Source organism: Cyprinus carpio, chromosome B7 (assembly GCF_018340385.1).
Source record: "Cyprinus carpio isolate SPL01 chromosome B7, ASM1834038v1, whole genome shotgun sequence".
Classification (NCBI taxonomy): Eukaryota; Metazoa; Chordata; class Actinopteri; order Cypriniformes; family Cyprinidae; genus Cyprinus; species Cyprinus carpio.
In genome coordinates this window covers 32530252-32659029 of record NC_056603.1, presented here as the reverse complement: position 1 = coordinate 32659029, position 128778 = coordinate 32530252, and the positions used below count along the sequence as shown (strand labels likewise).

Genomic DNA, 128778 nt, shown 5'->3' with positions numbered 1-128778 from the left:
AATCCCAGTCTAGCACTGTCCAAGAAACATTAGGATTATAATATCTTTAATAATATATGTGTAAAAGGGATATCATCCCAAATATCACTCCTCTAGATACCCTTTATTAGGTTTTATTCCCATAATTCTCTCTTTTGTTTAACCAGATGTCCACTCCTAGAACAATAACAGGTGGCCATTTGTTTAATTAGGCCAGTTTACTTAGCAGGCCAGACACATGGACAAGCATCAAATTTTAATTCACTATATATACAATAAACATTCAATTATAACAATCGAGAGAGATATATTTTAAAGCAATGAACAGTGATTGTAATTGGTGAGGGTGTAAATTGATTTTTTAGGATGAAACAGGACTTTAATAAACAGTAATTAATGCAAGAAGAGAAAATGATTGCCAGTAATGGATTAATCTTAAAAAAAAAAAAAAAAAAAAAAACATTAATTACAAAACCTATTACCATGATCTATTGGAGTCTAATTTGTTCACAAATGACCACCTGTTGCTCCACAGAAGAAATGATGCCTGCTTCAGGACAATGGAAAGAAATCATGGTTAATTTACTGATGTTATAACGCAGAAAACCAAATTAAGTGTCATTTCTGAAATAATCTAAACATTTAAATTCTGTTGTCACCCATTTATGCACAGTTTTTGTCTGATTTATTAAAATATTTCATAAAAAAACTATATGAAACTTTTTGGCAATATCTTTTCTGGTAGATTTTATCAAACGTAAGTTTTCAAATTTTTTTTTTTTTTTTTTACTGTTTTCTTTATGTTTTGATCGTCCAAAAAAAAAAAAAAGGAACAGCCATTAGAAAGAATTAACAAAAAAAAGTTGTCAACAACAGATTTCAATGTAAAGTAGCAATAGAGAAGAACTAAAATAGTAATTACACTAAAACAAAAGGAGACCAAGAAAAAAAAATAATAAGATAAGTTTTAATAATTGAGCATGGCATTAGCAACAGCAAGGAGTAGGGTTTGATTCTTCATCTTATAAAATTGCCTATAAAATGCATAAATGTAATAAAAGGAGAACGCAAACAGCTTCCTTTTAAATGACTCATAATAGAAAGTGATTTAGTCTCAGTGAAGATGGCCATAAACATGATATGTTCTAGATTAATTTTGGCTGAGAAGAGCGACGCAGGCGAACACTTGCTCAGAGGTCATGACTCAGTCTCTCAGTGAGAGAGCGACATTAAAGAGTCCCAGCCAAGACTTTTTTTCCCTCTGGGATGAGGTGGTCCTGCCATCACACAGGCAATCTTTTAGGGTAATTCAAGGGAGGTACTATCTGCTGTCACTCAAGTGAAGAATGCTGAACGCCAGGGAGCCAGTCAGTGCTGACAGGGGCCGTCATTCACACCACCACACAGTGCAGGACACACGCCGGGCCAATCAACAGAGGCCCCTACTGGGAATGGACAGCATCAGGGCGGGAGGCATCCAACCGTGGCAGGGAGAGAGAGAGAGGGTGGGAGTGAGTGGGAGTGGGGCCTTCTGGGGCAATGCCAGAGTTCGACAAGAGTTAATGGAAGCCACTAAACAACCACTAGGATTAGAGGTTAAGATATGGATTAGTTAAAGGCCTTGACGTTGAATCATGGAGCACAATGACTGAACACATAATTCTCCCATTAAATGAAGAGTCCTGGAAAAAATCATCCACTTCTTATGAAATATAAAACAAATCGTGGCATTCGGCTAATTATGCACCTGAATAAACCAGAAACTGATCAAATTGCACAGAAAATAAAAAATATCCACCCCAGGAAGAAGTTCAAACAAGGTGGGCAGAGGAAGGGGGTAGAGCTGGTTCTTACTGGCCCAGACGCCACCTTTCAGCAGGGCACAACACACACACACACACACACACACACACACACCCTGCACCGATTCATTGAATTGTTCTTTATCCGACACACCATCCAAAGCACTCTCTCTAAAAGACGTCTCCTCGCAACCGTCCCCTGTGCCGCAGTATTAGACTTGCCAGCCTAGAGGAAGTACATAAGGACCTCTTTGTTAGGTTACACTGGAGGGACATTGTGTAAAATACAGTGCCTGCCCAAGATAAAAGGCTTGCCTTTCCTCTCATCTGAGCTAAGTTTATCCTCCCTGAAGTCTCTCCTTTCTGCCCAGCAGACAAAGGGATGACTTTAGTTTTAGGACCAGCTACCTATCAATACATTCATCATTCTAGGAGAGGGAAATCATGGGGAATTTGCCAGTAATTGCTGAACAGGGGAGTGTCGTAAGCATGTATACTGAGCTAAACAAAGTACCTAAGACCAAACTTATCTAACGGAAAATTGTGTTGCTCTTTGTTTGGGGCACACAACCCTTTTCTAAATATCCCATTAGACGTTACAGGTAAATTCTTTACAGGATTAGACTCTGCAAATTGAGTCTTGGCTATCAGGTGTAGAGCAGTTGGAAGCAGAAGTCAGCCTGTTAATGACTCAGGTAACAAAGTTTTTGGTATAACACTGAGCTGTGAATGGCAAGGACAACGGCAAACAGGAAACTCACTATACATTTCCATAGCAGACAGAAATCCTGCATTGCTAAAGATCCCGACAAACAGTTGGTCATGTTTATAAAGTCACAAGGCTGCTTCATTAAAGATTATTTTGTAATCAATAATTACAATATGTTTGAATTTAGAATTTGAGAATTTAAATGAGAGAAATATACATTTGCATTATACAACAATTAGTTTTAGTCCTCCAATCTGTTTGGCCAAGTGGTGTTCCAGATGTGTTGATATTTAGTCACAGGATTGGGATCGCTCAAAAATTAGAAGAAACTCTACTGCCAATTTCCAAGTTTGAGTTTCTTCATCTTCAGAAAAAATAAATCAAACTTGCTATATGTACTTGCAATATTACAAAATAAAAGAAATATATATATATAAAATATTTGCAACAATGGTTCATGTTGAAAACAACAAGGTCCATTATAGCCCAACTATTCTTAAAAGAAATATACAACGATCTCTTCATTTTAAAAGGACAGAAATATATTTATTCATATCAGGCACTTTATTTAAATATTAGGCCAAATATTTCTTGGTAAACTAATTATTGAAAAGTTTTTCAATGCACATAGTTTTAAACGAACTTGTTCTATGAAACTGACAGAAAAAGATTACACTTATAAGACTTATTCTGTGGCTAATGGACAAAATTTGTATTACAGCCTCGATGTTTTAGTTAAAATGGCTCATAGTTTAGAATTTGCTTTTAGTCCCCCTTGCGTCAAAAATTTATAAAAACAAAGCATGAATGAGTTGTTTTTCCTGTGTACCGTTTTAAGCAGTTTGGTGCACACAACATATTTGTCATAATGGGCAACAAACAACAACTGACTTGATGGATCAAAAATCTTTTAAAAAGTTTTGTCCATCATGGCCTAGAGCTGACATGCAAATTCACTGATCATATGGTTACAGCGTTATTATGGATTTTCTGTGATAGTGCCCCAATATGTGCAAATTTGACATGACTCAGCATGCATCATTAGAATGTGCATCGAGTTTTGTTAAGGTTGGACTCACAGACGTATAGGTAAATTAGTTAGTGTTAGGATAGCAGATAGCTAAGGGTGTTAAGCTCCTAGCTTCTATGTGCAAAATCTGGTCAGGATTGGACCAGTGTATAAGTGGCATTTAAAAAAGTCATTTTTTTTTTTTCAGAATACTGAAAATTGTGAAAGAATTCAAATGTTTCTATAACACCACCTAGTGTCAGACAGATGTGTGTCTGTGTGCCCCAGTATTTGCACATGTTTCGGACCACCCTGCCAAATTTTGTTATCCGGTGAAAATTACAGAATTCTCTCTGGTAATTTCCCATCATGTCGTTCATTTAAACCCCGGCCCTGCAAGCTCACATTCATCTGCCTCCCCTTTTGACTACAAAGTCCATGGTAACTCTTTAGTATAGGGAGCAATCTTCATTATTAACTAGTTGCTTATTAGCATGCCTATTATTAACATATCGGCTGATTATTAGTGCTTATAAAGCACATATTCTGCATGACCATATTCTACAACCATAATACCTAAACCTAACAACTACTATACTAACTATTATTAAACAGCAAATTAGGAGTTTATTGAGGGAAAAGAAATAGTTAATGGTTTGTTAACAGCGAAAATTAGACCTTAAAATAAAGTGTGACCATGTCCACATATCATACCCAATTCAATCAATAACCATTGTATATCCCTACCTTTTTTATTTTGTTGTTGTTGTTATAATCCAAAATATGATATATGCAATCATCCAGACATACTAAATCGCCCATGTTGGCTTTGTCACATGACCAACAGTTGCATTGCTTCACTGCCATTCATAACTCATCTCCCATAGGTTCATGGTATAATAAAGTGTCCATCAAAATGGTTCCTCCAGACTGTCTGCAAAACTAGCTCATCCAGGTACTTTTTCTCCTACTGTTTTTGTAAAATACTATTTGGACATTCAACTGTACTACAAAGAAAGTGAGCAATCAGACATATTGTTTGATTCTTTCAGGCACAAAACACTGTTACTATGTTCTACTTCATTTGGAAATATTAAAGTTGGTAGATAAATGGCCAAGAAAGAGCTGACAACACTTGACAAAAACTCTTGACCAAAACTAACAACTTAAAACTTGAAACATTTTACTTTTGATTACAAGCGAAAAAGGAAGCATGTTTCTCTGTGACAACAAGCTGAGATGAACTTGGATCTTACAGTGAAAGCCATTACAACTAAAACCATAACGCAAATATAGCTGAAACAATCCCTCAAACAATGCTGAAATACTGTATTCTGATGAGCATGTGCAGCATAGAAATATATTATGTAAAAGCTGTGACTATTTTATTTGAAAGGTAGGTTACCTTGAATCCCATTCATGGCAGTACCAGTAGTCTGTCTCAGCTAATAACTAGTCAACACTAATTTTCAAATGATACGAACTTTAAAATTATTAATGTACATTTAAAAGGTTTTCATTAATCCTTTATTCATATTTCCAGACCTTCATATTTAAAAGTACATTAACTACTAACCTATCGAGCATCATCTACTAGCTTATAAATCACAAAAAAGTTAGTATCACTAACACAATGAAAATGTTCAGTGGAGTCAAAAGCAAACGTTATTGTAATGGTGTGATATCAAAGCTCTTAAGAACACAGGTCTAATCCAACAAACCTTGTGCACCACTGGTTAGAGAGATATTGGCCATCAGTACATCTGTGTTGCCAGGGCCTCAAAATGGAACCCCGAACTGGCACTTAACTGTCACTGTGACCGTGTGTGGAACAGTGCCTATCACCAGAGAGACCCTGGCACACACCAGGGCATGAGACACAGAGGCAGGCAGAGAGGGCACTGGGCATCTGGCCAGGCACAGAGGGCTGCTGAGAGGCAAAGCAACACTGCCACCGCCAATACAATCTTGCCCTAAGGAAACCTTCAAATGCCCCAATAAAGGTTATTTTGCAGATATATTACAGCACCTCAAACTATTTCAAACATCTTCAAATCAATGAGAATAAACAGGTGCTTCTTGTAAATAAGGGTCAATTTATTGTTTAACAATTTTCCTTTGTTGAGGACAATTTAGAGCGACTACAGAGAGTGCTCTTTGTTTTCTTGGAGGTTTAAAGTTTGTCTTTGCTATAAACAGATTTGGACCAAGTGGGGAACTAGGTGACAACTCAAATCATGTCAGTCATTAGATAAAGTAGACCAAGGTGTTTAAATGGCAGTTGCTCTAATCGCATTCGCAGGCCTAATTCACTGAGCTAATGGTTTAAATGTATCAAGAAAAGCTTTTGACGCAAAGGCCAAACAAGAAACTGTGGTGTTTCAACAGAATAAATCCGGCTTTACAAAGCTTCTGTCCAGACTGCCAGTATGTGGGTGTGGATCTGGAAAGCGGAAACGCTCAAGCGTACATGCACATTCATTATTTAATGAAAGGTCAGTGGTTCACTACAAAGGAGATATGGAAAAGCATTTAATCGACTTTTATAAGTGAAGAGAGGTTGTGAGGGGAAGAATAAGACATGCTTTGTTTGTGGAAGCGTATGAAAATAATTCACACAGGAGACTGACAGCCAAAATTCCTCATCAAGTGGGAGGATTTCACACTGAGGAGAAATTCTTTATTTAAAGGAAACAAATAAAGTGTGGAGCTTTGTCCCTTTGTGACATACTGACATATATACATATGTGTGCTATATATATTTATGTATGCATGTATAAATACACACACATGCATGTATATATTTCAGAAAAATAGGTCATGTTTATATATTAAATATATTTATTTATAATATAAATTATATAAATATAAATGTGGACATGTAAATACATGTATTTTCAAAATATATACTGTTTGTGTATTTATATAAACATAAATATACACAGAACACACACATATATTATGCAAATAAAAACTTTTATTTTGAATGCGATTAATCGTGATTAATCTTTTGACAGTATACACATATACACACACACACGCCTGTATGTATGTTTCCATCTCAGAGGTGTGTGTGTGTGTGTGTGTGTGTGTGTGTATAAAACAATGTAAATATACAGTTACGTCCATGTACTTTATATTTGGACACAGACACAATTTTTGTTATTTTAGCTGTTGACCAAAACATTCAAATTAGTTATATTATGGGTATGAGTTTTAAAGTGCACACTCAGCTTAAATTTTAGGATATACTCTTCAAAACTGGAGGAAAGTTTAAGGAATTACAGCCTTTTAATATGTACCTCCCCACTTTTTCAAGGGACCAAAAGTATTTGGACAGTTGACTCAAAAGCTGTTTGATGGACAGATGTGGACTATACCTTTGTTATTTCTTTATCAATTGAGCAGGTAAAAGTTCTTGAGTTGATTCTAAGAGTGCCATTTGCATTTTGAAGATGTTAATGTGAACTCACTTCATGCAGTTATAGGAGCTCTTCTTAAAAAAACGAAACAAATCCATCAGAGAGATTAGAAGTGGCCAAATCAACAGTTTGGTATATTCTGAGAAAAAAAGAATGCACTGGTGAACTCAGCAACATAAAAATGCCTGGACGTCCACGGAGGACAACAGTGGTGGATGATCGGAGGACCCTCTCCATGATAAAGAAAAATCCTTTCACAACATCCAGTGAAGTTAATAACACTCTCCAGGAGGTAGGCGTGTCACTGTTAAAGTCTACAATCAAGAGAATACTTCATGAGAGCAAATACAGAGGGATCACCACAAGGTGCAAACCATTCATAAGCGTCAAGAAAAGAAAGGCCAGATTAGACTTCGCAAAAAAAAAAAAAAAAAAAGAAGAGAGAAAAAAACAAAGAAAAAAGCCAGACCACTTAAGGAAAAGCATTTCTTGGACGGATGAAACTTAAGATCAACCAGTACTAAGATCAACCAGGGAAGAAAGAAGTATGGAGAGGGCTTGGAATTGTTAATGATCCAAAGAATACAACATCATCTGTGAAACATTGTGGAGCAGTGTGATGGCATGAGCATGCATGGCTTCCAATGGGTTACTTGTGTTTATTGATGATGAGACAGAAGACTGAATGAATGAATTCTGAAGTGTATAGGGATATACTGTCTGCCCAGATCCAGCCAAATGAAGCAAAGTTGATTGGATGGCGCTTCATAGTACAAATGGACGATGACCCAAAACATACAGCAAAAACAATCCAGGAGTTTTTGAGGGTAAAAAAGTGCTTAAGGCCATCATTGCCTGCAAAGGATTCTCAACAAAATATTAAAAATGAACATTTTATTTATGATTATATTTATTTGTCCAATTACATTTGTGACCCTGAAAATAGGGTGACTGTATTTTTATACAGGATGTAATTCCTAAGCATTTTATGTTATACTTTTGTTAAACACCTTGAATTACAGCTTAAAAGGATACTCCATCCCAAAATGAAAATTTTGTCATTAATCACTTACCCCCATGTCGTTCCAAACCTGTAAAAGCTCAGTTTGTCTTCGGAACACAATTTAAGATATTTTGGATGAAAACCGTGAGGCCTGTGCCTGTCCCATAGACTGCCAAGTAAATAACACTGTCAAGGTCCATAAAAGGTATTAAAGCCATCGTCAGAATACTCCATCTGCCATCAGATGTGCAATCTGGGTTATATGAAGCGACGGGAACACTTTGTAAGCGAAAAAAACTAAAATAACGACTTTATTCAACAATTCCTTTGTCAGCAGTCTCCTCTGTGTCTCTCCATATCACCGTATGCTGTGTATACTCTTCTGTATCATCCACGGCGCAAGGATGCGCTTTGTTTCTATGTGTATTTAGCTTTGATTTGAAAGAAAACAGCACATCCTTGTGGCGTGGATGATACAGAGGAGCATACGGTGAGATACAGAGATCATTATTTTTGTTTTCTTCGCTTACAAAAAGTGTTCCCATCGCTTCATATAACCCAGATTGCATGTCTGATGGCAGATGGAGTATTCTGACGACGACTTTCATACCTTTTATGGACCTTAACACTGTTATTTATTTGGCAGTCTATGCGACAGTCACAGGCCTCCAGGTTTTCATCCAAAATATCTTAAATTGTGTTCCGAAGACGAACGAAGCTTTTACGGGTTTGGAACGAAATGGGGGTAGGTGATTAATGACAACATTTTCATTTTGGGGTGGAGTATCCCTTTAAAGTCTGCACTTGAATTTCATTTTGATTATTATTGAGTCGAAATTAATTGTAAAAATGCCTCAAAAATATACAGAAATAAAAATATTATGTATTTATTAATTATAAATTATGTGAACTATTATGAAAAAGTAATGTGCAATTTTATAATAAAAACTCACCAAAGGCTCTAAAACAAAAATGGAAATGACAGTTGCTCATGATATTTGAAATACATGTTGAGGTTTATGAATTTTCACAACAATTTGGACATTGTTAGTTACAAATTAAATTAACTAGTAAGAGTGTGCAAAGTACTTTAAGAGACTTTCTAAATGTCCACAAGGACAAAGAATGCCCATAGCTGAAGAAATAACCACAATCTAGAATCTAATATGTCTATATGAGAAAAAGCACAAACATAAATGACTGCACATCAAGCAGAACACCATTTATTTAAAAAAAAAATGCCTTCATAAATAATTTATATCTGATATACTTAAACCTCCCATGATTACAAAATAAACTTTATAACTGAAACCACAAATGAAGGAAACAGACAGAAACACCATAACTGATATATTTCAATCATAAACCTGAATAGGGTTGTCATCCTCAACAAGACAGCAATTAGTAGTTTCCTATATTATTATAATCATGAGGAGTAGATTCAAATAAAATAATGCTCAATGAACTACCTGCACATACAATTGTCATATCTGCTATAATAGTGAATAATTTCTAGGTTTTATTGCTTTACAATAGACACACAAACATGTGAACATGGCCTACACTCTTAAAAATAAAGGTGCTTCACGATGCCATAGAACCTTTAAGAACCATCTGAAGAACCTTTCTGTTTGACAAAAGGGTCTTTGTGGCGAAAGAAGGTTCTTCAGATTATAAAAAGGCTAGAAAGAGATGGTTCTTTAAAGAACCTTTGACTAAATGGTTCTTTGTGGAATCAAAAATGTTTTTTCTGTGGCATCGCTTGAAGAACCTTTTGAAGCACCTTTATTTTTAAAAGTGTATATCAACAGCTACAGTGAGTATATTGCTCTTTTATAAGCTCTCTTGATAACTGATATTCATATCATAAGGATATGAAAATTGTTCTGTAATGTTAAAAATATTAAATAAATATCATATGAGTAATGGAATCAATCCAATAGCCCCTGCACTGCACCCAGTGTTACATACTACACACCACTGGCTTAGCAATAAAAACGACAATAAAATGTCTTACATTAAAAAAAAAAAGCGAAAGAGCAAAGCTGCTACAACACTCAGATATTAAAAATAACAACAGAAGATAGTAGCTTTTAATAACCAATTATTAGACCCTCTACCGTAATCACAATAAAGAATGAGAAATTTTAAAATGAAAAGTATAACATCCCGAAAAGACACAAGTTAAATGCATGATATTCACAATAAATATTCAAGTATGTATCTCTCGTATGAAGTGAATGTTGTCAGCTTGAAAGAGCTGTAACAAAAAACAAGCAACCCTTTTATAAACATTATTCAGGCGGAGTGTAACGCACGACAAAATGAAAGCAGGAAATTAGTTTTGAATTAAATTTATTTTTTATATCTCTAACCTTTTTAATGGAATGTCGACTAGAGCTAGAATTAGGCTAGAAAGGGCTTCCTGGTCACCGCCAGCGCTACCATCAGAAGAAAAATGTGGCTATTCATGCATTAAAATCATACAGACCATAATTACCAAGCTTTACTCGATTACATTCACTCTTAGGCCTAGTGGACAAAACCCACAATTCCACAATTAACTATTCGTGCAAATTATTGTGTAATAATTGTTTCAACTATAATGGCTTGTCAAGATAAATGTGTAATATGAACCCAAATGTTCTTGTGGATCATTACAGTTACCTGAAAACTCAGTAAAGTAAATCTGATCTAAAACAAAAGTCACAGTGGTGTATTTGTGCACCTAACAGATAGTATGTTTTTTTTTTTTTTTTATTGGAACTGCATGTTTAGAGGCACTTCAGAAAATTGGTGATTTGCTACTAGATTTTGGGGTTGATCTGAATCACATAGAAAAGTTAAAAAGGTAATTTAATGACAAACCAAGCGCTTAAGTGTCATGGTGTTGTGCAACCTTCATTAAAATCTGGGCAAAAATACGTTTCATCCATCCCTTTTTAGTGAATCAGTGAACTAAATTTATAACATTTTATCTTTTTGCAAGCATCTTTTAAAGTAATATTATTGCAATATCGTTTTCAATTATGAAACTTACATCAAGTATTATTATTAACATTGGTTTAATAGCTCCTCAAAAAACAAGTGACTTATGTTTATGATTTAAAATAACATTCGTAATAAAAAGACACAAAAAAGTTCAAAACTTGTAGACTGTAAAAGGCACACAAGCATTAATAATGAAAAAAATAAAAGTGGTCAATCGCAGTAATAGTAGTCAAACGCTCAGCAGAGGCATTAGCAGTGCTTGCTGAGGTATGCGTAATTATGTGTATGATAGCGAAAGTTGTTGTAAACTATGTTTGTGATTGTGTGTGTGTATGTGTGTGTGTGTGTGTGTGTGTGTGTGTGTGTGCGCGTATACTTCAGCAGTCTGTTACTCATGCCAGAGGTCATGACTCACCTCGAGAGCCATCAACCCTCAGTGCCATAAAACCAGACAATCTCCACCCACTTGCGTCCCTACTCACATGAAAACCACTCACGTGATCCAGACCTAGGAGAGTGGACTAGGCCGAGGTCTCAACAAATAAGGGTTACCCTGGAGACAACCGAGCCTCACAATAAACTATTCCCTGTAATCCTATTTCAGTAGTAAATACAATCCTGTCCCAGCATGTGCAGTCAAAACAGAAAAAAAGACTATATACTGATATGTTCAACTACAACTGTATTCATTCTATATGAATAGATGTGTGCCAGATTATTCTCAGATGTTATGAAGAACCTGAAAAAGTTTGATCCTGTAGAGATACCAGGCTATTTTGGAGTATTTTGCTTTAGACGAGGGGGGTGGGGGGGGGTTAGGGGTTGTCGGAGGGTGACCTTCCCCACTGGAGTGATGTGTGCGTCTCTGTCTGTCTGTCTACACATGAGAGCGGGAGGTCAAGTTGAGCCTTAGAGGCTGTCTGCTCCTGAACGGCAGGAACCACAGGATCTTCCAGCGAGTGCCAAACACCTCAGCCATCGCTTGCTGCCACGACCGGTGCGGTCCACTGGGGGCACAGAATAAATTAAAGTATGCATCTTAAGCTGATGCAAAATAATATCACATATAAAATATGAATTATGCAGAGAACCTAAGAGCTTAAGGAGAGACCTAGTCTAGTTGTCACAACATTTCTTAGTGCAAGTTCATTTTTTTAAATCAAAATATATTCTGTATAGAGACACACACCCTAAACATTTTGGCTTTAAAAAAAAGCTACTGTGCAAAGTTACTGCACTAGATTAAAGAAGGTTTATTGAATACAAGTTGAACTATTGTGCCCAATAGCAGGGCATGTTTATTACGAATCCTGATATTAAACATCTTAACAGAAATTTTAAAATAAAAAAAAAAAAGGAAACAATCGAGAAAAAAAAAAAAAAAAAAAAAAAACCCCCAAAAAAACAAACAAATAACCAACCACTTTTTTTTTTAGCCATAAATGTTAATTTTGAATGTTTTGAACTCAGTGTTTGACATCTGTACTACCATTCAAAAGTCTGGATTTTTCAAAATCATTTGAAAAACAAATAACAAAAGAACAAAAATTATTTAAAACAAATATAAACAAACTACAAAAAAACAATATTTATTTAAAATGTCTTTAATGTTTGAAATAATTAAACGCAATTAAATTAATAAATAAATAAATAACATCTTACAGAGACCAAACTTTTGAACAGTGCACATACAAAACCAGTGATGATAGATAGATGGATAGATGGATAGATAGATAGATAGATAGATAGATAGATAGATAGATAGATAGATAGATAGATAGATAGATAGATAGATAGATAGATAGATAGATAGATAGATAGATGTGTGATTACACTTTTGACTCATATTCAAGCTGTGACAACTAGTCCTAGTCTCCATGTCTACATGTAATGACTGGGTAGAGGACATTACATTATTATTAAATGGCTGATATGATGCTGTAAGTTTTGATACTTACATGTCTTCCAGTAAGTGTGACATCTTCTCTATAGTAGTTGTGTCCTGTTGTTGAAAACAATGAAAGATATTGCTTTGTATCACCAATGAACTATGAACATGTCATTTCTTATAAATTTAGGAGACAATACAGCGACAACTCATGAAATGATTTATGACAGCAAGCCAGTGGATTCAAGGGGGTGAATTGGATCGGTTTTTGATCTTTCCCACGCTGGGAGTGAAAACTGCAACAGTATACACTGAGACAAAAGAGAGACAGTGAAGCCGACAGCAGCAACACTCCCTTGGTGCCCTCCTCACCTTGCCAAGTTGGCACAGGGGCAAAAGGGCATCTGCCTGCGGACAATGGGACCGCGTGCATAGGGATGCTAAAATCCCCCCTGCTTGCCAGGTGAAGAGACGCGGCAAAGAGAAGAAAAAAAAAACTGAATATGTAAATAAGGTAGGATTAACAGAGGCGAGACTGAAGGGCCTGTTTGTGTGAAAAATGGTGGACGCGTGACTGACAGTGGCTTTCTAGAACAATATGTGCTTTGTGTGTGATACACAAGACAAACACATAAAAAAGACTCTATTCCCAAAGCCATAAGACATTATGTAAGAAGTCTGACTTGAACTGTTGAAGTCAATGACTGAAGTCAGATTCACATTGTGAACCACTATTGGACACACTCTTGGCCTGGAGCAGCCAGTGTCATGCCAATTGGACCTGGCTGCAGTTCAGGCTGAACTGATCTGGGCTCAGAGAGCATGCGTGAGGAAAAGATCTTTGCAGGGATCATTGGTTAAGTCTGCTTCCTCACTTGCTATGACTCGCACAAGGCTACGCGCTAACCACCCTGTCAGACGCTAAATCTTTTAAGACATCACAACACGGGATAGCAGGTGAAGGTGTAGCTTGTGTGTTAAAGCACTGGGACTTTTCTGGCCTTTGGATAAGGAGATGGCTTAAAGGCAGGACAGGACACAAGATAAGACAGCTTAACATGGACTTTTAGCAACACAAGATTAGCGTTGTCAAAGGAAGTCTCCTGTAGGAATGGGTTAGTGTCAAAGGTCATCTAAAAGAATGGCTGGACACAGCTTGTGTAACATCTAATGAGAAAACTATTATATTTTCAGTTGGTGGAATTACACAAATGAGCCGTTGTAGGAAGACTCAGCTGTCCAGAGGGTTTGGAATGAGGATAGAATTGGGTAAAGTGAACCAAAGCAAGCGTTGTTTCATTTAATGGGTGGACCTTTATACTAAAAAGATGGAGACCCTCATATTCAAATGATAGAGGATAGGATGTGAAGTGAGATGTGTTCTTTGACACACTTCCACAGCATATGGTGGACGCGTGGGGGTCAAGTGAACATGACTGGGAACCAGAGAATAAGATTAAGGGGAGCTGTATTCTTTTTAAAGGGCTGCACTTTTTACCGAATTTAACTAGGTCACTACTAATCCTCTTTGCCCTGGCTATCACATGAAGTCATCAGTTAAAGGATCAGAGTTAAACATGATTATCCCGCTCCCCCCAATCATAGCCATGTTTCAGGCCTAATCAACAGAGGAAGGATGGAGGACATAACAGAAGTAGCAGAAAAGAATGAAAGACTATATTTGTTCTTTTAGCCAAACAGGCCAGTGTGGTTGCAATGGGCAGCAGTTTGGTTTTCCATTACATTAAAGGAATAGTTCACCCAAAAATGCTGTCATCAATTATTCATCCTCACGCTGCTCCATACCCTTAAGACTTCTTAGTAACACTTTATGGTGAGTATATAGTTAAAGTACTTAAGAACCATTTGCCAAACTACTTATTTGCAATTAATTCATATTTCATAAATTGTAGTCTTTACATCGATACATTAATAGGTTCGTTGAAATAAAACAGGATAATTTATAATTCATTGTCACTTTAATTTACAAATTATTTTTAATGATGATTTACTGGTAACTGATGCATTTAAATGTGATCTCATGAGCATTTGTATGTATTTTATCTAACATTTACTTACATTTGCAGAGACACAAAAACACAATATTTACATATTGACATAACTACTGTCACTGTACATTTTCATTTTTCATTTATTAAAAAGTGGTTATGTTTAAGGAATAGGGTGGTTCATAAAAACATTAAGTCACTACTTGTAAAGAAACTTAATGTTCATGTGTAAAGTGACTGAATAACACATATGCTGTATTTCTAAAATTTTAGGAATGCAATTCATGTCTAATAAAGGTACTGTAGGTTATTGCCTTTCATTTTGTATTTTCTGTGACCTAATCTAAAGTGAGAACAATTTGCTCCTGGTAACCATAGCTCACATTCTGTCATTAACACTGTTAGAACTGTTAACACTTGATAATAAAACATTTAAATCTTTACATATGAGCTAATTAAGCAATAATAATTTGTTAACTATTTTGACAATGAATAAAGAACTCACTTTTTGCCCATAACATTAACGTATTAATGTATAGACAACAGTTTATAAACTGTGAATTGACTATAAACTAGGTTTGCAAATGAAGTGTTTTGTTATTTTATACTTGTGAAAAGTTACCAAGTTGGTTACCCCAAAACGCCATTGATCAAAGCACATACAGGTGCATCTCAATAAATTAGAATGTCGTGGAAAAGTTCATTTCAGTAATTCAACTCAAATTATGAAACTTGTGTATTAAATAAATTCAATGCAAGAGTCTTTGGTTCTTTTAATTGTGATGATTTTGGCTCACATTTAACAAAAACCCACCAATTCACTCAACAAATTAGAACATGGTGACATGCCAATCAGCTAATCAACTCAAAACACCTGCAAGAGTTTCCTGAGCCTTCAAAATGGTCTCTCAGTTTGGTTCACTAGGTTACACAATCATGGGGAAGACTGCTGATCTGACAGTTGTCCAGAAGACAATCATTGACACCCTTCACAAAGAGGGTAAGCCACAAACATTCATTGCCAAAGAAGCTGGTTGTTTACAGAGTGCTGTATCCAAGCATGTTAACAGAAAGTTGAGTGGAAGGAAAAAGTGCAGAGGAAAAAGATGCACAACCAACCGAGAGAACTGCAGCCTTATGAGGACTGTCAAGCAAAATCGATTCAAGAATTTGAGTGAACTTCACAAGGAATGGACTGAGGCTGGGGTCAAGGCATCAAGAGCCACCACACAAAGACATGTCAAGGAATTTGGCTACAGTTGTCATACTCCTCTTGTTAAGCCACTCCTGAACCACAGACAACGTCAGAGTCGTCTTACCTGGGCTAAAGCTTTTGTATTTCATTTGGAAACCAAGGTTCTAGAGTCTAGAGGAAGGGTGGAGAAGCTCATATCCCAAGTTGCTTGAAGTCCAGTGTTAAGTTTCCACAGTCTGTGATGATTTGGGGTGCAATGTCATCTGCTATTGTTGGTCCATTGTGTTTTTTGAAAACCAAAGTCACTGCACCCCTTTACCAAGTAATTTTGGAGCACTTCATGCTTCCTTCTGCTGACCAGCTTTTTGAAGATGCTGATTTAATTTTCCAGCAGGATTTGGCACCTGCCCACTCTGCCAAAAGCACCAAAAGTTGGTGTTGGTGTGCTTGACTGGCCAGCAAACTCACCAGACCAGTTTTGGGGTATTGTCAAGAGAAAAATGAGAAACAAGAGACCACAAAAATGAGCAGATGAGCTGAAGGCCACTGTCAAAGAAACCTGGGCTTCCATACAACCTCAGCAGTGCCACAAACTGATCACCTCCATGCCATGCCAAATTGAGGCAGTAATTAAAGCAAAATGAGCCCCTACCAAGTATTGACTACATGTACAGTAAATGAACACTTTCCAGAAGGCCAACAATTCACTTCATTTTTTATTATTGGTCTTATGAAGTATTCTAATTTGTTGAGATAGTGAATTGGTGGGTTTTTGTTAAATGTGAGCCAAAATCATCACAATTAAAAGAACCAAAGACTTAAACTGCTTCAGTCTGTGTGCAATAAATTTATTTAATACATGAGTTTCACTATTTGAGTTGAATTACTGAAATAAATGTCCACAAATAAACTTTTCCACGACATTCTAATTTATTGAGATGCACCTGTACATAAAACCCATCAAAACTGTGAAACCCAGAAACTCAACCATACTTGCTTGACAGGTCAGAGCAAATCTCATTTGTTCTTGCATGTCAAGCAATCATGTTTGACCTTTTGTTTACCATTTTCGATAGGGATGCATGATAAATATCGGCACGATATTAATGCACATCTCATCAGTAAAGACGGTTCTGTAATCAGCAGTAAATCTCTACACGTGCGTGCTTTCACGTGGAGCAGCATTTACTACACAGAGCCATTGTTCACGGACAAGCTGAGCAAAACAACGAACAGATTTTGTGCAGCTTGTCAGTGAATAACGGCTCTGTGTAGTAAATGCTGCTCCATGTAAAAGCACGCATGTGTAGAGATTTACTGCTTATTACAGAACCGGTTTTACTGACGAGATACACATTAAATATCGTGCAGATATTTATTGTGCATCCCTAATTTTCGATCTGCTTTATTTATGACCTCTGATCAATGTTTATATGTAAATAAAACTTAAACAAAAATTAAATCAAAACCGTAATATAAATAAATATAAGGCAATCATGCCTTTTCAGAACACCTGGATTTGAAACTGCTATATTTCAAATATTCAGTATGTGAGTAATTACTAAAATGATGCAATCTCTGCTGGTGAGATTTTGAATAGCGAACATTTTATCGATGCATCAAACCTTAATTTTCTTAAACTGTTTCTACAAAAAAAATAAATAAATAAAAACATTTAAGACTGTAATTATCTACAAAAAGCATTAAAGGAGTCTTGAGTAGAGTTTCCACACAAGAAGACGAATCTCACCATAGCAAGTACAAGTAATCTCTATGACCAAGTCAGTTAAACCTGCTAAGATGACAAACTCATTTATTTACTCAGTTAAAGAAAAAAGCAAAACTTACTGAAAGGATTCCTTTGACTTGTGTGTAGAAAAGGCTGCTCATTCCACCAAACATGATCAGCCCCATGAAACAAGACCCACGTAGAAGAGCCAATTCATGATGTACCGCAAAGTCCGCCTAAAAAGACATGTTACACATGTGCTATAAATGCTCATGGACAAATTAGACTATTTCCAAGTTAAATCATTATGCTATGCATGCACCAAGAGGATTTTTGCACTGCAGGCAGTTATGGGAAGCGATGTGACATATTTTGCTTTTACTGCTGAAGGCTTTTCTGCGTCTATTACACTAAACACATAGAAACACACATAAATACACAAAATCCACAATATTTAGCTTCTTGTGGGAGCTTTTCCAAGAGATAACGTCACTATCTCTCCCATACAGCCGTTTCTGTGCCCATACTGCATCTCTCGCTTCTCAGCTGCATCTGTTTACTCACACACAATGCTCCACAGAATAAACAAAAACAGGAAATTAAGCGTTATGGGCTTTTATTTGCAGGCGGTCTGCCGTTGCCATGATGGCTCAGCTGTTCAGCTGCATTCAAGTTGGAATGATGCTCCTTTGAATTTAAATGCTCTGACAGAAAATACACTACTATACTCCTGATTCTTGAGACATGCAACAAAACAAGTCCCACAATGTTACCTGCCATTGGTTTTTAAAATAGCCACTGTGAAAAGAATCAGAGATTATCACTTGTTTTTAATAAAAATGTATAATTTAATTTGATTTTATCAAAAATGGTTAAATCTCTCACTATCCCAGTATCACTAGTCCTCAGCCTATAACTCTAAAATATACGATTAAAGATTAAAAACTGCAACTTAGGAAAAACAGAAATATAAATATTCATCCTTAAATACTAAAATTAAAAACAAATACACTACTATGTTTTGACAGCAAGAAGACAGTTTGGCAGCTGTCTCTCCCTTACCCTGAAGGTCTTATTTCCACATTTCATCTGCTTTAGTTCATAAAGGTCACACAGGTTCCTGTTGTTATATTTATATTTCTCTGTCTTGTGTAACAACTATGTACATTCCAAGCATTTCCAATCAATTTTTATTATCAGTCTGTAAAATATTACATAGCAAATTACAGTTATAAAAAATGCAATAAAACAGAAAAGGGCCAAACTTTGGAAATTTGCTGTTTGCAGGTGTGTTTTGGATGAAGTGATATGGCATCAGACCGGTATAACTGATCAATGCATGCAAATACAACTTGTATTAAGTTTCTCTCATTCAAAGTAACAGCTTATTCAGTACTTAACAGTAATGCTGATGCCACCTGCAGGTCCCTAATCTCAGTTAAGTGGTGCAAATCCAATGTTAATCATCTGCCTCCATTGAGAAGATTCTACTGAACCACAGAATAATAAAATTGGCTAAATAAAAAAAAAGCAATGTCTGCATAGCAGTATACATCTAACAAAAGGTTGTGTGTATTGTACTGTATCCCACAATGCAATGCACCTGACTTGACTATCCATATCAAATGTGATAAATGAACTTGAAATCATATTCATCTTGATTGTCTTTTGGTACTAGCTGTACTCATAACCATTCAAATAATAAGTAAATATGTAAAATGTAACTGAAAAGTACCATGCTGTTATTAGTAATATGCCATAATACATACATAAAACATTAAAAAAGCTTGTTCATTGGTTTTACCATATCATGGCCCATATGTACTGTGTTTACCTAAAACAATGTGTGCACTGAAGTTGAGGTCCACCCACATGACTCTAAAGGAACAAGTGTACTTTTAAACCACTGATCTATAATAGTCATTATATACAGAGAGAGAGAGCAAGAGATCAGTGTTTAACATTTATTTACATTTTACATTTACATTTATGCATTCAGCAGACACTTTTATCCAAAGCAACTTACAGTGCATTCATGCTATACATTTTTTTTTTTTTAACCACCTATAAAACTATAAAAAACTATAAAAACTGTGATTTAAAACTATAAATGTTCCAATGACTTTAAGCACCTGGGCAGTATAAATGGAGGTGTGTAAATGAAAGACCGTCTTACCCGGTCCACCGAGGACAGGGGCTGGAAGTAGTAGTACTGGCAGAAGTCCAACACCAGAGTGTAGAGACTCAGAACCTGAGTGTAAAAACACAGCTGCAAAAAGAGCCAGTGGTTATCCTCCCCAACACAGTTATTAATCCTGCATAGACAGAGAGGAAAGAAATAGAAACATTTTTCAGGTATTTTTAATAAAGTATAATAAGAATTGCAAATGAAAAACATTAATACCTAAACTAACATGAAAGTGAAAAAAAAATCTATTATAAAACCCTGCTCTAAAGCAGCATCCTAAACAACAACAAAACCCTCAAATGATTATTTTGAAGCACTTCAAATGGGTAGGAACTCCACAAGGCACACAAGTAGTGCTCCGCACAGGAAACTTGACTTAATTTGACAACTGATTTTAATACAGTTTGATATTAACATGTTGTAAACAAAACACACAAATACACAATTCCATCACTTTTCTAAACATCCATGTTTCACGATGTACTAATTTGGATGATTCTTGAGGTGATCGCAAGCATAATTGCAAAGTCAATCCAATTTTAATGTTATAGGTTAATGTAGCAAATTAAAATTGTTCAAATAACCAAAAATATATGTTTTGTCCGTTTTGTTCAAGGTAATTAAATAAAAAAAAATAAAAAAAATTAACAATAAGAATATGTAAAAGTATGGTATTCTGAGTGAAATGAACCCCTGTGGTTGGCGCTAAAGGGACAGGAAGTAATGTAATACATTTATACATACACACAGACACACAACACATTAAATAAATAAATGATATATATATATATATTTATTAGTGCTGTCAAATGATTAATTGCATCCAAATAAAAGATTTTGTTCCCCTAATATATGTATGTGTACTGTGTATATTTATTATGTATATATAAACACACACACATGCAAGTGTATATTTCAGAAAAAAAAATATTTTTATATATTAAATATACTTATTTATAATATAAATTATATAAATATAGACAGTAAATACATGTAAATATTTTCAAAATTTATACTGTATGTGTATTTATATATATATACATAATAAAATACACAGAACACACACATAATATGCTAACATATAATATATATACGTGTGTGTGTGTGTGTGTGTGTGTGTGTATGCATGTGTGTATATGTTAATATTTTTTAAATATTTTTCAATATTATTTTATTAAAAATTGATGGAGCAACACATTTTGTGGGTAAATAAAAATAAATCTTAAAACTTATTTTTTTGGTTTATTATTATTATTTTTTTAAATCGTATAGAGTAAGAGTGGAGGTTGTATTTTCTAAATAGGGCATTTGCCCCATGCTGGTGAACCTTTTACCTCGATTATCACATTAATTTTTGTCCCTTTAGCCCCAACAGTAGGGGTGCTTTTCATCCCAAATATCATACTTTTACATATTATTCAGTTTTTAAAAGTTTTGATTTAATTACCTTGACAAAAACAATCATACAGTTATTAGTATGTATTTTTGTCTCTGTATGATATTCAACAGCAACTGTTTGGTTGCCCATATTCTTCAAAATATCTTCTTTTGTATTAAGCAGAAATTCCTATATGTTTAAAACAACTTGAGGGTGAGTAAAAGACGACAGAATTGCCATTTTTGGGTGAACTATCCCTTTAAGACAGATCACGCCACAGGAAGAAGCACCAGAATAAAAAACATGAGAGAAAAGAAAAAGGGCAGAGAGGGCCAAAAGAGAGAGCAGGATGAACTGTTAGTAAAACGAATACAGAAAATGATCCGGCCACGTTTTTTTCCTCCTCTTCCCTCTGCCATTACAGGCGATGACAGGGAGTCACGATTTGCTGAGTCCGGACAGACAGCAGCCTTCTTCAGCTGTACTGTAGGGCTGGACTTAACACAGGCTTCTCTGGTCACTTGATATCGCCTCTCCCTCTGTTTTACCTCTCTACAGAGACTTCATTAAACTTCCTCTATACAAAACCCACCAGGAATGTAAAGCTGTCTGGGGTACAGGGTCTTTTAAGGTTATACTGTGAACTTGGGTCAACAGGCCAGATTTCAGTTTGGATCCTAAACCACTGTAAAAATCTCAACATGTCTCACACAGAGATAACAAGCATCAGAGCACCAGTAATAAAATTAACTTCTTTTTTTTTTGGTGACTATTAATTAATAAGCTATTTGTGTTTTCACATGCACATAACACATGAATAATATATAGATACAGAACTTTTTTTAAAGACTGCTGTGCTTCAAACAAAAGCTTGTAGTAGTGTATTGACTTCATTATTGCTTGTTAAAGTTTTACCAGGGACAGTGATGGTCCATGCGACGGACACAGTGGCCACAGCGGCTGCAGTGGTGTGACCTCTTTGGCCTCATCATGTTGCATTTATTGCACAGCTCCCAGTTTTCTCTCTCTGAAATGACAAGAAAATGACAAAAACAAACAAACAAAAAAACATTTTCAGTGCTGCTACAAAAACTGTAACAAAAAAGGTCTTTGCTGCCATCTAGTGGTACTTAGAGAAAAAAAATATTTGAATGTTCAGAAACTATTTTAGTCTCATCATATAAATTCAGGACAAATGACTGTATAAAATTGCTCATCCATGTGAACAATGACATGCCTTAAAGTTGAAAACTGCTAAAATACTTAAATATTACTCATTTTAAGCAGGTTTCCTAAACACTGTTTTTCTACTATTGTTCGATTAAGTAGCGAGTCCCGGGCTGATGGGAAGCTCAATTATACAAAGTATTTGCACTTTTCAGGAAAATCAACCTATGAAAAGGTAACTTACAGCTGTCTCTACAAACAACTGCCAATGTGTGCTGCATAGTGTTCACAAATTACTATCAACAGGCAATGTTACTTTCAGCAATAATATTATGGGCATGTTAAATAATACTGTGCACCAAAACATGTAAGCCTATATTATGTAACACATTTACATTGAATTAATCAGAAATGTTTTGTCATTAACTGGAACATTAATAAATATAATATTAGTATTGTCATTTTCTTATTTTTAATCTCTCATTTTGACAGATAAATGTTGTATTTCCCTGCTTTAGAAAGGGATTTTAAATCTGTTTTGATAGGGATTTAAGTCACTTGTACATTACTATAACATTCTAAAAATTGTCTAACATACTAAGTGAAGGTATTAAGACTAAAGTCACTGAACACTGAGGTATACTGCCCTCATCTGGTTAGTTAGTGGAACTTCATTAAGCATGGTAAATATTTGGTCTATGACTTCACACAACTTTAAATAAGTTTAATCACACATTAAAGTGCACACACAAGCAAAAACATTGACATTAACTTAACTCATCTTTAGAATTTACCTGTATGTATAAACATTTTACAGACATATTCGCAGTGGAAAAGGTCGAGAATATATGTAATCAATTTTATGATAAATAATGGCACATTGTTTTATATTTGTTTCTCATTTTGTGTCTGTGGGGCACTTAGCTTTAGCAATTTAGCAGATGATAAGGGCAAATCAATATTTTATTTGTTATAATTATTAGATTATTGCATCCAGATTAAATTCCAAAGCATACAGTTTTAGCAAGGCCACTTATTAATAAATTCTTTAATGTGCAAACTAAATTATTACATTAAAGTAGTATGAGAAGTATAGAAGAGTCCTATGAGGGGGATGAGAATAGTTTAGACAGACTGTGGATTAATAACATACAATAATTGTTACACTGCACTAGGAAAAAAAAAAAAAACATAGGTGAGCGTTAGATTTCATACCTGCGAGTGGAATTTTGGGGTCCTGAGCAAGTTTTCCGGGGTCTGCGGTGGAAGCCCTGAATAATGCTGAGACGCACAGAAGTGATGCTAGATAGTAAACTGAGAAAGAGAAGGAGACAAAATTTCACATTCATCACAAAATCTAATCTAAAAAGTCACTAAATCTAGAAAAGAAATGATGTCAAACAGACACAGAGAACAATTACATTGCTATTTAACAACTTCCTGAAAACGTAACTTAAAGCTTGTGCAATTAATTCATGCATAGCCCCTTAATGTAAAGAAAAAAATTCATTGTTACAAAGGATTAATATTTCAAATAAGTGCTTTCTTTTCAAAGAATCATGGTTTCCACTAAAATTTTAAGCAGAACAACGGTTTCCAAAAAAAAACACTCCTTTTCATTTGCCTGCTTTCTTGCTCACTCATAAGTCACTCCCTGAGGTGGCTCTTTTAGTAATAGTATTTATAGCAAAGCATTAATAGCAAAGTGATGTAGAGTGTGAGGTAATCCAAACAAAGTAACAAAGTAAAGTAACCATACAAAACAAATGCATATACATACAAAGTGGAAACAGTAAAGACAACTCTTTGTAGAATCACCAAAAATAACCTTGGAAACTGGGCTTTTCTCTCACATTCACTCATTTCGGGATATTGTGTATATATAACAATTGTCCTTCTTTCTTAAATCTATCTGCATATTAAATCGTGCTTAATCTTGTCTGTTTAGCATTTATTTACTAACTTGTCAACTTTGCCATTTACACAGAACCAAAGCCTAAAGGTGTAGACATACTACATTTTCCATACCACTGACTTCCCTTGAATGTGGGAAACAGGAAACGCAAGTTCATGCAGATTTTTCTGCATTCCAAAGTACAAGTCTGGTAAACTCTGACCTGCAAATTCATATCACGTGAAGATGTGTGACCAATAGAAGATTGGTGTGTCACAGCGTGGACTCTTAACTGAATTAAAACAGAATTGCAGTTAAGTGGAGTAGATTGTTAATTTTTACATTTCAGATGTTTTTAAAGTATTGCTGTCAAACAATTAAATCGCAATTAATCGCATCCAAAATAAAAGTTTTTGTTTACATAATGTGTGTGTGTACTGTGTTTATTTATTATGTATTTAAATACACACACATTCATGTATATGTTTAGGGAAAATGTTATATTTGTATATTAAATATATTTATATATAACAATATAATATGTAAATGCATGTAAATATTTTCAAAATATATACTGTGTATGTGTATGTATATATACATATATAGACTGTGTATGTATATATACATAATAAATCTACACAGTACACACACATATATTATGTAAACAAAAACTTTTATTTTGGATGCGATTAATCGCAATTAATTGTTTGACAACACTAATTTAAATTTAAATTCTGTTTTTTAAAAAGACTCTGCATACAAGCAGTGTTCATAAAAGTTTTGCAGGCTCAAAGTCTAGTGTGACCGCAGCCTAAACGTTTAACACTATTCTCTTGTTGTCTAATATTTCCTTCATAAATGCAAATCTAGTTTCCCTTATGCTCACACAGTGCCAGGTTTGTAATTAATTCTGAACTGTTGATGTGTCGTGGTGTAAAAAAAAAAAAAAAAAAAAAAAAAAAAAAACCTGTCCTGCTACTCTACTTACTCTCACAGTGAACAAGACCTCGTTATCTCAATGCTCTTCTCTGCTCTGCTCTAATCTAAGAAGAAATCACGTTTTAACCGACTCATCTGAAGTTTTTACCCAATGATCTGCACAAACCAGAATGTAGAACAATAAGATTTCAGTAAAGCTATTCTCACCTGAACCTGAAAAAAAAACTGATTGCAACACATAATAGGGGCTGGTTTCGGTAGAACATGGTCACAGAACTTACAGACCACAAATGCAGCAGGTATGTGTCCCTCTGTATAATGTGGCAATAGCACCAGTTTGGGAATCAGGAAGCTGTTGTAGAGCCAGATAAACAGCACCATGCTTATGCAGAACCAGCCCATGGGGTCCACCACAAAATGCAGTCGTAGCTTCATCCTTCCAGATAGTATATATGCCAGGATAACCGAAGCAGCTCCTGATAACAGACACAATGCAGAGTTTGGATCAATGGTAGCCAAAAGTACCCTTTAATATGGAACATATTGATTTGTTCATGGCCAAAAAAGGATATGAAAAATTAACCAGCGTATACAATAATGTCTGCACAAGTACATCAATTAAATGAGGCAAGTCAACAGTGTGGTTCAAAAGCCTAAGACTATATTGAGTTCATGCAGTTCAGGAGATTTGAAATAATAAGACATTCTGAAATGCATATTTAAAAAAAAAAAAATAATAATAATAATAAAAATATCCTAATAATATATTTTAGAATAAAAAAATTGAAGTACTTTCACAAATGCTCTTAGACTTTTGTATCTTATTGTATATGAATATCATGTCAAAAACATCCAATCAATACGCTCTTTACAACACAGATTGGGGGATTAAAAAATATTTCTAATATTTTAAAATACTGAAAATTATAAAGTGGAACATTTTCTGATATTTTGTCAGTGGCATAGTTTTAAAATATTGTATAAATGTTTACTTCAGTGTTGAATGAACTTACTGCTGATTTTCAGAAACGGATAGATGTATGCATAATGTTAGAGGATACTTAAGTGCCTCAGTATTATAATACCTTGCATATGAAGAAAATGTATGGATGAAGCTTTACATGAATCAGTGGTACCTTTTTAATGGTGTCAGTCCACAGAAAGCAGCAGCATCACAGTGGCCCTAGCCATGACAACCTAAAACACACAAAACAAAAAAATGTTTTTATCAGTAGGCCTGTATGTGTCAGATTTGTTGTCTGTAGTTTAGCACACACACACAAAAGAAAATCCTTCGAGAGTGATCCCGAAATTGTCAGATCAAGAATAAGTTATCTGCAGATGTTTGAGTTAAAGTGACGAATGAGGTCACATGAGAGACACCTACTGGACTACACTGGCTTTGTTCACGCATACGCCCATGTATTTAAACTGATCGTGAGAAATATTTGAGCAATGGTAAAAGGCACAGAAAGAATACATGAATAAATAAAAATAAATGACTGCATTGTTGTGATTTCTCACCTAAAACGGCACTTCTCTGCAAGTGCGAGATGGACTGATATTTCTCTTTATGTTGTGAGAACAGACACAGTTTAAGAACAAATCAGTTCAGTACACAAAACAGTCACATCTAATAAAATAACTCATGTTAACATTTCTGTACGGCATTTCTGTTCTCTCCGTGTCTACTCATCATATATTTATTGTAATTAACGTTAGTAAACATGTCCTGGCTGTGGCTCATGATGAGTGAAGCCCACGAGGATGAAACACAACCGAATAAAGACCTGGCTGGTAAACAAACCCACAACCTGCGAAAAGGAATATGAATATATCAGATTATCGAAGCATAATAATACTCACTGATTTTCTCACACGATGGTTTCTCTGTTGGGTGTCGCGGGTTTAGCGTTAGATTCTATGATTGTAAAATATCAGCTCTTCCTGGACTGTGATTGTACGGAAGCCGCAAAGTGCGGAACGCTTTTTGTGTCCAGCGCCACTGAACTGTCAAAATGGCTCACGAGCGCGGGCCAAAAGCCCTTATAAAAAGTACAGTGCTAACAATAGTTTCCAAAATATAGCTATTATATCAAGACGACTTGTCATTTCCGTTTGCATTTGAGCAAGTTAAAGTAAGGAGTGAGAAGCCAGAACCAGAGGAAGCAACATTAGACGGTAGTAGAGATGGGCGTATGGATCCGAAGTATCGATATATCGATACTGATGCGAGTATCGAAAGTATCGATACTCAAACAAAAAATATCGATACTAAGGTGTGTTTTATTTACCAGTGATTTTGTTTATTTAACAAAGAAATAATGCATTGAATTGGACGAATAACCTATGTTAGTAAATAATTGTGTAAGATAGAACTAGTTTCCTGCTCATCTGAACACATGCAAATGTTGCAAGACAGAACCAATCCATCACAGAGAGCGTTCACTCACTTCTGACAATGCGTTCAAACAGGGCTGCGTTTCCCAAAAGTATCATAAGAAAGCTTTCCCAAAAGTATCATAAGAAAGCATTAAAGCTTTTGGGAAACGCAGCCCTGAACAATGCTTATCAGAGGACAGAAAAAAAAACAAACATATTTTTGGGTTTTTCACAATAAACAAATTGAAATTAGTCTTCATAGTTTGTACAATTACATTTATTGAAATTGAACGTTGAAAGATAATTTTGATCATGTTCTATTCTGTAATGTTAATGTAAATAATACACTGTCAAACAAAGTTTGCATTTTATGCGTGCAACAGCCTGGCAGTTATGAAAATGAACCATGGTTTTACTAGTTTAACTGTAATATTGGTAACATATTACAGAAATATAACCTAATAAGTTACAATTAAGGGGTTTTGAATGTTATAATGCATTTAAACAAAGTGGTTATCATTACCCATTTTACTCTTAGTAATTTAATAATTTAATAAATTTCATAATTTATAAGTTTAGTTCAGAAGTATCGAGATCGCTGTATGCTGTGTCAGCTGCCACAGAACAGCGTTTGTCCAGCGGATATTCTCCATATTCTCCTAAATGGCACCATGGTGATGCGGAGGAGACAAATTGTTGAATAATTATTTTATTTTATTTTTATTTTGTGCACAAAAAGTATTCTCATAGCTTCATATAACTGCGGATGAACCACTGATGTCACGTGGATTATTTTACCGATCTCCTTGCTACGTTTCTGGACTTGGGAACATTTCAGTTGCGTGGCTGTCTGTAGGGTCAGACAGCTCTCAGATTCCATCTAAAATATCTTAATTTGTGTTCCGAAGATGAACGAAGGTCTTACGGGTTTGAAACGACATGAGGTTGAGTAATTTATGACCGAATTTTAATTTGGGGGTGAACTAACCCTTTAAAGCTGTGGTCTTTTACTTTTTTGTGTTCAAAATTTTACTAAATTTCTATAATAAGCGAGTACACTATGAATCCATTTTCCAAATAGTGTTTGTGGCTTGTCCTGAATCACTGCGGTACACCTATAATAAGTGTTTATATTCGGACTATTTATACTGGTTCGGGTAGGTACCGCTGCGGAGTAGCCCAGTACCTGCGTGATTTGCCATAGACATAAACAGAGAGAAGTAGCTCCGGTTACAATGTTCTTCCGCAAGACGCACGCAGTTCTGTTTATTAACCGCTAGAGCGCCAAAAGTCACGGACTGCAGCTTTAAGCAAATAGAATAGCAGGATGTATTATTTTGTCTTTTAGGTTTAAAAAAAAAAAAAAAAAAAAATATTTTGTCTTTTAGGTTTTAAAAAAGCCCTCTCAAAGTGTTCTACAAATCTTTTTTATATATATAGTCATCAGTCCAGTTCTGATGAAATGCACCCAGCATGTTGGCATATCAGTTTAAGGTAGCCTACTCAACAACACAAACCTAATAAATAATAAAGTAAATAAAAAAGTAAATAAATGGTAAAAGGATATTATGAATCCTCATAAATAATAATAAAAAAAATAATTTTACATTTAAATTGTTTTGTTTATCTATATCACTATAAATAAATATATTTTATAGGCTACAATAACATCTATTAATAAATAGCCTACTGAACATGCATTTCTGGTCAAAAGTTTGGGATTTATTTATTTATTTGAGAAAAAAAGGGACAGTATAGACATTTATAATGTTACATAAGATTCAAATAAATGCAGTTTTTTCTTTCTATTAATCAAAGAATCAAAAAGAACAAAAATATATATTATGGTTTCCACAAAAATAATAAGCAGCACAACTGTTTTTAACACTGATAATAAGAATAAATGTTTCTTGCACACCAAGTCAGCATATGAAGGATCATATGACACTGAAGATTGGAGCAATTGCTTTCTATTTTCTATATTAAATATTAAGACCTTCTAAATACAATTTATAGAAAAAAAGTGCTCAGATTTAGTTTTGCTTTTTAGTTATCTCATGCTGTAATTTATTTATTTTATAAATGTGTCCTTATATGTCAGGGGTGGTGAACGTCGGTCCTGGAGAGCCACAGCCCTGCAGAGTTTTGCTTCAACCCTAATTAAACACACCTGAACAAGCTAATCAAGGTCTGAAGGGTTACTAGAAATCAACAGGCAGGTGAGTTTTAATTAGGGTTGGAGCTGAACTCTGCAGGACTGTGGATCTCCAGGACCGGAGTTTGCCATCCCTGTTATAGGCTACCATCCCTCACACCCACCAGTAAAAAGCTGCTGGATCTGCCTGTTCATGACACTTTTGCATGCCTTCATTCAAGAAAAGAACCATTTTGGTTTTTTTTTTTTCCAATACACACATGCATATACAAACAAACTCATTTCGATTTCTCAGTTTCTTTCGATCCTTTCAAAATGCTCACAAGTCTTGACAATCCCTGATCAACTCAAATCCAAGCCAGTGGTCAGTATAGAAGGTGGGTCACTGGTGCCAGATGAGTTTGCTTTAAAAACCTTATACCCAGATTTGAGAAGAACAAACCAACTAACCTCCAAACCATGAGAAAAAAGGCCATGCATGTGCATTTATTTTGTTAATTCACTTTTATTTGGAGTGCAGATTTTATGTGTGCCATGATTCAGTAGACTTATGCATTTAAATAAGTGCTGTCAAATGATTAAACATGATTAATCACATCCAAAATAAAAGTTTTTGTGTACATTATATATGTATGTGTACTGTGTATATTTATTATATATGTATAAATACACACACATGCATGTGTATATTTCAGAAAAAAAATATTTTTATATATTAAATATATTTATAATATAAATTATATGAATATATAGACAGTAAATACAAGTAAAATATTATAAAATGTATACTGTATGTGTGTGTATTTATATACATAAAAATACACAGAACACACATATATTATGCAAATGAAAACTCTTATTTTGGATGCAATTCATCGTGATTAATCATTTGACAGCACTACTTTAAATATATTGTGTATCTTCTGCAGAGTGTAATAGCGATGGTGCCCTTGATACCCTTATGATATCAAAAGTGTTTACCCCCCAAAAGGTGCATACTAGTATCTTAAAGATACATATTAATACCTAAATTGTGCATACTAGTACCTAAATTGTACAGATTAGAAGATTTTCAAAAAGTCCCACCACAGTGACAGCCTTTGTACCATTGTGCTGGTGTGAAGTGCTGATATATTTAGTGAGATTTCTGTGTTTTCACATCCATTATCTGCTTGTGTATAAAATATATTGTGTTAAGGACAGACCTGCACATGCTGATTTACACTGCAGTCACATTTGATTTACTTTTATTGTCATGTACTGAAATCGCTTTTCTCTGCACTTAGTGAAAGAACAGCATTTTAATTAACTTAGCCTTAAAATAAATAGTGATTTCACTATAATATTACTGTCACACACATGTAAGTGTGAGCAGACTGTGTTTGTGTGAGACAGCGCTGAATGTCTGCTGGAGCTTGGTGCCTTTATGTTGAACAGCAGGAGGGCCGTCTGCACTCTCAGCTTCCGCATACATCTTACATGCTTTTAGCTTCATGTATAAAACATTTGCTCTCACAATGGTGTTATTAATCACTTTATATCTGTCTGAACATAAGACGCTATGTCTATTCCTGAATCACTGACAGGTTGGCATCTTAACTACAGCATATTTTTCTGTTTGGAAAGCATTTATATCGTGCACTAATTGGCTGGGTATTCTAAGACTTCGATATCATGAGTTTCAAAGATTAATCATTGCAATAATCACCATGTTATTGGTTCTTAAAGGCCCGGTAAGGTATTTGTCTGACTTAGAAAATCTGGAATGAATGAAACAGCAACACAAGAAGCCTCAGGATGGTGCAACAGAATAGAAAAAGTGGTCCTCGTGAAGTTATTTTTATAAACTCCAAATGACTTTCTTTGCTGTGGAACAAAAAGAACATGTTTTAGAAAATATTCATTCTTTTTGATAATGTGAAAGTTGGATGGGGACTAAAAGTTTGTCTTTGTAGGAAGAATATACTGAAATTTCAGTTACAAGTTGAAAATCAGGCTTGAAAAAGACGTTTTTAAAAGTTTAAATAAACTAGTGTGAATCTGTCTTATTGGTTCACTGTGGTAGTATTATTTGATGACATGTTTGATGATGTATTCTACATCACAGATTCTAGGGTTGAACACTAACATTCATCAACAATAACATCACCAAAGTATAATGTATTTATATAAACTTCTCACCAATAGGTAACATGTAAACCTTTGTTACGTGGGTAATTCCAACTGAACTGAGATTATAAATAAATATGTTGAAAATTTGTTGAAAAAAGTCAACAACAGGATTAACAGTATTGAATGTTTTATTAGTGGCCATATATTTTATTAAAACATTTTGGCTGACCCATCTTTCAAACTTTTTGGCAGCTCCCCAAAAAGACAGAAATGAAAATAAGTAGACAATAACAAACTGGCTACAAACTAAAAGTTATGTCCAGAAATGTTCTTTATTGTCAGCATACTACAATTTCAAAGATCCCTTATATAGCACATAATGTATTTCAATTATTTGCATGTAAGATGTTATGCATTAAGTGACAGTTAAAACTGAAGCATAATTACATCATAAAATGAAGTCAACTGATTTTCATTACACTGGTATTATTTTACTTTAGAAGGAAAGACTGAAATATATATATAAAAAAAAGTCACTGCTGTTTTATTTGATGGCTGCATAAATGAATTTTGTGCGCATGTGTGCGCTCGCATGCATCACTGTGCTTTCTGTTTCTCCCACTGTTCTGGTGTCAGTGTTTTCTGCTCAAACGCATGGATCTCTTTCAGTTCCTCGGCAAGGCAATTATTCACCATCCTAAATAATAAACAAACACAGATATTTATAAAAAAAAACATTACATGAGGTCAGTAAGTCTATTGTTCCCAGCATGCCTGTTCCTCACAGCTTGCCTCCACAGCTCTATCCTCTCTAAAGACAATACACTTCCACGTGACTTGGCCCGATAAAAAGACTCCGATCATTCTGCTAAGTCTGCACATCTGCGTCCGTGTCTGAAGCACTCTGAGCCAGCTGGGACTCTCTCAGCTGCAGATGACCTTTTTCACCGCATCATTGATCAAACAACATTTTTTCTTACCATCTTCAGGTGTTTCAGATTTGACTGAGATGAGACAGCATCACAATTTTTTCTTAAAAGGCAATATCCAATACTGATATGAAATGCAACGTGCTTACCACATGACCGTAAAAGCACTGAGCGATTAACATAACATGAGCAACATTTATGTAAATATAATCAACAAATGTCAACATAAACAAACTGAGCTTTCATATACAACCACCAGTATATGCTGTTATATGGGGCTGATATATTTCAAACGTTTTTTTTTTTAATTTTGATGATTAGAGCTTTTTATTTTTTTTGAAAAATGACCTTTTTTTTTTACGATATTCTTTTTTTTTTTTTTTTTTAGATGCACCTGTAGTTATTTTTTTTAGCTAGTTTCTTATAGCAGAGTTTCAGTCAAAGAAAACATCTTATTTATTTTTCGTTTTCATTAATGTTAACCTTGATAAAGTGAGGTCCAAAAAGCACACTGAAAATTGGATTAAAACAAAACTTTTCAGATTTCGATTGAAACATACAACAGTAACAGTACAGCACAAATTAATAAGAAATAAGATTCTGTAGCAGCTCTGGGTCACTAATATCAGTAATATCTTCTTATGTATCATTCCCGACTTATCATGTGACTCCTTTTAACACAAAGTCAGGTGCTCTTCCGCTGAAGCACAAGATTCTGGATTATTCTTAAATTATGATCATCAGATTTTAACTTGTGGAGTTCATGCACCTTGACTGCTGCTGCCATTAAAGCGTTTGATGTTTAAACTGAAATTGTTATTCTTATAACTTCAAATTTATAATAATAATACTAATAATAATAATTAGAAAGGGGCAAAACAGAAGTGGTTTCACACTTTGGGATCCCTTTAGGGAACATAAAAGGAACTCACCTGTGTCTCTGCAGCAATGGTTTCCCCTCAAACTGAGGAGATACTACAAGAACTTTAAAACTGGCAGCACATCTGTTAGGAGACGTGTCTTCTACATCCTGAAAGAAAAACAAGGAATCGAATATACGTATTTTCGTGAATGAACTGTCTGTTTCATTCACACATGTAAACTGTATGATCTGTAACTCGTTGTGATTCTGGTTTCATCTGGCTGTGCATGTTACATACCACGTGTATCGCACCAATCTCCGCAATCAGTTTTTCACGAATCAAATCTGGGGTAACTGACATTTTTCCCGGAATGAAGTATAAGCTTTGGTGTCGATAACGGTTATATAAACACTGAGATTAGTGATTTTTATATACAGTAGACAGCGTTGTTGTCTTCTGATTATCTAGGAACTACCGGTATGCCTTAGAAAGGAGGAGCTAAAGTACTAAAAGCACCCAATTAGATTTGGAAATTACAGAGGCCACGCCTCCAGAAGACCGTAATGGCCAATCCCTTTATCGTACGGTTTACCAAACGCATGAAAACTGACCAATAAAAACAAAGAATTTGGGGTCCTTGTGGTTATCGGTGTTCTCTTTATTTTCTCAATCGAAAAAAACACACAATTTAATTGCAGATTTTTAAATCAAGTTAAATCAATATAGATGGTCAAAATCGTATTTGTTAATAACGTGGATTATGGCAAACTATTTTAACTTATTATTTTTATATGCTTACTAAGGGACTCCTGCATCGTATATTTGCTCAGGCCATACCAGGGCATACTTAACGGGCTAGTAGTTTGAAATGAACAGGGAACATTATCAAAACAAATTTTGCGACACCAAGGATGCAAGCCGTTAAAACTCAACTAAGAAGAAGGATGAATGTTTTGATTCAGTACAGTAGAACTTAGAAGATACAGAACAAACGCTGTTCTTTTTTTAGTCTTTAATAGGATATCATATTTATTATTTTTTAACTAACTTACATAACTGTAGTTAGATTATAGAACATAGCAATGACGCTTGAGATGAAGGTTTTTAAAGGAATTGTATAATGCTGATGGATATTGCAGTGATCTGAACAGATGATATATAGGAGAAGGACAGAAATAACTTCACGTCTTACTAGCCCTCCCTCTGCGAAGGTGTTTGAGCTAACTTACTGCAGCAAATAAGATGGTGGTCGAGGTGGAGAGTTTCTATGGTGTGTATATGTTGTACTGTACTAACCCGAAGTTCAAGGGTCGGATATATATTGGCTTCACTGTGAACCCAGAGCGCCGTATAGGTCAACACAACGCTGGACGACACCGAGGAGGAGCCAAGAGAACAAGTGGCAGGGGACCATGGTGAGATATCAGCTGAACATTTCATATGGTGGACATATTACGATTAGATCTCTAAAAAAAAAAAAAAACACCGGTGGTCTTTTGTGGTAAATGTTCTCTTTTTTTTCATTTAAAGGGAGATGGTTCTTATCATTCATGGCTTTCCATCTGATATTGCAGCTCTTCGGGTAAATACACTTTTCTGTTTGTTATATCTTGTCTTTCATCTCCCTTTTGTACGGGAAAATTTATTAAAGGGGTCCTATTATGCTTTTTTACAAGGTCTTGATTTTGTTTGGGGGTGTACTAGAACAGGCTTTCATACTAGGTTGTTCGAAAAACACATTATTTTTCACATATTTTACATTATTACAATACCTCTCTCTCCAGTCTGGCATGAACGGCTGGAATAGTTCCTGTATCAAATGAAGGCCCGCCTTCTGAAATACGAAATGCGCTGTGATTGGTTAGCTGGGCCAGTGTGCGCTGTGATTGACAGCACTCGGCTGGTCGGGAAATATCATGGCCCTTATCATAGCAGCCTTCTTTGAGCTTCAGTAAGTGTAAATATTGTGTCAAAATCACAGTCTATGGTTAAAATCATAGGTCAAAATCAAATCAATTCGAGCATGATTTTAAACCCGGGTGATTTTACCCCCTCTCAGCTCGTCTATCTTGGGAAAGCTAGCGTGTCTCCACATAGTGATAATACTCGTTGCCTTCTCTAGTGTGGCTCGAACCAGGTCTCGTCCCATTCGTCGATATTTGTGATATCACAAATCCCGGAAAATATGCGTTGTAGTCCAAACGAGTCATTCATTGTAGTTTTGAAAAGTGATTTCTGTTAAATAAAATATCTCCTTTTGAAGTGGACGTTGAGCTTTGTAACTTTACAGATCTTTTTTTATGCTCAAACAGCAACATTTCAGACTAAGTAAAGTTGAAAAAGTGAAAAAGCATAATAGCACCCCTTTATTAAGCTAGAGTGCAGAAAAAAATCACGTTACACTTAAAAAAAAATATATATATATATATAAATAATATTTCTGTTGGGTCGGATTTCGAGGGAAATTGTGTACATATGTAAACTTTCCCATGCATGTCACTCATATCCAAACACAGAGACAGTAAGTAGCCTAGGCTTTTGATATCTGGGGAATTAAAGTTTGTATAAAAAAGGTCTTTATTTATCAATCCCCGCTCTGATAAGGTATCATATATTCGTGTTTACTGATGCCATTGATGCTTATAACCACATTCTTCTCATGTCAAGAAGCAGAGCCAAAGCACTACCAAAACACCTTCTTCTACATCACACATGCAGTTTTTAAGACCACTAGAGGGCCAAAGTTACATAGTGTAGCTATAATAATAATAATTTTAATGATTGTGTCCAAATAGCATGAATTATATGTGGAACACAAAACCAGTCATAAGGGTCTTCTTTTTTTTTTTTTTTTAAATAAGCTTTCCAATGATGTATGGTTTGTTAGGATAGGACAATATTTGGCCGAGATACAAATATTTGAAAATCTGGAATCTGAGGGTGCAAAAAAAAAAAAAAAAAAAAACCTTCTAAATATTGAGAAAATCGCCATTAAACCTGTCCAAATGAAGTTCTTAGCAATGCATATGACTAATCAAAAATTCAGTTTTATTATACTTACGGTAGAAAAAAAAAAGTGAAGATAATGAAAATGACAATTCAACAGTAAACATCCAGACCTATTACAATAATTACAGTTGTGAGGTGGAAATATTCAGTCAGTCTTTGTTTTACTTGTCCTCTGTTTGTCTTCCATCCGTTAGTTTGAGTGGGCTTGGCAACATCCACACAGTTCTCGTCGACTGTCCCATGTTGCCCGGCGCAGCCGTAAAGAGTCCAGTTTGCAATTCCACTGGCGTGTGGTGTCAAGCATGCTGCGAGTGGCGCCATGGAGTCGACTTCCCCTCACTGTGCGCTGGTTAAAGCAGGAGTACCGAATGGACTTTGCTCCTGAACTGCAGCCTCCTCTACACATTCCTCTAACATTTGGCTGTGTTTGTGCTAAGACGAAACCCCAGCAGGAGTGCAAGGAACAAGATGAGAGACCGGTGGAGCGGTGTGTGTTATGTGGGGTGTTTGTTAAGGTTAGTTCCACTCTGCTTTCAGAGTAGTTTTAAGAAACCAGCTCAAGACATTGCAGAAATAACTGAGCCTCAATTGTTTATCTTTTTTGTGATTTCAGGCTACGGATAGACTATCTTGTTTCCACCCTTCCTGTCAAATGGTTAGTCATCTGATTTGCCTGGCTAAACACTTTCTGAAAGCAGAGCCTTCCCACCTACTTCCTGTGGAGGGAAAGTGTCCTGGCTGTCATCACTCGGTGCTGTGGGGGAGTTTGATACGCCATAAAAATGGCTGTTATGGTGATTTGGAAGAAATTTCCTCATCCTCATCTCAGGTTGACATTCATATGATTTTCCCTGTTGTATCATATAATGTTACCAATAAATTCAAAAATTTTAATTCATTTAAATCTTAACGTGTTTATACCAGATAGTTATTAGAGGATTTTTATATTTCACAAAGATGTTATATATAGATAGTGGTGCAGTTACGTTTTTTAAAAACTGTGGATAGAGTAAGAGAAAGGTGCAGTTTTTAGTGAGACAAGTTAAAGAACTGATGTCTCAGTTCTTTTATTGAATAACAAAATAACTGTTTTTATTCATCTAAACAGAGTCATTGGACAGATGAACTACAGCTGTGAAGATGATGTCATACAGCTGTTTCTGTTTGAAGAAGTATTTGTTGGATTGAAGGGCTGGCCTAACAGACTGACTGCTTATTAAGGCCAAGGCATCTTTATATTCTAAGAAATCCAGAAATACCAAGGATATACAGAATAAGATGAGTCTTCACACATATTTTAAAATAAGATAAAAACCTTTTTTTTTTAATTCCGCAGTAATACATGTTTGAACATTGTGTAAGCTCAGTCAAGACGAGAATAATTATTGGATAGTGTGTGTTTTTAAAACAACTGGGTTTAAATAAATTTAAATGTGAATATGTTGTTTCTGAAATCATGTATGGATATTTATTGAACAATAAATCAGTGTACTTTGTTTTAGTGGTTTTTGTGAAGCATTATTTTTGGTTTATTCCTTGTTGGTGATATTTGGTTGTAATGTTGACTTACTACTCACAAATGTTCTATTTGCATGTTTAAACAGGATGGAAACAGATGGCCATTAGAAAGAATCTAGAAACCGTGAGGATGACTATTGCTGCAATGAATACTGGCTGAATTCCTTGACAAATGAAAGCATTGCAGCTATTAGCATTTACAGTATTGCTCTGTTTAATTAAGTGGTTCGACAGTCAATAGAGTGAGTTTGGAGTGGGACTTTATAATCATTATAGCAGTTCTCAGTCATTGTCATTTTTGCAAAACTGTTCAGTGCCACGGGTTGGACAGAAATTACGCATTGCAGCACAGAGGCTACACTGTTTTTTTTATGGAAAAGAAAGTTAATGCAAATCATATGATTAAATGTGATGGAATATTAGAAACGTTAAAACAAAATATAAAGTTTAAATTCACAGTAATTCATAGATATATCTAAAAATGTATAAAACTGAACATGAAATTGTGATACATGTGTTGAAAAAACAGCTGTTATATGTATGTGGATATATATGATATAATATTGCTCCTGGCTCTGAACAGCTCATCACTAAAACTGTCCTCACTGAGGATCTGGAGGTCCATTAACCGTGATTACTGGCTGAAAGAGAGTACAGATAGACGGACTTGTTATCATATCCTCCAAAACAGCATCTTATAGCATGAGCTACATCTTGCATTCCAGTTTGCATGGGTTCTTACCACACTGGACACTGGAGAGCAGCACTGAATGACCTTGCAGCAGTATGCAGCTAAAGTGGCAGAAAGGGCAATGTGGACTCCAATCACAAGCTTTTGTAATCCCAGGTAATTTCCAAAGCCAGTCTGTGGGTAAAACATCAAAAAGACAGCAATATTTGACGTGTTATCACCCTGACATGTTTTTATCTTTTAACATCTTGATTGAATCAGTAAGTGTGGATTAAGAGAAACAACGTACAGATCTTAAAATTTTGTCACATTATTCACTTAAAGTCAAATCACCTTTATTTATACAGTATTGCACTTAAACAGGAGAATAATGATTCAGTGTTGCTGGCAGTAAACAGTCACTATTCAGTCCATTGTTGAACCAGATATTAACTTTGCCAGCTAACCATTGTCTCTCATACCTAGAATACCGTTTCAGAATTGTTAAGGTACATGTGTTTCTGACTTACGGTTACATTTTGGCATGTTGTCTTTTGGGAGGACTCTAAATCATGCGCCCAACAGTAATACACGGCAGGGAAAATACTTATGTGCAGGAATATGGAGATCACAGAGGCCATACAGGCCACCACTTGCATTCCTAAACAAGCCTTTAGCTGAAACAAAAACACGAAATTACAGGCTATGTTTGGTGAAAAAAAAAAGTAATTTCTCCATATTAAATTCTAGTAGTTTTAAATGCACAAAATAAAATACATGGCTTATAACTAATACATGTGTATTGCAAAGGGTTAAGATCTGAAAACTTACAGTTGGGAGGTGAAGATTCTGTGCAGCTATTGCCAGACTTCCAGCAATAATGATCTATAAGAGGGGAAGGTCAAGACATATTATACGCAGTACCTTCAGAAAGAATTTAGATTTCAGCCCTCTACATTTCTCACTTATTGGACTCTAGGGGTGTCATGATATACCGGTATTGACGATAACCGTGATATTCAACAATTATCAATATCGTGTTAATTTAGTATGTGACCATATACTGAAATATTTAAAATGAACAGTTCTCTTATGATAACACCACATGTAAATACTCCAGCGCCAGTACCTGGTTGAGTGCCCAGGTGTCAGTATTGTGCCTTAACGCTGACACCTGTCACTCAAGAAGAAGACGCAGCGCTCGCAGCTACTTCGAGGAGAGCCGTTTTCATCAAAGTTGCCATTATTGTACTACTAGTCATAGAATGGGAAACGTTATATTAACCTGTTAACAGCGATTTTCTGTGTTCATATATTTAAATAAAGGGTGATTATTTTAATAAGTACTGCATTTTCTTTACTCGTCTTATTTTAGTATTTGCAATCAATACGGCTTGTGCATAGTAACACTTTATTTCTTTGTTCAAATCTATTAACAGTTACACGATTAAAACTGATCTTGAAAAACTGAGGAGCAAATTGCTACATTAAACTCTGTAAAATGTTAAGTTGGTCGCAGTGCCATGCACTTAATGCCTCATCTGCGGTCATTCTTCAGTAAGGTTCATTAGTTAACATTAGTTAATTACATTAGTTAACATATATAAATAACATAAATAATAATGAACAATATTTCCACAGCATTTATTAAGCTTAGTTCATGTTAATTTCAGCATTTCCTTATGCATTATTAAAATCACAAGTTGTGTTTGTAAACATTAATGCACTATGAACTAACATGAACAATGAACGACTCTATTTTTATTAACATTAACAAAGATTAATAAATTGTGTAAGAAATGGATTGTTCATTGCTCATTCATGTTAGTTAATACATTAATGTTAACAAATAACATCTTATTGTAAAGTGTTACCATTAATATTTATTCATCATACTGTTGAACTTGACAGTATTTTCTCTCTTGTTATTTCATAGGAGCTTCAAAGAAGATGGAGAAAGCCAGAGTCTTGTGTCCTGCATTTAACAGTGTCCTTATGTTCTTTGGGTGAAAAAGAAAAACTCAATAAACAAAGGAAATATATCTCCCCCCAAGGTTTCTATAGATTTCACGATATATCGGTATTGTGAATTCTTATGGCCACAATAACCGTGATATGAAAAATCTAATATCGTGAAAGCCCTATTGGACACATTAAGATTTCAGAATGGATCTATTGACTGACTGATCTGCTGTATTTGACATGATTTAGAAAAGCACGTCTCTATATGTGATTGTGGTGAAGTTTGTAGACTATGTTTAGCTTTTAGCTTGTGGCGATTCTATGTAGCCTTCAAAATGTATAAAATTTGTGTTTATTTTCGAACATTATCATGAAGAAAATGTATAAGAATCGTAAACTTTGTTGGTCACAAAGCTTATTTTCGGCATGCATCTAAAAGACAATGGACAATCCTAATGTTTTTTTGTTTTTGTCGATGGAGATAGGGTGACTCTAAATTCTGGGTTATCCTACAGTAATACATCATCACTGCAGCACTCTACAGGGTTTGACAGTCAGGACTGATCAATGGCCAGGGGCCCTTGTGAAAGACAGCTGATGTCTACAGATATTAAGAAATACAGGTGAAAAAGGTGAAGAGCCTTACGTTGAGCTGATTAATCCCATCTAAATGAAAGTTTTTAAATATACTTTTATATTGCAATAACTGCACATTCATTCTACAAATTAATGTATAAACAACACAAAGATAGTAGATTTTTAATATTTATTTAACGGCATCTTTCTTATTACTGAAGGAGCATATGACTGAAACAAATACTACTGGTACTCCTAGTATTTGACCACTGAATATAGCCATTAAGCATTACAGTCTAAATGAGAGCTATCAGTTTTAACATTTATTAGATTTAAAAAAAAATAAATACTATTTTTCAGTGAACAATCTTCACATGAACCCTTTATAATAAAAGTCATATTTACCTGTGCCCTTCATCAAGTAGGAAATATACAGAAATTGAAAAAAGTGATTAAACACAAAATTCTAAGTTAAATATAGATGAATCCTTAAAGCTACAAAAGTTATTGATTTCCTCTTTTTCTTTTGTTCTTTGATCAACAGACATCACAGCAGATGAGTTATTAGGTTACTTGACTGTAATTACTTTAAGAGCTGCCGCTGCTGAACGAGACACGGATCTGACATGCACACACATAGTTTCATTCGCACTTTAATATGAAATGATACAACTACGAGCACAGTATAAAGGCTGACAGAACAGGAAAATTTGTTTTATGACATCTGGCCTGACAACATCTCATCTGACCGCAGTTCACTGTTGTTCTACTGAAGCTCCTCGTCACCTGTACCATTTCCGCACTTGTTTGGCTAGCGCCAGTTCTGACAGTTCTTGTCAAGAAAAAAGAGACAGAAGCAGCAGTTGTGAGTGGGATGGCCAACCCCAGCTCTGCTCCTGTGTTAATTGCATTAAATATTTTTAACACATTAAACAAAAAAATATGAATCATTTGCATTAACACGCTAATTTTGATCATAATAAAGGCAAAAATGCCAAAAATAAATCTTTATTTTTGAGTATTTTTTATATACTTTATTACAATAGGACAGATCAGAACTGACAGGAAGTGAAGTGGGAGAGAGATATTTTTAGGTCGGGTACAATCTGCGACCTCTGACCCAGTTCGTTTGCTCGCTTCCATGGCTGCAGTACTTTGCAGTTTTTCAGTGACCGGAATCACACAGTGCAAAACAAAAACAGACATTCCAACATGAAATGCACATTTCAAAGCAGAATAACTGGGTGTAGCACTGTTTTCAAGAGAAACAAGCACGTGAGCTTGCATGTGTATTGTGTATTATGGTATTTTTATGATTTAGTATGGTCAAAAAATTACATACAGCACCTTAATGTTAATCAAACAACAAAACAACTTTTGTAAATTTAATAAGTATTAACCTATATTTATTTTATATAGTGAAGACTATGCATTGTTATTTAACATTTTATTATTTAATTTCTGTCCCTTATTAGTACTGTTAGACAGGCACTGTTTATCTCTTTGTTGTATTTATTTGTGCTGGTTTTGTGCTTACTTGTCTTTAGTAATGATTTAGCTTTATACATTTTTATTGAATGATTTAGCAGACACTTTTATCCAAAGCGACTTACAAATGAGGACAATAGAAGTTATTATGACTAGTGTCGGTAGGTTTTATGCACAGAAATAGAATAGAGAGTGCTAGTGTTAGGGTTTTTTTTTTTTTTTTTTTTTTTAAATAAATAAAAGTATATAGAATAAAATAGAGAGTGCTTCTGTTAGAGGGTCAAGTTTTTCTCTATATAATAAATAAAAGAAAAATAAGTAGATAAAATAGAAATAAAATATAGTGTTAGAGGGTCAAGTTTTTTATAATAAATAAAAAGAAAACAAGTAAATAGCAAAGAAATAGAGAGTTTTAATAGTAGTCATATATTATATTTATATTATACTTTTATATTAGATAGGCTAATAGTTTTTGCTGCTGTATTGAAATTGGAATTGAGAATTGTGTAATTTCACTGGAATCTAAAAATTTGCTTTCAAAAACCTATTCATTAGAATACAAGGTTACAGGGGTCAAATACAATTAAAAAAAAAAAAAACTTAAAAAAAAAATGTGAACCACTCTGTTTTTGCATTAGCTCTGTAGAATAACTGTTGAAGATTGATTAGCTGGTGAAGTGGATTTATTTATTGTAGAGTTAGAGTTAATGAAAATTATCATGATCATTGTAATGTTCGAAGCAAATGTCATAACAAATGTTATAACCAGTATGTTTTTTAAACGAACGGTCCATTCACGGATTTGTACGAATTTATGTTCGCACTGTGGAAATACAAATGGAACACAGAAGACAAGAAGTGTAGTGCTGAAACTCAGCAGAGCAACATAAGGTCTATAGCTCAGCAACAAGCATTTCAAAGATGGCTGCCAAGTGAAATGACTTGCTTTAAAGTGACTGTGGTGCGCTATTATTAATTTAGTTATTCAATTACATGATCTGTTGATGCAAAGTCACATGACTTTTTTGATGCACAACAAATAATTTATTTATCTTATTTTATTTATTTATTATTAGTCTGATATATATATATATATATATATATATATATATATATATTATATATATATATATATATATATATATATATATATATATATATATATATATATATATATATATATATGACTCAATTAAATACATTTGTATGTGCATTTTATGAGTTTCCATCTTGTAATATGAAATATGAAAATAGGTGGATGTCTAATGTCTAATACAAAAAAAAAAAATCAATCTATCTTATTGTTAAATGTGAAGTGTAGGCTTACTTACAATCATCGAGGTGGTGCCACCTGTGACCATGCCCACATCTGTATACATGCCCAGGTCATTCACATAGAGCATCACAACCATGAATATGAAAAAGACAGCGAACGCAATTTGTGTTACCTGTAATAAACCACAAAGCCCTTACAATAATTATCCATGGTTTTACTGCATTAACCACCCCTGCTGGGAAAAAAGAAGAAGAAGAAGAAGAAGAAGAAAAGAAACCACCACAGAATTTGCAATGGTTTTACTGGTTATAATGGGAATAGTATTGGTTTTAATGGGAACTGTAATGGTCCCTGTGGGTCTAATTTGTTGTCTTCTATTTGTAGTTTGTTAAGACCAATAAATCCTAATGGAACATCTCCCAAAATACACTACAGGAAACCATTTTTAAATGTTTTTAATGGTTGATTGTTAGTAATGTTTGTAATTGTATTTGTAGTGGGAACCATTAGAATTTCTGTGATGGTTTCTATCCCCCCCCCCCCCCCCAGAAGGGACAGTTCTTTTAGCCTATGGCATTTGTGAACAAACATACAGTTGTTTTTACTAAACCATGATATTTGTAATTAAACCATTGTTATAAAAAATATATACACTACCGTTCAAAAGTTTGGGATCAGTAAGGTTTTTTTTTTTTTTAATGTTTTAAGTTCTTTTATGCTCACTTAGGCAGCATTTATTTGATCAAAAATACAGAAAAAAACAGTAATATTGTAAAATATTATTACAATTTAAAATATAAATTTTCTATTTTAATATACTTAAAAATATAATTTATTTCTCTGATGCTAAGCTGATTTTTGATCAGCCATTGCTCCAGTCTTCAGTAGTGTCACATGATCATTCAGAAATTATTCTAATATGCTGAATTATTATTAATGTTGGAAACATTTCTGAAGCTTAATATTTTTGGAACCTGTGATGCCTTTTTCAGGATGTTTTGATGAATAAAAGGTTAAAAAGAACAGCATTTATTCAAAATACAAATCATATCAAACAATATAAGATTCTAACAATTTGCTTCTTTTTTTTTCAAACCCCAAACCTTTGAACGGTAGTGAATATATTTTTACCAAAACAAATTCTAATTAATTTCTAAGAATAAATGCTGTTCTTTTAAACTTTGTATTCATCAACGATCTTGAATAAAGTAATATAGTATCAGGTTCCAAAAAATGTTAAGCAGCACAACTTTTTACCAATAGTCCTAAATTGGCATATAAGAATGATTTCTGAAGGATCATGGGACACTGAAGACTATAGAGTAATGATGCTGAAAATTCAGCTTTACATCACAGGAATAAATTACATTTTAAAATATATTCACATAAAAAAGAGCTATTTTAGACTGTAATATTTCACGGTATCAGTTTTTTTCTTCTTCTGTATTTCTGATCAAATAAATGCAACCTTAATGAGCATAAGAAACCTCATTAAAAACATTAAAAACCTTACTGATCCCAAACTTCTTAACACCAGTGTATATAGGCCTAATCAATTGTCCAAAATTAAATAAATAAATAAATAAATAAAATAAAATAAAAACTTTTCGTTGTAGTGAATAGTGGCCATTTTTACATCCAGTTTGTAAGCAAAACAAAAAAAAAAAAAAAAAAAAACAAGTCTGTCAGCATTTGAGCTGTAAAGTGCAATAGGTTCACGCACCCCCAGTATTTTGGGTTCCGCCTCCAGGTATTTGAGTTTTTGATTGGGGTTTTTCTGAAAGCGAATGTGCAGAACCTCTCCGGGATTCCGATCTTCTCCAGATTCGATCCGCGGTTCGTCTGTCGACGACATAGACGTTTCATGACTAACGCGATTATAACACTTACATTTAAAAAATCGTAAAATGAACCTGATCGTCTCACACATATTCAGTTAAATTCAGCCGAGCAGTAGCTATAAATGTACATTCCTCACAAAATGAAGCGGGAAAATAACTCACTAGGCTATAGTAAAAAATAAACTCACCTTCCATCTTGCTGATCCCTTAATGAGGTTAACTCTTACGAAATACTTTGAATGTTTAGGAATCCTTTTAAGCTTGTTTTCTCCACTCTTCTGTTTCGGAGTGATTTGGTCCCGCCCCGTTATGAAATCCAGTTCAACATCTGAAAACTGTTACGTTAGTCAGCTGACAGCAGACCCAGTTCTGAAGAAAAGACCGAAAAACATGAATAGAGCACCACTGCTGGCCCTCTTGAAACCATATGGCAGATTTGAAAATTCAGCATTAAATAAAAACAATATCCACAAACTCTTATCGTCTCTCAGTTACGTCAGTGACTGACGAATTGGGATCTCGCTAGAGAGACGAATCTCCTTTGAGTGTTACCAAACAAGCCAAAAGAATGTTGCGTGCGAGTTCCCTTTCAGTCAGTTAGTTACATCAAGAATAACAACAATGCTTCAACTTTAATTTTGCCCATATTCATTATCTCATTGCAAACATATTATAATTAATTATAAATAACCAAGAAGATTATGACTGTACACCATTGAAATCTCAGAGACAAATGACTTGAACATTGTTAGTTATACAGTTGTTTACTTTTTATTTTTTTTACAGATAAAAGCTAGCAAATAAATTATATTTTTAACTTGAAATATTTTGGGATGTTTAAAATGAAACCTCGCTGTGAGTCACCTTGGCCCATGATGGGGGCTTCCTAAGTTTGTATGTGTGTGTGTGTGTGTGTGTGTGTGTGTGTGTGTGTGTGTGTGTGTGTGTGTGTGTGTGTGTGTTAACATCTGCAATAGTTTTCAACTGTTTAAAATTTATCAAAAAACACTGTTTTGAGAGGTAGTTTTTATTTTATTCCAAAGAGCATCACAAGGCATTCACACATATAGCCACTCACACAAACATCTTCAATAAATGTTTAAAACACAAATGTCCATTTATCTTCATCATATATAAATTATAAAAATAGAAACTTAGAATACAACATATCTGTACATTAAACATACTTCTTTATTCAGAATAAACAACAAAGAGCATGTAACACTAAATGATCTGTTATTTTCAATAATATTAACATAAGACCATGTGGACAAGTTAACTACAGTAGATTTACTATTGTACACTGACAGGGTTGAAGGTTTATTTCAAACTATCACTATCACCTCAAAAGAAGATCAGGAATTTTAAATGAGAACTTTATGGGGTTGAATGTACCTGTTGTCATTATTTTATTGAGTGCTGACAAAGATTTAGAAGACAAGATATATTGTACATAATCCAGAGTGTTACCGTCACTTTGACATAATGTTACAAATATATATATATATTAAAAAAAAAATACAAAACACAAAATAAATAAATGGAGATTGTGAGTAGATCCAAGTTATTCTAATGGAATATGGCAGGAAATGGCATTTGAATGTGATCCAACATTTAGGCTGGCAGAGGGACTGTTTGACACTTAGGAAGAACCCAACTCTTCTCCCACCCAGACCCTGCCCAACAAGTGGTGAAAAGAGAGAATAAAAAAAAGTTTTAAAGATCTTACTCTCATTTTCTTTTATATTCACAAATATTTACATACTCCTGAAACAGACATCATTGTGGCTACATAAATAGAACACTCTTTGTACTGGGAGTGCATTAGATTAACCTGTAGCCCCTGATCATTGTATAACAAATCTGTAGCTCTGTATTCATGGCTACTTTGCATCATGCACTTTACTGGGGATAAATATACCTTCAAATGAGCCACATTCTCTGTCCTTAAAGGGAAACTCAAAACAATCAATAATAATGTATCAATCCTTCACTCTTCATTTCCATTTTGACGATTTCCTTGTAGTTTCAATAGGCATTCATGCGAAACAATATAAAGCAACATCCACCTTTGTCTGTGCAGATTATTATGAACAGAACATGCTACATCTGGTCCCTATAGTGGTTTGACTGCTTCTCGTGACACCACAAAACACTGCCAGCCCCATTCCAGATAAGAACAACTCCCTTGCTCTGAATGTAACTGACTGAATTTGCAGTGGTCAAGTAAAGTCCAATTTTCACTATCTACTATCAGTTCACAGGTCTGATATACAGGAGAAGACTGCTAAATAGTTTTCTCTCTTCACTCAAAATGGGGCACTATAGTTCCAGACTGAATCATGGCCCTGTGAGGCCCCTTGGCACACTAGTTGGTGGTCCATGTCAGTAGGGGCTTTCGCACCAAGTAGTTCTAGGAACTAGCCAGCAGGGTGGTTCCTAGAGAAACAATTTCTCCATCGGGCTGTTTTCCCGGTTGCATTTGCACCGACAGCAAGAACTTTGCTGCATTTACAAACATTAAGTATTTTTACATGGCTTTTTAATGTAGCCAATGTTTCGTATGCGCTTGGCCAATCAGCGTACACTTACGTCACTGGTAGTTGAACTGTTTTAGACCCTACTCTGAGGTAGGAGCTAACTGAGTTTCTAGAACTAAAACCGTTCCTAGTTCCTGTGGTGCAAACACGCCAACAAGCGGGTACTTCCGCCAATAGTTCCTGCGATGCGAAAGCCCTTAATCATTCTCCTACATCAAGGGGCCCAACTCATACTGTATGCTCTGAGGGCCGCTTTATGTTCCTTTCTCTGGCAGCGACCCCACAATCCATCCCTGCCATAGGCCACAGTACCTTCATTAGCAGTACTCAAACCACTTTATCTGTAAGGCAAGAATCACATTTCCAGTCTCTTTATCATTCATTCATTATTTGCTGCTGTGTAGCATCAATCACAGAGGGGTTTCTTGCTTGAAAGCCCTTTTTGGTGACAAATCAAATTATTTTATTTCAGTAATCAGCCCAGAATTAGCAGATTCTTCCTGGCTTTGTGCTGCTCTGGGCTGCGAACTAAGCAACTAAGAACTACACACACACAGATGCACAGACTGTGTATTTCCACGTGGGTGCGCATGGCTTTAAGGATGGTACACAAAAGTGCCTATTCGTATAAACAAATACATGCAGAAACAGCAGGATAGACACAGATCTACACAGCATGTTATGTACACAGGAATGAATGGTCTGGACAGTGATGTAAAGGAGTAGTAGAGGAGCCTCCAACAAATGCAGTTTATTTGTTTGTGTGTTTCTTTGTGCGACTGCGTATGTCAATCGTTTATTTGGAATGTGTATCAGTTTCTTTGATTGTCTGCTTTCCTCTTCTCCTCCAGCCCTCCATCTGTGTTTGCGAGCCTTTCACAGAGTGTAGTCTCAAAAATCACGTGTGTGCTGGTGTTTAGATAGAGCTTTCTTCACACTGTGCCAGAGGTGCTCCTCTTAGACAAGGCATCTTAGAAAACTCCTCCTCCATCTCACTTAGCCCCTCCCCCAATCCCTCCTCCTCCCCATCTGGTCCCGCACTTTCTCTGCCATCCAACTCCTCTGCTAGGTTCACAGCTGATTCCTGCAGTTTTAGTCCGCTGGAGTTAGAATAAATATGCCTGCTGTTGTGCCCAGCCGGGTGCATATTGTGTCCATGACCGTTCAGTGTCCCGTTCCTTTTCTCGGTTAATGGAACCGCCTCTGACATCAAACTGGCGCTGCTTGGAGACTGCGGTGTGTCTGTAGAAGGAAGCAAGTCCCGCCCCTTTTCCAACGTGGATGATGAGTTCCCGCCCCCTCTCATGCCGCCTTGCCGTTTGTAAATTAGAAACATCACAATCCCACCCAATACAAAACCTACAACTAATAACATGATGTGGGAAGCCAGGAAGTGTCGGCCACCTGCAGTGGCCACATTCCCCTCCATGCTGGGGTTGTCAAGGGTCAGCTGGTACTCGGCTCTGCGGCAGGGTGGCTGATCTCTGCCTACTTCATCACATAGACACACGTAGGTGCCAAAACTCTCATCTGAGACCTGCACCTCCAGGTCATTGTTGTGGCGGCGGGTGTGACTATGTGGAGGATGGTCCCAGCGGCAGGGACGAGGAGACAGTTGCACACAAGAAAGCAGGACACGCAGATCCTTTACAACACGCATTTCAATTACAGGCGGGGAGCAAAGACCTAAAGTTACAGAGAAAAAGTAGATTACAATTCATAGGTCACAATTCATTTTCCTGTCTCTCTCTCTCTCTACACTATATGGTCACCAAGGCTGCATTTATGGAATTAAAAATGCAATAAAACATTAAAATTGGGAAATTTGATAACAATTTAAAATATATGTTTTCTATTTATAAAATTATGGCAAAGCTGAATGTTTAACTTTATATATATGTTCATCTTTGTTTGTATTCATAGCCTTAAACAAAACAAATTATTAAAAAGTATTATCTGGAAAATATCTAATTTGCATTCAGTTAATAGCAAATTATTGTCTACTAATATTACAATATAAGATACTTTTTTAATTAAAAATCGATATGTACTTTTTACAATGAATATCTTAGAGCAGCAAAGATGGTAATAGTGTGGAGAACATCTACATAAAGATACAACACTAACTATTCTTTAAGAATAAAAAGATAAACATTAAAGAAATCTCATAAACTATATGGATTTTTGGTTTTGCATCTCTCAAAATATACTTTGTAAAAAAAAAAAAAAGTAATTTCTGCTTTTTAACCTTTCAGTCTGCTCAACTAATTCAATTTTAAGTGTATTTACTATCAAATTATTTCTAGTTCATTTATAAAAACAGAGATTAAATTAGTGTCTGTGGTGATCAACAGCATGCCACAGGTATGGAATAAAGATATTAGGCACCACTGTCAGACTTACCTTCATCTTTGTTGCATTGCCTGACCAAATCATCTGCTTCTACCACTTCACCAGGCCTGAAAGATAAATGTAACTGTGTGACGTCAATGAACAAAGGAAGATTCAATCTGTGTTCTGATATGCTTTTGTGCGAATGAGTGTTTGTGTGTGACATACTTCAAAGCACAATCTCCCTCTTTATGCCTCCATACACAGCCAATATTTCGGGCACGTGCACACACCTCGCAGGTGGAGTACAGAGAACAACCCACTATGGGTAACTTCACCAGAGAGAGAGGAGTGCCCACCAGTGCCTCATCCTATACAGCAGAGAGACAGAGAGGCTCAGTTAATCCAGTCACTGGTCCCTAAAAATTAGTAACATGATTTAGGAGGGAGGCATAATTTATGAATTCAGATTGAACATACAGTATTGTTTTATATCACTAATTATAACAATAATAAAATAGATCACATTAAACAACATAAAAACTTATGTCATTACTTTGTATAGCAATATGTTATTCACTGGCTCCTGTGCAGAAAACAGAGGGACTTCTTCAATAAGAGTTGCATTCGGACCAACTACAGCGACTTTGTGCAGCTCTCCATGATCTATCAACACATGCACATGTATATAAAACACACATGATGATCAAATGATTATTAAATAATTGTTTTTTAATTTTCTGTTTAATATCTCTTACCTGTTCCAAGGTGTAAAACAGTGGTCATGTGTTGCTTCAGGCCACTGGAGGCCATTGTTAAGGTAACGGCAAGTTTAGTGTATGTGATGCCATTTCTGATCATCAGGGGTGCTGCCACCACACTGTTCTCCATAAGAGGGTGATCACGCACGAACGTCAGCACTTTATCAGGTAGCTTCAGGGAGGACTCAAAGCCCTGCTCCATCAGAGCACTATTCAGACACTGCGAGTTATAAAAGAAGAAAGGATCAATACAGATAATTAGTGAAACATGATGTTAACAACTCTTAAGTTCATGGGTTGGTTTTTCCAGCAAAGACATATACTAATACTACTGTATATATTTTGATTGGTTAAATGTTTGCTTGTTTTTTCAACCCAATCACTTGGTTGAGCCTGTTGGGTCATTTTGTGGGATATTTTTTCAGTGTTGGGTATTTTTGACTAGTGCCCCGAATAAAGTGAGGGGGGAAGTGGTCATCTGATGTACTCAAATCCAAAAATTACAACGCCATTGGTGACGTGAGTGCCAATGACTACAATAGTATTGCTCTGTTACACTCTCAGAAATAAAGGTACAAAACCTGTCACTGGGGCGGTACGTTTTCAAAAGGTCCATGTTTGTACCTAAAGGGTCCATTTTGGTTCCCTAAAGGTACATATTAGTACTTAAAGTGTACATATTAGAACCTAATAGGAACAAAAGTGTACCTTTTGAAAAGGTACCGTCCCAGTGACAGCTTTTGTACCTTTATTTCTGAGAGTGTAGTGTCTGTATGTACTGTGAATAAAATAAGGCATGAACTACATCTATGGTACAGTATGTTGTTGAGTGTGCAGCTGTATACCTGTCCTGGTCGGGGTGTTGGTATGGGCTCTGGGTTAATCCAGGTCTCACAGGACTTTTTCAGCTCTTTAAAGGGTCCATTCATCACCTTAGTGATCTCCTCCAGACTGTACACACACACGGCTGACAGCTCCCCTCTTTCCCTACACATTACACATCAACACAACAGGACAAACACACAAAACAACAATCATGGAGGAATAAAAAGCAAAGAAATAATTCAAAACAGATGAATCCAGCACAGAAGGTCAAATCAGGTCAGAGATGAAACAGAACAAAGTACCACTGTGAGGTGAATATGCCATAGAAGTGTGTGCTGCTGGGGTCTCCAGGCTGGTGCTGTACAGTGAACACATCAGTCAGAACGTTAAATCGCTGTCCACTTGCTCGATCTTCACACACCAGCTGGGCCTTCAGAAACGTCGTCCACCTTCTCTGCAAAGTCTTCATACCACCTACATCAGACTAGATAACAGAGAGAGAGACCAAAATAGATCAGACATGAAAGAAAATAACAGACAGATGGCAAAGAATAGAAGAACTTTGTGACTGAAGAAATCTGAACTCAACTGGAACAGTACAATTAATTACACAACATATCAGCTGACAGTAGAACTACTGTACAACATCCCTCTGAGACTTCAACCAAGCCAAACCATAAAAAAACTAGAGAGACTAGACAAGAAAATAGACCAGCTCTAGTTCATACCTTGCAGACTCTGGCCACTCGGGGCACTTTGACCTTGGCGTAAAGGTCATATTCTTTAGCTACTTCAGTGAAGAAAAAGTAAATTTTGTCATCTTCACCAGTAGGGTTGTTCTTCTCATCCTCTTGGATGAAAGCAGAACTGACAAACTCTGGATCTGAGTTCAGAAACAGGCAGAAGTCATGAAGAGTCTGGTTATAAACAATCTGGGTATAATTTGTCTGGATGAATGGATGGATGAGTGTCTTACCACTAAGCCAATTGATTGATTGTTCAGTGCGGATGCGTTCCTGCTCGAGGCCTGTTGCCCTGGAAATGTCATACATTGTGCCTAGAAAGTTACTTGTGGCAGCAGTGTAAAGGATCCCTCCTGAAAGAGAGAGAGAGAGAAATTAAAAAAAATATATATTTTTTAACATTTTAAGTCATTTCTTTGTTTTCATTGTGTTTTGTGATAAAGCATTTTAAGAACCAAATGTCCCCACAAGAATGGCACCCTGAAATCACCTACACTGTTGAGGCCAGCCAATGGCCCCTAAGAAGAAAACATCTTAGAGTTATGTCCGAGAAGGGTACAAGATGCTACATTATGGTGTTGATGCTATGGGAAGAATTTCACCAATCTTGATTGGCTACAGCAATCATATTATGTCACTGGAAATCAGTATTAGCTCCACTGAAGGAAGACTGTAGTGAATCAGGCTACAGCCATGTTTACAGTACAGATGCATACCAAGTAACCAAGAGCTCTGGTGCTTATAGGCACAAAAAAATTCTGCAGCTAAATGCCCTTCATTACATACCTGGTACGTACCTTAGCATTTAGGCTATAATTAGCTTTCACCGTGTGCAAAAGCAATATATATCTCCCACATGGCCTTATTTAGATAGCTAAGTGAGCATGTGTTTCATACCTGCCATGACTGCTGTGTAATGCTGGCTAGGCTCAAAGGGGCATTTCCCTTTCCCCGTCTCCATCTTCATGCTCCCATCTTCATGTTTCTCCAGAGAGAATGAAGAGATGTTCTAAATGAAGCAGATAAGGCAGATAAATATAAGTTCTGTCTGTCCATCAATTTTAAGAAATTAACAAAATTTAGACAAAGAAGAAAATATAATAGGGAGAGGAGTACACACTTACAGTCATATACCACAGGAGGAAAACAGTCAATCAGTCTAAAGCGAACAGGTTTACTGTCTAATTTTATACATTTCTTTTTAGTGGTCCTACTTAATAGTATGACAAGACTTGAGTCAGTTTAGTTGTGGAAACACACAGACTTACAATAAATGCACACTGGGGGTCAAAGGCAAAGGTCCCACAGGCATATATGCGTCCATCAACCAGAAACTCCAGCAGGCGGACGTAGTTCTTGCAATCGTCCTGTGAGGGGCAGCACAGTAAAGCAAGACATACTGTAAGTCTAATAACATATACTAGTTTGTTATCACAGGGAAAAAATTATTTTAAAATATATTAAAATGTATAACACCTGACTTATGTGAATGTGTCACTTTCAAATCATTGCCGAACAAGAGAGTTTCTGTATCAGTAACATTGATTGGTAACCTGAACCCCAATGGGCTGTATCTGAAACCCCAGGGCATTTTCTACAGTGAGACCTCCCCTTTTTATCCTTCAAAGGGCACAGTTAATTGGTAATGATTGACATTTCACAATATAAGTCAAACAAGAGGTTTTAATTCACAAATGCATCCTATCATGTATGCCAGGCTCTAATTTTGATCAAAACCAGCTGACTTTACTTGAAAAGTTTCAATTTCAGGACTACACAGACCATTAAGTACATCAATAAAGATTAATGAGAGCCCAGCCCGTATTGATTCAGAGTTTTCCATGTGTTTTAATCGAATGTGAATGTGTGAGAGGGAAAAGTGTTCATTCAAATGACCAGTCGCAGGTCTCCAGGGTCAATTAGCTCACTCCTTCAGATCTTTCTTTTTTGTTTCCTCTCCTCCATTCTATCACGGCATACCTTTTGTTTGCCTAATCACACCCTTTCTGACCCTCCCCCATTAGGGCCTCAGCCCACTTGTCAATCTCCCACAGACCCCACCCCCATCAATATAGCAATGAATGCTAAGCACAAATAAGTGAGCTCATTATCTCTCACACACACACACTCGCCGCATGTGTCACCCTCAAGTGAGAGAAGGACGGAGAGAATGACACGCACACAGGGAACTATACTAAAGGGTAAATGCACTCAGTATATATTTTTTATTATTAAAAAGGTTTAAACATTTAGAAATACATTTAGTTTAGAAAAACAGCATTAGTCATCTTGGTAACCACCCTGTTATTGGACACTTTCACTCACAGAATAAATTAATCATTGCTTTCTGTGAGTATTGCATTTCTACAGTGGTATCTGTAACTGAAAATATTTAATTTTGCAATGATGCTGCTTCCACACTGCTGAGTGTCAGTGAAAGTGTGACAACTTCATATTTGCCCAGTGTTGATGGCACCCTTGAAAACATTCCTAAAAATTAAAGCAGGAAAATTGTGGATTCTGGAAGTAGGATCTTTTCCAACCCTTTCACAAGGTTTATATCATTTTTTTGCTTGCTACTGAGCTCTTTACATCCCCCCACATCAAACACACACCATACACTATGAGTTTTACCTCTGTTTTTCCTTTAGCAACACAAGATTTCCTCTTTTCTTCTGGAACACTCCACTCAATCTACATAAATATTAGAGAGAGAGAGAGAGAGAGAGAGAGAGAGAGAGAGAGAGTGATCAGTACTTGTTTGCTGGTTAAAAAGAAACGATGTGAGCCATGATTACGCAAAACATAATGTATTAAAATGTATATTTAGTACCTGTAAATGTTATTTACTTATTTAGTTATCAAATATATTAATACATTCAGCCAAAATCTGAAAATGGCATTTGTGATCATTTACATAACATTAAACAACAGATTTTAAGGGATAGTTTTCACACAAAAAAAATTATTTCTCATAAAAAAAGATAATTTGAGTAAACCTGTTGTTACATATCTTCAAAGTTTGAATACTCGTAAACGATGATTTAAATTTCAGCCTGTTCCTCAAACAAAGCTATAACATGGCTTCAAGTGAGTATAGTGTAGTAATAAGTGAAATTATTTAATTATTATAAATATATTAAAATAACATAACTCTTATTTGAATTAAAATGCTAAAACATGAAAATATATGCTAACATATGTCTTCTTCTTCTTCTTCTTCTTCTTCTTTATATAGTGTTTGGAAAATATGGTTCTCAAACAGTTTGAGAACCACTGTTTTAAGGTGCAGTCACAGTAGTGAAATGTGGGTACAAAAAAGGTACATTGTTCAAGTGTTCATTGTCAAGTGTACCGATACACAGCTTACAAAGAAGTTACTTTCAAACAAAACAGCTTTTTATTGGTCAACGCAGCAAATCTGTGTGACTAGCTATAACCCGTAGCCTAATCTAGCATGTGCAGAATATATAATAATATATATATTTTACAGAGAAATTCTAACCCCAAAAATCTAAAACACTTTGCCTTGGGACAAGACTGTACATATAAGCCCAGGAAACGAGTTATCATGTTATCAGTGCTATGATCTCACAACAGCAGCTCTCCTTAATCTTAATATCTAATATTACATGACACTTCACAGAGTAATTTTGCTTCCAGACGATGAACAGTGCAGATGGAGATACTTTTCAAGCATGTCCTGTGCTCTGTGTGTGCTTGAGGGTAAACGGACGTGAAGCAACATTACAGTGTGTGATAAATTTTGACTCTGATGATAGGAGACAGTGTGATGTGGCTGCTGGGGGAAAGGGGAGGGACGTTGGAAAGGGTTAATTTGGTTAGAGAGCTGCACTAGCAACAAGGGATGAGATCATCTAGTTTAGCTTGATGAAAAGCAGTGTATTCGATCCTGTGCTGCCTGTTATGATGACTGTATGTGAGTGTGTTGATGTGCAGTTTGGATGTTGTTATTTGGCACAATGTGTAATGATTTACTTGATTTAATCTTTCCACTTTAATTAAATCTTTTTCATTATAACAGTTAAAGAAACACAACTAACCCTTCGCCTGGAGGCTTGATCTGACCAATCATAATGCCAAATATGCCATTTTGGCCGACAAACAAACCAGACCGGAGAGTAAATTAATGTTGGTGGACTTGAACTTGAAGAATGGTGTATATTGATGTCTTTCCGCATTTCAAACAAGGTACCGTCTGATGTTCATTCATGTTTATTTTGTGCTATAACTAGTAAAGAGTAAGAAATGACTGGTTCATTCGCTGCTTGAACTGAGGTACAGCGATCTGTCACAACACATTAAAGAACCACAAAATGGTATTTATTGTTTGTTTTCTTTAAAAAAAAATGTAAAAAATTTGAAAGCTGACATTTTGTTTCATACCAAAAGTAACCTGCTCTGTCTTGTCTGTCAGCATGTTGTTAGTGTCCTCTTTGCCCTGCAATGTATTTTTCACTGCATGAGAACATAATGTGTGGCGTGAAAGTGCAGTGGCTTGAAGAAAGTAGCAACAGCAACTAAGGGTCTTTGCGAAGTGTCAGTTGCCTCAATTAGCGTAAATGGTAACACTTGACAATAAGCTTAACCCAAGCTTGAATTTTGAAACTGAATTTTGATAACTCTTTTGGTCTTTATTTAAAATCTACAGATTGGCAAGTTTGCAAAAGTGAGAGCGTAAACCCAATAAAAATACAGTTTACCAACTAGTAAGTAGATATGTTTTATGTCATAGAAATAAAATGTAAAAATATCTTGTGATTTGTGTTAACCACAGACCATATTTCAGTGATTTAACGAAAAAAGAATTGAAGAATAATTGACATCGGGACAGTGAAACCAGAAATGCAAAAATGCTAAGACATTTCCGGGTTTAGGAATCATTCTCTAGATTAATAAATGCTATAATCCATTACTAGTTAATTGTTAGTTCATAATTCTATTAAAGCATTAACTGTTAACAAATGTAACCATAAAGTGTTACTACGTAAATAATAAAGATAGACCTTTAGGAAAATTTTTAACATTCACTGCAAGAAAAAAAAGAGAGAGAGAGCTCACCATCTTCCTCTTGGACAGATTAGCAGTATCCACAGCGATGACTGCATCCCGTGCACCAAGATAGAGCATCCCAGACACACGGTCCAATAGGAAGGTGCTGAAGTTATTTACGCCACTAAAATCAGCGGAACCTAGCCTAGGAATGTCTGTTGAGAAAAAGAAAGAAGCATGGATTAAACTCATATATCGAAAGATTTATCCTAGCAATTTTCAATAAGTCATATATATTAAAAATAAAAACAGACAACTTTCTACATTGCATTTATACTCACACAGACCTTTGAAGCTATTCATACTAAAATAATGATATTTACTACACCCAATACCAGGACTTCTCAACTCTGGTCCTTGAAGTCCACTTTCCTGCAGAATTTTCCTGCAGAATTATCAAATTAAGTTTACTTTGAAAAACGTTTAGCTGTGTTCACGTCAAAATGGAAGTATACTTTGGGATTTAGAGTGTTCTGGGTGGTTTTTATGCTGTCATATGATTGCTTAGGTGTCCTGAGTGTTTGCTTAAGCATTGTTAGGTGGTTGCTTGCAATTCTTTGCAATTCTGCAACACTTCTAGCATTACATTATATTCACCATCACATACACACACACACACACACACACACACACACACACACACACACACACACACACACACACACACACACACACACACACACTGTATACACATACATGTCTGTATATGTGGTTTACTCTCCATAGGTGGGTGCTTTTATACTGTAAAATATTTATTTTCTATCCCCTTACCCTAAACCTACCCATCACAGAAAACTATTTTCATTCTCTTTGCCTTTTTAGATTTTCAAAAAAAGAGAAAAAAAGACAAAAAAGACCCCCCCCCCACACACACAATTTAGTATGTATTGTGTCCTCATAAACCATGCTCATGTTGTAATACCCATGTCATTATACACGTGTGTCCTCATAAAGCAAATAAACCTGTACAAACACACACACACACACAGTTTTTTTTACTTTACAATCTGTAAAACTGTATTCCCCTATTCTATCCCTACCCCTAAACCTACTCCTCATGCAAAACTATCTGCTATTTTATATATATTTTTAAAAATTTAATTCTGTATGATTTATTCTGTATGAGTTATAAGTTGTTTTCCTCATGCGGACCAAAAATGTTCCCACAAGGTCAAAAATTACTGATATTACTATACTTGTGGGGACATTTGGTCCCCATAATGCAGGGAATACCAGGTACACACATGCACACAGACATATTTACAATGAGCTGAGCGTGGATGAACAGTCTTTAATACAGCAAGATAAGCACCTCCTTCTAAAGCTAATATCTGACAGCTGCCAAGCCAAATGTGTCATGTTATAATACCTCACTAATACTCTGTAACACACAAGGATGCACAAACCGGACCTAAGATATACTGCACACTTTACCTTCAACAAACAACACCTAACAAACACGTACAGCACAAGTAGCCATTTTATATGAAATGCAACTGTAAAACCCTTTATACAGCTAAAGATATTTCTAAGGCCATCTGCAGACACAAATGACAAAAAAGCTCCTGTGTTATCCAATGATGTCAGAAGAATGCCTCAGCAATTTTCTTTGCATTCATCAAACCTGCTTTTCAACATCCAAATCGGTTTTAGAGCTCAAGCTAACATACAAACAGTTAACACTTCTTCTCCATCCAACTCTCTCTCAATCACTATCTGCCAACAACAAACCCCACCCTCTTCCATCATTTCTAGCTGTCATTCCCAATGAGTGACACAGAGAAGTAAAAAGTGAATGATGGAGGCAGTAGACGGAAACAGACAAAGACCTTGCTTTAGGCAAGGTCCTGCTAAATGTCCTCATGTCACTCTCCAATTCTTTTTTCCTCAAGGACCTTCCAGAAATGCTTCCCCCTACTCTGCTGTGCATACCGATGTGTTGTTGGTTCCTAGAGCTAGACCATCTGCCCCCGATCCCCCAAACCATGCGCCAATCCCTTACAACTGTGTGTCTGACCACTCGCCCGTGAGGGAGTATTTGTGTGTGTGTGTGTGAGAGAGAGAGAGCGAGAGAGAGACTGAGTGTGACTGAGACAGACAACGAAGACACATTTAGAGATGCTCAGCAGGAATTGATGCAAGAACAAATGTTCAAAATTCTCTTTCAGTCTTACACACACACACACACACACACACACACACACACACACACACACACACACACACACACACACACACACACACACAGGCAAGTTGAAATGGTAAAATACAGAGCAATGGATCTTGTCACTAAGGCTCCAGCGCCACACTGTCATAGGCTGATACAGCAGCCAAAGCCAACCTCCCGTCATTAATCATTCATTCAGTCTCAGCACATTAATCATGAATGACGAACGAGAGAGGGGGTAAAAGAGGGGAGATGAGGGCAGGAGGGAATTCGGTATGCTGGTCTCTCCTCTTAACATTCTGTAAAATATTTTCTTTCTCCTTTACCTCCAAAAAATCGTATTGCTTTCCATCATTGTCTTTCTCTGCAGTGTTGTATGGCCACACAGTGTGTTCAGTGGGCAGCATAAATGCTCTCTGATTGGCTCTGGCTGCTGAGGGATTTTGGGAATTGCCGTTTTAGACGGAGAGGGGTTCACTACTGCTGAATAATGTACACTAAAACTGAATCTGTCAATCACAGAGAGAAAGACGGCAATAATATTCCAAAAACTAGCTTACAGGGTTAATGTAAATAGAATTAGCTACAGACAGAAATAACACTATAATGGAATACATGATCTTGATTGAGGTTTTTGCAGTTTCTTAACATGCTTTTGCATCAGGGTTTTGACAGGGTTTATTTTGTGAAAATGAGCTCCAATATGTCAAAAAAAAACAAAAGTAGGTTTTCTAGCACTAATCTACAAATCTAAAATTACTGTATCAGACATAATATATTTGAACAATTTTACAAAAATAGTGTTTAAAGCATGACATTTCTAAGTACAAAAAAATTGCAATTCTCACTTTGTTCTTCTCAAATCTCATAGTTTTAACTAAAAATTTGGTGGTCACACAAGGTCTAAACGCATAAGTTCAAATATTTCAAAGCACCCAATGCTCACATTTGAACCTGAAATTTGCACATATAAATATATGATCAGAACTCCATGTAGCTCCTGTATTACTCTCCCCTGGAAATGAATGACTTTTGGTCTGTGGTTTGTGTGAGGTAGTGAGAAGGCAGCTTTACGCTGTCTGTTAATGAATGTTTCTCTATGTGTCAACAAGGAAAACCCCGGCATTGCTCATACACAGACTCTAATTATTCACCTGGTTTAATTTTCCAGTAGCCCTTCAACCTTGACTCATCCAAGATGGCCATTCCTGCTGTGGTTTCCCCACGGGGAAATTTCTGAAGCTTATCTGCTGTGTCAGAAGTAATAGAGAGAATAAAATGCTGAAGCCATGATTTATGATTTATTCCTCATGATCGCTTCATGGTTACTGTGGAGACTGCAGATGCAGCTGAGTGGCTCAATTGATAAAGCAAATTCAGAGAGAGAAAAAAAAGATGGATAGCAAAGAAAAGCGAGACTTCTTGCGAGACGAATGTAATAAATGTCACCTCATGCAATTCAAACACCATAAAAAGTCTGGTGTGACTAATTACAAAGGTGGCGACAGCACACCAGACATGGCTGTAAATGATGTCATTCTGGGTCATGGCTTGCTATATAATTATGATTCATGAATGACATTGTTTGATTATCCTTTAAAATACTGAAATGGTGGAGAAAGTATAGTGCACTATACACATTAATCTAAAATCACAGTCACAGTGCACATTTAAAATTGAAACAGATATTTAACACATGGCTTTGAAATAGAACAGATGCACATCAATCAAACAGACATAAGAAACACACTCCTGTCTCTTCTGGAAAAAAGCAAACGTGTCAAGTTATCCCAGGTAATGGAGCATATAAAAACTGTTAGTATCATCTCACAAGCGTCACATCATTGATAATCATCAAGAAAACTTCTAACATTTCTTTAAACAATGATGCAACTGATACCTATGAGTCACAGGAAATACTTCAGCCAACTGACAAACACATATCGTTACTTTCCTGAGGTTAAAAGGGAGATTAAGTCCTACAGCTCATATTTAAAAGTAATTGTAGAGTTTTATTCCATTGCAGGGCACTGGGTTTATGTGAGTGTGTGTGCTTCTCCTGCTTCTCTATGTATAGGACTTTGAGTCTGATTGTTGTGGACAGGTTGTATGACAACAGTCTGGTAGTGGGCTGTGTATATGTTTGCTAATGTAGCTCACTATCAGTGTCTATCACTTCATGTCAGAACGCACTGAGGTTATTTTCCACCTGTCAACATTTACAGAATGAAAATCAATTGTATAGTTCACTGTTACCATTTACAGATCATTCTGAATACTGTTACAGCAGAGACACACTGAATTGGGATGAATTCAGTAGCATTTCATCTAGTCTTCATTATATATATATTTTTTTTTCATATACTGTTCAGTTCAAAAGTTTGGGATTGGTAATATTTTTTAATATTTTTGAAATAAGTTTCGTATTCTCACACAGGCTGCATTTTGTTTAAAAATACAGTAAATATAGTAATATTGTGAAATATTACAACGGCAAAGCTGAATTTTCAGTAGTCTCTAGTGTTCAGTTATAAGATCCTTCATACATAATTTTACTGTATTGATTTGGTGCTCAACAAACAAACAGTACAGTTACAGAACGGTAGTGTAACTCTACATCCTTTTCACAAAACTGGATTCTCTCTCTAATTAATGTGTATTGAAGATACATTTGATCAGTCTATTTAACCCAAGACACTGGTATTGCTAATGATATCCTATGCTAATTGAGCTAGACAAAAATACTCTAAAGAAAGATTTCCAAATGAGGTCTGACTTGACCACCCACAAGGGGCTGTTTGACATAATCTGTAATGACAGGTGGCCTGGAGGGGAGAGTGTAAAAACATCAGGGTTAACTTGACTCGACTGCAGACAGGCTAAGGGTTTGGAGTGTGGTGAGAGTCTGTGAGTAACAATAAAATATAGCAGCTCCACTGAGTGAATTTCTCAGGCCAATAAACAAACAGAGGAAGTAAACTGCAAACACTCTCCTCACTCCTGAGAGTGTGATTGATAGATGAACTCAACAGCTGTACAGAAACAAATAAAAAAAAAAAAACTTTAACAGCTGTGTCAAGGAAAACACCAACCTTGAGCTTTCTTGCAGTTACACCAAGGGCTAGACAATATAGTAAAAAATGTATCTGGATGTACAAATGTTTAGAGATGTGTATTAGTAAGTACAGATCTTACTTATGAAAGTGAGGATGGATCACAAAACAAATTTAATGTTATTTAATGTTAATGGCCAAATAAGAAGTGCATTTAAAAAAAAATACAATTTATGTGCAATTTTAGGTTGCACTTTAATTTAAGGTCCAATTCTCACTACTAATAAACCATTAACTATGACTTTTGCCTCAATATACTCCTAAATTTCTGTTTATTAATAGTTAGTAAGGTAGTTGTTATGTTTAGGTATAGGGTAGGATTAAGGAGGTAGAATATAGTTATATAGCCATAATTCATATGTGCTTTATAAGTATTAATAAACATCCAATATGTTAATAATAGCATGCTAATAAGTAACTAGTTAATAGTGAGAATTAGTCCCGATACTAAATCCAATTTTATATCACCAAGGAAATCACTGGATACTGTGAATATCTGATAGACAGTATCTCCAAGCCCCAGTTCCATTGTTTAAAAACTCAGCTTTGGAAACTTGGTTGAATTAAAGTTCATATTTCTAACAATCAGCATAACACTGATCTGTGTGTGCTGTTCGTACAGTGATTATCTTATCATCTTTCACCCTTTCCTTTCTCTAGTTTTCATCAGTCACTCTATACAGAATGGCTCATGTCTCTGAAAAACCTGCTCTTTTAACCCACACACATACGCACACACACACACACACACACACACACACACACACACACACACACACACACACACACACACACACACACACAGAATAACGAAACACAGCTGGCAGATAGACGTTCACCAGCTGCACATACAGTATGGCTGCTGGCGTGTGTGTGTGCTGCAAAGTTTAACAATAGAAGGTTACATTGTATTGTATTCTATTGTTATGTTCAGTGTTGGGGGTAACGCATTACAAGTAATGCGAGTTACATAATCAGATTACTTAGATTACTTAAAGTAACGCATTACTTTTTAATTTACATGAAAATATCTGAGTTACTTTTTTAAAAAAAAGTAACGCCAGTTACTTTGTTTTCCCATGTATTGACTGACAAGTCTTCTGTCCCCATATTGAGAGAAATTGAAAGTATAAAGGCGTTGTGTGCGCTGTGTGAACATGATGCTACTGTAGTTCTAGACTAAATGTGAATGTGCATTAATTCATCCAACTCGCAAAAAAGCAGATTTAGTATTCATTAAAATGAATTAAAACAGTGAAATGCAAACTCAGAATATGACGCAAACCTGCAATAATTAAATATGTTAAAAACACAAATGTGTCTAATCCCATTTTATCAACCAGTGTCTTTGCTGCTGACCATTGATGATCCAGATCAACCATACTAATAAGCAAAAATGACTTTAGATAAACTAACAATTGTGCTTCATTGTTTTTTTTATTGCTGAAGAGTGTTGAACCTTCTTCTCCTGCATTCTACTGTACAGACGTGAATTTACTTTTCCTTCAGCCCGAGGTTTATTCATTACACTTTTTGGTGTGAAAGGGCTTTTGCTATAAAAGAACTTCTTACATTAAAAACAATCAAGCCATGCTCATATTTAAAAAGTAACGTGAAAGTAACGCAATATTGTAATGCATTACTTTTAAAAGTAACTTTCCCCAACATTGGTTATGTTAATTATAATTAGCATGTAGACTAACTCTAATAGCTGTACTTCATCAGGGGGAACTTTTTTGCCCACAAAAAAAAACAAACAAACAAAAAAAAAACAGCTAGCTCAAAATAAGACACATGCACACACAGATACAATACCACAAACTATTTCCACTGTCTGCATGCATCCGACCACACAGACATATATGTGGACACAGTTAACCTGGCTCATATCAGTTACACAGATTATACATATACTCACAGATTCATGTGCTGGACAAATACATGACAGATTGACTTAAGATACATTGACTTAAGAGAGACTATTGTCCTTTGCTCTGTATGTGTGTTTGACATTAGCTAACTGCTTGTATTGTTACACCGAAGTGCATTGTGTGTGTGGTGATTGATGGAAGAGGTCAGTCACTGATCAACATCCTGTTCACAACAGAGTATGTGTGTGTGTGTGTGTGTGTGTGTGTGTGTGTGTGTGTGTGTGTGTGTGTGTGTGTGTGTGTGTGTGTGTGTGTGTGTGTGTGTGTGTGTGTGACAGCAGCAAAGAAAAGGAGGCACGACTCATGCGTGCATGTCACACTGGGCTTAAATAGGTTGCATTGTCTTCTAGTGATCCTTCCATTCTTCAAATGCTTCCGTTGGGCTAGTTATTTGTAACATTTCATTCATCGCTGTGTTTTTATGTAGTTTGTTGTCAGTTAGCATGCACATTATTGCAAAGACAACGGAATAAACTGAGGAGATATATTTTAACAGTGATAGAACAGGAAGATCAAGTAATTATTACTTAATATCCTTCTATTTTATTTACATTATTAATCCCTGATTAATGTGCATAAACTATAAATAACTATAATTGTGTCCAACCAAAGGAAAATGGACTGTTTGGGATAATGATTTTTGCAATAGCATTTGGTGCCACTAGTGCCAGGGAAATGAACAATTTCACTGTTAAAACCTCTGACTTCTTGTCATTTATCACATTCTGCAAGAATGCAAGTTTTTTTCCTACATTAATATTGCTGTCTCACAAACACTGTTTGCAATGCTGGGTATTTTCACACTAAAAAAAACACTTCACTAATGTTCCAGTTTACCAGAATCCTTCATTTGCAAGTGCTGTGAACATCACACTTACACGCACAAACAATTAACAAATGCACATACAAAGAACTTGCTTGTTCACTGTCCATAGCCTAAGGACTACTGCTAATTATTGCATGAATATTTGCTATAAAAATTTATTTGATTATGATTTGTACCCAAATTATGCAACATATTCTGAAATTTGAAATATATTATATTTAGAATTTGGTTTGATTTGATGATTTTGTTATGGTTCATAATTTATCAATCAAAAATAGAAAAGATCCCAAATGTGACAATAGTTCAATCCTTCAAAAACACGTTTTGCATTCACAGTACATTCATTTTAAAGATGTGCTATAGATCAATGAAACTATCAATGAAAATCAATATGTCAGAATGGTATTTTGTATGTACTGTATCTGGTATGAAACACACTGGCTATTAATGTAATAACTGTTATTGGTAATTAAATTAACATTCAAAATTCAAAATTTTCAGCAACCTACAAGTATTTCCACACATACAGTAGCCACTAAACCTACGCTAATCTATGCTAAGGCTAAAATCAACTGTGCTTTCTTTGGCTTAGTGCTGGAGTCTACAAAATCTCAGCGCTTTGGCTTTCAGTGATGCTCTTTGAAAGTGTCTTCAACAGAGGCAGTTAGCAGCTCCTCCAGAGAGCTGAGATTACAAGACTTCAGACTAGAACAGAACTGAGGAAAGCAGTCAGCAGACAGACAGAAAACTGGACATACACAGTATTTTGATAAATGGACGAGTGGGCACTCCTTCCTCAAATCCAATAATTTAGGACCCCTTTATCAAGACCAAACCAGAAACGTGTTCCTCTGAACTCATATTATAGTATGTACTATTTAGATTACCATTAATATTCTTAAAATGGCCATAATAACAATAATTCACATTTTTACTGAAACAATTCAGTGGGGGTGATAAACAACCTTGGTGAGTAGCTTTCCTCGAAAGCATAAAAAGTTTGAAAAGCCTAGAATCTTTATATATTTAATTTTTGACTAATATTTGTCCTAATATCTTTATTTTAAAGCTGCTATTAATACATTTATCAATTGCAAACTTGTAACCTCTCCAAATTCACCTGAAACCGGTTTTAGCACATTGTGCAGTGCACATGTCCCTGGTTGATAATCATTGCATTATGTTTCTGTTTTGTTGTATTTCCCTATACTGGTCTGTTTAGAGAATATGATAAGAGCGTGGGGCCGTCACTAATCGCACTTGCCCTAAATTCATTCCTGCTCAAGAGGATTACAGAAAAGAGTGGGACCAAAGCTCAACTTAAAGCACTTGAACAGCAAAAACTAGCACAGTCTTGATAATTCTTTAAGTACTGAGTTATCTTTGCAGATTATCAATTCATTTTTTCAGAGATTAGAAGCATCTGGACTGAATTAACCAAACATTTGTGCATCTTTTGCACAAAAACCTGCACCTTATTCATTAACTGCCTATTCAGTATAACCACTTCAGCTGATATTTTTATTATGAGTGCAAGTATATAAACTACCATCCTCTTGGTTGTACTCACTCAGAATTCAGATGTTGTATTAATAATAATCAGTAAACCCTTACAATAAAAAGTACCAAGGGAATACAAGGGTAGTGATGGTATTAAATGCTAACATAATTGAATGAGCCTGTCCTCCAACAAAAAACGACCATATAGGTCGTTTGTGCAAGCACCTTATTACGACCTATATTTACGTTTTAAAGTTAAGCGGCCTCTAGCGGGCGTAAAAATAATGACAGTATCGCGTTGCGTCTGTCGTCAAGAAATGACGTATAACGTCATTACCAATCAAAACGCACGTTTATTTAAATGCAATGTGTGGACTTTGTACACCGATCTCACAGTAATTCGTACATATTTTACTAGGTGACTTATTCGTTCGAATGACCACACCTAGCCCCACCCCCTAAACCTAACCCTCACAGAAATCATGCTAAGTTATGATTTATTGAGCATATACATTTTACGTGCACGTCCGTTCTCTGGGATAGAACCCATGATAGCATGATTGCATATCAAGGTATAACGCAATAATCTACCAACTGAGCTACACGAAATGCAAATCACAGTGCAATAAAGAGTACAAAACATTACTATGAAAACGACCTTTTGCCGATAGGGGCGCAATTGTAGTATACGCTCTGATGGGTCGTATTTCTGGGATTTGGACAAACGACCTATATGAGCGTATTAGTTGGGAGGACAGTTTGAATTGAATATGACTGACATATATACCACAGTATTTATTTACAAGGTACTCCAAGTTAGTTCAAAGAATAGGTACCATCTCAAAAAATATTAATCAAAATTAAAATATGACCTACTTCCATTCAGCTCTGGGTCAGTGAGCAAATTAAAAAATGAATTAAAAATATGTTATTTAAAGCAGCTAAGCTGATGCCTAAGCTTTTGACTGTGATATGACTAATGAACTTGTGGTACTATCACATTATTAATCTAATGGAAATTTCAAGAATTTGTGATGCATGAATCCTTATCATCGTTTCCATAATCGTCTCCTCACAACTATGCAATTCTGGACACATATTCAACACATACAGGGCAAGAGCTGTGCTCCTCTGTGACCTTATTAGGACATTGGTACTAAAGCTGGATCCATAAGACAGTGTGTCATTAGGTCATCGGGTCATTTTTAAAGTGGGTCTTAGTCCCACTAAATGCTGGGAGCACAAAACCCAATCTTCAGTCAGACTTGAACACGTGTCTGTCCGTCTGTCTGTGTATCTATTTACCTGCCAATCTGTTTCCATTTATCTGTTAAATACAGATGGTAGAGTGAAACGACAGATGATTTTCAAAGAGAAAAACGTGATATGATCACACAGCAGATGGAGTGATCCATGCATGTCAATCTACGCAGCTTCCTCAAAGGGTTGAGTTCAGAGTTCAAACGGCTGTTGCCATGGATTCAGTTTTCCAAATTTCTAATGTTTCTCCAATGATCAATGTAAACAGCTACTGCAGCAGTCACTAAATGTTTAGCGTCATGCTCATGTCATTTAGAATCACAATGTGCATACTTCTACTTCAAACTAAAGGTACATACTGAACTGATGATGGTAAATACATAGTCTTCCTTTCAATATCAGACAAGAGTTTGGCAACTCATTCTTTATTGCTGCTAGTTTTGTAATGTCTATAAAAATAGTAAATGCATAATTACTATATATTTCCATTAATCCTTTATTACATTGGAAGAATGGAAGTATATAAATTTTGTAGTGACAGAAACAATCTCAAACAAACGATCTTATATTTTACATTCTTCAAAGACGTCACCCTTTGTCTAGATAACAGATCTGCACACTCTGTTCTGTCTCTAAACCAACGTCATAAGGTGCATACTGCGATGCATTTTAAGCAGATTTGAAGGAGTTCCCATATTAAACCAAGTCATTCTTTTCTCTGTATGCACACTAGACACTTTTATAAACACTCCCTGCTACAAAGACTCAATAAGATAATATGTTTACTTGTGCATTGCACTGCAAATCATCTTGCACTCTGTGCTGCTTCCCCTAAAAATATCTCTTTTGCACAATCTCATGTACAGTATTTATGTGAAGTTCTTGTACAGTCTCATTCAGATTATGTGTATGTATAGTCAACTATTTATAGTGTGTGTGTATATATAGTCAGATAGTTAACTATGAATAGGTTTATACATTTTTTTCTTATACTTCTATTGTTTTATGTTTATATTTATGTTGAATTAGTAATAACACCGTTTTCCTGCGAGACATTACATTTCATTCCAGAGCACTATTTGTCCACATATGTAGCAGAATGACAATAAAGCTTGACTCGAAGTAAAAAACCAAGTCACATTTATTTATATAGTGCTTTATAAAATGCAGATTGTTTCAAATCAGCTTCACATTAATAAAGAGGAAAATAACAGTGTCAAAATTGATCAGTTATTAAATAACTTCAATTTGTATGTTGGACAGGTTGCTTTTTCCTAATTTTAGCACTATTTAACTTGTTTATGTTTAGTAACATTTTCAAGCATATGTCTTCAGATGAAGATGTCATGTTTTCTTATGAGAAACATAAATAAGTGTCAAGTGTGTAAAATGTTTAACTGTAGTGTATGTGTCTAATACGTATAAAATACCAATAACATTAGTATCTAGACATACTGTACTACAAAATCATAAATTGCATCTTAATATGACATACACCTTTGTTGTGATTAGAGTATGTGATTCGAACACCTGAAGTATAACATAATTTGAGACTCACTGCATCTGGCATAATATGTAGTATGGATAGTATGCAAATTGAAATGCAGTAAAAAAAAATTCTGCAAATTTCTGCCACAAGGCTGCATGGGACAGTCATATTATCACATGCATCTCAGCCACAGAGCAGAGAACATTTTTAAAAATTGGTTTCTGAGCCTCATTGTTTGAAATCACTATGGGCCATTTGTGGCGCATAATCTCTCATGAAAGTCTCTAAAGACAAGCTTTCATCCTGCAGCTCTCATAAGTCATCTTCTCCCCCCAGTGCCCAGAGCGCTAGATATATTCGACTGAGGATTATCGGTGCGATTTACCACATAAGAGCTGTATATGAAAAGACAAAGGTGATAGAAAGCATGCTATCAAATGCAAACATACAGTGAGGTCCAAACAGAAAATAGAATATGTTTCTATTATGCATAATATATCACGCATTTGATATGATCCATTTTTATAATTTATTAAACTAGAAATATATTATCTGTATAATGTATTTTATAATGAATATTAGCAATATTATTAGCAAAACAGGTTCAATTCAATTCAATGAACTCCACCAGTGTCAAATCTGATTAACATGATCTGAGACGGTCCAAGGAGCATTATGGTAACAATGACTAAACAGTTTGGGTACTAACAACTACTAAACATTCAGTTTTTCCATTAACAACCAATAAACATTTAATTTCAGACACAGTGCACCTAGATGAGTGAAGAGCAATCAAGTGAACAAAAATGCAAGATGCTTCTCGCAACTTTGTTTCATCAGTTTCATTGAAGGATTGAACACAGGAAACACAAAGCGCCTGTGGGGTTTCTAATCATTTCCTCCATTAGTGTTAAATATTAATCTGAGTGTGTTCTGCCCGCCATCTTGAAATCAATGATGAGAGTATTGCACGCACACAGATAGCAGATGGTTTAGTGATGACTCAGTTTTAAGATCGGAATCCAAATTCATCTTGATTCAAAATTCATCAATCTTCTCTCTTACGCAAAATCCTCTGCTCTTTCTGAGTGTCTTTCTCTCTCTCTCTGCCTCCCTCTGCTTTCACTCTTTGGACGACATTCTGAAAGCCACTTGGCCTAAACTGAATTCTCATTTCCGGATACTTGGCACACGTGTTGTATTATATAAAACTCTTTCTCTCTTCCATCATCCTCCTCTTCCCTGTTCCATCCTTGTCTAATCATTTACCCATTAATCAATGATCGGATGACCTCTGATTTTTCTTTATTGAATTAGGCAGATGTTGTGTAGGTTTGCTAACTTCACTAAATTGACAGAGGGTCATGGGACCATGGCCCACAAATACCAAAATCTCATAAAAACAAAAAGGTATAGGAGAAGTGTAAAATGGTAAGACTGATGTGAGACAAGTGAACTCAAAGGAAAAGAGAAGATATTATTGCTGTGGCGTATCCATCCCCAGAGTGCAACGCTAGATTAAACTAATGAAACACTCTTGATAATCACCTCTCCAAAAACTACAGAATAAACTCACAGCGCCTGTTAATAAGAATAGTTCCTGTTAATCCCTCCTTCCTTCCTTTACTATTATCGCTCTTTCTAATATATAATTTATCAATTATAAATGAGCATTGCTTTAAGCCAGTGAATGGCAGTTATTGTATTCTCACTTGTCTTTTGTCTCTCTCTCTCTCTCTCTCTCTCTCTCTCTGTCTCTCTCTCTCACACACACACACACACACACACACACACACACACGTTCACACACACACACACACACACACACAAACAAACACAATGTTAAAGAGAGAAAAAGAAAATTGGCATTCGTTCAATTACTCAATATTCACTTTTATCTTGTCATCAAATTTCATTCACCACAACAAATTTCATACCAACACCTCACTGTAAAGTACAACATCTTGTTTGTTTCTTCCACTGCATCAAGATTAAATGGAGAACAAACAGACTTTCGCCTAAGTCTCCTGCTTCTACTGAGAAAAAGTAAATATCACATATTATTATTAAGTTTCAGAAAAGAACTCAACGCTGTCTCTAACTGTGCTCAGATTTGCCAAGATCAAAGTCTGTGATCAAAAGTGACTTCAATATGATCTCACTATTGACTATTTCTTATTAAATTCTTTCAAAATCATATCTGAATTACTCTTCATATTCTTTTTAAAGCTCTACAATCTTCACTTTAGCATTTGTCTATTTTTATTTCTCATAAGAAATGTTAGGACTGTTCACACCAAGGACGATAATTCTAACGATAACTATTAAAACCTTTTAAAAATAATTCTAATTCTGTGAGAACCTGAGTGAAGTCCAGGTGTGGAGTTATCTTTAATTGACAACAGGGGAATACACAATGGAAACAATGAACGAAAAGCACACAAGGAATATACACAGGGAAATGGTAATCTCGGAGAGTTTGAATCTAAACAGCAACAGGAACATAAATGAACACTAAACATTACTGAGACCAGACAATGACTGTATGGGTGAGTGATGTTTATGTGTAGACTATGATTGTGCAATAATAGAGAACACATTCAGGTGATTCATCTGTGGAATGTAAGCATAGTGATAACAGTGATGGTGAAGACAGGTGCTAATATAGTTATTCTTATAGTTATGTTCCAGGTGTGAATGGGAATAAACACTAAGGAAAAGGCTGGTAAATGAAGCAACCCAGATCTATGTTAGTTTTTAAAAAACAACCTCTGAGTAACTTTGGTTTAACATCTAAAAAACTATGACCTGAAATTGTGAGCAGCTCTGGAAAGTCTGTTGTAAATGAGTACAAATGGAGATGACTTCCAAACATTAATATGGTGAAGACCGGAGACTCAACACAGACAGGAGAGCTACCGATGATCATTAGCGTATCTGAAGGCAATTCTTGGATGACTGGGTTTTCAGTAATATCACAGTGATTTATGAGGCTGTTATATAAAGAATTTTTCCACAATGATGATGAAATCTAAATTTTCCACCTGTGGCAAGTTAATATAAGCAGGCAGATGTCTGGAGACCTTGGAATGGGACATAACAATGTCATGCTTCACCGATAACCCAGAAGAATGAGCAAGTCAGACATAACAGACACACACATCAACTTACTCTATCTGTTTTTCTCCATTAAAAAACAAAAAAAAATGCCTTACACATAACCTACTGTTCAAAAGTTTGGTGTCAGTAAGATTTCTTTTTAATGTTTTTAAAATAAGTCTCTTATGCTCGCCATGGCAGTATAGACAGTAATATAGTGAAATATTATTACAGTTTAACATAACTGCTTTCCATTTTAATAGATTCAAAAAATCAAATAAATCAATGTTAATCATGTCACATGATCCAACAAACAAAACTCCCGACTGTATTGTGCATCACTCTTCAGAAATCATTCTAATATGCTGAGTTGGTGCTCTGAAAACATTTCTTGTTATTATCAATGTTGAAAACAGTTGTGCTGCTTTTGTGGAAACTGTAATATTTATTGTTTCCGTATTCTTTGATGAAAAGAAAGAAGACCTGTATTCATCTGAAATATAAATCTTTTGTAACATACGTGTTTTTTTACAGTTACTTCTGATCAATTTAATGAATAAAAGTTTTAATTTATTTAAAAAAAAAACAATCTAACTCACCCTGAACAGTAGTGCACATATATAAACCTCTTACATAAACCACTGTTCAGACTGCTAAACACACTCCCCACACACATGCAGACACAAGACGCCTTATGATTCAAATAAAATCAAAAGTCACATCTGTGACTCATTCTGGTCCACCTTTGTGTGTGGTATAAAACATCTTTAAAGCACATGCCATGAGCTCCAGAAATTCTGGGTTCAGGATGGCCACAAAGCAGACAGTCAGAGTCACTCAGACAGACAACAACGGGCCTGATGGACAAAACTACTGCACATGTCTGAATCTATTTGTAGTAACCATTTTCATACAAGAGTCAAGTGTTGATGTGTTTGACGGGAAGAGAAAGACTCTTCAAGAGCACTTAGATGCAATTTTGCCATGAGACACAATGAGAGACGCATTTCTGTAGGGTGCAGATTCATCAATACATACTCCCTTTCGTTACACACACACACTCACATCACTTCCCAAAAGCTAGCAAAGTTACTCATTGTTCTTCATTTCATAAAAAATGGCAGAGGGGAACAGAGCCCCTCTGTCCATTATAGTGTGTGTTTGTGTGTGTGTGTGTGTGTGTTTGAACCATGGGAGGAGAAACAGCCTGTCCATTAAGTACAATTTTCCAGGGATTTCACGGCTCTTCTTTTCAATGAGATCGTATGGAGCTACATATCAACCAGAGCAAACTAATAGACATATACGTGCGTGTGTGTTCAACAAAGCACATTTTAATTCGTCCCACGTCATAAAACACCAACCAGCTATACTAACCTCATATAAGGGATGCTGTGTCCCCATTCACCCCCACATCCACACACATTCATTTGAAAGCAGACCAGAACAGCAGCCTGTTTCACGTCTGCAGAGCATTGAAGCCTCGGGCCAAGGAGGGTTTAATCTACTGCATCTGCTATATTTGTCTTTGCTTAAAAATGTGGGGTGAAGTCTAGCTTAGTCAAGGTTATGTTTAAGACTGTGTTTGTGTATCTGTGCATCTTTAAAGCTACTGTATGTAATTTCCGTACTGCTAGTGGCAATAAACAGAACTACAAAAACAGATTTTCACATTTTCTGAAAGCAAATGGAGCTTGAATGTAAAATGTGTTGTCACCTTGCTAGAGCATTCTGGATGGTTGTTAGGGCATTTCTGAGATGTTCTGGGTGGTCGATAGTTGGACATATGTAAAAAAGCACCCGCTCTCATGTCTATATTTTTTTTAAATATAAATAGATATATAGATAAAATATATATTGCAAAAATTATCTTGGATATTTATATAAAACTAGATAAGTAAAGTTTGTAGACAAACTTTAAGTTGGCTTGAAAAAGCCTTGCCAGAAAATTTGACGTAGTTTTAAAAGCTCGCAGTCTGAAAGTTTTCAGTTTGAAGTAGTTTGAAAGTTAAAATAGTTTTAAAGATTAAAGTTCTAACATTACCAACACAATACAAACAATCATAAAAAAAAAAAAAACAACATATTACTACGATAACAGAGGTGCTAGCAAGGCTATGTATTGAGTGAGTCAAAAGAATAAAGTGAAAAAAATAAATAAGTAAAAAACCTGGAGGCATGTTGTGGGCGGGGCTAAAGAGTAACGAGCATGCACAGCTTTTGCATAGCAGTCATGCAAGCTGTGACAATGATATAAATAAATCACTAACAAAATCTTTATTGACTTAAATTTTACTTAATTGTTTTTTTAAAAATTCATCACCAAAATGCTATGAAACTTCCATAGCTGGAGAAGTGCCCATATAAGGAATTCCAACCCTTTATGATGTCATACAGGGCCAGACTCGAAAAAACTTTACGAAAATTATACGAACCCTGAAAGAGTGTATTTGGCACAGAAATACTCCATCATATGTCCAACTCGTGTTTTGAAACTCTGGCCATATTTGACATGAGAATCCGACTCTTTAACAGTTTAAATAAGTCAGAATGCATGAAATAGCATTAGACCTCCCCTTTTAGATTACTAAACACAGCATAAGGAACTAAACTGCTGTGTTTACTGTTCACCTCTAAATTTAAATTTTCACTTCTCGTGTTTCTTCTTCTGTTCCTTTTTTACTATTTTTGTGAGCATTCTGTGTCTGGTCTGCTTGCTATTTGACTATCACCTATTTTCTTCTCGTTCTAACGCACAACCTCATCTATTCTGTGCTTTTTTACCATTGGCTTCCCCTGACCTCCTCATTCCCTTTTTCTGCCACGTCTCCCTCTTCTGGGTTCACACAAATCTGAGTGGCTCTATTATCCCTATCCTATCCCATGCCAGCGGGAAGCCTCTCCTGGGAATCTCATCCCTGTCCCTCATTAGGGTTTCACACTCAGACACAAAAAGCTCAGGGACATTAGTGAAGCTGTGCAGGACTTTGCTGTGGGCTGCAAACAAAATGCAGAGGAAAAACTGTGAGGAAAAACTTTTGTCTTCTAGCTCCACAGGAGGTCGAAATCAAGCCAGTACTGCAGGAGAACAGCTTGGTGGAGAGAAGTCAAGTGTAGATGAGAAATGGAGAGAGCTGGAACCAGTGACTTTTAGAAGAAAAAAAACTGAACTGGAAAAAATAGTGATTATTAGTTAGTCTCAGCATCAGATATCTCCACAAACTGCCTACAGTCTACTCACTGATAATTCAATGGATATTGCACACAAAACTGGACCGCACTTGTGAAAATCACAAGCTCCAATCAGACTGTGACCCCTAGACTTCTGGGAGTCAATGTGAACTAGATCTTATCAAATTGTTTTTAAATGTATACACTATCTTTTAAAAGTCTTTTTAAACTCACCAAGGCTGCAATTAATGGTTCAAAAACTCAGTAACAGACACACAAACAACAAATGTATTCAACAAATGTGTCCATTTAAGGTATCTAACTATGTCCCCTATGCATACTTAAGTATTTAAAGCAAATTATCCTTTAAGAAGCTAGGTCCAAAATAGCATTTCACACTTGCCTCGCACAAACACACAAAATAGATTTTCTGGTATCTCTCAGCTCATCGAAAACTCAAGCATGTAAATCAAGCATTTAGAAAGGCACAGAACACTCTTTAGTAGAGTAAAGCAAATAAAGCTTATAATAATAAATAATATTAAAAAAAATTAAATTTCCTCCACAGCAGCCATTAGTCTTCAGTGTCTCATGATTCTTCAGAAATCATTCTACAATGCTGCTTTAGTGAATTTAAGAAATTTAGGAATTTCTCGTTATGACATTATGTTAAAAACAGCTGATATTTTTGTGAAAACCATGTGTGCGTGTGTACACATGTACAGCTTTATCCTCCATTGTGGGGACCAAATGTCCACACAAGGGTAGTAAAACCTGTCATCTTTGACACTGTGGTCCACACAAGAGAAATAATGTTAAAAACACTGAAAGATGTTTATTTTAAAATGTAATGTAATTTGTAATGGAGGCTTGAGCCTTTAATATGCAGACTAATTATGAGAAAGACAGAGAGAGAGAAGCGTGTGTGAATTGCCTGAGTCTGTGTGTCGCTCTACAGTGTTCAGCAGCAGCTCTACCAATAGCCAGTAGGCCTATTAAAGTTTGACTTCTTCAATAACAGCGATGTTACCACCTCCTTGTTGAAAAAATGTAATGCTTTTTAGTTTTGCAAAACTATTTTATATATAAAGTCGCAGTGCGGCGCTGACAAGTTTCTGTGTGCATTTGATCCACATGTGCATGAATGTGAGTTTATTTGGGTGCGTTTGTATGTCAAATAGCAGGAGAAAAAAAAAGATTCACAGATATTAGAACATAATTTCAATGCAAAAAGATGGAGTAAGTTTGTCGTATTTATCCTGTTGTTAGTTATATTTATTTTCTTGGTTATTTTGGGGGTTTTGGTTCTTTTGCTGTTATAGGTAAAATAAAAATTATTTCCTTATTGTAATTGCCCCATCCCCCGCACATGTGAGAATAGGCACATGCCTATGCATAAATAGGGCCCTCTATGTGTTAATATATTTATCCTCAGTGTGGTTTTCACAAACTTTGCTTTCTATTGCCAGTACAAATCATAAGCTGAAAAAGACCAGACATGCATATCATCATTCTTCAGCTTTAGACTTTCTGAATAATCACCAGCACAGAGGATGTTAAAATCTCCAAACTTTTTTTTTTACCTCTTTGAATAAAGTAAGTTATTGTTAGACTGACTGCTTTTGACCTTAAAAGGAGATTTTGAAGAGGCAACATAAATACAAAAGTATTTTATCTCTGTACTCAGAAATAGTCAGTTTATCTATATTATTTATTGTCTGCTTTCAGTAAAAAGCAGAGAAAGGCAGACAATATTTTGCATATCACTACTGATGGAGCAGTTGCCAAAGAGGGACAAACTAAACAAACAAATGAAAATGATCATGGGGAAAAAAATGAATGCAGTGGGGAGTCATTCTTTAAAGCAGCATGAGATGGTTTATGATGAAATGCAAATAAGCCATCTGCAGGTGTAGAACAAGCTTTTTTCTGGTTGAGCAGATTCAGACAACAGGAGACTAAAAACATGACCTGGGTCACAGTGAGAGGACATGTCAGTACAATTACAACTAAAATCCAAATGAAAGTTTTTCACAGAGACTCTCCGTGCTATTGCCACTGATGATCAAGCATAGAGTAGCAGTGTTAACATGTATGAGAGACATAGTGACAGTAAAAGCAGCTTATATTGCAATATCAGGCTGAAAAGTTTACATTAAATTTCAGTAAATATTAATTAAAAATCTACAGCAGGACAAAATGATCTGCAACAGCATGGAAGGGGTAGAATAACATTCTAGGAAGAATAATAGCTTTTACACGGTGAACAGTACCGAAAGCACAATTTTAGTCAAAGACTGTAGAAACAGAAATAGAATTTAGAAGAAGAACTGAGAGGAGAAAAAGAAAGATGAGAGGTGGTGGAAAGGAGAAATTACCTTGAGAAAAACCCCCAAGATAAATGAGGTCTTAATGTTTTTCTCATGCACTCATCAACCTACAGAAACAGAGTCGAAACACAGAAGTTCATGATAAGATGCTATCAAACAGCTACCTGAAAGAGAAAGAAAACCCTTCCCTTACAGTCACATCCTTCAGCAAACAGGACAAAAAGTGCACCATAAAAGTTGTTCAAATGACTTGCACTTGTGTTTCAAGTAGCTTTGTGTAAAGAACAGACCAAAATGTAAGTTGTTATTTAATGATAATCTTTCTTTCCAGTGAGCTGTTGAAGTCAGCATTTCTAAATGCATGTTCTTGATTGTGAATGCTGATTTTTTTTTTTTTTTTTTTAAACATTATAATTCGACTTCTCCAGTCATTTAGTCCACTTAAACCACCTCTGTCTTACTATTGACTCCAGATCTGCTTCCACCAAATCAGAAACTGATGGATAGAACAGTTCCTGGAATACATTTTTTTTTTCTTTTATACAGTTAATACACACTATACAGTTAATACACACTTAATATACATTTTTGTCCAGTTGGAGCTTGACAATTAAAGTCACTGTAAACTCAAAAAAGAGTGGTAAAAATATACATAGAAAATAGTAAAATTTCTCAATTTCTGTGCTCCACAGAGGAAATAGCATACAGGTTTGGAACAACATGAGGGTAAGTAAATAATCACAGGACAAAAAAGGGTGAACTATTCCATCTAGAAGCTATTTTGACAGTAACACTGCCACTTTGCCTCTAAACTATGAACTGTTTGAGGCCTTCATTAGTTTTATCAGCTGATGCTGATCATGAGTTGTTTATTAGCCGCCTCATGAAAAGGAGGATTCATATCATATGATGCTAAATAACAGGGGCGTTTTTTTTTTCTTTGTTTTTTTTTCTCCAGGAGGTTAAAACACAAAAGTATTTGTTTGAGGGAACACAGGTGCTGAGCACACAAACCATAGAGACTCAGACATAAGATTGAGCTTGTCATCAGATACTGGATTAAAATTGTATTACTCAGTGTCCTTAATTGTTTAGAGCAGTAGATGTTTATGTCAAACATTTTGGAACAGTGCATATTAGCACAGTGCAAGTTTCCTGAGTACTGTATAATGACACACAGAAGTCTTACGTGAGCTATCATCCTGTCTACTGCCTAGACAGTTTCCTTCTAAGGCAACATCCTAATCATCATGGAACCTATCTTAATATAAGGCCTGTTTCTGACACGTCAAACAAATAGACTGATGGTAGAGCTGAGCAAATTTTCAATTCACCATATTGATAAGCTAACAACGCAATACTATAATAGTCATTAAAAAAAAGAAAGAAACAAAGAGCATTCAATTATTGAGTGAAGTTGTTTGTTTTTATTTATAAATTTCAGCACTGAATTAAATATAGTTATAATAATGGACAATGCATTTTGGGATTGCAGTCTCCACACAGTATACATATGACAAAGCCTTAAATTTGGTCTAAAATGGGGTACCTTAAACCGTTCTTTACCACAGGAGACCACTTTTGGGTCAGAAGCATGACTAGTAGCCTATGCCTTAAAATGTAGTCTAAATATACATCATAGTAGGTTTTAGTACAGAGCTAGCGCACAAGAGTTACATGGTCATGAATCAGATAATTTAAGATTATAACATCTTCCTTACAAAATAGACCAAACTAAGAACACACATAAATGCACCTAACCTTTGCAGCTTAATTATTCGTATACATTTGCAGTGCAAGTAATGCATGCTCCAACAATAAAAAGCAGCACACAAAATTCATGTTTGTCTTCTTAGCTCAATAGCTCCTGGATATGTTCATTGACAGTCAACAAAACCCCCTTTCATGGTGTCTTGTCCATTACACTCAGACATAGACTTTGAGGCTGTGAATATGTCAGACGCCTACATGTCATAAAAGCATCTTCAATGAATAATTCCTGCTTCTCCAGTCTCATCAAAGAGATATAGAGCATGGAAGATAATGGTCACAGTTGGGGAGGGTCCCTCAAAAACAGTCAAATAGGCTAGAGCTGACTCATCTCAGTTTTTCCGAACAGATTAATTCTCTCAGTTAAAATGTGTGAAATGGTATCTTTACGGTGACAGGGCCTTCTAATGCTTCAAAGTATAACACAGGCTCAAGTGCATTCCTGCCCAGCGGTTCTCTTACACTGCAACCATTTATCACAGCCATGCCTATTTCAACTTCATGATCTTTGGCTCTACAAATTTCCATTTGTGTTTACCCATGCAGAAAATCCAGTAACTGAACCTATTTATTATTTTTAAAGCATCTGAACCCAAACTTAACTAAAGTTTCTGCAAAAGAAAAAAGTTGAAGCAGTTTGGTTACATTTTCTAGTGCTAATGTAAAATGCGTGAGTGATTTCCAGGTTGTTGCAATGCATTTCTAAGCCTGGATATACTTTTTGGATAAAGAGATATCTATGTTCCACATTACACTCTGTCTAGTGCACAACTGAGCTTGCAAGCCATTTAAAGTGCACTACATTAATAGAGAGTTCGGATGAATGCTTTGAGCAAACTTACAATACAAGCTGCACATGGACAGTGTGCATGGACATCAGCAGAATGTGCTAATGATGAAAATTACATCACATGGACAAAGGAAGTATACTTCTTTTTTGTTAGCCCAAGATAAAAGGTGTGTCCCACTTTTGCATACCTTAACGAAAATGTTGTTCCATTTGAACATACACTCTATCACAGAGTGTAGTGTTAAATGATTGTGGAAGCAAATGATGCCAGATTAATTACATGCTGAAACTTTATAGCTCAATGAGAAAAAGCACTATTTATGTTTGCCTTATTGACCTAATTATTGTTAGTGTATTACAATTAAACTCCAGGAGAACAAACTTTCCCTAGATGTTTGACCCATATTTAAAAAAGAGGATACTCAAACTGCTTATTAGATCTATCAGTGCCACATTCGTACACAAAAACACATACCTACACAAACACACAGTGACTAAAAAACCTCCTTGAACACACACACACATGAAAATCCATATGCAAAATACCTTTTACAATGACTAATTCATGCAAATGAAAGAAAGAAAGAGAAACTATAATGGAGGATTTTAAAACGAATAAGCCATAAACATTTCTGGGACTTGACGTGTTCTTCACAATTCTGAGAAAGGGCGGACTCTTTATACATGTGAATATGTGTGTGAATGCTTTGTGGTACATTCTTTGTTGTCCTTTTGTGTTTGTCAGGTATTATTAGTTGAAGAGGTGTGTAGAGAGAAGCGCAAAGGTAAAAGTGTCAGCACTGAACTGTGCTTCTAAACATACATTTCTCACAGGCCTGTTTGATAGAAGGCTTTTTTTTCTTCTTGTTATTGTGGGGATTACCTATCACCTTTACACATACCAGACCTCAGGCACTGACGGTTCATACACACACAAACAAAATGCATGCTAATTACACTCAGAGGATTTACCTGTGAAAGCTTGTGGGTTTAGTCTGTGAGTACTCTCATTAAAAACACTCAAAGGCCATTCGCTCTTCTCTTTCAAACCGTCCCGCTCATTCATTCCCTCTGTTCTCATCAACACATTCACAAGCATGAAACGTATGTTTCAGATCTGGTTCTTCAGAGCAGCAGGCATCTAAGGCTGTGCTGTGGGAGGGAAAATCCAGGGCCGTGGTGCTGTGTGATGGGGCAAACCTGCCCTGTCACGCACCGCCCCCTACCCTAGATGAGAGAGAAATTTGACTGAAGGTACTGCTGTCACAGTTCAATGAGCCTTACACACCTACAGACCTCAGAAGAGAAGAGAAGAGAAGAGAACAGAGGAGAGGAGAGGAGAGGAGAGGAGAGGAGAGGAGAGGAGAGGAGAGGAGAGGAGAAGAGAAGAGAAGAGAAGAGAAGAGAAGAGAAGAGAAGAGAAGAGAAGAGAAGAGAAGAGAAGAGAAGAGAAGAGAAGAGAAGAGAAGAGAAGAGAAGAGAAGAGAAGAGAAGAGAAGAGAAGAGAAGAGAAGAGAAGAGAAGAATTAGCTATTGAAAAGATGCTTATTAAAGAGAAGAAGATGGAGAGAGCTGGTTATTAAAAGTCTTCAAAAACAATATTCAGCTCAGGCTCAAAATAGCATTAATCCCAGCCTTTGATGAGGCTCTTGAAATGGGTATTTCAGCATAAATAGACTCCACACATCTTGTTAATGGCCTTTAATATGCAGAGCCATTATAAGATGATTTTACTGCATGGCCATAATGAAATAAGAGCTGCTTTGATTCTAATTCATTTGCTTTTCATTGGTCAAAACAACAGAGAACACAGTTTTTATAGAGTCTGACTAGACGAGAGTGCATGTTCAATTTCTAAAATGAAGGGGAAGCTTGATGAATGGGATTATAGTGTTTTCTGTCTTTAATGACAGTTTTTATGAACTAATTCACAATTTGGGATGAAAGAACTACATAAAATAACTTTAGAAGGCGAGAAAGGGATATTTTACAATGACATCATGTATCAGAAACTGAACAGAGTTTATGTGTTTGCTGAGGAGGTGCTGGAAATCACATTAAATGAGAAATTTGTTATATCAGCTATAGTTTGTCACTTATTATATAATAAAACGTAATTGCCACTGGTCCTTTCCCATTTTTTTACATTTAGGTCACCTTTGCTGCCGTCTGATGCAGATTTAAAGTTAAATTTCAGAGGAACAGTTCAAAAACTGTTTGGTTACCAACATTCCATTCTCATCTATCTTTATAATTTTTACACTGTTAAAAGTTTTCTTTAGAGAACATTGCATTTTTTCATACTGTATTATACATTATAATGTTGTAGTACCTAAATTCATATCTGCAGTTTATATCTGCAATCACTACTGACTATTTAACATTAAAATAAAAGCTAGAAAGCCTCAGCACAAAGCTACAGCAAATTATGCACTGAGAAATGTCTACACTTTTTAAAGGCTGTGGGAAGAGAGTGTAGAAGAGGGGAAAAGATAAATAATTGAAAAAAAGAGATGGTTTATTTTTAAATGGATGAACTCTCAGGTTCACAGGAGGTCGAGGATGTAGGTGATGATGATGGTTTAAATGAAAAGGACAGATGAATCTCTTAATGATTCAGACTGAGCTTTTGAGTTATTCTGAGATCAGAGAGGACGTGGGGAACATTTAAAAATTTAACATAATGGCCCTCGTATGAAAGATGAAGGCACAGTGAATGTTAAGAGGAGCAGATTTAAAAAGTGCTTTCTTGTGAAAACAAGTAGATCCAGCCAAAGAGTTTTAGGCATGAACTTCAGGCCAGTGGAAAGGCTTAACTTTAACACACTGCCTAAGCAGATACTTTATCAGCTAGTGAATGTATCATGCTCTACTTGAACAAGAGCAGTGCTTAAAAAACATCCTGGCCTGCAGCCAAGATGACACAGACCAGAACATCAAAGCTGGAGATAGCAAACAAGACTGTAAAATTCGTTTAGTAAACAATAATAAAATATATTAACCACATTACAGCAGCAATGGAAAAACTCAATATGTACACTGGAGTTTGTACTGGAAATCCATCTGTATTATGCCAGGTGCACATTTTTTATCATTATGAGATTTTGTATTTGTTTCGCTTGCCAGATTGAATGATATGAGGCCAGTGAGTTTGAGAGGGAAAATTTCACTGTACATTTGCTTTTATGGATGGCTTAAACAATGAGAGATAGAGAGATGAACCAAGCCTAAATTTGTCTCACTCAAACGTGCATTGTAAACAGAGAAACTTTAGAGGATTTACAGCTGTGTGTTTCTGGAAGCCTTCCCACCGATCAATAAAGCTTTCCTTCCACTTAAGACCCTTGCTCACATGACTCACTATTGTAGAGCATCCATCTAAAAGGACAAGGGAATTGCAGAAGAAATAGACAAACTGAGAGAGAAAGCAAACGTGAGAGACTGAATAAGAGACAATAAACATTAATCATGTTTATGTAAATAAATTCAAATTAATATCAGAATATTATCATATTCTGGTTATGTCATGTAAACAAAAGATGCATATTGCCATTGCCTAAATAGAAATGTATAGCTACATTCTTAAAACTTGCTAGCATATGCCTGTGTTAATCTGAATTCTATGAATTCTGTGTCAAGAGCTTTATTCAGAATATTGATTTATTTAATACTTGCCTTTCTAATCAAAAGTAATTCTATTTTGAATTTGTGGGGGGGGGGGGGGGGTTGAGAAAGAGAATTATTCTTTTTTACAAACATTTAAAGGAAGTGAACATGCATCATTAAGCCTACACTTTGCATTTAACAGCTAATCGATGAGATTTCTAAATAATAAGACAGAATTACTAAAATTAATTAAAATATCTCTAGTAATGAATGCTAATTTTCTACATTTTTTAGTATTTGCAGATTATGGATTAGGAATGTTCCAAAAAAAAGCTAGCTGTACAGCACGTAAGCACCATTTCACAAAAAAATCTTAACCAGAATATAGACCTGAAGCTAAAATTGTCAAGGACATGAATGAGAATCAATGGGATTTCTAAATAATTGAGCAGAATTACTAAAATGAATTAAAATCAATGGCAAAAGTGAGCAGCTCCAGTAATGAATGCGAATTTTCCAATAGCTGTACAGCATATAAGCACTTTTTGACAAAAATGCTTAACCAGAATATTGACCTAAATCTGAAACTGTATGTAAACATGGTCAAATATGATTTCCAATATTTAGGCAATGCAACAGCATGATTCCAGAAATCTGTAAGGTCATGTACAGTACATACAGTTTGTGTTTGTCACTCTTTTTGTGGAGCTCCTCAGCAGAGCGGTGGAATTATATATTTTTAGATATATAATTACAGTGGCTATAACCAACAGTGAACATTATGATATTCTCAGTGGGCAAAGAGCCAATAAAGCCAGTAGGTCTAAACTTACAGAGTAGAAGATGTGAGCTGGCCTGCGGGCGATGGCATGACTGTATAAACTTCAATGGCCCTCACCCTCCCCCACAAATACAAGACATTTCTCTCAAAATCCATTACAATACACACAGCCAACACATGTTCATACATGCATGCAGTGATGTTTTTCAGCCCATCCTGTTATCAGTCATATGTGACCCTGGACCACAAAACTTAAGTCGCTAGGGTATATTTGTAGCAATAGCCAAAAATACATTGTATGGGTCAAAATTATTGATTTGTCTTTTATGCCAAAAATTATTAGGATATTAAGTAAAGATCATGTTCCATGAAGATATTTTGTAAATTTCCTACCATAAATATATTAAAACTTAATTTTTGATTAGAAATATGCATTGCTAAGAATTCATTTGGAAAACTTCAAAAGCGATTTTCTCAGCATTTAGATTTTTTTGCAGCCTCAGATTCCAGATTTTCAAATAGTTGTATCTCGGCCAAATATTATAAATGTATAAAGCCATTATCTTACCCAGGGCTGTACAGTGCAACATATATGTCGTGCTATGAAAAAACTGGTCTGTGCGATGAATAAATTTACCACTGTGGCACGCGTGCGATACAGTTTTGCATGTTCATAACACAGCTGCTTAATAGTGTGAAGTGATTTTGTTGTGCTTGTTTTTGTGTGTGAGATTGATTATATTTGGTAGTTAGAGGTGTGCGATATGACGATTTTTGATCATATACGATTAAAATGTCTGCATGCCATGGTCAGCTTTTGAAGAAATATCGTAGTATCGTGCTAAAGCGCACATTCTATCAGCTACAAAATTTAAATACTTCACATACTTTTGAAACTCCAGTAGGGCTGGGCGATATATCGCATTTGATTGTCACGCGCATTTCGTCAGTAAAGCCGGTTCCCTGGTTACCGCTAAATCGCCATCACCTGCTTTCAAATGGAGCAGCATTTAATAGACAGAGCCATAGATCACTGACAAGCTACGCAATATCGCGTTCATTATCGCAGATGTATCGCCTTCGATAATGAACGCGATATTGCGTAGCTTGTCAGTGAACTACTTATATAGTGTTTTATTTGTTCATTCAATTTCTTGGAAAAATAAAGTTCATTTTATTTGTAAATTATGTGTATTTGTAATGTATATCTTTGTTCTTATTTTCTAATAAGAAAATTAAAAGAAAAAGAAAATAATGACAAAGAATTTTATTTTCACCCACTTTGGCCTAAATATCTGCCAGTCTTTTTTATTTAATATTTTGTTAAAAGTAAAGTTTTTATTTAATTTAATTTTTTTTTTACAGCAGGGAAATTAGTTTGGCTGTACTGCTCAGGCAAATTACAAAATGTAAAAACAACATGACAAAGAATCGTGATAAAATCATGAATTGTGATATTCCTGAATAAAATGGTGATATGCTATTTTTTGTCATTGCTTACCCCTAACTTGTGCTACAACTGTTTGGCCTGTGCTACAAAACTTAAAATTTCTGTAGCACCAGTGCTAGGTGCAAAAAAAGTTAACGTACAGCCCTGATCTTACCACACACTTAAATTCATAGAGACACGCATATAGCAAGAAATGCTGATGAAGATCAACACAAACCACTCTCAGCAGATGTGTAGCACTGATTGAACACACACACACACACACACACACACACACACAGCCTATGGCCTTCCCTATTACGTCTTCCATTTGCTCAGAGCAAATTGCAAAAAGTAAAAAAAAAGTGCCTCCGGTCAGTAAACCACACTTACCAATGAAAGCACTTTATATTCCATCAGCTAAAAGCTCTAAACACACAACAATCCACAATCCCCATATAAGCTAGAACATCCGTTTGTACCACGGCTCACAAAGAAGTCACTTTTAAACCAAGCAGCTTTCTGATGGTCAATGCAGTAAAGTGACTTGAAACCTGTCGCAAAATCTGTGAGGGAATCACTTTCGCCCTCACACAAAATTCCAAATTGTGTGGATTTCTTTTGAAATCTATTCAGATTTGCCAAACAACATTGCAGCAATGGTGAAATAATACTTTTCTTTAAGGGAAAATGTCCTTTTTTTGTTCTAACTAGGCTTAATATTGTATTTCATATTAGTAAGCCATTTGTAGGTTAATTTTCATTAAATATGCAAACACTGTGACCCAGTGGCAATATCAAAAATTGACAAAAAACGCTCTATTTGTTTAACCACCCAGCCCGACATAGTAACACTGGCTCATCAATAGCGTGAGTTTGGGATGTTTGACCAACCAGTGGAAGACGAACAGAATGCTTGGTAAATTACTGAACTAAATCTCTTTTCCATTTCATTTGGTGACATACTGACACTCCTTTAAGATCTTCTCTACAACATATCTCCATATTAGCATCAATGGCATTGGCTAAATGTAAAACCACTCTCATGTCCTTGTGTTCTAGTGTGCAGTGACAAACCAGAGCAAAAGGTTAGAAGGCATTTCCCTCAATGGCATCAGCATACTGTAGGTGGTGGTTAGGAAGTCGGGGGGCGGGGCTTCTTCCTTCCGTGCTGTCAGCACAATAACAGGGTTTCCCAAATACAACTACACTGCTGGAGCACTGCTGGGAATCTGCCGCACACAAATGAGAACCGAGGACTAACAGGAAGGTCTGGGTGAGATGTGTATTGACCTGTGGCCTGTGTGTGTGACTGTGTGACTATAAGCAACACTACATATGCAGAAACACTTTCAGAAACGTAAGAACTGCCCATTCAGTGTAGGGAAATCACATTTTTAGCCTTCAGAAATATATGTAGTTTAGATATTTTATATCAAATTGCCTTTGATTGAGATAGTAGCCCCAGAAAGGATTTGGACACACTTAACATATCAAGAATGTCAATGTACTGTATTAGATACAAAATGTTGATTCAAGTAGTAACGTCACTTCTGTTTTTCTACTGTATTTGTTTTAAATGACTGATTGACTAGGCCACTGTTATCTACAGTATGTCCAAATACGTTTTATCTTAAAGGGATAGTTCACCCAAAAATGAAAATTCTGTCATTAATTACTCACCCTCATATCATTCCAAACCCGTAATATCTTCGTTCATCTTCGGATGATCAAAGGTCTTAAGGTTTTGGAATGACATGAGGGTGAGTAATTAATGACAGAATTTTCATTTTTTGGTGAACTATCCCTTTAATTTTAAAGAACATATCAATGCCATAGTTTTAATATACTTGAAAGCTCAATGCACTTATTTTTGTGAAATATCTTTTTTAATAGTATGCTTGTAATATTTTTCTTTAAAAAAGAAACATTTTCTTTATTTTTCATGGATTTTTAAGGTTAGTAAAGGGTTAGTTCACCAAAAAAAATGAAAATTCTGTCATCAGTTACTTAACCTCAGTTCTTGTGGAAACTCAAATGTGCTTGTGTGTCATATTATGAGGAAAAAACAAACAAACATAGGTTCATAAAGAAAACATGTTTACCATGTTTGATGTGCTCTGCATATGTGTTGATCAATGTTTATATGTAAATAAAAGCCTAAATTATTCTTTTCATCATATAAAGTCTGTCCCTTAAGAAGATTTGAATTAAACCATTTGATTCATATGAATTACTGTGATCTGTCACTTTTTAACTTATGGGTAACTATGCTAGATTTCATGCCATGAAGAAATTACTTTTGGCATGTATTAACTGATATATCAAACAGGGCCCGTATTCACAAAACATTTTATATTACCACTAAGAGTTCTCCTAAATAGCAGTAAAAGTTTTTAGCTAAGAGTGCTCTCTTAAAACCTATTCACAAAGCTGCTAAGACAAACTTTTACTAAGGAATAGAGAGAAGTCTTAAGCTTAGAGTTAGGGCAGGGTTGACCTTGATGCTATGGATGATGTCAGCATGCTTACTAACAATGCACACAGTGATTGGCTGATAGTCTCTGTCAGAGATTTATTCATAGATATATTGTAGAGCAAAATATTATGTTGACATATTCAAATAAAGGTTTAAAAATAAAAATTAATTTTGCCACATTCAGATAAGGATTTTAAAATGCAGGATAAGAGTCACTAATTAAACAAATATATGTTCAGCTAATTGTCAGCCTTTTACATGTATGCTGCTTCTCATAATTAGTGAATATGCATATAAACAGCCTTTTAATTACCGGAGTAGAATAATCATGGCTGATAGTAATACATGCAAATGTGTAAAAAAAAAAAAAACCTGGACACAAGACCAGCTGTTACTTCTTGCCCAACTGGTTAATGAAAACAAGCATATAATCAAAGGAAAATCTGGAGTTGGGGTAACCTCCAAAACCAAAGGTGATACCTTTTACAAAGCTCATTATCATCAAATATTTCTAAAATGCTATGTTCTGAGGCAGGTTGCCAGCAACAGCCATTTTAGGATAGTTTGTGGCTTGGTCTTAGCGACTTAGGAGTCCTCTTCACTACTCCTAACATTTCACAGATTTAGGAGCTAGTTTTAGTGCTAAAAGCTTTGTGAAATACTCTTAGAGCTAGTCCTTAGACTCCCAAATAAGATTTTCTCCTAAATCGGTGTGTTACAAGCTACTTTTAGCCTTAAGATGTTTTGTGAATATGGCCCCAGGTGCACTAGCCCAGCAAACACAAATGCACAAACGTTTGCATATACATCTGATCTTCTTTTCCTGGTGTCATGTTTACAATAAAACTAGTCAAACAGGCTTTTCATGCTTTATTATGAAAACAAGAAACACCCCCCACGAGCAGCAGATGACTTTCATTCCCTAAGCCTTACACATCAGAGCTGACAGACCTGTTTTCCTTAAATGTAACTTAAATATTCAACAGGTGGATGAATACAGCACAGAAGTTCTATACTGTCCCTGCATTTTGTGCTAGAATGATGATGATGATGACATTGTGCTAAAGGCAGATGCAGAAATAAAACCATCTGCCTTTGAATGTTTATGTGTGTGTGTGTTTGTCTTATATAACAAAGCAAGTGGACCATGAATAAGCATCCTTCCATGTGGACAAGGGACGAAAACAAGAAGTTTAAAGAGCACTGAGAATAAAAAAGGACACAAGACAGAGACTCTATAAATGTTGTGAATAAAGGGTAGATTCAGGATCAGTGATCAGTAATCTCACAGTATTTATCTGAGCCAAACGCAATTTTGTGGCACCTGCTGATTAAGATAAACAATGTTTTGCCAGCACACCCAGCTAACACGAGCCAATAGGAAGACAGATTACATGACAAGACACACCTGTAGAGTCATGTGTACATAAGCAGCACAGTGACGGAAAAGCATGACAGAACCCCACCTCCTCCCCCCCTCAATGACTTTCCCTTTGGCCACAGCACTGCCTGATCGGATCAGTCCATCTACTGAATACCGAGGGGTCCGCAGGTCTTTATGCCTAATATGGTTCAGTCATAAAGGCCAGGCAGAGACTGAATTCACCCTTTTTCTGCAGTCATACTGGGCTGGTCTTAGTACCCAAGGGCAGCCAGAATTACTGCCAGCCCACCGCTAATGTCCCTTTGCTTTTGTGTACCAATGGAAAGTATAATCATTCACATCCAGTCGTTTTCGCTCAGCATTTCACTTTGTCTTTTTCTTCTATTAAAAGCTTAGAAATTCCGGATCAGAGCACCTGCTAAGCTCACAAAGACATAGTCTTCAGCAATTTTAAGACAGTATTTTTTTTCTCAATGGAACTATGTTGCACCTTAAGGTATTTTTGGTTTTGGTTCACTGGCTGTTATGAATATCATCTTGGACATTCATCTTTAACTATATATAGGTTGCTATACACTATATTTACTCTATATATACTCTCTCTCTCTCTCTCTCTCTCTCTCTCTCTCTATCTATATATATATATATAGATATATATATATATATATATATAGAGAGAGAGAGAGAGAGAGAGAGAGAGAGAGAGAGAGAGAGAGAGTAGTGTGTGTATATATATATATATATATATATATACACACACTATATGAAGCCTACCAACACAGACGCTAGAACAAAATACTTTTTTTTTTCTGTAGAAATATCCTATTTGCAGATGTATGTCACCCATGATTAATTATTCTGTCAGCAGAAGTCTCCAATAACATGGGGGTTTCTGTGATAACGTTTCAGCATGTTGGCCAGTATGAAGTGTCAAATCGCTTTTTCTAGATTATTGATATATATTTTTATTACAATGTGCACTGTGGTTCAAAAGTTTGGGATTGATAAGATTTTTTAATGTTTTTGAAAGAAGGCTGTTCTGCTCACAAAGGATGCATTTACTGTATTTGATCAAGGATACAGTAAAAACAGTAATATTATGGAATATTATTAAATAACTGGTTCCTATGTTAATATATTTTTAAATGAAATGTATTTCTGTGATGCCAGCAGCCATTAACTCCAGACTTTAGTGTCACATGGTCCTTTAGGAATCCTTCTACGCTGAACTGGGGCTTAAGATAAATCTTTTTACTACCAGTGTTTAAACAGTTTCACTACTTAATATTTTTGTTGAAATCGTGATACTTTTTGTCAGAATTTCTTCAATAAATGAAGACACTTCAAAAGAACAGCATTTATTTGAAACAATGCAAAAGAATCTATATTATCTATATTTCTCTCCTAAACAAAATCATACTGACCCTGAACCTTTGAAATGTATAGTGCATATCATTTTAAACATTCTTTATTTCTTTATGTGTACAACTTTTTTTAATAAAGAAACAATTACTGACTGCAACACTATTTTGAACAATTTGTACAAGTTTTACAGTACAAACTATATCTCCCATCAGCCTCTTCTGTTTACTCCATCTATGGACATATTAGATTTCCCTCCCTCATTTTTGGCCTGTGCTGGCTCTTTAAGATGAATCGTAATCCTTGCAGTCTGGTTGCTAATCTTCTTGACCCTCCAAAACCATGATGCCCCAGACATTAATCACCTGACCCCTATACTGTAATTACATGATGAGGGATGTTGGTGGTCTCGGCCCGTCTGCCCTTCACTCACACACACACACACACACACACACACACACACACACACACAAATCACGTGAACTGGTGAGACAGGGATTAAACTTGTGTTGTAGAACCTGACAAGAACCAGGATTCTGACAGAACCAATGAAGGATGAGCAGATTATAATGAACAATACATCTGTTTGCCAAAGATGATATTATACTTTTAGCAGCAGAAGACGTTTATTTACACAGAACTTCATATAAAGTTCAGTAATAAAACAATCCACAAACATTAGAGTCTGGGTTTCATTGTGATGGAAAAATGGAAAGAACTATAAAAAAGCATAAAAATAGAAGGTGGTAAAGTCATTGTGGTTTAAAAATGGTTTGTTTGTGTGTGTGTGTGTGTGTGTGTGTGTGTGTGTGTGTGTGTGTGTGTGTGTGTGTGTGTGTGTGTGTGTGTGTGTGTGTGTGTGTGTGTGTGTGTGTGTGTGTGTGTGTGTGTGTGTGTGTGAACAGACCAGTTTACACCCAGAGTCTCTTTATGACAAGATTAATGACAGTGAGGTCATTGCTATTTTGTTTGTAGAAGGGTGGCAAGATTCTAGTTTATAGTTTCTCATTTATTAAGTTTCACTTTTTGTGTAACATAAGCTGATGACTTCATGTATTTGTTAGCTGAAAAACAAACTAACACAATTTTACACAATTTATATAACACTTATTGAACTATCCTCTGGCAAGACTCAACTTAAGTAGACACTAATTGATACGAGGAACAAATTAATCTACTTCCAACGGCTTGTATTCATACTGCATAAATGCATACTGATAGAACATAAATCATTAACGGTTGAGATTAAAAGTGTAATACTTCAGCCTAACTATTACAAAATCAAATGCAGTACATGCTTAGTATGTAATTTAATACATAGCTCAAAGGGATAGCTCACCCCCAATAATAAAAAAAATTATATTCTGTCATCATTTACTAAACCTCAAGTCATTTCAAACCTATAAGACTTTCATTCATCTTCTAAACACAAATTAAGATAATTTAATATTCTCTTATCCTTTTTTTGTCCATACATTAAAAGTCAATGCAACCAAAATTTTTAATGCATTATAAAGTACATTGTAACTCATTTATAAACACTGATCAATATATACATAGAGCACATAAAATATGGTGAACTCAAGCTTAACCATGCTTGCTTGAAGCACAAAAACAACCCCCATTCTCAGGCATCAAGTAAGCATTTTTGAGCTACTGTTTACCATATTTGATGCTCTATTTATTTGTGCTGATCAGTATTTATATGAATAAAAGCATAAATTAAATCTGGTCATTATATAAAGCAATCATGTTTCTTCACTCAAATAATATGGATTACTTTTACAATGTCTCTATGAACCAAACTGAAGTTTTGATTGCATATAGTTTCAATGTAGGGACAGAAATCTCCAAGTTTCATTAATTAATTAATTAAATATCTTCATTTGAAGGTTTGGATTAGAATCTCATAAAGGTGAGTAAATTAAGACAGAATTTAAATTTTTGCTATCCCTTTAACACGTCAGCCAAGTTAATTATTTTGCAAGGACTATACAACGCAACCCAACACACCAAAACCAACAAGGTTCCGTTTAGGAATGAAGGGCAAACTGTAGAGTGACCTAGAAATGCTGTAATGTAGCCTCTACTTTATGTGTGTGTTTATGTACTCAGCAGTCATTTTTACACTTTAGCTGTGTTCTTGTTTGCGCTTTATCACACACTGATAATGTCGAGCCAAAGGCTCACTTCCACTACAAACAATGGCACACAAACACACACACACACACACACACACACACACACACACACACACACACTGTGGCATTGTTTGGAGGCTGCATTAATCTCTATCACACACTCTAATACCAAGGAACATACTTTTTTGTCCTTACATTTATACTGCAGCAATAGTATTTTAAAGGACCTTTTCAAAAGTATTTGCTTATGAGGTTAGAAAAAGCAGTGTGTGTTAGTTTACTCATCCATTAATTATTAATGATTATCTAAATGAAGGAGTGTCTGCGATCCTGTTTAGATCCTGCTTTCCTCCTGCATGTCTTTCTTTTTGCTTTTATTCTTTCTCTGTAAGACCCCTTGAGGGGAGATCACTTCACATCAGTGTGTGTCTCACTGTCACTGTGGAGAATGAATAGATGCTCTTTCAGTGTAGCAAACACACACACACACACACACCGACACACACACACACACACACACACACACACATCTCATTTAACAGCAGAATAGCAGGGAAAAAAATTATCAACAGTGCACTGACTTCCCAGTTAGTGTCCTTGGACAAAACAATAGCACACATCTGACAGCACAAACATAGTTGAGATAAACGCATTAACCACGGACCAACATCTGACCTCTCTCTCTTTTTCTGTCTCTCTCTCTTCTTCTATCGGGCCTCATTCTCTCTCAGTATGTCTTGAATTTCACCTTCAAATGCCATTGCTATAGTGTGTGTGTGAGGGAGTCATAAAGGCATAAATAAACTCTTCAGGGCTACTATATTGTTTTGTATATAGCACACACACCCTTTAATCACTAAGAAATATTTATGCACGTCACACATACAGGTAGACAGGCTTCATATGATCAAAAATCTGGTTTTCATATGGTCTTTCAACTTTAATCCTGAGAGTGAAAATAACTTTCATGCACACTCATGCATCATCATACATGTAGATGGAAAATCTGTGTAAGGAGCCCGGGGACAGTTGTCATACTTTTCACCCCAGTAAATATTTATAAGAGTAAGTTTATTTTTGACAGTAAATTTCTGCATAGACACAGACATTTAAGTACAAATAGGTATTTAAAATAAAGTAAACATTTCTGTTATTATTAAGGACAAAAGATACAATTTATTGAACAAGTGTCAACTTTTTTCCTCACTCTATAAGGATACGTTCACCAATTTTTAACCAGCTTTGTATTTTTTACAATGTTGGTTGTATATGAAAATACACAACGTATACTCAGATATTTCTGTTCATTTGTCACAAAAAAATTCTGTGTAATTTCATGTCATCTTTGGACCTCTTTATGACTTTGGACATTTTCAGGGATTTTGTTTAAACAGCTTTTTCTTTTTTCTTTTTTTAATTTTGTATCCCCAGTCAGATTGACAGAAGGGTGGCAACAAAATCAAGTTTGGTTGTGAAATTATGGGTGTTGGATATTTTGGTAAAAGGGAACGCCACACCCCTTTGTTCAACGCATGTGTCCAAAAGCACACTTTTGACTCAGAATATTCCTATAGATACTGATATATAGACATATTGCCGCAGTTTCATTCGACAGCCTCCCCTGTTTGAAAGTTGTGTGGCATTAAGTATTCTTCTACTAATTAAAAAAATCTTTTAAATCTTTAATGTAAATTGTTGCTTGTTTGTTCCTTTTCAAACATGTGGGTCAGACGTAAACAAACAGAACATTAATTTTTCAAGTAAACAAGCTGTGCCATATTTTAGAGGCTATATTTATAACACACAAACAAACAAGCACAGAAACAAATCTCAGCTGACTGTCATCAGGCATGGTTGCCTGGTACCTCTGGACATGAGCTCTTACGTCTTATACTGAGAGCCCTCAAGACTAATGAGAGAGAGAGAATGATGTAAACCACAACCGCATGTGTCCACTATCACAGCCTTTGAAACTGTACATGTAAAACAAACACAATTGTCTGCATTCAGTCATTTGGAGCAGCTCAAGCTCAAACACTATATATGGTCAAAACTCTATAGAAAAAAAAAAACATGCTTTAGTGGCTAAAATAAAACTACCCTATTTAAAATGTTTGACTAAATGTCATAACAGAAGATACAGTCAAAATTTCACCTGGTTTATTTCAGACTTTCCTTGCTGTACATCTTCGGAGTGACATCATCACTCACTGTTTATACAGCAATGCTGAGCTTTATAGAGTCTAAACCACACATGCTTCTAGACACTCACTATACGTATATCTGTAAGCTGATCTGCTATATATTTATAAATTCATGTGATCGACCTCTGTCTCTTGTGTGTATATGGTGTGTTCTGGTTACATTCCATTAGCATGTGGTTTAAATGTTTATTGAACGAATGTTACTTTGTGTGGGTTAATGTCCTAGAATTGCGATGAGGTCATTGAGGAGAGTCACCTACTTTATTAATATTTTACATATATTTTAGATATCAATTTGACTTATTAGAGACTCCTAAATATTCAAATATTTTACAATGAGTACTGCACTGATAGAGGACAACTTTTTTTGAATACAGTAAATTTGTTAGTTTGCTCTGATACTGTATAATAGGTGAAAAACAATATGTGACAAGAGTTGTATGTCCCAAAAAACACCCTTTTTACCCTGTCAAAATCAGCTGATTTCAGAAAGCTGTTTTAGTCCATGTTCCTTAAAATGCTAATGAGCTCTGCTATCCCCGCCCCTCTCCCTCCAAGGGGTGATGCACAGACTGTAAACCTCAGCCACGAAACTTGGTAACTAGCACATTATCCCATCGTGGGAGGGGCCTGTGCAGAACTATGTCATTCTGACAGGAATCTCAGAACAGCCTGATTTGAGAAAAAAACATTGGGTGGATTTTTATCATTGACCACTTTAACAGTCACAAATTGCTCTTCAAATGTAGCAACTACTCAGTATGCAATTTTTGGCCAAAATGTTATCAACTTCCTGTTGTACAAGAATATGCTGAATGCATTTCCTGTCATCAAAAGGCAGGAGGAGATGTGAGAGAGAGTGAGTTGTGTATAACTTATCTCCTGTGAACAAATGCTTTTGAATGCTTAATGCATTTAAATATCTATAGTAATGATTTTACTGGATTAACAAACTATAAATTACAGACTCAAGCTTCTGTTACACAAATTTAATGCTCACTCAATGACAAACCAGTGAGCACAGAGCATCTGACCAAAAACTGAACCTGTGAAGCGCCATGTTAGTTTTCTGTAAAGGACAGACAAACACAGGTTGTAGGAAATGTGTAACAAGTGGTTTATAGCGAGTCACTCACGGTTCAGTAATTTAATAGACAAGCTGAAGTTCCAATGAATCAGTAAGAGCATTCAACTGAAGCCAGGACACTAATGCATTATTTAGTGACCTACATGTTGACTAAAATATTTGACTGATAGACATGTGCACATTAATGCAGAATGGCAGACACACCCACACAAACCAACTGAATTTTATTTAATTTTTTTGTTTTCATTTCCTCTCCCCTCCCATCCAAACTGACAGAGTGATTAAAATCAAAAGTACCCTCACCCACAACAACAAAGATTGAAAAAGTATTAACTGTCACTTTTGATCAATTTGCTAAATAATAGTGCTAAAGAAAATCAGCAAAACCCTAAACTTTTGAATGGTAGTGTAGTACTAAGTAAAAACAGTAAAACTAAAATACATTAATTAAGGTAGATGAAAAATAAATATACAAATAAATATTTTTCTTAAATAAATTGTAAGAAATTAAATGCAGAAAAAAAATACTACTATTATTGTATTTTGATATTTTTCACATTTTACAGTAATTCACATTAATGAGAATGAGATGGTTTTGCATTACGGTAAAGAGAATTTTTATTGTATCATTTTCATAAAAACAGTGTCACAATGCAAAAATACAAACAGGCGTTCTTTTCTTTTCTGCAAAATATCATTTCTTATTCTAAATTTTGGATTTGGGGTGAAACATGTTCTTGACAGGTTTTGTGGTATTCACATATTCACATTTTTTGGGCAAAGATTGTGTTTCACACTGAGACGGACCTCTCTAATGCAATCCTATTAGTAGCTAATACACAAAACCGAACCTCTGTTAAAGCCTCATCTGGTGACACTCTCTTTCCTCTTCGTTACACTTTTCTGCCTTTTCCCTCCATTCTGTTCTTTCTCTCTGTTCTTTAACTCCAGTCACTCTCATCATATCACAAAGCTTTTTGAGCCTGGTTAATATTTTCCCTCAGTAAAGTCAAAGTATGAGATCAAAGGCTGTGTGTGCTTTTAGAGTTTCATCCTCTTTCTATGCATCTCTCGATCGTGCCCGACTCAGGATCCCTTTTACGTTGCAAAAACACAACACTTGAATTACCATAATGGAACAAGGCAATAATGATTTTCTACCATGCTGCTTTTACCAAAACCAGAGGAGCAGCCGCACAAGCACCAGAGGGAGGAGAGAGAAAGCAGGAAACACACACACTCTGCTTCCTGCAACACTCTTTCCTTGCCCCGCTTGGCTTCATTCCAAATCATTTCAATTTGTGAAAGAATCTCTCCAGAGAGACATGCATCAAAATCATTTCTTTGTCTGAGGTAGATTTCTGCTAGCTCGAAAGAGATACTTCAACCTTTTAGTTTGATGAGAGAGTGAAAGAGAGAGGGGAGGGGGGTGGCATCTGTTGCACAGCCATCCGAAACATATGCAAAAAATTATTTTGCATCTTTTTCCCATTTCCCTTTTATATTACAGCCACCGCACAAGCTGAGGCTGCGTCTGGACTTCCCAGCATCCACTTCTCCCCATATGACCACCATTTAGTGGTTTTCTTTGCACACTGATCAGATCTCAGGCTCAGGGTCAAAAGGGCTGAACCTAGATCAGCATAAACAGGCAACCTTCAATGAGACCAGTCAGGAAAAACCTCCATTTGACAACTTAACCTTCTTCAGTATTTCACAAGCCATCCTGTTTTAATTACCACCTCCAGTGGCCAATTACAGGGCAGCAATAAAGAAAGGGTTGAAAGCGAGAAGGGACCTAACAAGGCATGGGTTTTACATCCTCCACCTTCACCTCCACAGAACAATCAGTGATTTCCATTAGTCAGGCCTTTTCTGATTGAGACGGGGAGGTGTTTGTGTGTATGTGTGTGTGCATGCATGTAGGGAGAACTCTAGTCTTCCTTTGTTCTCTCAAGGCTGCATCCTGCCATTAAGGGTTTGAATGGGTTTCCTTGCTGGCACAGTCATGCTTGGAGCAGACCCCGAAAACAACACCGCCAACCAACCACAAACAAGCAGAATGAGAGACAGAACCTATGATACAGCAAGTGTGTGCGCAAAGAGAGAGAACGTTTATACTTAAATTAAATTACATTAAATTAAATTTACCTTGAAGGTTACAGTTTTAAAAATAAAATGTGAGTGATGCTTGGTCCCTAGGTGGTCCCTCACTCAGTGTAAAGGACTGTTCACACCAAAAACAACAACAATAAAGATATATTTCTAAAAAAAAATTCTCAATATTAAAGGCACAGAGAAACAAATCATTGGAATCACTTTCAGAATTTTTTTTCCAGCTGCTGAACAATAAAAAACACTGATAACCAATCAGAATCAATCCTGCTATAACGAGCTCGAGAATTTAAAGCAGCAGACACATGTCCGCTTAGAATAAGCAGATGATATCGTCCACTGGTGTAGATGAATGCAATGTAAGTTTTCTGTTTGTTAACATTTTCATCAAATTCAATTCAGACTGTAAACCTGGGAAAAATATTAATCGCCGTAAGAATGTAGATTCAGCAGCAGCATGCAGCACCACTAAAAAAAGCAGTGCAGGAAGTACTGGCATAATATGCATTTTTACCTACTAGCCCTAGTGATAGCACACTTCTCTCCAACACAGTTCCTGTCTATAGTAGAAATGGGAGGGATGAAGATGGCAAAGTCTAATGGGTTTCGAAAAATCACTTTCCCTAAGAGTAGTGAGTGTATGACTAAATAAAGAATGGTGGTAAAAAAAAAGTAACGGTATGCCAGAGAGTGCATCAAACAAACTAAAAGCAAGGGTCGACATCCTGAACTAACTCAATATTATCTAAGAACAGATCAATGCACACATATTCCTTGAACTGTGTCATCATGTCCCATCTTTCTCTCAGATCAATACTTTCCAATCAGCGCAGAGCTCAGCAGCTCTAGCACCCACAGCACCTCCATCAATCATGATGGCTTATCACATATTCATAAGCTGAGTCACTGGCCAATGAAAGCAGGTAATTAAATGTGTTTCCTCTGAGAGATATACACTACTATTCAAAAGTTCAGTAAGGGGTCAGTAAGAGTTTTTTATTATTATTTATTTAATCAAGCAAGGATGCATTAAATTGATTAAAAGTGTCAGTATAGACATTTAGAATGATTTCTTACTGTTTTCAACATTGATAGTGTTCTTGAGCACCGAATTACCATATATGAATGATTTCTGAAGGACCAAATGACACTGAACATAGAAGTAATGGCAGCTAAAAATCACACACAAATAAATTACATTTTAAAACACATTAAAATAGAAAACTGTTATTTTATATATATATATATTTCACAATATTTTATATTTTCCGTTTTTGCTATATTTTTTCAGCTTGGATGAGCATAAAAGGCTTTAAAAAAAACTTTCAGATCCCTAAGTTTTGAACGGCATGCTTTAAGTGCTAGTTATTGTCCACAGAGACTTTAACACCAGGCTGCCACACACAAAAACGTACTACACTTTTGTACCAGACAGATCCAGGCTGAGGAAAACAGATAGACACTCATTAAAATAAGCACATGAAACATTTAATGAGACACAGAGAGCTGTTTCCTACCACCCTGCAGTGTGAGTTTTATTGAGGGTGCAGCAGTCTTTTACTCAGCTCTTCTAGCAAGGGTTGCCACAGTAGGGACCATTGTTTTGGTATTATTATTATCATGATAATATTGTATGGTCATGTGACCTTTGATCACCTGGAGGTAGGCCTATAAAGACTGGTACATCAGTGTTGTTCATTTGTCTGATGAAGAGCCTGTGTGCTCGAAACGTCACATTCGCTATGCAACAGTTTTTTTAAAATATATAATTTTTGATACTTTTGGAGCTTTGGTGTTGCCGACTTTACATTTAAAAAACATTTTCACTTGTTTCTTAGTCAAGCACCCAGTTGATGTGCCTGCTCTTTGTCACAGTAGGGACCATCACACCTCCCCCAGCGGGAGCACACACCACCACAGAAACAGGTCGTTACATTTCCAGGTGTGGCACACAGAAGCTCAAAGGTCTGTTAATATAAACACCCAGTAGCTGCATTATTGCATTGCCTTTGGCTGCTGAAATCAGTTATTACTCTGGAACAGTTTGAACAACTTTAATATAAGCTATAAAGAATTAAGAAATAATGTCACCTGACCTGTGCTGCAGCATAATACAGAGCAGACAAATGACCTCAAAAGATGGTAACTGTGATTTTGCCAAGCAGGACATGTTCTTTTAATTGGCTGATAGCAATGTTGTTCTAGGACCAACAAGGACTTATATTCAGTACCATGTCCTACTTGGCGAAATCCTGGTAAGCTTGAAGGAGTCTGTGAGCACTGAACACATACCGATGAGTCAGGACACTGCATTACAGTCCATTCATCCTCTACTGGGGACAGTTGTCTGGGTGTGTGTGCCAGAAAACAGAGGGTGACAGAAACATCTGTCATTGTAATTCTGATATATCAGGACACAGGATCTACTCCGAGCCTCCTGCAACACAAAACGCTTTTGTTCCAGAAAGTTAATCTCATTGTTAAGCTTGAGCACTAATGGATTGGAAGTACTAGGGTATATGATGGCGTGAGTCTTATGGGTGTGAGCCTTTGTGTAGGATGTGTGCGTCATACATTTTAGTAAAAGGCACTGGAGCTACAGTATGACAAAAATGAGCAAACTTTCAAATGGCTTTCACTGTCATAATTATATTTGTTTAAATATGTATTTAGGAGTTATTTAGCTCGCATTAGCATCACTGTACGTTGTGTACTTTAAGTAGCGATACCACAATTAGACGCCGCACTTATTTAACGAAGACCACAGAAGTGGGATTCGAATTACTAACGACTCGTTTCAGCTGCACAGACTGGATTCTTTATTTTGGGAGACAAACTTTATTTATCATGCACTTTCAGCTTTACAACTTTGCAGATCGTTTACATTCACAAACAGCTACATTACACACTGCATGAAAGGCAATATTGGAAATGGCATAATAGGGGCACTTTAAAGTAAGATAAAGATCAATATCGAAAAATCTGAAAATTCAAATTTCAAGCAGTGAGATTCCGAATTAAGTCATGTTTTTATATAACGAAAGACTAAAAACTTATAACGCTTTATAGATGGAAAATCTGGATACGTTTCTGAGAAGAGATGTGCAAAAAACACAACACAAGGCACGCCTTCAAATGTGCCTCCACACCATTTTACCATCATTACAAATGACTTCAGGTCAAGCAAACAGACGGCAATCATAGACTGACATGCCATTTTGGCTCTCTCAGTGACAGATTTATCCTCCTTATCTGAGAGTCAGTTGGGACAAGGTTGTGGATTTGTGTTGTCTTGGCTGAAATTGTCTGGGTTGTTAGGTAATTGTCTGACCATTAATTAGTTCATAAAGTCATTTTATAACATGGATTTAATAAACTGAGAAGAAACTGGGAGTTAAAGTATAAGAAATAAACAAGAAAGCTTAAGTAAAGGTCATATCCCTAAACAGACACACAACCTATACAAAAAGGAAGCATGACCTCTGACATTTGACCCAAGCTGTCTGCCACACTGGTCTTACCCTCCAACGCCCAGAAGGACCTTCATTAGACCTTGGGTACTGTCAGCCTGTTTTGCTGTTTTTATAATATTAAATTTACATGAATATACATTTGAAATAAAGATAATCTAATCAACACTGCACTTTAAAGTGTTTCTAAAGACATGAAATTAAATCAGAGGCATTCCCAAGACAGCCCCTTCTCAGACAGCTATAAAACATTAACATCAGCAAAACAGATCATATAAACTGTGCACCTTGTGTCACAGAAAATATTTGGTTTATTTATGCAGGACTGAGCAAAAGGTCAAGAATTTGGCAAAATGCTAGACACAAAAACTGCACTTTACATCCTCCCATTTCAAATTCTTAACACAAAGTTAAATTGTTATACCATGAAAATTAATACAGCTCTCATCAGTCTGCTTACGTTAGCTATGACATTTAATACAGAAAGCCCATTGCCTCTTTGTTAGGAATGCAGCACAAAACGTCTATGAGGCTTTCTGCTGATGCACAGGAGACCATATAACGCTGTAGGAGTGAGCTGTGTGAAGAATGCAAAAGTCATGACCATGTGTAGGTGGAAGTGAAATATCTGAATCCAAGGAACAAGATTCACCTCATTAAACCTGTCTACTTTTACATTCCTTTATTTATTACCACTGTTTCTCAATGTTTCCTACTGCATTCCATTTTATATTTCAAACTACATTTGTTCTGATGTTTGTTTAGAGGCTCTTTGAGACATGAAGCCAACATGAATATGCTCATTCCACATCACCAAACAACCAGCCCTGAATTTTAAAATGGAAATCCTGAATTCTACAAATTGTCCATCATTGTCATGCTTTACAATGCCACATTAATGTGTGAAATGGTGACCATTGTGTTTCAGCTCCTAATCATTTTCATGTGAGCAGTCTTAGAAAAAACACTATTCGAGATTACCCATACGAGCCAATGATTTTTCTTCAAACACTCAGGCAGTGAAGCCAGACGCACACGGACTACACTAAAGTATAACACATTTTGAAAATCACAGGAATAAAGCTAAGTATTATTATCATGGCCTCCCATATCACTCTCTACAGCAGCCAAACAAATAAGAGACTGCAGTCTGCTAACATAAAAATGTTCTCATTGCTGGTCACATGGTACAATACATTTCATACAACAGTGCTTTTATTGCATTAAAACTGTTTTCACAGCATTCCTGACCAGAGTGTTGCGATGTGAGGATATTCAGTGAGATTGATCTGGCAGAAATAACTGAAACCCTTCATACATAGAACACTTAAATGAGATTGATCTGGCAGAAATAACTTTGGACAGAAAATGCTTAATGCAAAAAGCACTTCTACAGTGGTACTGAGAGTTTAAAATGTACCAGTGAGTGGACAACAGTATCTAAACAGTGCACAGATGAGGAGGGATGATCCAGGTGCTGTAGTGTTTTTAAGTACATTTTCTTCTGTCCTTCCTTCAGAGTGGCATTTCACATAATTTCAGCACCAGCTTGCTTATGGAAAGTGCAAATCACTGTCTAGTATGCATTATGCAGTCTGCCCCAAACTGTCAACTGCTGTTTCACGGTGGTCTGCATATAAATCTACAAGTCTGACTACCTGCACATGGAGCGAACTATACTGCTGAGAAAGTGACAGAGTCTCTGCGAAATAAGGTAAACACGAGAGTAAACACATCATTCACATTTACAAATCCAGAAAAACAAAGTTGGAGGAAACAGACTGCCCCCAGGTATGTTGAAACACACACACATTTATATATACATGTATTTCTCCTTTGAAATAAGGCAAACACGACATTTTATTAAACAGTTTCTTGACAGATATAGGAACATACTAATCGCTGTAATATATAATGTATTCACTGATAAAATTGCATATTTCGTTTATAATGTACACCTGTTAAAGTCATAGCTATAGCTATTTATTGCAATACGTGCGTGGTAGGCTACTTCTGCATACTGTATAGTGTTATTGTCTGGCTGCACACGGTATCAAGTATCTATCTATCTATCTATCTATCTATCTATCATACCTGAATCATAAAGTAGCCTATAGGACGAAGGAAAAGTACATAGAAACACTAAAGAGAATGTTTATGATTACACCAAACACCAAACAAAAACAATACAGAACTGACAACTTCCACGAACCAAACCTGTCACGTGTTTTAATCCTATGGTGATCAGAAAGTGCGCGCACAGGTTGTCACCTGCCTCCCGCCTATAGATTTTTCGCTGTTTCGAAAAATGCAAAAGTTCACACACCAAAAGTGTCAAAAAACACTTTATTTCTTGTTTGACTTTTTAAAACCGATTTTATTTGAGTAATGCTACTCTGTGTTTCTAACATTTCAGTGTGAGGTGTCATTCTAATAGGCTAGCTATCATTTTGTCTTTCATCGTTTGAGCCGAACTCACCTCCATAGCTGTTAGCAGTCGCGCTCCAGGACGAGATCGTTGAACACAGCAACACACTTGCAACAAACAGACCGGTAACTGACTTCATGTTCCGACAATCCCAACCGCTCATCTACAAGTTCGGAGACAGTCCTTTATTTCCAGTCTCAGCTCCAGGTCATCATAGCAAAAATGTTGTAGATTTGGCCACGCAGATTTTAAGGGGATTCAATAGTTAAGATATGAAATATCGATACTTATATCTGCTAAATTAATTTAAAGTCAGCATATTCTTGTATTCGACAATAGAACAGAAATTCAGAACGTCCTCGGTGTTCTCTTTCTTTGAGTCTCGAAATATTCTCAAGCGCAATTCAGCGCATCCCACAATATGGGTAGAAACAAAATCTGCTTGCTTCCGAGCAAACGTTAAACTTTCCCGAAGTTGATTTCAATGTGTAATACATTCGCTGTCAGAAGCTTAAAGCAGAAGACGCGCTTGTAGCTTGCCGTTTAAATCCTCCAGCCCTTGCTGAACACAAATTCAATTGTCCCGTTTGACCATCCGATATTCCTGTCCGAGTAGATGATATCTGAATATGTCCAGTGTGAGATTTCAAAAACATATACAACAGAAAGCCAAATGTACAAGCCTAAGAAAGAAAACCAAAAGCGTGAATTCGCTTTCCAGCCGCCTGAATAACCTCTAATAGGCAACAGAGGCTTCAGTCAAGTCCTAGGCTAGCGTGCCCCGCCCCGTGGCCTACGTCACAACAGGTAAAGCGTCTTGAGTTCAAAGGAATTGTGAGGAGTTTCACGCTTCTGTTTCCTTTTCTAATTCCTTTGAACAAGTCTAGCTACTGTAATGACTATTTCAGTACTTTGAGGCAAAAATACTTTGAAAAAGACAGATGGCATGAAGCCTACTGCCCTCAGCAGTCTGTTGTCAAATGATGATCATTTCAGATTTCAACAACTATAACAAATCAGAAATACATGGAATTATTGCATGCATGTAATTAAAAAAAATGTTATCAACTATATATTGAATAGCAATATTAAACAAAAGTGATAACATCATTTGTAAATTCATTATAAAATAGCCTACCATTGATTCACTGAAGAGAAAATCTTTTGTTTGGGAATCGGATTACACTGATAGGCTAAAATAGAACCTGTTCTGAAGAACCGATTCTCGTCCACCCGATCAAGATCATATATTAGGCTACCAAGCTCAGTACTAATGATAGGCTAATGATAGTCATCAATTTTCCAGATTTTATTTTATTCAAATATTTGGAAATTAAAATATAAACCTGTCCCAGATAGTGATATGGCAGGAGGAGCTGTCAAAAACTATATTTATATTATTAATAATTAATATATGTCGTTGTTGCGACGGCAACGTGAAGCATGAGAAGGGCATAGAGGGAGTGCTTTGATAAATCCACTCTTATTCCCGACAAAAGCACGGGGGAGGGCGGATTTGCGCAGGCCACGACCCGCTGTCCATCTGCCTCTCTGTAATCCGCGCAAGAACAACGACATCTGAGGGCTTCATCACTCTCTGGATTTCACGGGGCAGCAGGACAAAGGCCAGCGAATCTGAGAGGCGGCGAGCGGTCAAAGGTAACGGAGGAACAAGCTGCGGACTAAACAGATAAAGTTTTGTTGACCAACATCCAGTTTCTTCACCTAATTCTTGATTGCTCAAATCAGACTCGATGACTGCTGTTTAAACGATTATTTAGGTTATTATTTGCAATTGTTTGCAGCTTAAACATTGACACTTCTCCGGACGCCCCCATCTGGACAGGTGGGAATCCTGTTTTACAGGATGGGTTTACCTATTATCTTTTTTTATTCTCGTTTTCGGAATATTGCTTTAATTGGTCAATCATTTAAATTTTCATATGTGTTTCCATAGGCTGTGTCTTTTTTAATGTTTTGAACAGACAAAAGCTTGGTTGTGCTATGAAAAAAAAATGATTCATTTAATTTTCTGTTACTATTACTATTTACTACTATTTCATTAAATAATTTTTTTTAAGGTAAGTGGTTGCAATCAATTTATTTTAGCTGCATTTAAATAAACAAATTTAGGTGACTAACTTTCAACAATTTATTTATTTTTTTAATTAAATGTAGCTAAAATAATTTGTTTGCAACCACTTACCAGCTAGTGACATTTTTTTTTGGTGGCAAAACTGTACAAACCAGTACAATATACATATATGGAATTATTATCAATTTGGATTGTGATCATTTTAATAATAAAAATGATTAAAAAGGTTTACTTGTTGACAACCTCATGTAAGCTAACTTTCAGTCCCTCAGTAAACAATGGCAAAATTTTATTGGCACTAGTGTAAATAACCAATCTATAATTAATTACTCTGCCTATATTACATTCTTAAACTCTCAACTAGCTGGACACGAGTTCAACTCAACCTTACTGAACTCCAGAAAACTCTTTTATGGACCAAACAAAAGGACAGAAGCAAGCATAGGTGAATTCCTGGAGGGCCGAGTGTGCTGTGTGCTTTTAATAACTGTTCCCATATCAGCTTCCCATGCCTTTATCAGCACAGACTACAACATGCAACAACTGATCTCTGATCAGCTTCTAAAGTCTTTTATAGAAAGGTAATTTATAGAAAGACCAATCACCTCTGGCATGTTGAAAAGACCTTAAAGGGATTGTCATGGAACTTATCTGGTGGAGGACATTATTATTCTTCCCCTGAGCTGAGCCAGTAACACACAGTGTGGGGCCTGAACCCTTGAAGTGAGGTCTCGCTGTCCCCTGAGCATAAAGAAAGAAGCATTGCGGTTTACACAGAGACCCCTACAGAGACCTCTGATTGGGATATTTCCAAAGGGTCACATCCACAGTGTAATATCTTAATGGGGGGAAGTGGAAGAATTATATGTGTGTGAAAGGAGTTCAATTTCAAAACATATGTGAGTATATCTATCACTATAGAGTATGTTACATAAAATCAGACTGCATGAATTGCTTGGTCATTAATTAAATGGAAACCGGTTAGTATGCTCTTTAATTATGTGTATGTGTGTGTATCTGCTAGTGCCAATCAGTCCCAGACTGAAAGACGACCTTGCAGGACAACATAAACAGACCCAGCTCTGGACAAACAGTATCACAATTGGATTAAATCTGTGTCTGGACAGTCACAGCCAAACAAACCCTCATTAATTAGATGTGTGCATGTGTCTCTGAGTTAAAACTGTTGGACTATCAGATAATGTATTAGTGCACTAAGGTCAGTGATAGCACAGTGCAGCAAATGTTAATGAGGATACCAATTCATAGAGTTCAGAAATATAAATGAGAATAAAAATAGCAATATGTGGATATTGGTCTTCCAAAATAGAGAATCTGGGTTCTGTACAAGTTAAGGTCCGTTGACAGCTATTGTAGCATAATGTTGAATACAACAATTAATTTTTACACCAAAAATGTTCATTTTTAACACGTTTTTTCTTAAAAGAGAAGAAAGAAATAGAAGAAAAAATAGCTCACAGTGAGGAACTTGCAATGGAAGAAACAAGATGTATACTACTGTATATGCATGTTACCATGGTTTTAGTGTGAAAAATGACTTAGCTTTTTATTGTGTAAAGTTATACCCAATTTGACATTAAATTTCAAGCTTCAGATGTTTGCTATTAAATCCTTTTTATTAATTTATTTGTTTGAAAAAAAAAAAAAAAAAAAAAACATTATGCCATGAATGCTGTTAATTAGGTATAACTTTCAAGTGAACCCTGAATATTTTATAATTCCATATGATTTGTGACCAAAAGCTGTCCAAGGTTGCTTTGACAGGCACAAGGTTCAAATCAAACTGACTTATAATATGAACATAGAAAGAAATGTGCAAAACTACTGCATATAATAATATCTGAATATCAGCAGCTGTGAAAAAAAGCGGGGCACGGGAAAATCATCAAAACACAAATGAATGTGTCCACAACCAGATGCACCCAATACAAGACTTTTTAATGCACTGATATGGGCACACGTTTTCAGAGCCGAATATTTTTCCATTTCCATCAGTATGTGTGTGTATTCCAGTACACTGGCCACCTCTACCCCTCCCCCCAGCCCTTACCTCTCACCTCCGATAACTCCTCACCTCCCTCTGCCTCATTACTCCAGCACTGTTCATTGACTTGCTGAGGGAGTGTGTTGAGTCATCAGCAGCAGAACTGCAGGTCCATTAAGCGGTCCTGCCATTCACCTCCTGGTCTTCTCCACCCGTGTAATAACAGTATTACTCAGTCCTTCACCTCAGGCAACTGGACCAGCAGGACACAGGTGGTGTGATACCATCTCTAGTGATATCTGTTCACTATCTCTGGTCCACATCTCCAAATGGCCAATCTGGTTTGTGGCCCTTGAGTAGACAGACATGTCAGATGACTTCTAGCTCTGTGCTGGTCCTTGGTGAGGGGGATGGTGTGGGTGTTGCATGTATGTTTTCCATCCCCCATCTTTGACAAGAAAAGGAATCACTAAGAATGTCAAGAGGAGATTCCATGTCATCTTATTACATGCAAACAAAGAATAAGGGAGTACATATTTGATAATAATTTTTAAAGACATAATTGTAACTTTGTAACTAAATGAAAAAATGACACCGTCATGGAATATTCTCAATTTACATCATAATGGCTTCTGCAAATGGCAGATTTCGAAGTCTTGATTTGGTGAGCAATCTGAAAAAAAAAAGAGTTAGGGATTGTATTTCAGATTGAAAAAAACAAACAAACAATCACTTAGATCTATTTTAGACAGAAAAAAAACTCAGCAGAATGAACTGTTATGTGTTTCTAAGCAACACAGTGACTATTTCATTTATGAATGAATCAGTGTTTTAAAAGAATCAGCTGAATGATTCATTCATAAAAGGCAGTGGGTGCATCTGAATATGCATACTTTCCTATATAGTAGGCAAAAAACAGTATGTGAAATGAGTAGTATGTTCAAATTCACAGTATTCATAAAACTGCTGATGGCTGAAATTAACCGGTAACACTTTATAATACTGTTCTATCATTAATGAATAACTACACAAGAACACATGAGTAACGCAATATAAGCACTCTAGTAACTACTAGTATCTATCAATAACTGATTAATGGCCAGGATTCCCTGGTAGAAGAGATTTATATCTCAGTGGGATAATTCCTGGTAATATAAAGGATAATAATAATAATAAATTAGTAAGTAATAGTGCTTAGTCGAATGTGGTAGTTCACTATTTTTCATACCTCCCCAAGAACTACTAAGAACAGGTTCATAATTAATATGAATAATGCATAATATATAATTAATTCTAAAGTGAAGGTCATGGTAACCCACTAGTAATGACTCAAGTATTACCAAATCCTTCATAAGGAATTACTAATATTTGGATCAGTATTCTAAAGTGAATAACATGATTAATTCTCTATTAATGACTGAAATCACTGTAAGCTTTTGAGGGTTTTGTAAAGTATTGGATAGTAGTTATTCAGGTGTTACTACATCCTTCTAAAGCACTGGTCTCAAACTTAAATTCAGGAGTGTGGCAGCTCTGCACAGTTTAGCTCCAACTGTAATCAAACTCGCCTGATCCAGCTAATAAAGGTCTTCAGGATCACTAGAAACTTCCAAGCAGGTGTGAGTTGGAGCTGGTTGAAGCTAAAATCTGCAGAGCTGTGGCCCTCCAGGAATTGAGACCACTGTTCTAAAGGAATCACACATTTTTTGGATCAGTATTCTAAAGTGAAGGTCATGATGGCTCCCTAGTAATTACTGACATCATTGTAAACTTTTTGAGGTTTTTGTAAGGTTCTTGTTAGTAATTGACTTTGCTTTGGTTACACTTAAATCATTACTAGTGATCTACCGTGATCCAAATAATTGGGAATTTCTTCAGAAGGATCTAGTAACCTATCAGGTCTCATGGCATAAATGTACCTGGGTGCAGTTTTTAGCGAGACGCGAAATATGAAATACGTACCAATAAGTACATATACTGCAGTTTCCAAAATAAATGAACACTAGAGGCAGTAAAACTCTGACACCTTTTATTCCTTTTCACACAGATTTACAGAGTTTTGATTAATAAAGCGTAATTTTCGCAGAGTTACTTGAAGAATATCATGTTATGTCTTCAAAACAACATTAATATGCTGGGAGATTTGAAAATTGATGCTTTTGAATGTTAGCATCGCACATATCCAGCTTTGTTTGGTAGCTCACAGAGTAAGGAGACGTACTGTACTTCAGAGGCGAGGTGCTCTAGTTCGAATCCTGTGTAACCACGGTTCGACAAAGCAGTTCAAATCTGCTTATAAGGAAGTTCAGATGGCACGGTAGCATCAACAAATGCATTTTTATATCAGTTTTGCATTTGTTAACACTATCGGGTAGGTTTAGGGTTGGGTTTGGTGTATGGCATATTTCCAACACGATAGAGCAATAACTTTTAGCAACAGTCCAAGGGTATTTGATTTCTAAACTGCTGTAATATGTACCTGAAGCAACATCATAAAAACACAGCAATATGTACCCATTTCAACGTAATATAAATGTGCCAGGGTTCACAAATTTAACCACTGGTTTAGTGCCACTCAGTGGACATTTCTCTTTGAAACTGTGGCGAAATGTGCAGTAAGGTACGTAAAAACGGTGTTGCACTAAAAGTGCAAAGAAGTGTGTATTTTTATGAGACCAGGTTGTGCTAGTAAAACTAAAGTCATTACTATCCAAAACCTTACATATATTTCAAAAGCTTACAATGATGCCAGCCGATATTAGGGAGTTGACTTTTTTTTTTATTATTATTATACTGATCCAAGTAATCAGTAGTTTCTTTAGAAGGATTTGATAGTACTTGAATCATTACTAGTGAGTTACCATGATCTACACTTTAGAATTAATTATACATTATGCATAATTCACATTAATTATGAACTAGTATACAGTAGTTCTTAGTAGTTCTTCAGGATATATGAAAAAATAGTAGTTATTGTTTTAACTGATCGCTATTACTTACTAAATCCTTAATCAGTTTTTTGTTGCGTAGCTACTATAATAGTAGTTACTAGAATGTTAATAGTCCATTTATCTTTGTTCCTGTGTAGTTTTTCATTAATGATGGAAAAGTATTCTAAAGTGTTACCACTTAACCTGTTTCATAATTAAAGATCTTTACACAGTTATTGAACGGAACTGAATCAACACTTTCCTGACAGAATATTCTTTGTAGAGTTGTTTTACAGTAGAATTTGTCTCATATTTGTTATCTGAAGTTAGAATCATTGATTTTGTTATTTTCCTGTTTATTAATGTAAAGCTGTTTTGAAACAATCTGCATTATATAAAAAGCTAAATAAACATGAATTGACCTGATTTGATTGTAGTTATCTTCATCCTCCTCACATTCATTCATATATAGAGCATACTTTTTATAGGTTGCAAAGTAATTACTTATTTAAAAGAAATACCTATCAGAAAGTATGTGATTTTGAACATAGCCCTTTAAATTTTTTTGAAGACCTGAGAACAGTTGTGTTATTGAGAATACAATAAGTATTCCCTTCACTGCATATTTTTATGACATGAACTGATAACTGAGACCTTGTTTTAGCAAATCAGCTAAAGTCAGATATGATAAATCAACTAGTCAAAATAGTCTTTAAAAAGACAACCTTGTACTATTTACTCCGGCATGCAAACAAAGAAATGTCAAGCCATTCCGTGCCAACACAAATTCACCTTTTATGTTGGTTTATATAATTAATGTACTACAGTATGTTCTTGTACTGAATTAACTATGTTTGATTTAATAAGCACCTTCTGAAAGAGCCATTTGCTCAATTATGAAGATGAGCTTTCCATTAAAACTAATGAGTCTATTACTCAGACAGGTAGTCTCTCAGGTAGTCACAATTGAATTCATTTTTACTGTGTGTTCTCGTATAAAATCCTTCCTTTTGCCCATTAAACATAATGCACATGCATTTTCCTTTTCTTCAGTCTCCCTACATGCTGCCCACTCATGCACATTTCTGAATTTCAACCCCATTTACAATTTGGATAGAAAAAAAAGGAAGGCTGAATAAGAAATTTGAGACAATGAAAGTAATGTGGTAATGGAGTGAAATAGAGGAAAAGTGATGAGAGAGCAAGAGCAAATTTTAAGGTAGAGTAAACTGAGGGTAGTGGAATTAGATTTTACTACTTTTCTTGATCGAGTTTATGAAATGTTCAAATGTGTAAGCTAGATGATTAAATGAAATTAAACTCCAAGAACCATTGTGACAGCATTAATAATTAGGGCATGACTCAATGTAATAAGTCCATAAACTGCTTAAATTTCTAAAAAACCAAGACATTTATTTCTTTATACCACAATTTGCAAAGAAATCCACAGTAGGGGGTGTGATAAGGGGAATGTGGTAATCTCACGCCTGGACTGCCACAAAAAATACGAAATCATCCACCAACAAATCACTGTGTGATTATTACTGAGCAAACATCAGGGTCTTACAGGTCTCTCAGGAACTAATAAACATGCCCTCACAAAACAAGGCGGAATATTCATGACTAATCTGCATACCCTAAAAGAATGAAGGGTGACCTACAATAATTAAGGAGGGGGGGGGGGGGGGGGTTGTTTATGTCAGGTCGTGGTCGTACTGGAATCAGGAGGCTCAAAGATTTGCACATGAACTATTATGAGCAGAATTATGAATATATATATATATATAAACAAGCATGTCTTATTAGGAGAATACGATAAATATTATGTTATCATCTCTGCATTGTTCATGATACTTTGGATTGAATAAGCATATTTTTAGAAGCCAGGTCTCCTTATATGGGGTGATGAATATGTACGAGCAGGCGGTATGCATAGATTAAGCAGCACATTTAAAGAAGACAAGATGTCAGTGAGTGGTTTCACCATACATACTCTTTACAATGAGTCATTAGTACTAATCCACCATGAAAGACCTGATCTAGAAATCCAATGAAGGGCAGATATTATGCTTGCAGTTTACGCCCCCACTAATTAAGGAATGAATATGCATGAGATAGAACAGCTAGCGATGCCAAGGAAGAGGGTGGATAAGTTTATGGGAAATGTTGTTTACTTTTTTAGTCACTATAGAGAGAATCAATGTCATGAGTAGTAAGGAAGGATGATATATTCCATATTTTGGATTAAATTTAAATGTGGCAAGAGGGAGCCACTTAACTAGAGCGCAAGCATGAAATAAATAGGGGTTATAAATATATAATTATGCGTCATATTTTAAAAATAAATAAATAACTTTCAAAAAAAAAAAAATTCACATAAGGAAGGGATTAGGGCAGATGGCTGCTTTTGGGATCATGTTTCCACAAATACACTCCCCAATGCTGCAAACACAAGATGACAGAATGCTCTGTAAAAAACCATGGTGCTTCCCTGAAGCGGCTTTGGGAATGTTTCTCTCTGATTACAGGTCAAATGAAGCCAAACTAGGGCTCAGTAAAGTTCTGCAATTCCTATCCAATAAACTACTGGTTTATGCATGATGTTATGCTGGTACTGTGCTAATGATGAATTCTGTATGATGGATAATTATAGAATATGATGCATCTGGGATCATGAGGGAACTATATTCCAAAAAAAAGGGACTTATTCTGAAATGAGAATAAATGACTACATATGTGTATAAGCCCCCTGGCTTAGACCAAAAAAGTCTTATGGTTATCACATATTTATGGTGCATCACTGCTTAAAGGAATAAAAAAGCCATAAATCTGGGTTGCAGAGATGAAGTTACAATGGAAGTGAATGGGGGCCTATTTGTATATTTTAAAATACTCAGTGTTTCAATATAGCCTCACAATATAAATAATATGCATGTTAACCTGATTTTTATTTATTTATTTATTTGTTGGTGGTGTTGTTTTTTTTTTTTTTTTTTAATTGCTACTAAACTATTATGTGTAAAGTTACTTTACATTTTTACAACTTTTGTCCCCATTCACTTCCATTGTAATTGCTTCACTGTAACCTCAGATCATGAAGTACAAGGAAACACCAAATGACATACTGCATTCAGCATGGCGCACAGGGACCCTGCCAAATACAGATCACAGAAACCAATGAAATCACAGAGACATCAACTGGGCCCACAGCCTCATCTTCTCCTGCCATGAGCAACATCTATGCACTTTTGGGAAAAGGAGGCGGTGTGAAAGAGGGATAAACACAACAAAATACAGAGATAAGGAGAGTGTCAAATCCTTACCAGTCCATCTGCATGATGATACTGCAATTCAACTAAAGTAATTTTATTCGCTCAGAAAATTAAGACTGAGTTCATTTAACGAAAAAACATCTTATAAAACTTCTAGATGCCAGACAAGCTATGACAAAGTAGATTCATAAAGAAATACACTAATTAAACATGTAGAAATGGGAAGCAGATGTACAGTAGTGGCTGCTTCAATATCATAATGACTAACTGCTGGTTTAATTGAGAACTATCACCCTTTGCCACTTTCTTTAGAAAAATATTCTAACAGCTGGTAAAAACACTTTTTATATATGTAGATAATTATTTTCTTTTACTTCAGTGTGGATAATCACTCAGTTGTCATGGCAACTGCACATATACTGGAAGACGTTTAACCAGAGGCTGCTTGGCCTTGGCTGTGTCAAATACAAGCGGCTTTAGGACCCTGAGGCCAGCAGCAGACGAGCCATCTGCCACCATGTTGGCTCTAAGCCAATACTGTAGGCCACCCCCTGCAGAGCCAAGATGGCGGAATTGCACAAAAGGCATAGCAAATACACAGGTGGGGACATCAGGTGTTGCGTAGATGTGGCATCATATGGAGACTGTCTGGCTGTGAGCAGGGCTGAGAGAGCAAGCTGCCAGTCAGTATGACGGGAGGATTGCATTAGCTACGAGCACATGTGGTAGCTGCTGATTCTTGATTCTATGGGGAATATTTTTGGTAATGTTGACCTCAAGGCATATGTTGTAAGATATGACAGATCACATTCAAAGGAATTATCAAGTAAGAAGTGACATTTTGAGGGACTAATGCTTTGGAATTGCATTAGAAAAGGAAATATATTTGCATGAGCATAACAACAACCAGCTAGCTGTCTTTGTTTTAATATTTACCGTGTTAATGTCAGTTACCTCTATTTTGGCTGAAGAAAGTATGGCCATACAAATGATGAATAGGCAAATGATAAATGTGGCCATGCCTAGATGTGTGTGGTCAAATTATACAGCTGCGTTGTACAGGCTGGGGCGCTGTAAAGCTGCGATGGGGCCCATACAGGAAAGAAGCCCCCAATATTGTGGTGCTAAAAAAAAATATTTGATAAACCACTTCCTATTTGGCTGTTCTGCAGTAGGAACCCAAAACGTATCTCCCCTCTCGTTTACAGTCCGCCCAAATTGATCATGTAAGATAACCCGGCTTCAACTTGACAGAGGATGTGAAAAGTGCCCAAAAATCAAGTCAAAAACGGAAAGAGAAAAAAATAGAGAAGTGAAAGAGGCAAAGGGTCGACAGTATGTTACCTATTTCACAAGAAAAGGTGGGGTTTTTTGGGCCTCCGCCCGTGACAATGATGTTACGGCTTCTGTGCCGTATTACGCACGCTTGTACACAGGCCCGAGGTCAATTTTCGATAAGTTAATAGCAGGGGTGCAGCGGTGAGAGACCGGTGTCTCTTTGTACGAGGCGGGTCGCCCATTTCAGCACCCTGCTGCGGCCACGCTGTTGCACCTGTCTCGCTTGATTAGTACTGCTCAGCTGTTTGTGAGGTTTCACTCTTGAGATTTATTAAAATGTCCCCTATATTGTCAATTGATTAACAACTCTTCACATAATACTTTCAAGCTGATCCAGATCGGCAAAAAACTCAATTTAAACAGCACAAATGACTGCCCTGTGGATAGGTAGCACAAATGATTATATTTATGTTTTTATTCACACAAAAATGATGTTTTATGAAAATTTGTGTTAGGACAGGATAATATTTGGTCGAAATACAACTATTTTAGAATCTGAGGGTACAAAAAATGAAATTTACAAAATATCCCAAAAAAACATGATAAATACATTATCTTTAAAGTTGTCCAAATTAAGTCCTTAGCAATGTTTTGATATATTTACGGTATGAAATTTACAAAATATCTTCGTAGAACATGATCTTTACTTAATATACCCGATACACTTAAGACTTAATACATGTTCCATGTTCAAATATCAAATAATACTTAATCTTTAATGATACCCCATAAACGTGCATGAATGTTAGTAAATATATATTAAAAAACGACTTAAGACTGGTTTTATGGTCCAGGTTCAAATATTACTGAAGCTTTAATCTGTTGGTTATAGCACAAACTAGACATCCACACATAGAGAACGAGACTTTTATTCTATTGAAATTTATATAGTGGACATGTGATGCACATTATCAAGTAGAAACATTATTTACCGTCAGTTGTCATAGAATTAGCAAAGGGCATGTCAAATCATCCGGATATTTCATTGTTAAAGGGATTATATGACATTGCTAAAAATAACATTATTTTGTGTATTTGGTGTAATGCAGTGTGTTTATGTGGTTTAAGGTTCAAAAAACACGTTATTTTCCACATAATGTACATTATTGTTGCTCCTCTATGCCCCGCCTTTCTGAAACTTGATTTTTACAAAGCTCATTGTTCTGAAAAGCGAGGTGTGATCTGATTGGCCAGCTATCTAGTGCATTGTGATTGGCCGAATTCCTCAAGCATGTGACGGAAATGTTACGCCCCTTACCATACTGTGATGCCGTGTCCCGGCGCGACAAGACTTAAAAAAATAAAACCCATTACAAACAAGGCATTTGTTGCATCCAGTGGGGACATAATTACTGATTATAATGACTTAAACTGTCTTTTTACCGATGCGTATAGTGCTGCATAAACATAAAACCATGTCTGCATTTGTGATCGGAGAAACGACAAACAGAAAGCACTACTCTACACTGCTTAAAACTCGTGTTTGAATCATAAGTGGCAAATTCTTTAAATATGTAAACGTACTGCAGGCTGTGAGTCAGAAGCACCAGACTGTCCTTGCAAAGTTCGAACTGCCCCACTGTATAGGCTACTGTCACAGGAAATAGTCCTCGTCCTCTGTAAAATGCGCTGCACACATCTGAATATTTGGGTTGAACTGTTCTGGAACAGTGTTGTAAATATACCTTAACCACTGATTTCTAGTTGTGTCCTGTTTTGGAAGGCCAAACAAAGTAGTTTCACTTTCACAACAAAACACACAGCGTCTCCTCAACATGGCGGCGGCAGCAACAGCGAGAATAAAAGTTACGCCTTCTTTCTTTTCCCACATCGTGACGTAGACATGTGGGGGCGTGTTACAATAAGCTCTTTAAGGGGGGGTGATTGACTCTTAACTTTTATAAAGAATATCTCTTTGGATTTGAGACTTTAGTCTTTGCAACTTTACAGATCTTCTTTATGCACCAAGAGCTTGTAACACCCCAAAGAGAAAGAAAAATTTTAACTGCATCATATGACCCCTTTAAGGCTGTTGTTTGTGTTATTACTCTGTTTCTCAAACCCCAAACAGAACATGAGGGTTAAATGGGATGTAAACAATAAATGTTATTCGTGTTAACAGGATATTAAGGACATCAAAGATAACATTTAGTAAAGCTGTTATTACAGACAGAGATTACAATAACAGACAGATTTTTCCACGTTAAATCTAGTAAAAGTGTCTTGCTGGTGATCATGCATCTTAAACTAAGACCTTTCTCAGCAGGGATCACTTAATCCCCATTGGAAAAATTTAGAGATGTCACAGGATGATTGCCAAAGAAAAAGGGATAACAGTGGTGACAATAACCACAATAAATTTCATTTGAAAAGATTTCTGTTTATTTACTTTTTTTATTGACCGTTCTTGTTTCAGTTTTCATTTTTTTCTTAGTCAAAAATGATGAAATGTTGAAGCTGTTGTTGACATCAGACATATCATTGGACATATCAAAGCATGTGGTTTGTTGTATTCTCAATAGCCTGTTGTAAAGCAGATGCTTACTGTCTCGTTGTTTAACAAAGACAGAAATAAAACCTAGAGAGACGACAAGACTCAAAATCAGTCTAGGCCATGTCTAGGTTTTCCAGACAGGAGTAATCACTTATATGTCGAATTAAGACAACTAAATCCTGGATTATAATTTAAACAAGGCAAGATTAAAAAGTTAAACACATGGGTCATTTGTGTAAAGAAAATGGACCTGTTTAATTCATTTTTTAAAGCAAACCCCAAAAAGCTACATACCATATACAGCATTTCTATCAAAAATAACTACATTTATGCATATAGCATTATCTACAAAATCCTTGACATAAATGAAACCTGTAAAGTGGTACAGACTGTTTTGAACAATCACATGATAAAATCCAGCTGGCATTTACTGCTTTCAGACAATCTGAATATTTTTAGACATAGTGGCTATACTGCTGGAGGGAGGACAACACTCACACTGTATTGAGTGACCTATTCAGACAGTTGATGTGATGGAGGCACCACGGCCTAATCCATAACTCAGAAATAATAAATCAATAAATCAATAAAATTAACAACACAATGAGAGTCAGTGCAGGAAGTATATTGACGGACAAGGGAAAGGTGTTTCCTGTTTTAGAGGTTCATTTTTAAGACATGATATTGTTTTATGCATAATTGATGCATTATTATTTTTTTTAAAGAGGGATGTAATGGATTTGTTGACAGTTATTTCCATGCATTCTAAAAACAAAGTATATTAATAAATTCATCCTTTTAAGTCAGTCTTTCCTTCAAATGGTTTAGAATCTTTCTTCATATATTTTCTTTATCAATTAATAATGACATTATCACTAAGTTACAGAGTGTGTTGTCTCTGAACAGGATGTGTACAGGAAATTATGCCAAAGCACTGACTGTGGGTCAACATGATAGGACTGTAGTATGTATATTTCCTTTAGAACCTTCTTAAAACAGAAACAGATGGAACAAACATATATGGCTAATGTCTGTGAAACATAATTGGCATTTACATCCACAATATGAGGATGACCGACATTCAATGAATCACCAAGGAAAACTTTTTATGTATGGTTTGTGTTAGTGTATGTATGTTTTGTTTACCATAATCAGTTTTCTTCAGTGATGTGGGCCAGATTCTCAACCATACGATGCATGAGAAATATGATTCCTTCACGTCACTGTATTACTACAACATACAGCAAAGTCACCTAAAGATGTAATTTTTCCCTCCATTGAATGTGATGTGAACCATTTCACCTTTATGAAAGTTCATGAAAGCTGAGAGAACATAAGAAAGGAAAGACATCTGTGGTATTTGAATCACAGCAGAAAGAAAGCAGGAATCTAAAAAACACTTCGCTGGAGAGAAGAAATAATTGAACCGCCCATGGAGGCATAATAATGGAATCATTCCCACTCCTCTGTAACTCATAGACAGAGATAGAGAAGTGCAGCACTTTTTCCCTGAAAAGCTGACCTTCTCTATCTGATGGAGACACAAAGGCGTTCTTTCGTGCTTTCTTCCTCTCTCTTTCATTCCTCTTCTCATACAATAGGATTAATGGTCTGATTTCTATTTCCCTCCTTTTACTCTTCCAAGTGGGGAGGTAACTAATCCACTTACTCAATGCTGAGTAAACCCCATGTCCATCAGGACCCTAAAACTGGGCCCTATAGGTTTTAATTGGTCCAAGTGAGTGTCTGGTCTGTTTTGTCACCTAATACAGCTCCATCTAGACAACACTTTGGTATTTTCGTTACATTTGTGGTAGATAAGACAAAACTGCATGCAACCCACAATAAACTATTAAATATAAAGAAAAAGAAAATAAATTTTTTATTCAGGCAGTTACTCTTGTGCAAGGACTATTGTCCAGTATTCAGTGGTAAAAGCCAAAGCCCGGGGGGTAACTGAAATAATCACACAGGACAATGAAGCCATGGAGATGTATAGCTAGAACAGACACCAAAGCTTGAGCACTGCTGTGACTCTATGATGTCATGTCAGCGAGATTGGCTCCTGGCCATTTAGGCTTAGAGATCCAAGCAACGCAATGCCTTCTTGCTGCTTTGGCACGAACAAGCTAAATTTAATCAAAACTTCCCACTGTTTGTCTTGTTCTATTTATACATTTTACGTATAATGAAATGGGGAATTTGATAGGATTAAATCACCCAAACCGTACATTTTATGAAACCTTTTTTAAGAAACCAGTAGTTTACATGTATCCTCTTGATTATGGTATGTTCAGAGAGTGTTTTCACTTAAGATGTTCTCCTCTCTTTGGGTTTTCTTAGAAAAAGAGTTCTATTACAAGTGTCGCTCTGCTTTTAATGTTAGAGCACAACATGATTAATTGATGTGGCACTAGGTTTCACTTGAGACATTTTGAGCTTTAAAGCCTGTTTGTGGGGAAGTGAGAAAAACTGGGGAGGAGAGACAGAGAGAAAGAAAAAAGCAGAGAGACCTGAGGGTGAGGTTAAGATGATTGCACTGCTCTTGGGATTGTGAATACTTATATAGATGACTGAGTGCACCACCGCTGGCAATGCCATAGTGACCTATAAGACAACCCATATGCCCAGTGGAAAGACACTTAAAAATACCTGGGAAACTTGAAAATAGCAAAATATAAGATATGATTCACTTAATATTTTTGAGAGAGTGACAAAAGCTATTGTTATATTAAAAAGTAATGGCAAAGCACAAGAATATAGATAACCATATGCTAATATCTGTTTACTACCATTACCGTGACATCACCACAATCGAATCCAGGCACAAAACTGTACATTTCACTGAGTACCACAGCAGCACAACCTCATAGGGTCTGAGGAATAGGTATTTTATAATAGTTTATCTTCTCTTAACAACACTGATATGTTTATATATTATTTTGAAGCATGTAGAAAATGAATATGTATCATAAACTTAGCAGAACAGTCCTAGCATTGTTTGTAAGGCAGACACATTTGATCAGTTAATCTAGACTAAAGACCTATTTCTTTAACCTAGCATACACATCATCACAATTTTATAATTCAAATCCTTTAAAGGGGTCATATGACATTGCTAAAAAGAACATTATTTTTGTGTGTTTGGTGTAATGAAATGTGTTTATGTGGTTTAAGGTTAAAAAAACACATTATTTTCTATATACTGTACATTATTGTTTCTGCTCTATGCCCGTCTTTCTGAAACGCATTGATTTTTACAAAGCTCATCATTCTGAAAAGTGAGGTGTGCTCTGCTTGGCCAGCTATCCAGTACGTTGTGATTGGCCTAATGCCTCAAGCATGTGACGGAAATGTTACGTCCCCTAACCATACTGTGATGCTGTGTCCCGGCTGGAGCGACAAGACAAAAATAATAAAACCTATTACAAACGAGGCATTTGTTAACATAATTATTGATTATAATGATTTATACTGCTCTTTATGCGTTACGTATCGAGCTATGTAAACATAAAACCATGTCTGCATTTGTGACTGGAGAAACAACAAACCACAAGCTCTACTCTACAGTCTACACATCATCAGTGCCAAATCCTTTAGTTTTAGGAGGGCATTGTTGACTCTTAATTTTTATAAAGATTATCTCTTTGGATAAGAGACTTTAGTCTTTGTAACTTTACAGATCTTCTTTATGCACCAAGAGCTTGTAACACTCCAAAGAGAAATGAAAAAATTAATTTGCATCATATGACCCCTTTAAAATGGTCATGACGTGCATTTCTAGATTTAGTTTTTAGGTTTTTTGAACCAAAAGGTCACATTTTTAAAAATATTTCACTCTCCGTGAAAAACAGAAAAATGAAAGGGGCATTAGCTCTTGCAGAAACTGAAGTAAACACCACTGATTGGCTACTTTCATCTTACCTTATCCATGACACCCTATACAGCATGTTATGTGTTTTGATACTCGAGATGGAAAGCAATGTGATACAGCTTTATATGTCTGAGCTTGTGTCAGAAGAAATTAAAACAACACACAACCATAATGACTGCAATAGTTGGTTTCAGCATATTCATTTTACTTTTCAGTATATATTTAAAAGTACTATAATTACTTGTCTTGTCATAAAATATTCAGCATGTATGTGGGTATGTACTGATTTTATTAGAAACACTCAAATAATGACATGCTTGATGTCTTAATAGCGTTAAACATGGTTTGACGTTTATTACAAACACACTGTAAGATTCAAAATAAATGTACGTAACTGCATTGCCTCTGAGGATGAAATGCTTGGCACTGCTGGATCTATAAATATGTTTATTTATTTTTTATAAAAGACATCCACTAAAAGAACAATGTCTGACATTGTTGGTCTCACTTAACATATTAATGCAAAAGCAGCATTGCTCTTATGATTAATGGACAGACATGAGTTTTTCAGAACACACCTCCTCATGATTCTCCAGATTTCAGAAGCGTTGAAAAGAATAACTGACATTTTAAACTGGGGAGTTAGTTTTGAGTGTTAATATCAAGAACATTTGATTCCCCATTTCATGACCCCTTTAAGGGTTTGTTAGGCTGCATTCATTTGGTAAACCAGAACCGGGACACTTCCCATAATGCCCAATGTACTTATTTGTTTGGCTGTCTCATCCTTATCCTGAGGTTACCGTAGTCAACTGGATCCAACTTGTATCCAGACCAGGTGGTGGTGGTGGACCTGCACCCAGGACGACCACAGCATGTCATGACCAGTGAAGACCACCACAATCAGATGACATGTCACACATAGTTCTATTCTTGTATCATGTTCTTGTTTTATGTTCATGTTTTCACAGATTTTATTTTGTAGTGTGTCATAGCCATGTTTTCTGTTTTGTCATATGATATTACCATGTGGTTCTTTTGTTTTATGTGTCGAGTTTTTGTTGGTTCATTGTCTAGTTAGTAGTTCTGTCTTCTCATTGGTTGTCTTGTTATCTTGTTTAGTAGTTTTGTCTTGCCATTGCCCCTAAGCTTTGATGTAACCTGCTGTTGGTAAGTTTAGGCAATCACATTTATGTCAAGTTCTTGTGTTCTTAATTCACGTTCAAGTCTGCTTTACTTCAACTCATACTTTTATTTGTTTTGTATCTTGTTCACCATTTGTCAGATAAAACTGCACTTGGTTTCTATGCTTTGGCTCGCCTTCAGTGGACTAAACGTTACATGAGGACACAGTACAGATCCTCAGCTAGGACCTCAGCAACTAGGCAAGCCCTAAGCACTGATCCTTATGGCCAGCTATGAAACAGCTCCACTGCTATAGATTTAAAACACATAGGGTGCAAGGGAAGAGATTACTAAACTGATACTCAAGAATTAGCTGCTTTTACTAAACATAGTGTAGTCACTTAATTAATTAAAGACTTCAGTAACTATAAACACAGAAAGTGAAGAATAATAACACAAAATTATATTTCACAGTGAATATAATTCATTTGAAACAAAACAAAATAGAGAAATTCACCACTTAAGACAAAAAATAAATAAATGAAAAATACTCCAATATTAAAAGGCCTCTTTAAATATATCTACAGTAGGGCAGGTAAAGTTGACAGACCCTTACAGGGAGACGTCTTGGTGAGAGTCACTAGAGGAGGAGGAAGGAGAGGAAGCTCGACTGCCTCCCTCATCTGTTCAGCCAAGCTTGACCAGACACGTCCACAGTACCAGCATGCATCTCTCTGAAAGAACCATAAGGCCTCACAGCTTGCTGGCAGAATGGTGCGATGTGACACTGCATTAGAATGCTTAGTACCAGTTGGCAGTCATTCTCTCTCTGCTTTTTCATTTCTGAAAGTGCACATGACAGAAGTGAGGGCATAACTTCTAAAGTCTGTCAGTTCTCCACGCTTTCAGGTTCATTTCCATAAAGAATACATCTAAGTTTGCCAAGCTTGACTACATTTTTCAATTGTCCAGAGCACCATTTAGGCCCATCTGTTTTCTGTGGAATTAGGTGTATGCCTGAAGCACAAGGCCAGTGATGAGTCTCTTACAGTCATCAGTTTTACTTACTTCCCAGGGCTGAATACACCATATAAATAAGAAATGAGTTGCTCTTTCAATATAATAACTAATCACAGTGTAATTTTAAGACAGAGAAAAAAATCCTGTGATGCCAAGCATAAAAATTAGAGCTGCACAATACACAGTATATGCACCATATTGGTAATCTGCTGATCACTGGTTTTTAATTTCCATGTTTTAAAGGGTAAGTTCACAAATGTTTAGCTAGCATTGCATTGTTACAGTATTGGAAGTATAGGTAAATTAACAATTTGTATTATTTTTCTGTGTATTCTTTTTCTTCAGTTTAAATATAGATTAAAGAACCATCTCTTTAAAAAAAAAAGTGAAGTGAAAAGTGACGTGACATACAGCCAAGTATGGGGACCCATACTCAGAATTAATGCTCTGCATTTAACCCATCCAAAGTGCACACACACAGCAATGAACACACACACACCGTGAACACACCCAGAGCAGTGGGCAGCCATTTATGCTTCGGCGCCCGGGGAGTAGTTGGGGGTTCAGTGCTTTGCTCAAGGGCACCTCAGTCGTGGTATTGCCGGCCCGAGACTCAAACCCACAACCTTAGGGTTAGAAGTCAAACTCTCTAAACATTAGGCCACGACTTTAACCTGGCATACACATATTTACCCAAAGCTGGGAACACTTCCCATAACATCCGATGTACTTCTTACTTTGTAAGAATGGCATCTAAACTTATAATAGTCTCTCTGTTTGATTTTTATTCTGAGGTAACCATTTCCAGTCCATATCCATATAAGATGGTGGACCTGCACCTAGAAAAGACCTGACTTGAACAGACTTGAATGATACAAGGATACAACTAGATGAGCCAGACAGATCCCCTGTGAAGACATAATCGACATGACAGCCATCAGCACAGATCCTCGTTGAAGACGACAAGAACCAGACAAGTCCTCTGCACAGCCCCTGTGACCAGTTTCAAATCCTTGTCCATGTAATGTACTGCAATCTTCAATCATAAGGAACTGGATGAATATTCTGAATGATACCAATTCACGAAAATGACTTGTGATGCGGCCTAATGTTCATTGTCCTGGCCAGACAGAACTGCTCCCTCCCTCCACCTGCCACTCTTGTGTTCAGTGGGTCTTTTATAAGGTTCAAGTGAAATTGCCCATGTGTACACCTAAAACCTGTAACCTTCAAGCAGTGCTAGTATGGCACATTTAGAGTTCCTGGCAGTACAGTATCGTTTCCTTTCCACTGTTTTTACAGAGAGAAAAAAAATCAGTCTTTGAGGGCTTCACATCCTGTTCCTGTTCTTCCTGACCTGAGGATACCTGCTTCCTGTTCCTTGAACAACAGTGGCTGTAACTGAGGAAACCAACACTATGACTGGTGTGTTGCTATACTAGTTGGGAAAAAAGCAAGTGTTGTCCCAATTTTCTATTTCAATGAAGGTATGAGACAAAAGACTTTTGAAGATTTATTTCTTGAAAGAAAAGGTGACACAGTCATTATTGCTGCAGAGTACAACCAAGAGAAATACATTGACTCAGCATTTACACCCTAACCAAATCGGGATGCTTCTATCTCTTCCAGTCATAATGCATATTCAACATATGTGTCCTTTTAAGGTACCCAACTATGTCCCCTAGATGCATTTCTAAGTATTTAATGCTAATTCATTTCTAAGAAGGATGTCTAAGAAGCTAAAATAACATTTTGGTCTCACACTTGTCTGCACGCACACACACAGTCACATTTCTTTTTGGTCTTTTAGCACATCAAAATAACTCAATCATACTGATGAAGCATTTAGACAGTTTAAAAAACACTCTTCTGAGTAAAGCAAATAATACCAATAATAATAACATCTCCCCTTACAGAAAGCATGAGAGAGAGAGACAGAGAGAGATGTACTTTGCATTCTGAAAGAGAACTGTGCACATGTGGAACTCAGACATTTTCATGAGCACATTCTGCATCTCTAGTTTGCATAATGTGCATTTCAAATGCACTTTGCATTGTATTTGGTGCCTGCAGTGCATTCAACACACGTCATGCCGTATTTCAGAACAGAAATTAATCATTAGCCATGCCCTGCTGCTCTCATTCTTCATACTTCAATCAGGAACACAGTTTGAACAAAAGAAGGACTTCAGAGGTCAGGTTCCCCAACCAACATTTTCTTATCTTCTCTTGAGAAAGGCTGGTTGACTCCTCAGGGGACATGACAGATAAGGCTGTGAATTATAGAGAACATTAAAGCAATATTTTTTGAACTAATTCAACAGTTGGATCCCACTG

The 128778-nt window shown here is 36.0% G+C and overlaps 5 protein-coding genes across 6 annotated transcripts; 1 reads left to right on the top strand and 4 right to left on the bottom strand.

Moving 5' to 3' along the window:
- Positions 1–11266: 11266 nt before the first annotated feature.
- zdhhc21 (zinc finger DHHC-type palmitoyltransferase 21) lies at positions 11267–27474 on the bottom strand. Its single transcript, XM_042728366.1, has 9 exons — positions 27169–27474; positions 26439–26499; positions 25584–25778; positions 23685–23783; positions 22218–22329; positions 19913–20051; positions 17856–17972; positions 12874–12917; positions 11267–11922 (listed from the first exon to the last, which is right to left on the bottom strand). The coding sequence occupies exons 3-9, from the start codon at positions 25735–25737 to the stop codon at positions 11793–11795; spliced, it is 795 nt and encodes a 264-aa protein (XP_042584300.1). The 5' UTR covers positions 25738–25778; positions 26439–26499; positions 27169–27474; the 3' UTR covers positions 11267–11792.
- Positions 27475–32264: 4790 nt separating this feature from the next.
- zgc:112271 (uncharacterized protein LOC553698 homolog) lies at positions 32265–34237 on the bottom strand. The gene is made up of 3 exons (XM_019077160.2): positions 34041–34237; positions 33813–33910; positions 32265–32648 (listed from the first exon to the last, which is right to left on the bottom strand). The coding sequence occupies exons 1-3, from the start codon at positions 34101–34103 to the stop codon at positions 32549–32551; spliced, it is 261 nt and encodes an 86-aa protein (XP_018932705.1). The 5' UTR covers positions 34104–34237; the 3' UTR covers positions 32265–32548.
- A 225-nt stretch (positions 34238–34462) lies between these two features.
- Positions 34463–38248, top strand: slx1b (SLX1 homolog B, structure-specific endonuclease subunit). 2 transcript variants are annotated; one of them, XM_042728365.1, is made up of 5 exons: positions 34577–35158; positions 35274–35325; positions 36947–37267; positions 37366–37581; positions 37861–38248. In XM_042728365.1, the coding sequence occupies exons 1-5, from the start codon at positions 34986–34988 to the stop codon at positions 37888–37890; spliced, it is 792 nt and encodes a 263-aa protein (XP_042584299.1). In that variant the 5' UTR covers positions 34577–34985; the 3' UTR covers positions 37891–38248. The 2 variants fall into 2 exon arrangements, with proteins under 2 accessions (XP_018932700.2, XP_042584299.1); XM_019077155.2 differs by having other exon boundaries at positions 34463–35158; positions 37366–38248.
- On the bottom strand, positions 38080–46597 carry LOC109060001. Its single transcript, XM_019077158.2, has 7 exons — positions 46272–46597; positions 45966–46084; positions 44298–44414; positions 39772–39825; positions 39471–39617; positions 39013–39135; positions 38080–38911 (listed from the first exon to the last, which is right to left on the bottom strand). Exons 1-7 carry the CDS (start codon positions 46276–46278, stop codon positions 38873–38875), a joined length of 606 nt encoding a protein of 201 aa, XP_018932703.1. The 5' UTR covers positions 46279–46597; the 3' UTR covers positions 38080–38872.
- Positions 46598–47094: 497 nt separating this feature from the next.
- sema4f (sema domain, immunoglobulin domain (Ig), transmembrane domain (TM) and short cytoplasmic domain, (semaphorin) 4F) lies at positions 47095–107091 on the bottom strand. Its single transcript, XM_019077161.2, has 14 exons — positions 106340–107091; positions 58366–58511; positions 55918–55977; positions 54552–54650; positions 54181–54292; positions 53517–53636; positions 53269–53423; positions 52843–53024; positions 52561–52702; positions 51713–51935; positions 51511–51620; positions 51183–51325; positions 51027–51082; positions 47095–50309 (listed from the first exon to the last, which is right to left on the bottom strand). The coding sequence occupies exons 1-14, from the start codon at positions 106449–106451 to the stop codon at positions 49540–49542; spliced, it is 2430 nt and encodes an 809-aa protein (XP_018932706.2). The 5' UTR covers positions 106452–107091; the 3' UTR covers positions 47095–49539.
- Between the last annotated feature and the right edge of the window lie 21687 nt (positions 107092–128778).

Excerpts from the sequence above, each read along its gene's own strand:
- zgc:112271 (XM_019077160.2), bottom strand. The coding sequence starts at position 34,103 with ATGTCAGTTACCCCAGATTTGATTCGTGAAAAACTGATTGCGGAGATT. Across the intron at positions 33,911-34,040 it reads AGATTGGTGCGATACACGTG|GATGTAGAAGACACGTCTCC; the intron begins GTATGTAACATG and ends TTTTTCTTTCAG. Across the intron at positions 32,649-33,812 it reads CCATTGCTGCAGAGACACAG|GATGGTGAATAATTGCCTTG; the intron begins GTGAGTTCCTTT and ends TTTATTATTTAG.
- LOC109060001 (XM_019077158.2), bottom strand. Across the intron at positions 39,826-44,297 it reads GTGGCACCACCTCGATGATT|ATCATTATTGCTGGAAGTCT; the intron begins GTAAGTAAGCCT and ends CCCCTCTTATAG. Across the intron at positions 39,136-39,470 it reads CAACATGCCAAAATGTAACC|ACTGGCTTTGGAAATTACCT; the intron begins GTAAGTCAGAAA and ends TTTTACCCACAG.
- zdhhc21 (XM_042728366.1), bottom strand. The coding sequence starts at position 25,737 with ATGAAGCTACGACTGCATTTTGTGGTGGACCCCATGGGCTGGTTCTGC. Across the intron at positions 20,052-22,217 it reads ATGGACCATCACTGTCCCTG|GATTAATAACTGTGTTGGGG; the intron begins GTAAAACTTTAA and ends CTGTCTATGCAG. Across the intron at positions 12,918-17,855 it reads AAGTCAAAGGAATCCTTTCA|GACACAACTACTATAGAGAA; the intron begins GTAAGTTTTGCT and ends TTTCAACAACAG.
- sema4f (XM_019077161.2), bottom strand. The coding sequence starts at position 106,451 with ATGAGCGGTTGGGATTGTCGGAACATGAAGTCAGTTACCGGTCTGTTT. Across the intron at positions 51,326-51,510 it reads ATAACATATTGCTATACAAA|GATGAGGCACTGGTGGGCAC; the intron begins GTAATGACATAA and ends TCTGCTGTATAG. Across the intron at positions 51,083-51,182 it reads GAGGGAGATTGTGCTTTGAA|GCCTGGTGAAGTGGTAGAAG; the intron begins GTATGTCACACA and ends TTTATCTTTCAG.
- slx1b (XM_019077155.2), top strand. The coding sequence starts at position 34,986 with ATGGTGGTCGAGGTGGAGAGTTTCTATGGTGTGTATATGTTGTACTGT. Across the intron at positions 35,159-35,273 it reads ACAAGTGGCAGGGGACCATG|GGAGATGGTTCTTATCATTC; the intron begins GTGAGATATCAG and ends TTTCATTTAAAG. Across the intron at positions 35,326-36,946 it reads CTGATATTGCAGCTCTTCGG|TTTGAGTGGGCTTGGCAACA; the intron begins GTAAATACACTT and ends TCCATCCGTTAG.